Source organism: Heterodontus francisci, chromosome 1, assembly GCF_036365525.1.
Source record: "Heterodontus francisci isolate sHetFra1 chromosome 1, sHetFra1.hap1, whole genome shotgun sequence".
In the NCBI taxonomy this organism is placed as follows: Eukaryota; Metazoa; Chordata; class Chondrichthyes; order Heterodontiformes; family Heterodontidae; genus Heterodontus; species Heterodontus francisci.
Window position 1 is genome coordinate 51,080,316 of NC_090371.1, and position 120,727 is coordinate 51,201,042.

At 44.6% G+C, this 120,727-nt stretch overlaps 1 protein-coding gene across 1 annotated transcript; it reads left to right on the forward strand.

Moving 5' to 3' along the window:
* The first annotated feature begins 21,781 nt into the window (after window positions 1-21,781).
* On the forward strand, window positions 21,782-111,763 carry LOC137377611 (mitogen-activated protein kinase 4-like). The gene is made up of 5 exons (XM_068047481.1): window positions 21,782-22,327; window positions 73,574-73,718; window positions 79,549-79,710; window positions 92,316-92,517; window positions 111,062-111,763. The coding sequence occupies exons 1-5, from the start codon at window positions 21,782-21,784 to the stop codon at window positions 111,741-111,743; spliced, it is 1,737 nt and encodes a 578-aa protein (XP_067903582.1). The 3' UTR covers window positions 111,744-111,763.
* The last annotated feature ends 8,964 nt before the right edge of the window (window positions 111,764-120,727 follow it).

The window sequence follows — 120,727 nt, forward strand, 5'->3', positions numbered from 1 at the left end:
TGTAACAATCTCTATCACGAGGGAAAAGGCGCTGGACAAACTGATGGGACTAAAGGCAGACAAGTCGCCAGGACCTGATTGCCTGCATTCAAGGGTTTTAAAAGAAGTGGCTGCAGAGATAGTGGAGGCATTGGTCATAACATACCAAAACTCACTGGATTCCAGTAGGGTACCAGCACATTGGAAAACCGCTAATGTGACGCCCCTGTTCAAGAAAGGAGGGAGACAGAAAGCAGGAAACTATAGACCAGTTAGCTTAACATCAGTCATTGGGAAAATGCTCGTGTCCATTATTAAGGAAGAAATAGCAGGACATTTAGAAAAACATAATGCAATCAAACAGAGTCAACATGGTTTTATGAAAGGGAAATCATGTTTGATAAATTTGTTAGAGTTCTTGGAGGATATAACAAGCAGAGTAAAGGGGAACCGGTAGATGCAGTGTATCTGGATTTTCAGAAGACGTTCGATAAGGTGCCATATAAAAGGTTATTGCACAAGATAGGAGCACAGGGCATGGGGTAATGTGTTGGCATGGATTGAGGATTGGCTAACACACAGAAGGCAGAGAGTCGGGATCAGTGGGTCTTTTTCAGGTTGGAAAGCTGTAACTAGTGTGGTGCCACAAGGATCAGTCCTTGGGCCTCAACTATTTACTATCTATACTAATGACTTGGAGGAAGGGACAGAGTGTAGTGTATCCAAATTTGCTGACAATACAAAAATAGGTGGGAAGGCATGTTGTGATGAAGACACAAAGAATCTGCAAGGGGATAAAGATAGGTTAAGTGAATGGGCAAAAACTTGGCTGATGGTGTTCAATGTGGGAAAGTGTGAGGTAATCCACTTTGGTAGGAAGAATAAAAAGGCAGATTATTATTTAGATGGAGAAAGAGTACAAAATACTGGAGCACAGAGGGATCTGGGTTTTCTTGTACATGAAACACAAAAAGTTAGCATGCAGGTGCAGCAAGTAATTAGGAAGGCAAATGGAATTTTGGCCTTTATTGATAGGGGGTTAGAGTTTAAGAATAGGGAAGTCTTGTTACAACTGTACAGGATGTTGGTGAGGCCACACCTGGAGTACTGCGTACAGTTTTGGTCCCTGTATTTAAGGAAGGATATACTAGCATTGGAGGCAATTCAGAAAAGGTTCACTAGGCTGATTCCTGGGATGAAGGGCTTGTCTTATCAAGAACGGCTAAACAGGTTAGGCCTTCATTCATTCGAGTTTAGAAAAATGAGGGGTGATCTTATTGAAACCTGTAAGATTTTAAGGGGGCTTGACAGGGTAGATGTTGAGAATATGTTTCCACTGGTGGGGGAATCTAGAACTAGGGGGCATAGTTACAGAATAAGGGGGCACACATTTAAAACTGAGATGCGAAGGAATTTCTTCTCTCAGAGCGTGGTGAATCTCTGGAATTCTCTACCTCAGAGAGTTGTGGAGCCAAGGTCACTAAGTGTCTTTAAGGAGGAGGTAGATAGATTTTTGAAATCTCGGGGAGTCGAGGGTTATGGGGAGTAGGCCTGAAAGAGGAGTTGAGGCCTGGGACAGATCAGCCATGATCTTATTGAATGGCGGGCAGGCTTGAGGGGCTGAATAGCCTACTCCTGCTCCTATTTCTTATGTTCTTATATTCTTCCAGTTGTTTGACTTCATCAATGTGATATGTCAGGTTCACAATGTGGAACGCCTGTTCGTCCTCTGACTGAGAATTACTTGTCTCTGAGTCTAGTCTCAGGTTTGTTTCGCTGTCGACGTCGTGTATCGGCTTGCATTTGTGCAGGTCTCTGGCGCTTCCCTTGCCGCTGTTGCTCAGTTTTCTGTTTGCTTGTGTTCTACAGTGACTTCTGGCTGCATCTTTGGAGCCAGAATTCCTGCATGGGCGAGTCCAGTGTCCTTTTACACCACACGTCTTGCACAGCTCTCAAAATGCAGGACAACTTTGCAATGAGTGGGACCAAGCACACTTACCACACAGCTTGCTTGCTCTTTTCAACCTGGTCATGGTGCCGATACTGTTGGCTGCACTTGTACTTGCAGGTGCTGTTGTCCAGCTACAATGGCTTCGTATTTCCTGCTATCTTCCAGCAGTGCATCAATGGTGTGGCCTTTCTTTTTCCCCAAGAGGTCCTTCTGAAAAGCTTCAATGGGTGTTGAAACAATCACCAGCTCCATTATTCAGTCTGACAGCTCAGCTTCTGAAAAATCACATTCATTTCCCTTGCTACTCCCAAGACTAATTGATATTATTTGATATTAAGATCTTCCAAAAGGTTTAATTTAAAGGGTTAAGTCATGGCAGGAGAGCTCAAAGTCGTGGTGTGCTCCTCGTGCTCTATGTGGGAAGCCGGAACAATTCCAGTGCCCGGCACCAGCATGGGTGCAGGAAGTGTCTCAGCTGCAGTTCCTGGAAGCCTGGGTTTTGGAGCTGGAGCGGCAGCTGGGGACACTGTGGAGCATCCACGAGGTGGAGAGTATCGTGGATAGCACGTATAGAGAGGTGATCACACCGCAGGCTCACACTCCACAGGCAGGAAGGGAATGGGTGGCCACCAGGCAGAGCAAGAGGACTAGGCAGGCAGTATAGAAATCTCCTGTGGCTATTCCCCTCCAAAACAGGTATACTGCTTTGGATACTGTTGGGAGGAATGGCCTGTCAGGGGAAAGCAGCAACAGCCCAATTCGTTGCACCACAGTTGGCTCTGCTGCACAGGGGAGGAGTAAAAAGTGTGGGAATGCAATAGTTATAGGGGATTCAATTGTAAATATCTTTCCTCACTATTGCGTTAATTTCCTCTTGAACCAGCAATGCAACCCTCCCGCCTTTTGCTTTTTTCCTGTCCTCCCTAAAGGGTGGCGCAGTGGTTAGCACCACAGCCTCACAGCTCCAGTAACCTGGGTTCAGTTCTGGGTACTGCCTGTGTGGAGTTTGCAAATTCTCCCTATAACTGTGTGGGTTTCCTGCAGGTGCTCCAGTTTCCTCCCACATGCCAAAGACTTGTGGATTGATAAGTAAATTGGCCATTGCAAAAACAAAATTGCCTCTAGTGTAGGTAGGTGAGAGCAACAAGACATAGGAGGCTAAAGAGTCCATTGGCGATGGTGGATGAGAGATCAATTACAACCATTTGATAGTTGTTATTCAGGGAGGAGTGTGCAGTCAATAAGTGCAAAGAAACCATAGCTGTAGTCAGATCCTCCGCAGGATCTTTTCTGAGGTACTACAAACATGTAGTAAGGTCAGCATCATATGAGGCGATGTGTCAGCCACATAGAGCAGATGCTGCGCCATCAACAGCCTCCACCTTCAAAGAGTCATGAGAAAAATGTACATACGTATTGCCATGCTAGGCATCTGCCTGCCAAGAATGAGGCACATCAATTTTGTCATGAACATTGATTTTTAACTGTTGTTGGAGCGAGGAAATAACTTGTTAAACATACTAACAGACATCGAAGGTGAGGAAACGCATTCCAGGGCCTGCAAAGGAGGATACAATCCACAAGGGCCAGGACTGGTTAGACCAGCTGGTCTTATGTCTATCTGGCTGTTCCAGGGTTTTCTTTGAAATGGCCACAGAGAGTTTGAAGGCAGAAAGTCAGAATGCTCCTGGACTGAGAAGATCTCTCCTGGCTGGCTCATCACAGCCTCTCCTGTCTGCCTGCTCCCATCTCTTTCTCACAAGCCTCTGAATCCATTGAAGACACATGAACCACAAGACAGTAAAGTTTCCTACAGCGAACAAGGTTTAAGAAGAATACTGGGCCCCAACGTAAAGTTAGAGCTACCTACAATCAAGGACTCTACAGTGAGCTCGAAGAACCGTAACAACAACTCTTCAGATATTGCCTCAAACATTTCCACTTTATTTTTCTTCTGTTCTTTTCCATCTCTATTTGCATGTGTATATCGCGTTTGCATGCTAGCGTGGGTGCGTTGTGTATCCGTACGGGTTAACCCAATTAAAGTTTAAGTTCAAGTTGAATGAATTTCAACTTTTCTTCTTTAAACCTAAGAAAGCCTGTTTGTGCTGGTTTCTTTGCCTTATAATTGGAAAGCAGTGAACAATGATTCACCAAGGGGGAGCTAAAAACAGTGTTTAAAAATAGAAATAAAAACAAGAAATGCTGGAACTACTCAGCAGGTCTGGCAGCATCTGTGGAAAGAGAAGCAGAGTTAACGTTTCGGGTCAGTGACCCTTCTTCGGAACTCTGTTACAGTAAGACCAGGTGAAGGCTGAAAGGGAACCCTAGACCTCTTTCTCATCTGGTCATAACAGTATTGATAATTCTACAATGCAGTCTAGGGATATCCAGATCCCCACCATCAATCTTATTAGTGCATTGTTATGAAACTAGAAACTCACTTCTGTGCATCTCTGGAGCTCCTTCGAATTATTTAAATGACGACCTGTAGGGGCTCAGGAGCCAGCAATGAATTTTTTTGTCCTTGAGATAACCCAATTAGGATTACCATCCAATAGATGAATAGGTCTTCCCAAAGATTGGCGAGCAGTCTTTTCAAAAATTTGCAAAAAGCTATATTTTCACTTTGTGATTATGTTTAGAGATACAGCACTGAAACAGGCCCTTCGGCCCACCGAGTCCGCGCCCACCATCAACCATCCACCCATACCAATCCCACACTAATTCCATATTCCCACCACATCCCCACATTTCCCTACCACCTACCCATACTAGGGGCAATTTATAATGGCCAATTTACCTATCAACCTGCAAGTCTTTTGGCATGTGGAAGGAAACCGGAGCACCCGGAGGAAACCCACGCAGAACTTGCAAACTCCACACAGGCAGTACCCAGAATTGAACCCGGGTCGCTGGAGCTGTGAGGCTGCAGTGCTAACCACTGCACCACTGTGCCGCCAACTAACCAGTAGAACTCCTGTAGAATTTCAGGGCCCAGTTGTTTGGTATTTTTCACTTATGACACCCATGTATTCTTTCCCGTATCAATCTTGCATTCCTTACATACATAAAGTGACAACATCGATTTTCTGGCACTAATCCTCTTGATGTGCTTGCAATTATATTGGCTTCTGGCATGTTCAACCGTATATGGCATATTTTAACATAAGGAAATTAATATATTTATGTAGCAGCTGTGTTTATTTGTGCCAGTTCCAACAGTGTATCTTAACCCTAACCCCCACAACTATGTTGTAATTAAGCACAGTTTACTTTAATGCATTCAGCAAAGTGTTGTAATGGAATGCACAGAGAAGGGTCATGACACATGCTGCAGTGTGCATCAGTCCATGGTACCTCCAAGTATATCTGAATGGCATTATCGTTTAACAATAATTGACACCATTGTGTTGATTCAACGCCACTGATGATTAAAGCTAGGATTGAAAGTGACTTACAACTCCTCATTGAGTATGCCGTATCTCCCTACAATTTGTCTAAAGTTAACAGAATCTGTTCACACCCCTCTCAAATAACAGGCTGAGTTGGGGAGGGGGTGTATGTTCTACCCCAGCAGTGACACGAATTGCACATGGATCTAAATACACAACTTACGATTAGTGACCAATCATTTAATTCAGTGGTCCTCATAATACAGTGTACAGGTGCCCACTCCTCCACCAGCTTGGAGGATGCTTGCTGTTCCATATGCCTCAGGACCTCAGTTTAAAGCTTCCTAGCTCTGGAATATCACTGGATTGGACATTCAAGCATGGGAGCGGGGTTCGGGTTTGCCAACCCACCTGGATTGAATGTTAATCTCCTGGACATAGCTGCAAGCATCTCAAGAGAAAAAGCAGTGGGGGATTTACAAGAACACTGTGATTTTTAATTTTCTTTGAACGGTTCTAGAAATGCTGGAGATGTGATAAAACATCATTTGGATGGGGCGGTTGGAGGTGGGAGGTCATGTAATATGTCCAAACTTGGCAACCCAAGAGCAGCGAGGTGGGGAGGAAGAGAGGGAATGGTAGCATCAGAAATTCTACGGGAGGCATTAATGCAATTATTTTAAATATTAGTCTGCGATCCCATGATGGAATTTCAGGGCTGCAGTGGGATTTTGTTTATAGTCACTTGATTGATGTGTGAGACTGATCTGGTGTGTGCCATTGGTCTTTAAGTAACTCATTGCACAGAATTATGGCTCTCAGTTAGAAGTTAATATCTGTCTCTGAAATGCTACCTCTCAACGAACAACCATTGCACAAAATAACACTTGGAAAATCAATGGCTTAATCCGAGTGACTATTACTACAAGATGAACTGTATTGACAAACGTTAGGACTGTGCTCTCACAGGCTACTAACTGACAGTACTGAGGAATGGCACGAGAAGTGTCAATAAAAAGACAGTGATGCATGTCTTTTAGGTCAGTTGAATTGTTCTACTATTCTGAGCAATCTGATGTTGACTGACTTTTACTTTTTTTATTTTTATTTGTTTTCACTTCCTCCTTAATTCTTCCTCCTCAGCACTGTATCCAACTAACTGACAGAGATCTACTCCTAATCTTCTACTAAAATACCCATCTTGAACTGTTTTCTAGGTGGTGTGTGACTGTCACCCAAGGGGACTGTCCAATTTTAACTCCTTCCTTTTAGGCAAGCATCTCCCTTTGACAGCTCTCCGAAAGGCATTGCCTTGATCAAAATTCCACTGATTGAGTGGTTAGAATTTATGTCCAAACAATGCATGCACAGCATTGTCCTAGGAGCATGTACTCTGAACAGGCAGAATTTTTCTCTGTTGTGGCTTGCATTTCAATTATGATTATGGCAGGCGACAAAAAAAGAATGACGATACAAATAAGATCAGGTATCTTCAATGTATATGCAAATACCATGATAGAATTTAACATTTTCTTTTTTTTCACTTGCTCATGGGATGTGAGCATCACTGGCAAGACCAGCATTTGTCACGCATCCCTAATTGCCCTTGAGCAGGTGGTGGTGAGCCGCCTTCTTGAACCACTGCAATCCATGTGGTGTAGGTATACCCACAGTGCTGTCAGGGAGTTCCAGGATATTGGCCTAGTGACAGTGAAGGATGGTGTCTAGCTTGGAGGGGAACTTGCAGGTGGTGGAGTTCCCCTTGTCCTTCTAGCTGGTAGAGGTCGCAGGTTTGGAAGGTGCTGTTGAAGGAGGCTTGGCGAGTTGCCTCAATGCATCTTGTATATGGTGCACACTGTGCGTCGGTGGTGAAATGAGTGAATGTTTAAGGCTGTGCGTGGGGTGCCAATCAAGTGGGCCGCTTTGTCCTGGATGGTGTGAAGCTTCTTGAGTGTTGTTGGAGCTGCATTCATCCAGGCAAGTGGAGGGTATTCCATCACACTCCTGACTTGTGCTTTGCAGATGGTGGACAGGCTTTGGGGTGACAGGAGCTGAGTTACTCGCTGAGAATTCCCAGTCTCTGACCTGCACTAGTAGCCACAGTATTTATGTGGCTGGTCCAGTTCAGTTTCTGGTCATTGGTAACCCCCAGGATATTGATAGTGGGGGATTCAGCAATGGTAATGTGGTTGAATGTCAAGGGAAGATGGTTAGATTCTCTCTTGTTGGAGATGGTCATTGCCTGGCACTTGTGTGATGCGAATGTTACTTGCCACTTAGCCCAAGCCTGAATGTTGTTCAGGTCTTGCTGCATGTGGGCACAGACTGCTTCAGTATCTGAGGAGTTAGTTGCAAATGGTAACTGAACACTGTGCAATCATCAGAACATCCCCACTTCTGACATTATGTTAGAGGGAAGGTCACTGATGAAGCAGCTGAAGAGGGTTAAGCCTAGGACACTACCCTGAGGAACTCCTGCAGTGATGTCCTGGGGCTGAGATGATTGACCTCCAACTACCACAACCATCTTCCTTTGTGCTAGGTATGACTCTAACCAGTGGAGAGTTATCCCCCTGATTCCCATTGACTTCAATTTTACCAAGACTAACACTTGGTCAAATGCTGCCTTGATGTCAAGGGCAGTCACTTTCACCCCTCCTCTTGAATTAGCCCTTTTGTCCATGTTTGGACCAAGGCTGTAATGAGGTCTGGAGCTGAGTGACCCTGGTGGAACCCAATCTGAGCATTGGTGAGCAGGTTATTGCTGAGTAAGTGCAGCTTTACAGCCCTGTCAACGACACCTTCTATTACTATGTTGATGATCGAGGATAGATTGATGGAGCGATAATTGGCCAGATTGGATTTGTCCTGCCTGTTGTCGGCAGCACATACCTGGGAAAGTTCCCACATTGTCAGGTAGATGCCAGTGTTGTAGCTGTAGTGGAACAGCTTGGCTAGGAGTGTGGCCAGTTCTGGAGCACAAGTCTTCCGTATTACAGCCAGGATGTTGTCAGGGCCCATAGCCCTTCCTGCATCCAATGCCTTCAGCTGTTTCTTGATATCATTTGGAGTTAATCAAATTGACTTGAAGACTGGCATCTGTGATGCTGGGGACCTCAGGAGGAGGCTGAGATGAATCATGACTCGGCACCTCTGGCTGAAGATGGTTGCAAATGCTTCGTCCTTGCCTTTGCACTGATATGCTGGGCTTCCCCGTCATTGAGGATGGGGATAATTGTGGAGCCACCTACTCCAGTTAGTTGTTTAATTGTCCACCACCATTCACAACTCTATGACTACAGAGCTTTGATCTGACCTGTTGGTTCTGGGATTGCTTTGCTGTGTCTATCACATGCTGTGTCCACTGTTTAGCATGCATGTAGTCCTGCGTTGTAGCTTCACCAAGTTGACATCTCATTTTTTGGTATGCCTGGTGCTGCTCCTGGCATGTTCTCCTACACTTCTCATTGAACCAGCATTGGTACCCTAGCTTGATGGTAATGATGGAGTGAGGTATATGCGGAGCCAGGAGGTTACAGATTGTGGGTGAATACAATTTTGCTGCTGCGGATGGCCCACAGTACCTCATGGATGCCCAGTTTTGAGCTGCTACATCTGTTCTGAATCTATGGTGGTAGTGTCACACAACACGATGGAGGGTGTCCTCAGGATGAAGATGGGACTTCGTCTCCACAAGGACTGTGCAGTGGTCACTCCTACCAATACTGTCATGGACAGCTGCATCTGCAACAGGTGGATTGGTGAGGGCGAGGTCAAGTAGGTTTTTCCCTCTTGTTGGTTCCCTCACCACCTGCCACAGGCCCAGTCTGTCAGATATGTCCTACAGGACTCAGCCAGCTTGGTCAGTAGTGGTGCTAGCAAGCCACTCTTGGTGATGGACATTGAAGTCCCCCACCCAGAGTACATTCTGTGCTCTTGCTACCCTCACTGCTTCTTCCAAGTGGTGTACAACATGGAGAATTACTGATTCATCAGCTGAGGGAGGGCAGTAGTGGTAATCTTCAGGAGATTTCCTTGCCCATGTTTGACCTGATGCCATGAGACTTCATGGGGTCAGGCGTCAATGTTGAGAACTCCCAGGGCCACTCCCTCCCAACTATTTAGCACAGTGCCACCACCTCTGCTGGCTCTGTCCTGCTAGTGGGACATGACATATGATTAGATTAGATTAGAGATACAGCACTGAAACAGGCCCTTCGGCCCACCGAGTCTGTGCCGAACATCAACCACCCATTCATACTAATCCTACACTAATCCCATATTCCTACCAAACATCCCCACCTGTTCCTATATTTCCCTACCACCTACCTATACTAGTGACAATTTATAATGGCCAATTTACCTATTAACCTGCAAGTCTTTTGGCTTGTGGGAGGAAACCGGAGCACCCGGAGAAAACCCACGCAGACACAGGGAGAACTTGCAAACTCCACACAGGCAGTACCTGGAATCGAACCCGGGTCCCTGGAGCTGTGAGGCTGCGGTGCTAACCACTGCGCCACTGTGCCGCCCCAGGAATGGTTATGGAGGAGTCTGGAACATTGGCTGTAAGGTATGATTTGGTGAGTATGACTATGTCAGGCTGTTGCTTGACTAGTTTCCCGATTTTGGCACTATTCCCAGATATTAATGAGCACCACTTTGTAAGGTCGACTGTGCAGGGTGTGTCTTTGTTGTTTTCAATGCCGGCTGGTCAATCCAGTTTTATTATTTGACTATTCTGTAGCATTTTGATACAACTGAGTGACTTGTTAGGCCATTTCAGAGGACATTTAAGAGTCAACCACAATGCTGTGTGTTTGGAGTTACATGTAAGCCATACCGGGTAAGTATGATTGATTTCTTTCCTTAAAGGGCATTAGTGAACCAGATGGGTTTTTATGACAACCCTGAGACTAGCTTTTTATTCCAGATTTATTAATTAGTTGAATTTAAATTCTGCCAGCTGCCATGATGGGATGGGAACTTGTGTCTCTGAAGCATTAGCCTGGGCCTCTGGATTATTAGTCCAGTAACATTACTACTAAGCTACCATTCCCGGGAATGAAAACAAAACATTTGCCCCACAACAGCATACATTTTTAATTCCATGTAACTGCCTTCTCAACTTGTCCCTTAATTTGTCTTTCAAGAAACAAATCTGATTGATTTCGAATTGTGTTCATTTTGATGCCTATCCCTGGCAACTTACAGCATTGTCCCTTTATTTTTCTTTAACAAGTTCCAGTTGACTTCCCTTCTTGCTCCTCAATTGCTGACTTTAAACTTGAGCCCCTGGTATTTATACTGAACAATTTATCTGTTCAACATTGTCAATCCCATCACAATTCTGAAAATTTCAAATTACATCATCTCAGTTTCCTCTGGAGAAAACCAACCGATAAACACAAGACTATAAGAATTGTTAAGAGAGGATAAAGCTAAGATACCTATCCAATGTTTATTGATCTGAACCCTGGTGGGAGTGGAGAGGGGGTGGTGGGCTTCAGGAGAGGCAGAGGCCTGTTGCAGCAGCAGTATATAAAACTTACTGCTTCTTCAAGAAGCAATGGGAGCACCAGAGGGAACACACCATCAGGGTGAAAAGGTTGGCAGCCTGATGGAAGATAAGTGTGGCAGATTTCACAGAGCTGGACATGTATGCTCTTAAACAGGAGATGTGGAGCAGGCAGGACATTCTGTTTGGAGTCAGGGACTGGAGACTCACCAAGAATCTAGTACATTCTGTGTGACGTGAGGTGGCAGTGAATGCATTGTTGAGTCTGAGGACTCCTTTGCAGTGCAGGAAAATGTTTAACAACCTCAGCAGAGAGGCCAAGGTAAGCTACCTGCTTCCTCTGATCCATCCTTATAGTCTCTTTGTGAGGCATTCCATTCATTACGCTAAAAATGCCAGAGGTGAAAGTGCAATCTGACAGTGAGGAGCAGAGTCTCTGCAGAAGTTAGCCCCCTCCCCTGCCGACTCCGACCCCTGGAATCCTGCTCTAAACATAAGAATGCTGGATGAGCATCATGCTCTCGTAGAAGCACTGAGAACTGTCTGAAGGATTGAGGCAGATGGGAATGGTTCATGGCAGAATCGAATCCTATCTGCAATGCCAACATCTGAGAAGGATTTGACATAATGTAGCATGACTTTAAACGGAGAGTGTCACCATAATCATCTGACCTAACTTTCAGTTCTCAGCACTAAACAAGGTTTAGGCAGGAAATTCTAGAGCTTAGGACTGTAAAAGTGAGAGAAACCCCTCCCACTATAGTGATGGTTAAGAAGTAGTCACATGGGTATTAGGCTTGGAAGATGCTAGCAGCATCATGAGAGGTGTTAGCCTGTGGCTTAATGAGTGTGTAAATAGTTATATATATAAAATAAACAAGTTACTACTTAGCCATACGAAGACTCCGCAGTTACTATTTAGCCATACAAAGACTCCAAGACATCTGTAAACAATGCTCGAACTACGTTAACAACAATATACAACAAGGGCCTAGGCAGCTGAAGGCATGGCCACCAATGGTAGAGTGATTACAATGGGAAATGCTCAAGAGGCTAGAATTAGAGGAGCACAGGTATCTCAAAGGGTTGTGGGGCTGGAGGTGATTACAGAGATAGGGAGAGGCCAGGCCATAGAGGGATTTAACAACAAGGATGCAAATTTTAAATTTGAGGCATTGTTTAACAGGGTGCCATTTGAAAGCACATATCATGGTTAAATATGACACTGAGGTTGCAAACAGTCTGTTTCAGCCCCAGACAGTTGCCAGGGAGAGGGATGGAATTGGTAGTGTAAGAGAAGAGATTGTGAAGGGGACTGAAGACAATGGCTTCAGTCTTCCCAGTATTTAATAGGAAGAAATTTCTACTCATCCAGTACTGGATGTCAGATAAGCAGTCTGACAAATTAGAGACAGTGGAGGGGTCGAGCGAGGTGGTGGTGGGTGTTATCAGCGTACATGTGGAAACTGATGTTTTGTTTGTGGAAGATGTCACCGAGCATGTAGATGAGAAAATAGGAGGGGGTCAAGGATAGATCCTTGGGGGACACAAGATATAATGGTTAGGAGTGGGAATAGAAGCCATTGCAAGTGATCTTCTGGCTACAATTACATAGATAAGAATGAAACCAGACGAGTGCAATCCCAGGCAACCAGACGACAGTGGAGAGGCTTTGGAAGAGGATGGTCAAGTCAGCCATGTCAAAGGCTGCAGACAGGTCGAGAAGGATAAAGAGGGAAGTTTACTTTTGTCAAATCACATAGGATGTCATTTGTGATTTTGGTAAAAGGCGTTTCGGTATTGTGCCGGGGTGGAAACCTGATTGAAGGGATTCAAACATGGAGTCCGTCAAATGTTGGGCACAAATTTGGGAGGTGACAACACATTCAAGAACTTTGGAAAGAAAGAGGAGGTTGGAGATTGGTGGTAGTGTGCAAGGATGGAGGGGTCAAGGTTTGGTTGATGACGGCAGATTTGAAGCAGGGAGGGACAGGAGTTATGTCTGGTGCCCTGGCCAATATTTATCCCTAAATCAACATCACAAAAATAGATTATCTGGTCCTTTATTTCATTGCTTTGTGGAACCTTACTGTGAGCAACTTGGCTGCTGCATTTCCTACATTACAGCAGCGATGATAACTCAGCGACGATGACTTGGCAACTACACTCAATATATACTTAATTGGCTGTATGTAGGACATCCTAAGATCAAAAATTTCTTTTCAATTTTGGGTTGGCTGTGCAGTCCAGGGGGAGGGGTTCCTGGGGCGAGGGGTGGTGAAGTAGTTCTGGGGGGTCATCCATGGGCTACAGATTGCCCTCGGACGAGGGACCCAACCCAAGCCTTCAGGGAGGTCACTCATTTTACAAGGTGCCCTCCATGTGTGGCGAAGACACCCCTGCCACTGGTAAGATCCCAGCAGTGGCGGGAAGAAGCCCGTAATTGGCCATGCAAAGAAAGATGAGAAGATTGATAGAAATCTTGTAGACAAGGTCTGAAATTAAAACAGTAGATGCTAATGTCCACCAGTCTTAGAGAGGAGAAAACAGGTCAACATCATGGACACAGACTTCTCTAACAATACTCTGTGTTCTGACAAAGAAGCCGGAATTTTACACACCCCACCCCCCTCACCAAAGAGCCTGTTGGTGGCAGGGGGCTGGGGGACATAAAATGGAGTGGGAAGCTTGGGGGGCCCTTCCCGACATGCGTCCGCCTCCAGCATCCTTCCTCTTCTTCTTGAAGCTGTGTTGCAGTTCCAGAAGTGGTGCTGCTGGGACTAAGAGCTGCCAGCCCACTGATTGGCTGGCAGCTCCATTAGGTGGGAATTCCTGCCTCAATGAGGTGGAAGTCCTACCTCAGACCAATTAAAGGCCTGGGGACCGTAAAATGCAGTCTGGATCCTCAGGCTAGGTGGAGGTGGGTTTGCCACCGACATTTCAGTCGGTGGACGGCTCCCATCCAATGAGGGTAAAATTCAGCCCAGAATCTCCAGCCCATGCGCCAGCCTATTTTCCCTTCCCCTTGACACAGACAGAACCATTTCACATTCCCAATATCGGCGGTAATGAAAATGAAGGCTATATTTATGGTCTGACGTTGTTAAAAATCAATGGTGAACTATATGTTACAATGACGAACTCTGGCTTCTAGCAGTGCACTTTCTTCACTAACCACAGGGAAAGGGAAAATATTATGATCCTCCTTCATGCCACACATTCTCAGTAGCATAATAGTATTGCCACTAGTTTCTGTTCTATCTGTGGATCATCAAATAAAACCTTTTCTCGCCTTATGAGCCAAAATTCTGTGATTAGAGAGAGGAGGCATGGGATCAGAAAGTGAAGATTGTGTTTGACCAATTTACTGGATTGCTTCGAGAAGATTGTTGACCTGGGAGATAAGGATAAGACAGTGTTAATTGTATATCAATTGTGTTTAATTAAATGCAGTTGGAGGATATTAATTGGGGTTTAACTTGAGCAGATAAGGAGATATTCAAACTGGGCTGGGGGTGGGGAAATAGTTGAATTAGGAAGTGTATATTTGCAATATTTCACTCTGTAAATAAATATTAGACTGAGTAAAGATTGGTTCCAGTACATCTTTAACCAACTGGCTTTCTGCATTATAACACAATGGCTATTTCAGAATGTTATTTGATGTTGTCTTGCATAACAGGCTGATTCAGAAGGTTCATGCCTATGGGATAGGTGGCAAAGTTTTAGGTTGGATTGATATGTAGCTGGCTGGTTGATAGCAAAGGATAGTGGTTTGTATTACAAGGCATTAGAGTGAAATAAAAACAGAAAATGCTAGAAGTACTCAGCAGCTCTGACAGCATCTATGAAGAGAGAAACAGAGTTAGAATGAAAACCAGTTGCTGGTGAAGTCCAGGAGTTTTGGGCTCATGGTTATCTCCAGCCCAAAATATTGCAGTGTAATGGCTATCTAGAAAAGTTACAATTTTATTTTGATTTATGAGTTGTGTAAATGCAGTGTAGTGTAGTACTAAGCCATTTGGACCTGGAAAGGTCTGGTCTGTTGAATATGGTAGCCCAGTGCTTATAAGTTCAAATTTCACCACGGGCCATGTGTGGGCTGTGACCAGGGAACAAAAAATCATGTTTCCAAAATCCAACTTGGTTTTTAATATCCTTTAGAGAAGGGAATCTCCCACCTCTACTTAGTCTGGCTCACATGTGACTCCAACGCCACACCAGGTGGTTGACTGTCAAGGCAACTGGACATGGTCAATAAATACAGTTGCTATCGCTTGCATCATCCACACTTATCATGGACAGCTGCCTATATTAACAACAGCTTACAATTGTATAGTACCTTTAACATAGTAAAAGTCACATTTCTTCACAGAAGCATTGTCAGACAAGATCTGACACTGAGCCATATAAGGAGATATTAGGACAGGTGACCAAAAGCTTCATCAAAGAGGTAGGTTTTGTTTAAAAGGAGGTGGAGAGGCTGAAAGGTTTAGAAAGGGAATTCCAGAGCCTAGGAACTAGACAGCTATGGCCACCAATGATGAGGCAAAGGAAATTGGGATGCACAAGAGACCAGAATTGGAGGAACACAGAGTTCTGTAGGACTGGAGGAGGTTACAGAAATAGGGAGGGTTCAGGTCATGGAGTAGACTCGGCCTATATTCCCGAGAATTTAGAAGATGTAAGATGATCTAATTGAAACATATACAATTCTTAAGATGTTTGACAGGGTAGATACTGGAAAGATGTTTCCACTGGCTGGAGAGTCTAGCCCTAGAGGTCACAGTTTCAGAATAAGGGGTCAGCCATTTAGGACTCAGATAAAGGGAAATTACTTCACTCAAAAGCTTGTTAATCTTTGGAATTCTCTACCCAGAGAGCTGTGGATGCTCAGTCATTGAGTATATTCAAGTCAATGGATGATAGATTTTGGATACTCAGGGAAACAAGGAATTGGGGGATTGTGTGCGAAGGTGGAGTTGAGGTTGAAGATCAGTCATGATCTTACAGAATGGTAGAACAGGCTCGAAGGGCAGAATCACAGAATTGTTACAGGACAGAAGGAGGCCATTCAGCCCATCGTGTCTGTGGCAGCTCTCCGAAAGAGCAGAATGGCCTACTGCAGCTCCTATTTTGAATGTGCTTATGTTCTATGGAGGGATTTAATTAAGGACAAAAATTTTAAATTTGAGGTGTTGCTCGTCCTGGAGCCACTGTGAGTCAGTGAGCATGGGGTGGTTGGTGAACAGGAATTGGTGTGAATTAAGATACAGGCAGCAGAGTTTTCGATGAGCTTAAGTTTACAGAGGGTGGTAAATGGAAGGCTGGCCAGGAAAACATTGGGATAGTCTGGAGGTAACAAAAATGTGAATGAGGGTTTCAGCGATAGGTAGAGTGAAGCAGGGGTGCAGACAGGTGATATTACTGAGGTGGAAGTAGGCAGTTTTGGAGAGAATAGGGGGTCGGTAGCTCAGCTCAGGGTCATTTAGGATCCTGAGATTGCAAGCAGTCTTGATCAGTCTCAGACAGTGGCCAGGGAGGGGCTTGAAATCAGTGGCTAGAGAATAGAGTTTGTAGTGGGAGCCAAAATCAATGGCTTTTCTCTACCTAATATTTAATTGGAGGTCATTTTGCTCATCTAATACTGAATGTCAGAAAAGCAATGTGACAAATCAGAGACAGTGGCAGGATCGAGAGAGGTGGTGGTGAGGTAGAGCTTGGTGTCGTCACGGTACACATGGAACCTAACATTGTGCTTTCAAATGATGTCGAGTAGGAACAAAGATCTCAGTTTGGGGGACTCCAGAACTAACAGTGCAGGAGTAGAAATTGCAGGAAATTCTCTAGCTAAGACTGGATAAATATGAATGGAATCAGACAAGGGCAGTCCCACTCATCAAGACAATAGAGGAGAGGCATTGGAGGAGGATGATACAGTCAACTGTGTCAGGGGCTGCAGACAGGTCGAGAAGTATGAGAGATAGTGTACTACAGTCACAGTCACTTAGAATGTTATTTTGAGTCTTCGGTCAAGGTAGTTTCAATGCTGCATCAGGCAAATGGTGCTAGCTATTACCATAGGGGTCAATTATAAAGGCATTTAACATATTGAGCTACGAACCTACGAACATACGAATTAGGAGTCTGAGTAGGCCACTTGGCCCCGCAAGCCTGCTCCACCATTCAACAGGATCATGGCTGACCTGATTGTAACCTCAACTCCACATTCCTGCCTACCCTCAATAACCTTTCGCCCATGAGATGCAGAGGGAACTGGGTGTCCTAGTGCATGAATTGCAAAAGGTTAGTATGCAGGTACAGCACTTAATTAGGAAAGTTAATAGAATGTTATCGTTTATCGTGAAGGGAATTGAATACAAAAGTACGGAGGTTATGCTTCAGCTGTACAGGGCATTGGTGAGACCACATCTGGAGTAATGTGTACAGTATTGGTCTCCTTATTTAAGGAAGGATGTAAATGCATTGGAAGCACATCAGAGAAGGTTTACTAGACTGATATCTGGAATGGGCGGTCAATATTATGAGGAAAGGTTGGACAGGCTAGGCTTATATCTGCTGGAATTTAGAAGAGTAAGAGGCGACCTGATTTAATTATGTAAGATCCTGAGGGGTCTTGACAGAGTGGATGTGAAAAGGATGTTTCCCCTTGTGGCAGAATCTAAAACCAGGGGTCACTGTTTAAAAATAAAGGGTCGCCCATTTAAGACAGAGATGAGGAGAAATTTTTTCTCTCACAGGATCGTGAATCTTTGGAACTCTCTTCCTCAAAAGGTGGTGGAAGCAGAGTTTTTATATATTTCTACGGCAGAGGTAGATAGATTCTTGATAAGTAAGGGGGTGAAAGGTTATCGGTGGGTAGGTGGTAATGTGGAAAAATCAGTTCAGCCATGAACTTATTGAATGGCGGAGCAGGCTCGAGGGGCTGAGTGGCCTACTCCTGCTCCTAATTCGTATGTTTGTATGTTCGTAATCTCTAGCATTGTCTGCTGATTTAATCTTAGATTTGTGCTCACTGTCCCTTCCTGTCACAGTCTGTTTATCTTTTCCCATATTAATACCTTTCTCTCTTGCCTTGTTTCTACTCTTTGATTTACCACATCTTCCTAACTTTCCCCCACTATTTACTTTAAAATGCTCTCTACTTCCCTAGTTATGCGGCTCACTAGAACACTGGTCCCAGCATGGTTCAGCTGTAGACCGTCCCAATGGTACAGCTGCCACCTTTCCCAGCTTCTTAATATGGTGCCTAACTCCTCATACTGACTATGCAGAATCACTTTCCTTGTCCTACCTATGTTGCTGGTAACTACATGGACCATGACGACTGGATTATTCCCCTCCCACTGTAAGTTCTTCTTCAGCCCTGAGCAGGTGTTTCGAACCCTGGCACGGGCAGGCAACACAGCATCTGGACTCTCACTCTTTGCTGCAGAGAACAGTGTCAATCCCCCTCACTATACTGTCCCCTACAACCACTACTTTCCTTTTTGCTCCTCCCATTTGAATGGCTCCCTGTACCATGGCCCACACTACAGCCCTCGCTGTTGTCCCAAGCTGTAAACATCTCAAACTTGTTGCTCAATTGCAAGGGCTAAGTCTCCTCCACTCCCACCTTCTTGATCCCCTTATCTGCTATGTCTTTCAGTCACACCCTCCTGTCCCTGATCACTGACCAAGAGGTGTGACTGCCTCCTGGAACATAGTGTCCAGGTAACTTTTCCCCTCCCTGATGCATCGCAGTGTCTGCAGCTCAGTCTCCAGCTCAAGGACTCTGAGCCGAAGCTCCTCAAGCCACAGACACTACAGACGTGGTTGCCATGGATTGCCATGGAAACTAGGAGCTCCCACATACTGCAGCCTGAACACATCACCTGTCCTGCCATCCTTATTCTGTTAATTTAATTAAATTTATTTTTTCTTAATTAATTTATAGTTCCCCTCCTTACCAAACTCCCTACTTCACACTTTATGCCCTGCAGCAGCACTCAGTGCAGACTATTTCAGGTTGTGCCGTAAGTACCTACCCTGTACTTACCAATTTAAAAAGGTCTGCTGTTCTGGCAAAGTTGGGTCTTCAAACAGTTTAAATCAATTGGCTGTATCTCATTAAAGTTATTATCTCATTGACAGAATGGTAATGTCATTGGACTAGTAATCCAGAGATCCAGGCTAATGCCCTGGGATCAAAACAGAAAGTGCAGGAAATACTCAGCAGGTCTGGCAGCAGCTGTGGAGAGAGAAGCTGGGTTAACATTTCAAGTCTGTGACCTTTCCTCAGAACCCAAGGCTAATGTCCTAGGGACATGGGTTCAAATCCCACCATGGCTGGTGAAATTTAAATTCAATTAATTAATTTTTAAAAACTCTGGTTTTTAGCTAGTCTCCTTAATAGTGCCATGAAACTATCATCAGTTGTCGTAAAAACCCTTCTGGTTCACTGATGTCCTTTAGGGAAGGAAATCTGCCTTCCTTACCTGGTCTGGCCTTCATGTGACTCCAGACCACAGCAATGTGGTTGACTCTTAACTGTCCTCTGGAACGGCCTAGCAAGCCGTACCTTCAAGGACAATTAGGGATGGGCAATAAATGCTGGCCATGCCAGTGATGCCCGCATCTCATGAAAGAATTTAAAAAAAGTTGAAGTAGGGATGAGATTTTGGATGCTAACAATTACGACAGGTGGTGACTTCTTGTTTTTGAAATATATATTGGTTACTGCACTTTCTGGCTTTACCATTCGCCACATATGGCAAGTAAATTGCATCATGTGCCTGCTATAAGCGCTCCAGTGTAGACTAAATTTGAAGAGTCAAAATAAGTCTCAGCACAAAAAAGATTTTATTGTGGCAATTTCCTACATTACCACAGTGACTACACTTCAAAAGTACTCCATTGACTGTAAAGCGCTTTGAGATATCTGGAGGTCGGCAAAAGCGCTATATAAATGCAAGTCTATCTTTGTTTTTTTTCAGTTAGCCTCATTATCCCTGATGTTCCTCATGGTTAAAAAGGGCTGAATTTTCCTGAGCTTGGAGGTGGGGGAGCCTGGAAAATAGGGAGGAGCCACATCGGGACTGCTTCCTGATGGGTCCCTGCCGGCAGGGAACTTTCCCAGGGGTGGGCTGGGAATCGGATCAGCTGCCAGCTCCATGGAGATGCTGGTTAAGGCACCCAATTAGGGGTGATTTTGCAGCTGTGCCAGCATTTTGCCACTGGCGGAGTGGCCTCCCCGCAGTGTGTGGAGGCCACCAGCTCAATGGAGGTGGCATGCCTGAAACAGGCTGGAGAGTCATCGGAGCCGGAGGCTCCATGCCCCTTTGATGAGCATGGAAGACTGCAATCTCAGCCAAGCCCGATTCAGCAGAGGGCTTTCCCCTCCATCCCTATAGACCAGGCCTCGATCTTGTTTATTTCTTCACTGCCATGCGGGTCAGCGAGGGCACCTCCATGTTAAGGCACCCTCACAGTCCCTTGCGGTAGGGCTGCCGAGGCTTCAGAATGGCCAGTCCTCTGATTGGGCCTGCAGCAGTGAGCGACGGCCTACTGTCCTTAATTGGATGGCAGGTCCAGAAATGGCTAATTAGGAGGCCACCTCCTGCTGATTACTGAGCTGCTCTTACTGCCAGCATATTTGGTCCCAATGTCAGGGTCCCAAAGCTTGGGAAAAGCTTGGGAAAATGTCTATGATAATAGATGAAGAGCAATCACCAGGGTGAGATGAAAGGTGCTTAGTGCAAATGAAATAATAACATTGCACTAGGCAGTTTGTTCAAGACAGCAAAAATGAGAGGAAACTGGAAAAAAGAAATGCTAACAGAGCATATCTGTATTGATACCATCGTATCCAAAATCTACTGCCAAAAAGGGAGTGATTGCACCTCCCTGCTGGTAAAAAATTGCAATATTACAAACTGGACTTTTCCACAGCAACCAATGCAAAATCAGAAAACTTGGCACAAAGCTAAGGAATTAGAATGAACTATTTTGAGTAGATCATGATTTATACGATCGTATACAATGGGTGATAACGAGTTGGCAGCTCATTTCACATCTCTCCTGATTTTTATTTCATATTGTTTTACACTATTGCACAAAGTCAAGGTCTAACTCTTTGAACTTGATGAGCTGAAATAAAAATTCCAATATTCCCTTCCTTTCCTGAAAGTGCTGACTCATGCTGGGATGTAGGCCTGTGGACAATGTCTGTCTTCTGGCACCTCACCCAAGTAACCACATTCACTTTCCAGCTGAGGTCGTTGGTTAGCGGTGAGGGGTGGAAACCCTGGCCAATGAGCCCAGAAGTACAGAAGTCATTTATAGAGTCCCTACTACTATCCCAGCTGAGATCAACTAATTCAGCATAGACTTTGGATCCAACATTGCATTATCCTGAGCTGCATGATTCACTATCACACCAGGCAGTGTGTTTGACAGCAGAGTCATTGAAGGAACCTCTAATAATTTGGGAAAACAGCATGATTAGAGAGTTTGTAAGTACAATCACTGTGTCCGGTTTCTCAAGATTTTCTACACAAGTAAATATTTTTTTTTCTTCCAGGAGGAGACTTGGTGTGGAACAAGGCCAAGCTGTTTGTGTAACATTGGCAGAAACAAATGGCAATAAAAATCTCAATGAGCTGTGAAGAACAGCAGCAGAACTAGTGCTCAACAAGATGACTACATGTTCGCCTGTGTTACTGCACGGCTTCATGGGAATCCATGCTGGCACACAACATCCATAGAACGTGTCGAATGAGGGCATGTCAACTGAAAGATAACTCTCTTCAGCAAAGCACCGGGGGGCCTTTTTTATTTAACATTATTGCTCTTTGAAAAAAAGATTCAAATATTTCTAAGGCTTCTGGATGAGATGAAAGATTAACCACCACCTTGAGATATTAATTGACTAGGGCAATGGCAGAAAAGTTTGACTGTGTCACCAATGTCCATGGGTTTGATCTAGGTGTCCGTTACATCGAGCTGAAGCCTTTGGGATATGGTGCTAATGGATTGGTATTTGCGGCAATTGACAGCCAAAGCTACCGTAAGGTTGCGGTGAAAAAGATCACAATTAGCGACTCCCGAAGTATCAAGCACGCTCTGCGAGAGATCAAAATCATCCGTCGATTGGATCATGACAACATCGTAAAGGTTTTTGAGGTCCTCGGCCCCAAAGGAAGTGACATACCTCGTGATATCTGTAGGTTGAGCGTCGTGTACATAGTCCAAGAACACATGGACACAGACCTTGCTCGCCTTTTGGAGCAGGGATCCCTCTCAGAGGAACACGCAAAGCTTTTTATGTACCAATTACTTCGAGGACTCAAGTACATCCACTCAGCTAACATACTGCACAGGGATCTAAAGCCAGCCAATATCTTTATCAACACTGAAGACCTTGTGTTGAAAATTGGTGACTTTGGATTGGCGAGGATTGTGGACCCACATTATTCACACAAAGTAAGTGAGCTACATTAAAACCCACTGGCTCAATATAGTACTGGGGTATATAGTACTGTTAGTTGCCAATTCAATACAGTAGGGTAGGCAACTACAAGATATTTTACACTTATCTGCAGAGAGCCAGAAAACATCCTTTGTACACCATTTTCTTGCTTTTATACTCAGAAGCACTGGGCAACCGTCAATCTCTATCGGTGTTTTGAACATTGCTTTTATACAGACACCTTATAGCAAACGCATGGGACCAGCGCCCTGTCTAAATATGTGAAACAACTTCCCTTACCACAAAGGCAGAATTGTAGATTCCGAAGGTTTACACTGAAGTATTCATCCGATGGAGGAAGCTAATGAGCCTGCAGTTGGCTGTACTCCTTTAATGTAAAAGCGCCATATGATACTGTCCATAATCAGACAATCTACTGACACACAAGGCCTGAAATTCCAGGTCTCCTGCTCTGCCACCAGATGGAATCAGGAAAGAGATACATGGCCATCAACCACAGGACATCAACCATGTTCCAAATCTCAGAGATGGGGTCATTTTAATAGTCAGTCATGGTCAATGTTTGGAACTAAGGAAGATATATATACTGGTTATAATTTCTAGAATATCCCAGGAACACCCCAGACATGCCCCAGAGGCCAGTTGCAGATATTAGGGGTAGGGAGTAGGAGTCTTGCTCTCCCCCCCCCGCCCCCCACCCCAAAACCAGGATTTCCGAAAGTTCTTAAATGACGTGGTAGAGTACCGTAGTGGTTATGTCACTGGAATATAGCCCAGAGACTTGCAAAAGAAATCTAGAAATAAATAGCTAGTAATAAATATCAGTAAAAGTGACTGTGAAGCTGTGTCATTGTGGTAAAAACTCAGCAGGTTCACAAATGCTCTATCGAGAAGGAAACCTGTTTTCCTTACCTGGTCTGTGGGCGATCTGACCAATCTCACAATCCCCCCACCACAGGAATTTCGTCCTTGGAATATTTAGGCTCAGATTTGAACAGTGGTCACTTGGATGAGGTTGCAGAAGTGGGCCATACCCTACATCATTCCCAGTTTCAGGAGACAACTTGAGAATATCGGGGTCATGGAGGCAGGGAACAAATTCCTTTTTTAAAAAAGTAATGATTTTTTACAAATATATGAAGGTCAGTTGCAGGTCAACTCATTGAATCATATCCCACTTACACTGGCGGCTAAATTCACTTCAGCATGTATTGAACTAAATAGAATATGGTCTCCTGGCACTTTAACTAACCTTACCTTACTAACATAAAGCAACAGCATGTTCTTTTTATGAGTTACTTACAATTGCAAATGAAACATTTTTAGAACCTTAGGCCACACTTATAGTATAGTTACTGTTTGAGACCATTACCTGTTTCAAGTGACACAGCAACAACTTGCATTTATTTAGCACCTTTAAGGTATCAAAACATCCCAAGGATCTTAGCAAAGTACTGGCAAACTTGAATTATACTGCTCGCTTCACTTACCTTCTTGGCTAACAAAATAACAGTTAGCACATACACCTAGAACTCTGCTCATCTGTGTCCAAATACTGCGTAGATTTTTTATGTTAAACAAGAGCCAACAGAAAACCTGACTCCGTGGCAGTCTTAAGTTTCTGAGTATTAAACAATATCATTGCCCCAAAGCTTGCTGATACAGAAATAGCTCCCTTTGCTCAGGTATCCTCTGCTTGAAAAGTGCTGTCATCAACCCCCTGTCCTTTAAAAAAACTCAATTGCTGTACCCTTTCCAGCTACCATGCCAAATCTAATCTGTCTTCCCTCTCCTTGAACATACCAACATATGAATTAGGAGCAGGAGTAGGCCATTCGGCCCCTCGAGTCTGCTCCGCCATTTGATAAGATTATGGCTGGTCTGATTGTGGCCTTAACTCCATTTTCCTGACTACCTGCTATACCCTTTGACTCCCTTGTCAATCAAGAATCTATCTAGCTTAGCCTTAAAAATATTCAATGACCCTGCCTCCACTGCTCGCTGAGGAAGAGAATTCCACAGACTGCTGACCCTCTGAGAGAAAATAATTCTCCTCATCTCTGTCTTAAACAGTTTCCCCTAGTTCTAGTCTCTTCCACAAAGGGAAACATCCTCTCAGCATCCACCCTGTCAAGTCCCCTCAGGATCTTATATGTTTCATGAAGATCACCTCTCATTCATCTGAATTCCAATGGATACAAGCCCAACCTGTCTAACGTTTCTTCATAAGGTTACCCCTTCATCCCAGGAATCAGTCGAGTGAACCTTCTGAGTTGCATCTAATGCAATTACATCCTTTCTTAAGGAAGGAGACCAAAACTGTACGCAGTACTCCAGATGTGGTCTCACCAACGCCCTGTATAACTGTAACAGAACTTCCTACTTTTATACTCAATTTCCCTTGCAATAAATGACAACATTCCATTTGCCTTCCTATTCATTTGCTGTACCTGCATACTAACCTTTTGTGATTCATTGAGTATGTTGTTGCCATACTGCTCTGTGGCCAGTGCCCCCAAAAGTTTCTCTTTGAATCCCCACTGTCTGGTTTCTGCCCTGCCAAGACCACCTTAGTTAAAGTCATTAATTAAATTCTCTGTGACTGCAATCATGACATGCTATCCCTGACTAACTTTTAAAGGCTGCTTTATGTGATCAATTACTGCATCCATCACCACTTTCTCTGATCTGTAGTCCTTCTAGTTCAACTTCTACTTATCCTGTGGGGCCTACATATTTCCAATAATGATTACTTCTCCCATCCCACAGTCAACTCTGTGTACCCCAAGCTTCCATCCTTATCCTTCAGTGCCAGCCTCAATTCCACAGCCACGTCTGTACTGTCAGACCGCTTATCAAATGTGAGATCTTTTTCCAACTGAGCATTGGGAAACTGAAGCCATTTTATTCAGCTCCTGCTGAAAATGACTCAAACTTCCTTCCTCGACGCTACACTCAAATTGAACCAGAAACTGCACCACACTCAATGTCTATTTGACCCTGAGCTGAGCTTCAAACCCCATAGCCTAAATGGCACCAAGGCAGCATACTTTCACTTCTGCAGCATTACCTATCTTCATCCCTACTTCAACTCTTTCACCACCAAAAGTTTTCCTGTTATTATTCTTCAAGACTTGACTTCTAAAACACCCTCTTCGCTGCTCTCTGAGTTCTTCTTTATACAAACTTCAAAAAACTTTTTCACCCAGAGGGTGGTGGGGGTCTGGAACCCTCAACTCATTCAAAAGGAGTCTGCATATGCACCTCAAGTGCCGTATTCTGCAGGGCTACGGACCAAATGCTGGAAGGTGGGACTAGAATGTTTGGATCGTTTTTGGCCGGCACAGACACAATGGGCCGTGGCCTCTTACTGCGCCTTAAACTTGCTATGATTCTATGATTATATGTCCAAAACTGTGGCAACCACATCCCAACTCACAGTAAATCTTGCTTTGGTCCTTACTGACCTCCACCTACCACCAACCACCATCTCTCCCTCGCGCCCCTCTCCCCTCCCCACCATAATTTCCCAACTAATAGATTCAAAGTCCTTGTCCTTTTTTACAAATCCCTCCATATTTTTCCCCCACCCTACCTCTGAAAACTCCTCCAGCCGTACATTCCAAGCTACACTGTACTATTCCCAATGCTGGGCTCCTGTGCATTGCTCCTGCTGTTATTCAATTGATTAAAGAACTTTAAGTCACCTTGGCCCCACCTTCTAGAACTCCCTCCCTAAACCTCATTGTGCCACCACTTCCCTTTCCATCTTTTAAAATCTCTTCAGAGTTTTTCCTTTGACTACCTTCAGCCAACTCTTCGAAATCCTCTATCACTTGGTCTGTCATTTTCCTATGGGAAGCACCTTGAGAAGTTTGATTATGTTAAAGACATTATATACATGTACGATGATGTTGATGAAAAATAGCATTTACAAAGTTCCAAAATGTTTTTTTAAAACTTATTTCAAACTGATTATAGTGTGAAGCCAAAGTGACACAGGTTTACCATCTCGAAAGGATCTTATACGGTTTGTCTAAGTTTGATTTTGAGTGATTTTGCAATGGAGTTATTAACAGATTTCATTTTGGTGTAAAGCTGAAACTGCTTGGCCTTATTGCAAATTGTGAAGCATGATTGGTCTAATTGTTTCAGTTGAGTCATTAGGAAATTAGAGGAAAACGTAACTACTCTCCAAAGAAATATCACATTTGGATTTCTATAAATTGGTAATTCTTTGTGTAGTAAATGATCCAATCTTTACTTTGGCACCAGAACTCCATTTCTTTACACAAATTTGATCATTTAGGTGCATTTTGGAAGTGTATTTATTATGCTGAGCAGAAAATTTGATAATAAACATTTCTCTCGGGATCAGCTTTCTTGCTTAGATCAGGGATAGTCGATGACCAGGAATTCTACAAGTGAGATATCAGTCTTGATTTTAACTTGTAGGTTCTGACTTCAGCTACATGGCGCGACAATGTCTCCTGCCTGAAGCCAGACATCAACAAAGTAGCTAGAGGGTTTGAGACCGTGCAGGCCTTAGTCTGGCCTGTGGTTAAAATTGTGTACATGTCCTGATGATGCTATGGGGACACAGCTTTGCTATTTAAATTCAGACCCTGCTTCTCTGGGTTGTGCGGCATTCCCATTCCACATTTTAGACTAGTTAAATGGTGGAGCTTGGTAATGCATCACACCCTACTCCTCACCCTCTTACCCTGTTCCTACCAAGCAGGTTGAATTAAAATCTGCCTTATAGTTTTGTTGGTTGAAGTTCTGTGCATAAATTGGTTATCACTGTGTCTCTACTCAAATGCATTAATAAGTCAATTAAATTAAGAAGTCATCTTTATATTCTCTGCCTGGGAGATATATAGAATGGAAAAAACAGTGAATAACGGAAATCTCAAGTAAAGAGGGTAAATTACAGAAACATATTGCACAAGATTTTGTGGTGCCAGTAGCGCATTAGCTCTTATATGTTGGAGAGGCCCCACAATTTCCTGAGAGAGGGTACATATGTGCACTAATTGGAAAGTTGGGGTGGGCCAGCCAATACGACGCCCAAAGGTTCACCACTTCACACGGCAAGTATGGAACCGGCGTGAATTTGGACTAATTACCCAAGAATTCTGAATTAATTACACTTTAAAATTTAAAATAATAAAGACAGAAAATGCTGGAAATACTCAGCAGGTCAGGCAGCATCTGGTGAAAGGTCATCAGCCTGAAATGTTAACTCTGTTTTTATCTCCAAAGATGCTGCCAGACCTGCTGAGTATTTCCAGCATTTTCTGTCTTTTTTTCAGATTTCAGGCATCCACAGTATTTTGCTCTTGCATTAAAATTTTGCGCTTGTATTTTCAGGCGTAAGTGGCCTCCTGTCAATTCAAGAATGAGGAGGCCCACACCATTTTAAAAGTTAAAATGGACTGATTTTTCAATTACCTTTTAAAATTCTGATAAATCTTGTTAAAAGTAAAACCTATGATATTTTAGCATGATTTATCAGACTTTTTAAAATGGTTTATCTGATCGAAATTATTTTACACTTGAAAGATTTTTACATTTTTTAATTTTATAACATCATTTTTTTGTCTACTAAATGTGTGATTTTATAAAGCCTTTTTCCTGCAGCTTCCTACTTTATACAGTTTTTGTGGTGCAGTAACTAAGCCACAGCCATGACTTCCATTTTCGCCTGCAATGGCTTGTACTGCTGGGCTTCGCTGCAACGCACACCGGGAGGGAATCCTCCCTCAAGGCAGCTGAAATTCTTTGTCACTAGGATTGTGGTAGTTTTTGCAGAGATTTAGTCGATGTCAGCAGCGAGCAACACCACTGAATGCAAAATCTGGGCCATTGACACAGTAAATATTATTCTCAGCTCTAGCTTGGGTTTAAAAGTTGTTGTTCAATCCCCATCCAGTACCTGAGTGCGTGGTCTAAGCTGACACCTTAGGGCAGTGCTGAGCCAGTGCTCCATTGTTGAAACTGCAACCTTCTTCTAAGGAGCTATTTAACTGAGGCCTTTTTTATTTACCTGGATGTTAAAGATTACATGCCATTATTTGAAGAAGAACAGGGAGTCCTGGATCAACCAGCATGACCAAAAAATAAATAAATTGCTTTGTCTTCTCATTGCTACTTGTGGACTTTGTTGGGTGAAAAATGACTGCATAAATAGCAAGGCGCCACTTCAAATGTAACTAATTGCATTTTAAGTGTGTTGAGACATCCTAAGAAATGTGATACAATGCTTTATAAGTAACTCATGCTTTTTCATCAGCATCTAAATGAAAAAAGGCAAGTTTCAGACGCTGAGTGACCTGTGTGCATTTTCACTTTATAAAAACCTATATCCTGTTTGTCAGACAATTGGCTAAAAAACTAAGGATATTCCCAGCAGTAGGAATAGCAGCAGCTTGCCCACCCACCGACCGGAGGTGGGCGGCCATTTGAGGCAATTAATAGGCCTATTGACAGTCATTTTACACCCCATCAGCATTTTACTGGCATCGGAACATCCCCCGTCGCATGGGGAGACCACCAGCTACATCGAGGTGGCCTTCCAGCGTCTCTCTGGTTGGGTGGGTGGGGGCAACCTTCCTTTCCAAAGGAGGGGCACACCAAAGGTAATGGCCACCCCCCACAGCCCTGACACTGCCGCTGGAGGGTTCACCCCTCCAATCAATATTTTTTGTGCAGCCTCAGCTGCAGCCACCTCTCCCAGTGGCACTGCCGAGGTTCTGGAGCTGCCAACCTCTGATTGGGCTGGCAGCTTGAAGAGGCAGGTTGCCGCTCTTAATTGACTGTCGTCAGTAAAATTGCCACTACAGTCCCGCCATTTGCCCACATGGGCCCAGGACCTGCATTTGGTCCCAACGTCTGTGCTCACAGCACGCTGATAAAATCCTGGCCACCATTTACTATGAATTTGAGGCTGACTTTATTCTGGCTTTGGAAGAGTTCATTATGGGATAGAATGGACACAGTCTATGGAAGATTAACATAATGGATCATGGCGGTCATTTTCAACTTCACTACGTGAGCAATTATGTGACATAATTGCTCACCTAACTTTTACAAAACCCATTCAATTTTCATTCGTGTGATTTCATTGGGATGAATATTGAATGACCTCTGTAATGGCCAGGTAATCCACCATGTCATGTTATCGTCAAGACCCAAATTGAAAAATTATGCCCCTCCTCCCATCCACCCATAGCTTGATGGAGTGAACAGTCTCTCCTCATTCCACACTTCCTTAAGTTGACGTGAAAGCAAAGAAAAAATAATAATCATTTGCATAGATGAAGCATCTCATAGAGCACACAGCAGATTTACAAGGAGGTAGCCTGGACTGGAGAATTTTAGTTATGAGGAAAGATTGGATAGGCTAGGGTTGTTTTCTTTGGAATAAAGGAGGCTGAGGGGAGACCTAATTGAAATGTATAAAATTATGAGGCGTCTAGATAGAGTGGATAGGAAAGAAAGCCCTATTCCCCTTGGTTGAGGGGTCCATACCAGGGGGCATAGATTTAGGACGTAGGAGGTTTAGAGGAGATTTAAGGGAAATTTTTTCACTCAGAGGGCGGTGGGGATCTGGAACACACTGCCTGAAAGGGTGACAGAGGGAGAAATCCTCATAACATTTAAAAAGTACGAGGATACGCACTTGATGTGCTGTAACCTACAAGGCTACAGAACAAGAGCTGGAAAGTGGGATTAGGCTGAATGGCTACTTGTCGGCTGGTGCGGACACGATGGGCCGAACGGCCTCCTTCCGTGCTGTCAACGTCTATGATAATACGATCCTATGACACTGACTAACAGGAGCCTCTATTAAAGGGACAGAAAAATGAGCATTGCAATGAAACGTAACTGAGGTTTTAAGAGGGTATTCTGTGTGCGACAGCTTTGTAATTTTTCATCAGGAATTTGAATGTAATTGGAATTCACACTGTGCCCTGCAATACTACCACAGTGGCAGTATGCTTTATAAATCATTCAGTGCAGCAGCAATGTAAGGATGTGAAACAGAAGAGGACAGATTGAATCAACACAGTGCACAATATGACCTGCTGAAAGTGCAATGTGCAGAAACATCCACTTATTATTTCCACTTGAGTGGAATGAAATATACTGTATGAGAAGCTTCACAGGTCACAGATATTTAAATGAGATTCTGTCTATTCTCCAATTAAAAGTATATTATTCATAAGACTAACAGCACCAAATAAATATCACTGGGAAATGATGTCAAATAGAGTTTTTACTAATTAGGTATCTTGGAGCCAATGTTACACCTCACTGTGACTTTTGAGTGACAGAGGGAGCTATCAGCTATGCCTAATATGTTGCAGGTTATGATGTATCAGAGAATGCTCCAGTAAAGGGGCAATAGTGTAAGATAGTAAGATAGGGATAAGGAGATTGCAAGGTAAAATACAATCTTGTCTATCTTTAGTGGGCCACATTTGGAATATAAGGAAAGATTTTCTACCCACTGCTGTGTATACATGTCTGTTGGGCAAGAGGAGTAGCCGAGAGGTGGGGTGAGGGGGAGGGAACAAAGTTCAGAGGAGTGCCGTTACCTTGAAAGTATGTGAGAAGCACACTATTCCTTACTAAACAACCGGTCTCTGCTAGCTTCTGCTGGTATGCATGAGCCTTAAGGGTTTGAAAATCATGGATCCAACTGCTCTACACAAACATCAGTAGCGCAGTCTCAATCAACGGGTGGGATTCTGAAAGTTTCCCGATCAAATCTGGAGTCAGACAGGGCTGCCCTCTGTCCCCGGTCTTGTTTGTTTGCTGTATTGAACCCTTTGCTGAGTCTATTAGGAAGGATGCGAGCATAAGAGGGGTGACAATCCCAGGCAGCGGAGGCACTCAGGTCAAAACCTCCCTGTACATGGATGACGTCGCCGTTTTCTGCTCGGATCCGCTGTCCGTGCGCAGACTGATGAGCATCTGCGACCAGTTCGAACTGGCCTCGGGAGCCAAAGTTAACCACGGCAAGAGCGAGGCCATGTTCTTTGGCAACTGGGCTGACCGATCCTTTGTCCCCTTCACCGTCAGGTCAGATTACCTGAAGGTGCTGGGGATATGGTTCGGAAGGGCCGGGGCGTGCACCAAAACATGGGAGGAGCGAGTAGCCAAGGTACGACAAAAGTTGGGCATGTGGGGGCAGCGATCTCTCTCCATTGTGGGTAAGAACCTGGTCATCAGGTGCGAGGCGCTCACGTTGTTGCTCTACGTGGCGCAGGTCTGGTCCATACCCCACTCCTGCGCCGTGGCAGTCACCCGAGCCATTTTCCGCTTCGTCTGGGGATGTAAAATGGACCGGGTCCGGAGGGACACGATGTTCAAATCTCTGGACAAGGGCGGGAAAAATGTACCCAACGTGGCCCTCATCCTGATGACCACCTTCGTGTGCGGCTGCATCAAGCTGTGTGTAGATCCCCAGTACGCAAACTCCAAGTGTCACTACGTGCTGAGGTTCTATCTGTCCCCGGTGTTGCGAAGGATGGGCCTGGTCACATTGCCGCGGAACGCTCCATGCAGTTGGGTGGTGCCATACCACCTATCCTTCGTGGAGCAGTTTCTGCGGGAAAACACGTTTGACCACTGGTCCATCAGGCAGTGGTCTGCACGGAATGTCCTCAAGGCCCTACGGGAAAAGGAAACGGTGGATCATGTCGGATGGTTCCCCGAGCAGACCGTCAAAGTCATTTGGCGGAATGCCTCATCACCAGAACTTTCAAACAAGCACCAAGACGTAGCTTGGCTGGTGGTGAGAAGGGCCCTCCCCGTCAGATCCTTCATGCACACCCGAAGTCTCGCCCCCTCCGCACAATGCCCCCGTGTTGGCTGTGGTGGGGAAGAGACGGTCGCCCACCTCCTCCTGGAATGTGCCTTTGCAAAGCAGGTGTGGAAAGAGATGCAGTGGTTTTTGTCAAGGTTCATCCCAAGCAGCTCTGTAACACAGGAGTCTGTGCTCTACGGGCTGTTCCCAGGGACGCACACCGAGACAAACATCAACTGCTGCTGGAGGACTATCAATTCGGTGAAAGACGCCCTTTGGTCTGCCCGAAACTTGCTGGTCTTCCAGCGCAAAGAGTTGTCCACCACCGAATGTTGCAGACTGGCACATTCCAAGGTCCAGGACTACGTGCTGAGGGACGCACTAAAGCTTGGGGCAGCCGCAGCAAAGGCTCAATGGGGAAAGACCACAGTGTAAGGTTCCCCCACCAAGCTGGACTGAGGGGCTGGATCAATGGGAAACCCCTCGAACTGTATCGTTAATATTCTCAATTGCTGTAAATGTAAAACTGTAATTGACATGCCAATTGTGAAACAGAAGGGTTGTGAAGAAACTCATGACAGTATTGAAGGAAACTGATCTCCCTTGCAATGTTTGTATTTTTTGGTGCTGTTTGGAAACTGTTTGGCAATGTAATTTTTACAGATTTTTATGAATAAAGTATATTTTGGAAATTTAAAAAAAAATCATGCAAATAAGAGCAGGCCTTCCCTCAGCTCCATTTTCATTGGATTACTCCTGTGATGCAATATCATCATTGACAAAGCAATTTACATGGTCACATTTGGTAACTCACTTCTTGCCGTTTTGCTTGAAGCTGTATTTAGTTGCACTGGGAGTTAGTGTGAGGTGTAATGTTGACACATCCATTTGCTTTGGTTGCCTTTCATTTGGTGCATATGTTTTACAAAGTCAATAAGAGCGACCCCTTATTTTACAGCCATTTGGCCCATCGAGTCCATGCCAGCTCTCTGCAGAGCAATCCCAGTCAGTCCCACTCCCTATGTTCAGCCCCATAGCCCTGAAGGTTTTGGTCCTTTTGCATTTAAGTATTGTGTTAATTACATTATTTTTATAACTTAGTAGTTTAGTTTAGTTTAGAGATACAGCACTGAAACAGGCCCTTCGGCCCACCAAGTCTGTGCCGACCATCAACCACCCATTTATGCTAATCCTACACTAATTCCATATTCCTACCACATCCTCACCTGTCCCTATATTTCCCTACCACCTACCTATACTAGGGGCAATTGCTAATGGCCAATTAACCTATCAACCTGCAAGTCTTTGGCATGTGGGAGGAAATCGGAGCACCCGGAGGAAACCCACGCAGACACAGGGAGAACTGGCAAACTTCACACAGGCAGTACCCAGAATTGAACCCGGGTCGCTGGAGCTGTGAGGCTGCAGTGCTAACCACAGCGCCACTGTGCCGCATTCTCACCTCTTAAGTTGAAGATGCAGGGTTTGACCCAATTCCAGACAATGCCACAGGGTTGAAACTGGAGCTCAAGCTCTGAATTCTGGATTGACATCCAGCAGGGTATTTCCATCTGATGGCTGTGGGTGGTTTCCCCCCATATCAGATGGGTTGATGAACTAACCACCTTATTGCCTTGTATATAAGAGGTTTACAACCATGAAAGGAGCATTCACATACAAGCATACGAATTAGGAGCAGGAGTAGGCCACTCGGCCCTTCGAGCCTGCTCCGCCATTCAATGAGTTCATCCACCTACCCCCGATAACCTTCCACCCCCTTGCTTATCAAGAATCTATCTACCTCTGCCTTAAAAATATTCAAAGATTCTGCTTACACCGCCTGTTGAGGAAGAGAATTCCAAAGACTCACAACCCTCTGAGAGAAAAAATTTCTCCTCATCTCTGTCTTAAATGGGTGACCCCTTATTTTTAAACCGTGACCCCTGGTTCTAGATCCTCCCACAAGGGGAAAACATGCTTCCCACATCACAGCCTGTCAGAGTTTTAATCTGTTTGTGAGTCCTTCCACTACTTCAACGCACCTTCCCAGTATAGCTCTTTACAAGTTAGTATCTTCAATAAAAGAACCGACCTTTTGGATTCACTGATCTTATCTGTGTTGTTGGTGTGTCAGCGTTATAACCCAAAATGTAACACTTCACACTGTCTTCCAAGGGAAAAACAACAACCACATTTTAAGGGAGCTAGGAAGAAGGTTAAAAAGCAGGACCTCAAAAGCAGTAATCTCAGGATTACTCGTAGTCCCATGTGCAAGTGAGCATAGGAATAGGAGAATTGAGCGATTGAACATGTGACTGGCGATTTGGTGTAGGCGGGAGGACATCAGATTGCTGAGACATTGGGACCGGTTCTGGGTCAGGTGTGACCTGTACAAGATGGACAGGTTGCATCTTAGCAGGACTGGCACAAATATCCTCGCAGGGAGATTTGCTAGTGCTGTTGGGCAGGGTTTAAACTAAATTGTCAGGGATATGGGAACCTGAGAGAGAGCTCAGATTGGAGGGAAGCAAAACTGGTAACTTGTCTGGGGTGTGGGAGCAAGTATTGGAGAGGAATACCAAGGTGCACAGAATACTGGGGGAGATAGATAGCACGAGAGTAGGGAAGAGTGCGTAATTAGGTGGGGTCAGAGTAAGGGAGAAAGTAATAAAGTCTGAATCAGGGTTAATATGCATGTATGTGAATGCACAGAGTGTGGCTAATAAGACTGCTGAGACACAGGTGCAGATTGCCATGTAGAAATATGTTGTTGTGGCTATAACAGAGACCTGGCTCAAAGAAGGGCAAGACTGGGTGTTAAATATTCCTGGATACAAGGTGTTCAGGAAAGATAGGAAAGGGAGAAAAGGGGGAGGGGTGGTGATATTGATTAAGGAGAGCATTGCTGGAGAAAAAGGATGTCCTAGAGAGGTCGAGGACTGAATCAATTTGGCGAGAGCTGAGGAACAAAAAAGGTGCAGTTACATTGCTCGGTGTTGTCTATAGGCCACCAGCTAGTGGGAACACATTTGCAAGGAAATTACAAAGAAGTGCAAAATTTATAGTGTAGTTTTAATGGGGGCCTTTAATTATCCAAACATAGACTGGGATAATAGTAGTGTAAAGGGCTGTGAGGGGCAAGAGTTCCTAAAGAGTGTTCAGGAAAATTTTCTACAACAGTATGTTTCTAGTCCAACGAGAAAGGAGGCACTGCTAGGCCTGGTTCTTGGGAATGAGGTGGGCCAAGTGGAGCAAGTATCAGTAGGAGAGCATTTAGGGGATGTGATCATTGTATCATAAGGTTTATATGGAAAAGGACAAAGAGCAATCCAGGTTAAGAATAATTAACAGGAGGAAGGCCAACTTCAATGGGGTAAGAATGGAGCTGGGGCAAATAAATTGGAGTCAAAAGCAGGCAGGAAAATCACTGGATAAACAATGGGCTACCTTCAAAGAAGAGATAGTTCGGGTATGGTCAAGGTATGTTCCCTTAAAGGGGAAAAGTAGAGCAAACAAATCCAGAGCTCCCGGGATGACATAACAGGCAGAGATTAAGATAAAGAAGAAAAAGTGTTTTTATGACAGATGCCAGGTAGAAAATACTATCGAGAACCAGGTGGAATATAGAAGGTCCAGAGGGGAAGTGAGAAAGCAAATAAGAGAAACAAAGAGAGAACATGAAAAGAGACTGGCAGCTAGCTTTAAAGGAAATCCCAAAGTTTTCTATAGGCATATAAATAGTGAAAGGGTGGTAAAAGGAGGAGTGGGGCCGATTAGGGACTAGAAAGAGGATTTACACATGGAGTTAGAGGGCATAGCTTGAGTTATTAAATGAATACTTTGCATCTGTCTTTACCAAGGAAGAAGATGCAACCCAGGCAATGTTGAAAGAGGAAGTAAGTCAAACACTGGAGGAGTTTAAAATTGATGAAGAGGAAGTATTAGATAGGCTGTCTGTACTTAAAGTGGATAAGGCACCAGGGCCGGATGAGATGCATCCAAGGATACTGAGGGAAGTGAGAGTGAAAATCGCAGAGGCACTGGCCATAATTTTTCAGTCTTCCTTAGACTCGGTGGCGGTGCCAGAGGGCTGGAGAATTGCAAACCCTTGTTCGTAAAAGGGTGTAAAGATAAGCCCAGCAACTACAGGCCAGTAAGTTTAACTTCGGTGGTGGGGAAACTTCTAGAAAAAATAATTCGGGACAAAATCAATAGTCACATGGACAAATGCCAGTTAATTAAGGAAAGCCAGCATAGAATTCGTAAGGGAAAATCATGTTTAATTAACTTGCAGGAGTTTTTTTGAGGAGATGACAGAGAGGGTTGATGTGGGCAATGCTGTTGATGTGGTTTACATAGACTTTCAAAAGGCATTTGATACAGCGCCACACAACAGACTTGTGAGCAAACTTGTAGCTCATGGAATAAAAGGAACGGTCGCAACATGGATAAAAAATTGGCTGAGTGATAGGAAATAATGAGTAGTGGTTAATGGATGTTTTTCAGGCTGGAGGAAGGATTGTAGTGGAGTTCCCCAGGGGTCAGCGTTGGGACCCTTGCTTTTCCTGATTAATATTAATGACCTAGACCTTGGTGTACAGGGCACAATTTCAAAGTTTGCAGATGATACAAAACTTGGAAGCATTGTGAACTGTGAGGAGGATAGTGTAGAACTTCAAAAGGACATAAACAAGTTGGTGGAAAGGGCAGACAGGTGGCAGATGAGGTTCAATGCAGAGAAATGTGAAGTTATTCATTTTGGTAGAACATGGTAGAATTCTACAGGGGGTGCAGGAGCAGAGGGACCTAGGTGTATATTTGCACAAGTCATTGAAGGTGGCAGGCCAAGTTGAGAGAGTGGTTAATAAAGCATACAGTATCCTTGGCTTTATTATTAGGGGCAGAGAGTACAAGAGCAAGGAAGTTATGTTGAACCTATATAAGACACTAGTTCGACCTCAGCTGGAGTATTCCGTCCAATTCTGGGCGCCACACTTGAGAAAAGACGTAAGGGCGTTGGAGAGAGTACAGAAAAGATTCAGGAGAATGGTTCCAGGGATGACAGAGATAGATTGGAGAAGTTAGGACTGTTTTCCTTGGAGACGTGAAGGCTGAGAGGTGATTTGATAGAGGTATTCAAAATCATGAGGCGTCTGGACAGAGTAGATAGAGAGAAACTGTTCCCACTCATGAAATGATTGAGAACAAGAGGGCACAGATTTAAAGTATTTGGTAAGAGAAGCAAAAGTGACATGAGGAAAAACTTTTTCACGCAGCGAGTGGTTAAGGTCTGGAATGCACTGCCTGAGAAAATGGTGGAGGCAGGTTGAACTGAATTGAAGCATTCAAAATTAAACAGTTATATGAAAAGGAAAAATGTGCAGGGTTATGGGGAGAAGGCAGGGGACTGGAACTGAGGCAGTTGCTCTTTCAGAGAGCTGGTGCGGACATGATAGGCCGAATGGCCTCCTTCTGCACTGTAACAATTCTGTGATTCTGTAAAGAAGGGAGTTCTACTTTCAATTCGAGCACTCTATGGGCAATTTTAATCTTGCCCGTCTAGCATGGATGGGGTAATGGGGTGGTTAAAATTGTTGTAGAGGATTTACTGGTATGTTCCTGCTACATTTCTACTGGCCACCTGCCATTTTAACCATACTGTTTCTTTAATCAGCTAAGGAGCCCATCAGAGACAGTCAAGGGCCTCAGAATACATTAAAATCAGGATGCTTTGGAGCAATTAGGACACCATGCTCCACTTTAACTCAAAATAACAAAAATCCCATCCAGTGACTAATCCATCAGAAAAGCCAAGCGGGTATTAGAGACAGAGACAAGAGAAATTATCATGGGGAATGAGGAAATGGCAGAGACTTTGAACAAATATTTTGTGTCAGTCTTCACAGTCGAAGACACAAATTTAATGTCACAAATAGAGGGTAACCAAGGAGCTAATAAGAGTGAAGAACTTAAAGTAATTAATAGTGGCAGAGAAAAAGTATTGGAGAAACTTAAGGGACTAAAACTGACAAGTCCCCAGGACCTGATGTCCTACATCCTAGGATTCTAAAAGAGGTAGCTGCAGAGATAGTGGATGTACTGATTATGATTTTCCAAAATGTCCTAAATTCTAGAACAGTCCCAGCAGATTGGAAGGTAGCAAATGTAACACTGCTATTTAAAAAAGAAGGGAGAGAGAAAATAGGGGAACTTCAGGCCAGTTAATCTGACATCAGTCAAAGGGAAATTGTTGGAATCTATTATTAAAGAAATCTTAACGATGCACGTAGAAAATCATTGTATGATCAGACAGAGTAAACATAGTTTTATGAAAGGGAAATTGTGTTTGACAAATTTATTAGAAATTTTTGAGGATATAACTAGTAGGGTCGATAAAGGGGAGTCAGTAGATGTGTACTTGGATCTCCAAAAGGTATTCGATAAGGTGTCACATAAAAGATTCATATGCAAGATAAGGGCTCATGGATTTGGGGGTAATATATTAGCATAGACGGAGGATTGATTAACGGAGAGGAAGCAGAGAATAGGGATTAACAGGGCATTTTCAAGTTGGCAGGCTGTAATTACAGGAGTGCTGCAAGGATCAGTGCTGGGGCCTCAGCTATTTACAATCTATATTCATGACTCAGACGAAGAGACCGAGAGTAATGTATCCAAATTTACTGATGATGAAAAGCTAGATGGGAATATAAACTGTGAGGGGGATACAAAGAGTCTGAAAAGAGATATAGGCAGGTTAAGTGAGTGGCAGATGGAGTATAATGTGGGAAAGTGTGAGGTTATTCACTTTGGTAATAAGAACAGAAAAGCAGAATATTTTTTAAAGGGTGTGAAACTTCTAAATGTTGATGTTCGTAGAGACTTGGGTGTACTTGTACGAGGAACATAGACAGTTAGCATGCAGGTGCAGCAAGCAATTAGGAAGGCAAATGACATGTTGCCCTTAATTGCAAGGGATTGAAGTACAAGAATGAGAAAGTCTTTCTGCAATTGTGTAGGACTTTGGTGAGACCACATCTGGAGTACTGTGCAGTGTTTTGGTCTCCATATGTAAGGAAGATATATTTGCACTGGAGGCAGTCCAGCGAAGGATCACTAAATTAGTTCCTGGGAAGAGAGTGTTGTTCTATGATGAGAGGCTGAGTAAATTGGGCATGTAGTCTCTGGAGTTTAGAGGAATGAGAGGTGATCTTATTGAAACATACAAGATTCCGAAGCAGAGATCAGCGGCAACATATTGCACCACGGACATTTGACAAAATTATTGACTCAGCCACGAACATGGGAGCAATTAATCTGTATATAAAGTGTATAGTCAACCTAATGCCATTAAAACACAGTACGATTTAAAACACATTTCTCCCTGTAAATAATGTAGCTAAGCAAACATCAATGGAGAGCAGCACAACTGTATTAGCTAGCTAGCAAGCAAACTAGTATGTAATGCCAATATGAATTACTTTTATTGACAGACTAGAGCTAGCTACACCATGTGCTAATGTTGCGTTAGCATGTAGTCAACCAGCTAAACCATTACGCGATAAAAACCAGGACTGTGAGAAGTAACTTTATGTCATTCAACCAGTAAAATAGCAAATAATTTTCCACACTGGAAAAAAAGGTTAGCCAGCTGTCCTAGTTAGCTAGCAAGCAAACAATAATAATAAATTGATGTAAATCAGAAATAGCAGTGGGCCAATACTGAGCCCTGGGTCATCCCATTAAATACTTCACCACCCCACCCCCCGTCACCACCAACCCCAATATTAACCAACATCTGTTATTTGCTATCCTTCTATTTTTTTTTATCCAAACCCTGTTTTTGCCTGGAATCCCCACAGTTTTGACTTTAATTAATAACCTGATATGTGGAATTTAAAGTACGCAACATCATAGCGTTTACAACAGTCAATGAGAATTGTCACATTCAAAGCATTTTAATACTGTGAGGTGGACCAAATTCAAAGTCTGACTTTGACATCCCTAATGAGCGGACATTAAAAGTCAGTGATTCATAATGGATGGATTGAAGAGGAGCCTGTTTTAAAGCAGAGAAGGAGGTAGAAATGTTAACACTAGCTATGAAGCGAGTCCATTTGTTTAATTTAGGCAGCGGGCCCTTATCTGGTACATCCATGCAGTGCAAATTTATATTTATGGTCGGCACGACAACTTAGTTTCAAGGGCTATGAAGGCTCTTGATAAGCAGCTTGAGAGACGTCATTGGTGAAAGCCAGTACCGCACGGTGGGCTGATGGAAAATTGGCAACTGGTTTTACATCAGAATCAATTTTATTAATAAAAAATCATCCACTGCATGTAACAGACTGCCAATTCATAATTAACTCATTTCATGCTAGTGGCATTCAATACTTTCACCCCATAACCTTTTCTTTGGCATTGATTTCTTTGTAATTGACAGTCTGCTCCATAATGTTACTTGCTGCTTCATGTTCTATGACCTAGCCCGATGCCTGCAGCAAGACTAGCTAGCTGAAAGAAGACAGAGGGTGGTGGTTGATGGCAAATGTTCATCCTGGAGTTTAGTTACTAGTGGTGTACCGCAAGGTTCTGTTTTGGGGCCACTGCTGTTTGTCATTTTTATAAACGACCTGGATGAGGGTGTAGAAGGGTGGGTTAGTAAATTTGTGGATGACACGAAGGTCGGTGGAGTTGTGGATAGTGTTGAAGGGTGTTGTAGGGTACAGAGGGACATAGATAGGCTGCAGAGCTGGGCTGAGAGATGGCAAATGGAGTTTAATGCGGAGAAGTGTGAGGTGATTCACTTTGGAAGGAGTAACAGCAATGCAGAGTACTGGGCTAATGGGAAGATTCTTGGTAGTGTAGATGAGCAGAGAGATCTTGGTATCCAGGTACATAAATCCCTGAAAGTTGCTACCCAGGTTAATAGGGCTGTTAAGAAGGCATATGGTGTGTTAGCCTTTATTAGTAGGGGGATCGAGTTTCAGAGCCACGGGGTCATGATGCAGCTGTACAAAACTCTGGTGAGGCCGCACCTGGAGTATTGCGTGCAGTTCTGGTCACCGCATTATAGGAAGGATGTCGAAGCTTTGGAAAGGGTGCAGAGGAGATTTACTAGGATGTTGCCTGGTATGGAAGGAAGGTCTTACGAGGAAAGGCTGAGGGACTTGGGGTTGTTTTCGTTAGAGAGAAGGAGGAGGAGAGGTGACTTAATAGAGACATACAAGATAATCAGAGGGTTAGATAGGGTGGATAGTGAGAGTCTTTTTCCTCGGATGAGGATGGCAAACACGAGGGGACATAGCTTTAAGTTGAGGGGTGAAAGATATAGGACAGATGTCAGAGGTAGTTTCTTTACGCAGAGAGTAGTAGGGGCGTGGAACGCCCTGCCTGCAACAGTAGTAGACTCGCCAACTTTAAGGGCATTTAAGTGGTCATTGGATAGACATATGGATGTAAATGGAATAGTGTAGGTCAGATGATCGGCGCAACATCGAGGGCCGAAGGGCCTGTACTGCGCTGTAATATTCTAATTCTAATTCTAAAAAGACATTTAAAATTACCACGGACCTCAAAATTTTTACCGTGGACACTGGTGTCCGTGTACGGACACGTTGCCAACCCCTGTTCTGAAGGGGAGTAATAGGGTAAACATTGAGAGGTTTTCCCCCCGACAACATGGGGGCACCGCCTTAGGATGAGGGGTTGATCATGTAGGACTGAGATGAGGAGGAATTTCATCACACAGATGATCGTGAATCTTTGGAATTGTCTACCCCAGAGGATTGTGAATGCTCCATTGTTGAGTATATTTAAGGCTGAGAGACAGATTTTTGGTCTCTCAGGGAATCAAGGGATATGGGGAGTAGGCAGGAAAGTGGAGTTGAGGCCGAAGATCTGCCATGATCATACTGAGTGGTGAAACATGCTTGAGGGGCTTTGTGGTCTAATCCTGCTACTGTTTCTTATGTTCTCATGTTCTTAGTCTCTCACAGCCACTGAAACACTATTTAAAGCAGCACTCACCCGATAGCTAGTTGGAACACTCCATCTATGTGTCATTGGGCTGTTAGAATTGTCAGGAGAGTTTTCAGCTTCCAGGTTGCTTCTTTCTGAGATTTTGTTGCCTTAGTTACCCTCAGTAAGCTCTACCTGCTTAAAATGGGTGTTATTATTGCCGGTTCATTTGGATAGGTGAACAGTTGGAAGAAGAGGAACCAGTACGAACAGCAGCTGGGCCTATTCAAAAACAGCACTTGAGTGGGTCGACTTGGAGGAGGCCATATTCAGCAGAGGGTGAACAGACCAAGAGTCAGTTTGTGGATCTATCTGAAGAGCAGTGCACGAGGAGGCTGTGCTTCTCCAGACAGGTTGTTGCAGGCCTCCTGTACCAGGATTACTGCCTACTGACCAGGAAGGACATGCTTTGCCAGTGGCTGTCAAAGTCACCAAAGTCCTTAACATAGAAATATAGAAAATAGGAGCGGAGGAGGCCATTCGGCCCTTCGAGCCTACTCCGCCATTCATTATGATCATGGCTGATCATCCAGCTCAGTAGCCTGTTTCCAATTTCGACCCATACCCTTTGATCCCTTTTGCCCCAAGAGCTATTTAGATTTTTTTTTAGAGATACAGCACTGAAACAGGCCCTTCGGCCCACCGAGTCTGTGCCGACCATTAACCACCCATTTATGCTAATCCTATATTCCTACCACATCCTTAAATGTTCCTATATTCCCCTACCACCTACCTATACTAGGGGCAATTTATAATGGACAATTTACCTATCAACCTGCAAGTCTTTTGGCTGTGGGAGAAAACCGGAGCACCCGGAGGAAACCCATGCAGACACAGGGAGAACTTGCAAACTCCACACAGGCAGTACCCAGAATTGAACCCGGGTCACTGGAGCTGTGAGGCTGCGTGCTAACCACTGTGCCACTGTGCCGCCCTGTATCTAACTCCTTCTTGAAAACATATAATGTTTGGCCTCAGCTGCTTTCTGTGGTAGTGAATTCCACAGGCTCACCACTCTCTGGGAAATTTCTCCTCATCTCAGTCCTGAAAGGCTTACCCCGTATCCTTAGACTATGATCCCTGGTTCTGGACTCCCCCACCATCAGGAACATCCTTCCTGCATGTACGCTGTCAAGTCCTGTTAGAATTTTATAGGTTTCTATGAGATCCCCCTCACTCTTCTGAACTCCAGCGAATATAATCCTAACCGGCTCAATCTCTCCTCATATGTCAGTTCCACCGTCCCAGGAATCCGTCTGGCAAACCTTCGCTGCACTCCCTCTACAGTAAGAACATCCTTCCTCAGATCAGGAGATCAAAACTGCACACAATATTCCAGGTGTGGCCTCACCAAGGCCCTGTATAATTGCAGCAAGACATCTCTACTCCTGTACTCCAATCCTCTCGCTATGAAGGCCAACATACCATTTGTCTTTTTTACCGCCTGTTGGACCTGCATGCTTATCTTCACCGACTGGTGTACGAGAACACCCAGGTCTCACTGCATATTCCCCTCTCTCAGTTTATAGCTGTTCAGATAATAATCTGCCTTCCTGTTTTTGCTACCGAGGTGGATAACCTCACATTTATCCACATTATACTGCATCTGCCATGCATTAGCCCACTCACTCAACGTGTCCAAACCACCCTGAAGCCTCTCTGCATCCTCCTCACAACTCACCCTCCCAACCAGTTTTGTGTCATCTGCAAATTTGGAGATATTACATTTAGTTCCCTCATCTAAATCATTAATGTAGATTGTGATTCGCTGGGGTCCGAGCACCGATCCCTGCGGTACCCCACTAGTCACTGCCTGTCATTTGGAATAAGACCCATTTATCCCTACTCTTTGTTTCCTGTCTGCCAACCAATTTTCTATCCATCGAAATACACTACCCGCAATACCATGCACTTTAATTTTACACGCTAATCTCTTATGTGGGACTTTGTCGAAAGCCTTCTGAAAGTCCAAATAAACCACATCCACTGGCTCTCCCTCATCAACTCTACCAGTTACATCCTCGAAGAATTCTAGTAGATTTGTCAAGCATGATTTACCTTTCGTAAATCCATGCTGACTCTGCCTGATTCTACCACTGTTCTCCAAGTGCTCTGCTATAAAATCTTTGATAATGGACTCTAGATTTTTCCCACTACTGACGTCAGGCTGACTGGTCTATAATTCCCTGCTTTCTCTCTCCCTTCCTTTTTAAATAGTGGGGCTACATTAGCTACCCTCCAATCTGTAGGAACTGTTCCAGAGCCTATAGAATCTTGGAAGATGACCACCAATGCATCCTCTATTTCTAGGGCCACTTCCTTAAGTACTCTGGGATGCAGACCATCAGGCCCTGGGGATTTATCGGCCTTCAATCCTATCAATGTCCCCAACGCCATTTCTCTACTAAAACTGATTTCTTTCAGTTCCTCACTCTCACTAAGCCCTGTGTTCCCTAACATTTCTGGTATGATATTTGTGTCCTCCTTTGTGAAGACAGAACCAAAGTATGCATTTAGTTGATCAGCCATTTCTTTATTCCCCATAATAAATTCCCCTATTTGTGACTGTAAGGGACCTACATTTGTCTTCACTAATCTTCTTTGGCACTAGTTCTTGCAAGTCTGCTAAAGTTTGCCAACTCTCCTGTATTGCCCTGAAGTCTCCAGAATTAAAGGAAATAATCTGCAGGCCACTGCTGAAAGCTAAAATTGTATGTATTTTACAATTTCATTTCTTAGTTATAAAAGTATTGGAGAAGGATTGTCAAAGGCTGCTTAACTGGATCGGGTGGTTAGAGGCAAGAGACCTCCAGGTTACATCCAACCAGAGTTACCAACCCTAAGTCGTCTAGTACAGGGGACATCTCCTGCATCTCCCATTGTGCCTTGCACAGTTTCATTAAGCAGGTCACCAGTACTGTCTTTCCAGGGCAAACAAGTACATCAGCTTTGATGTCAACAGGAGAGAGCTCAGGGAATTACAGGCTGTGGATACTAGGTCACTGAAATTTTCAGGACTAAGATCGATAGAATTTGTTGGGTTAGGGAATCAAGAAATATGGAGCAAAGTCAAGGTTCAGACCAGTTATGATCTAATTGAATGGGGGAACAGACTAGAGGGTCTGATTGTGTTACTTTATTTTATTTATTGAGAGATACAGCACTGAAACAGGCCCTTCGGCCCACCGAGCCTGTGCCGACCATCAACCATCCATTTATACTAATCTTATATTCCCCTACCACCTACCTATACTAGGGGCAATTTATAATGGCCAATTTACCTATCAACCCACAAGTCTTTGGCTGTGGGAGGAAACCAGAGCACCCGGCGAAAACCCACACGGTCACAGGGAGAACTTGCAAACTCCGCACAGGCAGTACCCAGAATTGAACCCGGGTCGCTGGAGCTGTGAGGCTGCGTGCTAACCATTGCGCCACTGTGTTCTTGCATTCCTTTATTCAGTGATTCCCCTGTTATATGACCTATTCACAAGTGTGACATGATGGCTGGTGGGGAATAAGGGATAACCCCTACATAAATGGCTCATGACACCCATCTGCAATCCCACCATGCCTGAGCAATGCAGATATAATCAAAGCCATGGGACCGTCAGAATGATTATTGAGCACACCATAGAAGCAGCTGAAGTAGAGGTTCAGGTGTCTGGACCAGTCTGGGGCTTCTCTACAATGTGCCTCGGAGAGATTCCCAGATCAGTGCATCTTGCAAAACCTCACCATACAGAGAGCTGGATTTGGAGGATGCACACCAACATCAGCAGACGTCCTCATTGGACAAGGACCAAAGTGAAGGTAAGGAAGCAGCAGAAAAAAAAAGTCTTCCTCAACACTTCACAGCAGTCGGGATAAATGTGTCTTTTTCCGAATGGCAGGCAGTGACTAGTGGGGTACCGCAGGGATCGGTGCTAGGACCCCAGCTATTCACAATATACATTAATGATTTAGATGAGGGAACTAAATGTAATATCTCCAAATTTGCAGATGACACAAAACTGGGTGGGAGGGCGAGTTGTGAGGAGGATGCAGAGAGGCTTCAGGGTGATTTGGACAAGTTGAGTGAGTGGGCTAATGCATGGCAGATGCAGTATAATGTGGATAAATATGAGGTTATCCACTTTGGTAGCAAAAACAGGAAGGCAGATTGTTATCTGAATGGCTATAAACTGAGAGAGGGGAATATGCAGCGAGACCTGGGTGTTCTCGTACACCAGTCGCCGAAGGTAAGCATGCAGGTGCAACAGGCAGTAAAAAAGGCAAATGGTATGTTGGCCTTCATAGCGAGAGGATTGGAGTACAGGAGCAGGGATGTCTTGCTGCAATTTTACAGGGCCTTGGTGAGGACACACCTGGAATATTGTATGCAGTTTTGATCTCCTTATCTGAGGAAGGATGTTCTTACTGTAGAGGGAATGCAGCGAAGGTTTGCCAAACTGATTCCTGGGACGGTGGGACTGACGTATGAGGAGAGATTGAGTCGGTTATGATTATATTCGCTGGAGTTCAGAAGAATGAGGGGGGATCTCATAGAAACCTATAAAATTCTACCAAGACTTGACACGGTAGATGCAGGAGGGATGTTCCTGATGGTGGGGGAGTCCAGAACCAGGGGTCATAGTCTAGGGATACGGGGTAAACCTTTCAGGACTGAGATGAGGAGAAATATCTTCACCCAGAGAGTGGTGAGCCTGTGGAATTCGCTGCCACAGAAAGCAGTTGAGGCCAAAACATTGTATGTTTTCAAGAAGGAGTTTGATATAACTCTTGGGTCTAAAGGGATCAAATGGTATGAGGCGAAAGCGGAAACAGGCTACTGAGTTGGATGATCAGCCATGATCATGATGAATGGCGGAGTCAGCTCGAAGGGCTGAATAGCCTATTCTTGCTCCTATTTTCTATGTTTCTGTGAGTTAATTGCACATGGACACTGGTGCTTACTCATTCCTCTGCCCTGGAAACCTATACTGATGTCCTCTGCATTAACAGTTCTTGTTGCATTCTTGACCAGTCTCTTAATTCTACATCAATGAACGCTGAAACCACTCATCAAAATTCTATAACAGTGACATACTGACAATGCAGATTCAGAAACTATAAAACCACACTGCGGACCAAATGCTTCAATGTGATAAAACTGCTGGATGTAATTCCCAAAAGAGTAATTATTGTTTACTCATTTTTCACCTAAGTGCCAATCCATGGTGTCTTTCTTTGAGTCATAGAGAGATACAGCACTGAAACAGGCCCTTCAGCCCACCAAGTCTGTGCTGACCATCATCCACCCATTTCTACTAATCCTACATTAATCCCATATTCCCTACCACCTACCTACACTAGGGGCAATTTACAACGGCCAATTTACCTGTCAACCTGCAAGTCTGTGGCTGTGGGAGGAAACCGGAGCACCCTGCAGAAACCCACACAGTCATAGGGAGAACTTAGAAACTTCGTACAGGCAGTACCCAGAACCAACCCCAGGTCACTGGAATAAAAACAAGAAATGCTGGAACCTACTCCGCCAAATGTTCTGAAGAAGGGTCACTGACCCGAAACGTTAACTCTGCTTCTCTTTCCACAGATGCTGCCAGACCTGCTGAGTGGTTCCCAGGAATGCCAGGTCACTGGAGTTGTGAGGCTGCAGTGCTAACCACTGTGCCACTCCTTAGGTTTCCTAAGTCTACTCCTAAGAACTGCTTCCCTCATGGCCTCAGAAAATCAGGTGTAGGGATGCTGTTCCTCATGTTGGGACTCTTGGGATGCTCATGGCCGGTGATTTCTGGATGCTGGTGCCTGTGATGGTTTGGCTGCAAACTGCTGCACCTTGACTGCTGCTGGGGCAGTCTGGACCAGCTAATTTGCTGGCACCATAGCAAGTAGTGGTTGATGGGTTGACAAAGGAGAGAGGGAAACACATAATGCTTCCATAACAGCACTGCCACTTCCATGGGGCAAGGCTCATCATTTCCACTGATTTGTGGGAGAGCAGACTCCAGAAGATAAGTTAAAAGCAAAATACTGCGGATGCTGGAAATCTGAAACAAAAACAAGAAATGCTGGAATCACTCAGCAGGTCTGGCAGCATCTGTGGAAAGAGAAGCAGAGTTAACATTTCGGGTCAGTGACCCTTCTTCGGAACGTTCCGAAGAAGGGTCGCTGACCCGAAACGTTAACTCTGCTTCTCTTTCCACAGATGCTGCCAGACCTCCAGAAGATAAGTTGCTCCTTGACAGCTCCTGGCTCTTTGGTCCATCGATCTATTTATTGTGGACACCTGTCTTTCTAAGGTGGAGTCTAGAGCCTCTATGTCAGTCTTCTAATAGTTAGTCTAACTATTCCTCCCAGATGTTGGGGCATAGGCGATCAGAGAGATTTTTTTTTGAACAGGAACAGAAAGTCAGACAAAAGCAAAATACTGCAGATGCAGGAAATCTGAAATGAAAAGAGAAAATGCTGAAAATACTCAGCAGGTCAGGCGGCATCTGTAGGAAGAGAAACAGAATTAATGGGCTGAATTTTATGTGCCCACCGCCAATTTTGGCGGCCGGTGAAAAAAAACAGCGGCCTACAAGGCTGCAGAGCCACCACAATCTTCCGTGCAGTGGTTTATTTAAATAGCTGGGGCGGGGGGCGGGCTGTTCATCCCCGGCAATGTGCACAGGTGCTGATGCCATTTTTAAAGGGCTGTCAGCCCTACGGGAAAATTTAAATATTTAAAGAGAAATAAAATTAAAATAAATAAATACATCTCTTTTGCCCTCTCCCACCCCCTATAGCAATTAAATTAATTATTTTCCCTTCCCCTCCCCAAAACGGTTACCTTTACCATCTGACCTTCCCCCGCCAAACTGCACAAACTTTCAATTACAACCCTTCCCACCATCCCCTATACCCATGACTCTAATTTGACCCTGCTCCCCCGCCCCCAGCACTGATAAACTTACCTCCCCCACCTCCCCACAAGTGTTCCATCTCATTTCCCCAGATGGGGATCCGAAGGCGCGGAGTGCCGGCTGCCGGGCTGAAGATTGCGTTGGAACATCAGAAGGCGACGTGAGATTAATTAATTCACTTATTGTAATTTATTTAAATATTTAAATTGTGGTCCCATCGCTGGGGGGCTGCCACGAGGCCTCGTCGCCACCAGTAATATCGAGTCGGGCCCTCCCGGATCCAGGGTGTGTGGCAGCCCTCTCCTGGAGGCATTTTCCTTCTCCCAGCTCCCCACCCCGCCCCACTTCCCCCGCCACGAAATACGATGTCTGGGGTGGCGGGGAGTTTGGGGGGAGTCGGTAAAATCCAGCCCAATGTTTCAGCTCCTGATCTTTCATCAGAACAACATTAGTTCAAGCTAATCTTCCAGGCTGTTGTGGCTGGAAGCATTCGTGCTATCTCATCCCAAGAGAAAAGAGTCTTTTCTCTGCAGTCCACTCAAACAACTGGCCTCAAGCGTGCGGACAGGCAACTTGTACCCAGCTCTCTGACCAGATCACTTCTAATTGGCTTCTAAAAAGGAGCCAAGGGCAACTTTTCTTCAGAATTTCACCCCCACAGTGACATGGCTGGGATTGGGTGATCAGTGCTGTGGGAAGGTCAAGGCTGTATTTTGACACTTCTATAACACTGCACATTGATGCTCAATTACACTGTGCCACTGCAGTACCAGATCCTTATTGTTTTAAAAAGTTTCCACTACTTGCAAATTATGTTTTTTTCCGAGGGATTATTATATGTTGCTGTTGTTCAACTAGTTTCAAAAGTATAACCCTGATGCAATATCTGCTTCAGCAATAATATGCTTGGGTGTGTGCCTTATTGCTAAAATGAGAATGGACTCAACTACTGAAAGATGAGACTGAAGGTCAAGTCTATCACTTATCAGCCTAACCTTAGTTTGATAAGGCAAGATAGCAAAGTCCATAATTTCATCTGAATGATGCCTTAACCAGTTTTATGTATTTTAATGTGATTATCAAATTCTAGATCATTTAGCTTTGCCTGTGCTGGGATGAGGGAGCAGTACCACAGGACATGCGTGATGCCAATATCATTACCCTCTATAAGAACAAGGGTGACCACAGTGACTGAAACAACTACCGTGGAATCTCCCTGCTCAACAGAGTGGGGAAAGTCTTCACTCGTGTTGCTTTAAACAGGCTCCAGAAGCTGGCTGAGCGTGTCTACCTGAGGCACAGTGTGGCTTTCGAGCAGAGAGATCCACCATTGATATGCTCCCTTCGTCAGCTACAGGAGAAATGCTGCGAACAACAGATGCCCCTCTACGTTGCTTTCATTGATCTCACCAAAGCTTTTGACCTCGTCAGCAGACGTGGTCTCTTCAGACTACTAGCAAAGATCGGATGTCCACCAAAGCTACTAAGTATCATCACCTCATTCCATGACAATATGAAAGGCACAATTCAGCATAGCGGCGCCTCATCAGACCCCTTTCCAATCCTGAGTGGCGTGAAACAGGGCTGTGTTCTCGCACCCACACTGTTTGGGATCTTCTTCTCCCTGCTGCTCTCACATGCCTTCAAGTCCTCAGAAGAAGGAATTTTCCTCCACACAAGATCAGGTGGCAGGTTGTTCAACCTTGCCCGTCTAAGAGCAAAGACCAAAGTACGGATAGTCCTCATCAGGGAACTCCTCTTTGCTGACGATGCTGCATTAACATCTCACACTGAAGAGTGTCTGCAGAGACTCATCGACAGGTTTGCGGCTGCGGCAATGAATTTGGCCTAACCATCAGCCTCAAGAAAATGAACATCATGGGACAGGACGTCAGAAATGCCCCATCTATCAATTTCGGTGACCACACTCTGGAAGTGGTTCAAGAGTTCACCTACCTCGGCTCAGCTATCACCAGTAACCTGTCTCTCGATGCAGAATTAAACAAGCGCATGGGAAAGGCTTCCTCTGCTATGTCCCGACTGGCCAAGAGAGTGTGGGAAAATGGCGCACTGATACAGAACACAAAAGTCCAAGTGTATCAAGCCTGTGTCCTCAGTACCTTGCTCTACGGCAGCGAGGCCTGGACAACGTACGTCAGCCAAGAGCGACGTCTCAATTCATTCCATCTTCGCTGCCTCCGGAGAATCCTTGGCATCAGGTGGCAGGACCGTATCTCCAACACAGAAGTCCTCGAGGCGGCCAACATCCCCAGCATATACACCCTACTGAGCCAGCGGCGCCTGAGATGGCTTTGCCATGTGAGCCGCATGGAAGATGGCAGGATCCCCAAGGACACATTGTACAGCGAGCTCGTCACTGGTACCAGAACCACCGGCCATCCATGGCTCCGCTTTAAAGACGTCTGCACACGCGACATGAAGTCCTGTGACATTGATTACAAGTCGTGGGAGTCAGTTGCCAGCGATCCCCAGAGCTGGCGGGCAACCGTAAAGGCGGGGCTAAAGCGTGGCGAGTCGAAGAGACTTAGCAGTTGGCAGGAGAAAAGACAGAAGCGCAAGGAGAGAGCCAACTGTGTAACAGCCCCGACAAGCAATTTTATCTGCAGCACCTGTGGAAGAGTCTGTCACTCTAGAATTGGCCTTTATAGCCACTCCAGGCGCTGCTGCACAAACCAATGACCACCTCCAGGTGCTTACGCATTGTCTCTCGAGACAAGGAGGCCAAAGAAGAGAAGATTATTTATAGGGGAATGCACATTCTCTTTCCAGTTGGCTGTTTACCAATGGTTAAAATGGCTGTGACAAAACAACAGCATTATGGCATCAATGTATCAACAAGTCAGGTTATTTATTATTGAAAACCCTAGTTGAAGAGTTATGACCCATAGAGCAGGACAGCTCAAAGGTTGACAAGTATAAAAGAGAAGATGAGAACTCAATGAATAAATAGTGTTCAGGTGGTGGGGCTAGGGAGATCTAAAAGGAATAAGCAGCTGAATTTTTCTTCTGCCTTTGAATCTGCTGAGAGGTGTAATTTCCATCTGCATGTATGAAGCTGCCACAATCCCACCCCAATTGGTTTGTTATACATGGTGGGTTAGGAGCAGTGTAAGTAGGGGTTTTGGTCATAAAGGGTAGTTACTGTAGTACTGAAATTCCAGAAGCCCTGCTGCACTCATGGAAATGCAACAGAGTTGTACTCCCAAACGCATCGGCACAGACCTTGTCCCAAATTCATAATGACTTGGATGCAAGGATAGAAAGTACCAAAGCCAAATATGGAGATGACACTAAAATAGGTGGGATAGTAAGTTGCAATAAAGAAATAAGAAATTTACAAATAGATATGGATAGATTAGGTGAATGGACCAAAATTTGGCAGATGGAGTTTCACGTGGATAAGTGTGAGGTTATCCATTTTGGTCGGAAGAATAGAAAGGCAGATTATTATCTAAATGAAGAGAAACTTCAGAGTGTTTCAGTGCAGAGGGATCTGGGTGTCCTTGTGCATGAATCGCAGAAAACTAGTATGCAGTGCAGCAGGTAATAAGGAAGGCAAATGGAATTTTGGCATTTATTGCTAAAGGAATAGAGTATAAAAGTAGGGAAGTGTTGCTGCAACTGTACAAGGCATTAGTGAGATTGCATCTGGAGTTTTGGTCCCCTTACTTGAGGAGGGATGTAGTTGCATTGGAGGCAGTTCAGAGGAGGTTCACTAGATTGATTCCAGAGATGAGGGGTTTGTCTTATGAAGAGAGATTGAGCAGTTTAGGCCTTTACTCTCTAGAGTTTAGAAGAATGAGAGGAGATCTTATTGAGGTATAAAAAAGATGATTAAGGGGATTGACAAGGTAGACGTAGAGAGGATATTTCCTCTGGTGGGGCAATCTAGAACGAGAGGTCATAGTTTTAGGATAAGGGGTAGCAGATTTAAAACAGAGATGAGGAGAAATTACTTCTCTCAAAGGGTCGTGAGTCTGTGGAATTCACTACCCTAGAGAGCGGTGGATGCCGGGATATTGAGTAAATTTAAGAAGGAGATAGACAGATTTTTAATTAGTAATGGGCTGAAGGGTTATGGAGAACGGACAGGAAAGTGAAGTTGAGACTGAGATGAGATCAGCCATGATTGTATTGAATGGCAGAGCAGGCTCGAGGGGCTGAATTGCCTATTCCTGCTCCGAGTTCATATGTTCTTATTTAAATCCTGGGAATGAGGTTATTTGCATAGTTGGGCAGGCTGCAGGCACATAACTTTGTTATCCTGGCATCAGCTCTGAAAATCAGAATGACACCATGTCATTCCAAGGTTGGAAGAGAGAACTCTTCTGCTCCAAATGGAGCTACCAGGGGATTTCCCAGGAACTCTCCCAGATATGTCCCTTGACATAGAGGTTGGTGAGTAGAGGAACCATCCTCTCTCCCATCCCACCTGACGTTTCAGGCCTGCTATCCATGGGATAGAATGTTGACAGAACTAGGATTACATCCCACTTTCTAGTTCTGGTCTGGCAGTAACGTCAGAAAGGTACCCAGGCCAGAATGGAATTTGGGCTGTGTGAAAAGAAATAGAAATAAGAGCCTGGTGAAAATAAGTAATGTTTAAACAAGAAAATGTACATTAGTGTGCTTGTGCATCTTTATGTTGATGCCTCGGACTGCCTTTTTATTTGATGATCATGGCTATAATATCTTTTCCCAGAGCAGTTCGATGATTTAAAAGCAAAATACTGTGGATGTTGGAAATCTGAAATAAAAACAAGAAATGCTGGAGATACTCAGCAGGTCTGGCAGCATCTGTGGAAAGAGAAGCAGAGTTAACGTTTCGGATCAGTGACCCTTCTTCGGAGGTTCTATGATTTATTGGTTTTGTGAATTATAATAAGTAGTGGGGTCATCCACTAAATAATGGCTTCCGGTGATATACTGCTTAATATCTAGTGGAAGCAGTTTCTGATGATTTTTTGCCTCCTCTTTTGCTGCCAGCAAGAGGTTATTAGGTGCCATCTCCTCTCATCCATGGATAATCCTTTCTTGTCCTGGAGATGGAGGGCCTTCTTCCTTCTAATAACCTGCAGCTGGAAGGACCAAAGCTTTCCTAATTGTAGATTTGTGAAGAATGTAGAATGCTAGTATAATTGAGGACACTCTTGCTGGACTATAATATAGAGCTTCCACAGACCTATCTCCAGTACTTGAAGCAGGATGTTTGTAACTCCTAGTGTTTCATGTCTTCAGAGTGGGATCATCAACCATCATGCAAGGGGGTATCCCTGGTCTCTTAGCAAACATTCCTCTGGCTGAATAATTCAGGTACAATGGATTAGCAGAGAGCAAAAGCATAAAAAACACAAATGAGCAACAACTCTTTAAGAGACCAAATTCCACCTCCCTGCCCCGCCCCGCCCCACCCCACCCCACCCTGTCCCATCCACCCATCTGCTGCTGTACAGCTGCCTATGTGGTAAACATGCAGGGACTATATTATAATTATGTTAATGAGGTGTTCTTGCCAGCTCTAGTAAGGTCAGCTGCCCACTCTAGCAATGTGGAAGTGCAAACGTGTGCCTTGATCTCAAGGTCATTGGGCGACTGGAGAAATTGGCCTTGGTGTTTAAACAGCTCAATCACAACGTGCAGCAGACCTCCAATTAACCTAGATTAGAGGATATCATGTCAGGCAAGTGAGGGAAGAGGAGAGAATGAGAGAGGGCATCTATCATGACAGGATGCAAGCGAACATTGATGCACTGGACACAAGCCAAAAGTGAATGAGGAACATAACAGAAAATGCTGCAGTGTGGACCAGCTGTCATGTTGTTGTTCATTTTGCCAATACCTCTCTCTCACAAGAACATAGCTGAGTTTTGAAGCAAGTGATGAAACATAAGATATAATTTTCCACTATACATTGAGTGGTGTGTCTATGTATTGTTAATTCCTTCTTTTCTTACACAGATGCTGTTATCAAAAGCTTTGGCTTTGCAGTACTTTTAGCCATGGATTTGTGCTCTCCTTTTAAAACACTGATAATGCTTTAAATTCTTATACTGTGAGAATGACAAAGGAGTTCATACTTTATCAGTGACTGATTTTAATTGTATTGCAGCAACATGTGGCATAGTCAAGGCTCCATTTAGAAAAAACTGGTTCAAACAGGTGGAAGCTATCTAGCTCCAGTGTAGTTCAAGTGCAATGACCTGACCTAATCAGATCTCACCAGTAATTGCACACATTTAAGAAATGAGAACATTGAGGGGAGGGTGTTGGCAGAATGTTTTATAATCCAAGTTATTATCTTTATTTACGTTTATTATGCCTTTCTACTTTGATGAACTCCCTTCCCAACAGCACTATGGGTGTACCTACACCACATGGACTGCAGTGGTTCAAGAAGGCGGCTCACCATCACCTTCTCAAGGCCAGTTAGGGATGGGCAACAAATGCTGGCCTTGCCAGCAACGCTCACATGCCATGAAAGAATGAAAAATAAATTAAAGGGTCATTGTTGCACTTGTAAGATAATTTTGGATATAATTTTTATCAAGCATTGGCAGTCACACAATTGGAAACTTAATATGTCATTGCATAAAAGACACTTAAAATATTAAACCTTCATCACAACTGTCTGTAAAGGTCCTGTGTGAAATGAGTTTAGGCAGTTTTAATCCAGTACCTACTAGCCATAAACCCTGAATTTGGGTATTGGCCACAAGATATTGAAAATAGTAATGACACAATGAGGTGATACTTTTCGAGACTGAGGCACATTTTTTTTTTGGGATGTGAGCATCGCTGGACAGGGCAGCATTTATTGCCCATGGCTAATTGCCCTTGAGAAGGTGGTGGTGAGCTGCCTTCTTGAACCGCTGCAGTTCATGTGGGGCAGGTACACCCACAGTGCAGTTAGGAAGGGAGTTCCAAGATTTTGACCCAGCGACACTGAAGGAATGGCAATATAGTTCCAAGTCAGGATAATGTGTGACTTGGAGGGGACTTGGTGGTGTTCCCATGCATTTGCTGCCCTTGTCCTTCTAGTTGGCAGAGGTCACGGGTTTGGAAGGTGCTGTCTAAGGAGCCTTGGTGCGTTGCTGCAGTGCATCTTGTAGATGGTACACACTGCTGCCATTGTGTATCGGTGGTGGAGGGAGTGAATGTTTGTAGATGGGGTGCCAATCAAGCGGGCAGCTTTGTCCTGGATGGTGTCGAGCTTCTTGAGTGTTGTTGGAGCTGCACCCATCCAGGCAAGTGGAGAGTATTCCATCACACTCCTGACTTGTGCCTTGTAGATGGTGGACAGGCTTTGGGGAGTCAGGAGGTGAGTTACTTGCTGCAGGATTCCTAGCCTCTGACCTGCTCTTGTAGCCGTGGTATTTATATGGCTACTCCAGTTCAGTTTCCGGTCAATGGTAGCCCCCTAGGATGTTGATAGTGGGGCATTCAGCGATGGTAATGTCATTGAATGTCAAGGGGAGATGGTTAGATTCTCTCTTGTTGGAGATGGTCATTGCCTGGCACGTGTGTGGCGCGAATGTTACTTGCCATTTATCAGCCCAAGCCTGGATATTGTCCAAGTCTTGCTGCATTTCTACACAGACTGCTTCAGTATCTGAGGAGTCACGAATGGTGCTGAACATTGTGCAATCATCAGCGAACATCCCCACTTCTGACCTTATGATTGAAGGAAGGTCATTGATGAAGCAGCTGAAGATGGTTGGGCCTAGGACACTACCCTGAGGAACGTCTGCAGTGATGTCCTGGAGCTCAGAAGATTGACCTCCAACAACCACAACCATCTTCCTTTGCGCTAGGTATGACTCCAGCCTGCGGAGAGTTTTCCCCCTGATTCCCACTGACCTTAGTTTTGCTAGGACTCCTTGATGCCATACTCGGTCAAATGTTGCCTTGATGTCAAGGGCAGTCACTCTCACCTCACCTCTTGAGTTCAGCTCTTTTGCCCATGTTTGAACCAAGGCTGTAATGAGATCAGGAGTTGAGTGGCCCTGGCGGAGCCCAAACTGAGCATCAGTGAGCAGGTTATTGCTAAGCAAGTGCCGCTTGATGGCACTGCTGATGCCACCTTCCATCACGTTACTGATGATTGAGAGTAGGCTGATGGGGCAGTAATTGGCCGGGTTGGACTTGTCCTGCTTTTTGTGTACAGGACATTCCTGGGCAATTTTCCACATTGCCGGGTAGATGCCAGTGTTGTAGCTGTACTGGAACAGCTTGGCTAGGGGCGCTGCAAGTTCTGGAGGACAGGTCTTCAGTACTATTGCCGGAATATTGTCAGAGCCCATAGCTTTTGCAGTATCCAGTGCCTTCAGTCGTTTCTTGATATCACACGGAGTGAATTGAATTGGCTGAAGACTGGCATTTGTGATGCTGGGGACTTCAGGAGGAGGCCGAGATGGATCATCAACTCGGCACTTCTGGCTGAAGATTGTTGCAAATGCTTCAGCCTTATCTTTTGCACTGATGTGCTGGGCTCCCCCATCATTGAGGATGGGGATATTTTTGGAGCCACCTCCTCCAGTTAGTTGTTTAATTGTCTACCACTATTCACGGCTGGATATGGCAGGACTGCAGAGCTTAGATCTGATCCGTTGGTTATGGGATCACGTAGTTCTGTATCGCATGCTGCTTACGTAGTCTGGCATGCAGATAGTCCTGTGTTGTAGCTTCAGCAGGTTGACACCTCATTTTGAGGTATGCCTGGTGCTGCTCCTGGCATGCCCTCCTACACTCTTCATTGAACCAGGGTTGGTGTCCTGGCTTGATGGTAATGGTAGAATGGGGGATATGCTGGGCCATGAGGTTAGAGATTGTGGTTGAGTACAATTCTGCTGATGGCCCACAGCGCCTCATGGATGCCCAGTTTTGCATCGCTAGATCTGTTCGATCTATCCCATTTAGCACGGTGGTAGTGCCACACAACACGAAGGAGGGTATTCTCAATGTGAAGGCAGGACTTCGTCTCCACAACGACTGTGCAGTGATCACTCCTACCAATACTGTCATGGACAGATGCATCTGCGGCAGGCAGATTGGTGAGGATGAGGTCAAGTATGTTTTCCCCTCTTGTTGGTTCCCTCACCACCTGCCGCATACCCAGTCTAGCAGATATGTCCTTTACGTCTCGGCCAGTTCGGTCATTAGTGGTGCTACAGAGCCACTCTTGGTGATGGACATTGAAGTCCCCCACCCAGAGTACATTCTGTGCTCTTGCCACCCTCTGCTTCCTCCAACTGCTGTTCAACATGGAGGAGTACTGACTCATCAGCTGAGGGAGGGCGGTAGGTGGTAATCAGCAGGAGGTTTCCTTGTCCATGTTTGACCTGATGCCATGAGACTTCAGGGGGTCCAGAGTCGATGTTGAGGACTCCCAGGGCAACTCCCTCCTGTATACCACTGTGCCGCCACCTCTGCTGGGTCTGTCCTGCAGGTGGGACAGGACATACCCAGGGACGATGATGGCAGTGTCTGGGACATTGTCAGGTATAATTCCGTGAGTATGACTATGTCAGGCTGTTGCTTGACTAGTCTGTGGGACAGCTCTCCTAACTTTGGCACAAGTCCCAAGATGTTAGTAAGGAGGACTTTGCAGGGTCGACAGGGCTGGGTTTGCCGTTGTCGTTTCCGGTGCCTAGGTCGATGCTGGGTGGTCCGTCCGGTTTCAATCCTTTTTAATGACTTTGTAGCGGTTAGGTACAACTAAGTGGCTTGTTAGGCCATTTCAGAGGGCATGTAAGAGTCAATCACATTGCTGTGGGTCTGGAGTCACATGTAGGCCAGACCAGGTAAGGACAGCAGATTTCCTTCCCTAAAGGACATTAGTGATCCAGATGGATTTTTACAACAATTGACAATGGTTTCATGGCCATCATTAGACTAGGTTTTTAATTCCAGATTTATTAATTAAATTCAAATTCCACCTTCTGCTGTGGTGGGATTTGAACCCATGTCCCCAAAGCAATACCCTGGGTCTCTGGGTTACTAGTCCAGTGACAATACCACTACGCCACCACCTCCCCTATTCGTGGAATAGAGGGGCCAGGAACTCCTTGAGTCCCACTCTGTTACCAGATACACAGTAGGGCAGGGCTTTTGCCGGCTGGTCCGCCCAACACCATATATACTGCTTGGGATGCTCTCTGAGCAACAAATCCTTTGAGGCTAGGAAATTCAGAATGGCACAACACCAGTTCATTGGGAAACATACGAACAGACAAGTTAGGAGCAGAAGTAGGCCATTCGGCCCCTCTAGCCTGCTTCGCCATTCAATAAGATTATGGCTGATGTTTCTGTCTCGAATTTCACACTCCCATCTACCCCCGATAACCTTTGATTCCCTTACCTAACAAGAATTTATCTACCTCCGCCTTAAAAATATTCAATGACCCCACCTTCACCACCTTCTGAGGCAGAGAGTTCCAAAGTCGCACAACCCTCTGACAGAAAAAAATTCTCTTCATCTCTGTCCTAAAAGGGCGATCCCTAATTTAAAACAGTGCCCCCTAGTTCTGACATCACCCACAAGAGGAAACGTCCACCTTGTCAAGACTGTTCAGAATCTTATATACTTCAATCAAGTCTCCCTTCACTCTTCTAAACTCCAGTGAAAACGAGCCCAGTCTGTTCAACCTTTCATCATAAGACAACCCACTCATTCCAGGTATCAATCTAGTAAACCTCCTGTGAACCGCCTCCAACGCATTTACATCCTTCCTTCAATAAGGAGACCAAAACTGCACACCGTATTCAAGATGTGGTCTCACCAATGCCCTGTATAACGGAAGCATAACATCCTTACTTTTATTTTCAATTCCTCTCATAATAAAGGATAGCATTCCATTAGCCTTCTTAAGCACTTGCTGTACCCACATACTAACTTTTTGTGACTCATGCACTAGAACACCCAGATCCCTCTGCACCTTGGAATTCTGCATTTGTACTCCATTTAAGTAATGCTCTGCTTTTTTATTCTTCCTGCCAAAGTGAACAATTTCACGTTTTCCCACATGATACTCCATCTGCCAAATTTTTGCTCGCTTACTCAATCTATCTATATTGGTCTGCAACCTCCTTATGTCCTCTTCACAACATAATTTCCTACCTATCTTTGTGTCATCTACAAATTTAGCAACCATGCCATCGCTCCCCTCATCTAAGTCATTGATATAAATTGTAAAATGTTGAGGCCCCAGCGCAGACACCTGTGAGACTCCACTCGTCACATCCTGCCAATCAGAAAAAGACGCATTTATGCATACTCTCTGTTTTCTGCCAGCCAGCCAATCTTCTATCCATGCTAATATGTTACCCCCAACACCGTTAGCTCCTACTTTGCGCAATAACCTTTCATGTGGCACCTTGTCAAATGCCTTCTGGAAATCCAAATACAGTACGTCAATGGGCTCCCCTTTATTCACAGCGCATGTTACTCCTTCAAAAACTCCAATAAATTGGTTAAACATGATCTCCCTTTCATAAAACCATGCTGACTATTCCCGATTACCTTGAGTTTTTCTGAGTGCCCAGCTGTAGCCTCCTTAATGATCGATTCTAACACCTTCCCCACGAGAGACGTCAAGCTAACTGTCTTATAATTACCTGTTTTCTGTCTTCCCCCACCCCACTTCTTTAATAGAGAGGTTATATTTGCTACTTTCCAGTCTGTTGGAACCTATCCAGAATCAAGCAAATGTTGAAAAATTAACACCAACGCATCTACTACCTCATTAGCCACCTCTTTTAAGACCCTAGGATGAAGTCCATCAGGACCCGGGAACTTGTCAGCCTGCAGCTCCATTAATTTGCTGAGTACCGCTTCCCTGGTGATTGTAGTTTCACCAAGTTCCTCTCTTCCTTCCACCTCCTGATTTACAGCTATTACTGGAATGTTTTTTGTATCCTCTATGGTGAAGGCAGAAGCAAAATATTTGTTCATTTCATCCACCATTTCCTTATTATCGACTATTAACTCCCCATTCTCACTCTCTAAAGAATCAACACTTCCCTGACTTACTCTTTTCCTTTTTAAATGCCTGTAGAAATTCTTGCTATCCATTTTTATATTTCTAGCTAGCTTCCTCTCATACTCCAATTTCTTTCTCCTGATTAACCTTTCAGTCATTCTCTGCCACTCTTTATATTCTGACCAATCATCTGACCTGCCACTCATCTTTGCACAATTATATGCTTTTTCCTTAAGTTTGATGCTTTCCTTAACTTCTTTAGTTAACCATGGATGGTGGGTCCTCCCCTTAGAATTTTTGTTTATCGTAGGAATATACTTATCCTGAGTATTCTGAAATATCCCCTTAAATGTCTGCCACTGCTTCTCTATTGATCTATCTCCTGGACTAGTAACCCTTCAGCTAGCTCAGCTTTCATGTCCACATAGTTGCCCTTATTTAAGTTTAAAATACTAGTCTTAGACCTCTTTTTCAAACTGGATGTAAAATTCAATCATATTGTGGTCACTGCTACCGAGAGGTGCCTTTACGCTGAGGTCATTAATTAATCCTGTCACATTACGCAATGCTAATATAACCTGCTGTCTGGTTGGTTCCAGAACACGCTAATCTAAGAAACTATCTCGAAAGCATTCTATGATCTCCTCATCCAGGCTATTATTGCCAATCTGATTTTACCAGTTTATATGTAGATTAAAATCACCCATGATTACTACCATCCCTTTATCACAAGCACCCATATTTCTTCTTGTATACTTTGTCCTACATTATGGTTACTGTTAGGGGAGCTGTACATCACTCCGACTAGTGACTTCTGTCCCCTAATATTCCTCATCTCCACCCAAACTGATTCTACATCCTGATCTCCTGAACCAAGGTCATCTCTAACTATTGCATCAATCATCCTTGATTAACAGTGCTACCCCTCCACATTTACCTAGCTTCCTATTCTTCTTGAATGTCATATACCCTTCAATATTCAAGACCCAATCCTTGTCATCCTGTAGCCAGTACATAGGTCATCTTGACCGAAGAATAAAGATTTGTTTTCCAAAGGGGATTCATTTTGCCACTGCTGCTTTCCTAACTGCAACACATCTCTCTGCAATCAATTGCTGCTGGAAAACCAGCACTGTGGGCTTCACTGCCAAGATATCAAGTACCTCTGCATAATGAAGATGTATCTTGTGCAGGATGGGCATCGTAACTGATGGGATTTCTGGTAGGTGGGGTCATCCTGTCAGTCTCATCTCTTCTTTTAACATCAGCATTGGACAGGGAAGATTCTTAAAAAGGCCAGCAGTCCGCCTGTCATAATTCCTCATCATTTAAAAAAAGGGGTGGAGACGAAGTAGATTCCTGACTCTTACAAAGCTTCTACCTCAGAAGCATCTTCAATTTGCTTAGGAAATTTGGGCCCATGTGGGTATGTTATTAATGAACTCAGAGTGCTTAATGTTGACACTGAAATTACTCACAAAATTCACAGAGAAAAGACAGAAAAGAAAGTTATACTGGCTTTGCTGGAAACTACAACATTACAAAGAGTGGGTTTCTAAATTGTATGTCAATTAGGTGTTAATTCAGGTGGTGGATATTTATTGGAGTCTCTTCTTCTTTGGCCTCCTTGTCTCGAGAGACAATGGGTAAGCGCCTAGAGGTGGTCAGTGGTTTGTGAAGCAGCGCCTGGAGTGGCTATAAAGGCCAATTCTAGAGTGACAGACTCTTCCACAGGTGCTGCAGATAAAATTGGTTGTCGGGTCTGTTACACAGTTGGCTGTCTTCTTGCGCTTCTGTCTTTTTTTCTGCCAACTGCTAAGTCTCTTCGACACTCCACTCTTTAGCCCCGCCTTTATGGCTGTCCACCAGCTCTGGCGATCACTGGCAACTGACTCCCATGACTTGTGGTCAATGTCACAGGACTTCATGTCACGTTTGCAGATGTCTTTAAAGTGGAGACATGGACTGGTGGGACTGATACCAGGGACAAGCTCGCTGTACAATGTGTCCTTAGGGATCCTGCCATCTTCCATGCGGCTCACATGGCCAAGCCATCTCAAGTGCCGCTGGCTCAGTAGGGTGTATATGCTGGGGATGTTGGCCACTTCGAGGACTTCTGCGTTGGAGATACGGTCCTGCCACCTGATGTCAAGTATTCTCCGGAGGCAGCGAAGATGGAATGAATTGAGACGTCACTGTTGGCTGACAGACGTTGTCGAGGCCTCACTGCCATAGCGCAAGGTACTGAGGACACAGGCTTGATACACTTGGACTTTTGTGTTCCATGTCAATGCGCCATTTTCCCACACTCTCTTGGCCAGTCTGGACATAGCAGCAGACGCCTTTCCCATGCGCTTGTTGATTTCTGCATCGAGACAGGTTACTGGTGATAGTTGAGCCTAGGTAGGTGAACTCTTGAACCACTTCCAGAACGTGGTCACCGATATTGATAGATGGAGCATTTCTGACGTCCTGTCCCATGATGTTCATTTTCTTGAGGCTGATGGTTAGGCCAAATTCATTGCAGGCAGCCGCAATCCTGTCGATGAATCTCTGCAGACAACCTTCTGTGTGGGATGTTAATGCAGCATCGTCAGCAAAGCGGAGTTCCCTGATGACGACATTCCGTACTTTGGTCTTCGCTCTAAGACGGGCAAGGATGAACAACCTGCCACCTGATCTTGTGTGGAGGAAAATTTCTTCTTCGAAGACTTGAACGCATGTGAGTGCAGCAGGGAGAAGAAGATTCCAAACAGTGTAGGTGCGAGAACACAGCCCTATTTCACGCCACTCAGGATAGAAAAGAGTCACTGCTATGCTGAATTGTGCCTTTCATATTATCATGGAATGAGGTGATGATACTTAGTAGCTTTGGTGGACATCCGATCTTTGTTACTAGTCTGAAAAGACCACGTCTGCTGACGAGGTCAAAGGCTTTGGTGAGATCTATGAAAGCAACGTAGAGGGACATCTGTTGTTCGCAGCATTTCTCCTGTAGCTGGCGAAGGGAGAACAGCATGTCAATGGTCGATCTCTCTGCTCGGAAGCCACACTGTGCCTCAGGGTAGACACGCTCAGCCAGCTATTGGAGACTAACCTATGCTAATATATATGTAGCCTGAAAGAGATTTTTTTTGTTGGAGATGCAATGGGCTGAAATTTATACTCCTGCCGCTGAAACCGGTGGCGGGCGAAAACAATAACGTGCCATATGTCGCAGAGCCACCATGATTCTAAGCGCGGCAGCTCATTTAAATAGCCGGGGAAGACCGCCTCCCCCCACCCCCCAGTGATACGGAGGGGGCGGGCTGTCTGTCCACGGCATTGGCGTCAGCTGCCTGTGCTCAGGTGCTGACGCCATTTTTAAAGGCCATCAAGCCCTATCGTTCAATTTAAATATTTAAAGAAACACTTCATAAAAAAATTAAATACATTTATTTTGCCCCTCTCCCACCCTCCCCCCCCCCCATAACCGTAAGATTAATTTCTTGCTTGCTCCCCACCGAAAACACTTACCTTGACCACCTGACCTTCCCCCCTGAAAGTGCATAAACTTTAACCTAAAAGCCTTCCCACCGTCCCCTTCACCAATGATGTTTCTTTGACCCTGTTCTCCTGCCGCCTCCTGCACTGAGAAACTTACCTCCTCCCCCCTCCCAACCAGTGTTCCGCCTATTTTCCCCGATGGGGATCTGAAGGCGTGGGAGTGCCGGCCGGCGGCACCAAGATTTGCACCAGTACAAATGGCGGGAGTGTAACTGTAGTTAATTTGTTGATTTTAATTTATTTAAATGGCGGTACCATTGCCGGGCGGCGGGGGAGACCACCACGAGGCCTTGTCGCCGCTGGTATCATTGGGCTGCGCCTTCCCAGTGTCGGGGTGCATGGCGGCCCTCTCCTGGAGGCATTTTCCAGCTCACCCCTCTCCCTTGGCATGACCCCCGATGTTGGGGGGTCTGTAAAATTCAGCCCAATGTGTGCCTCTGTAAGTAAAAGCTTATAAGTGACTGAAGACTCAAGCTTCAGTATTCTATTCTTCACCGTCTGGCTATCTGAGTTTTGACAGGGTGGGGGCAGAAAATCATTTCCCCAAGGCTGGAATAGTGATCCGTGGGACCCCAATTTTCCAACAGCTGATTTGAGAGCAAGTAACGACGACATGCTGGTAGCATGCGTAGCCTTATTTTAATATCGAAATCTCATTGGACAGAATCCTACACCAAATTTTACTTCTTTAAGTGAGACTCAAAGCATGAATCTTCCTATAAATACTCATAATCTTCCTATAAAATCTGGATGTGAGTGAGTCCCAGGATCTGGCCAGCTGCAGCAGGCTTGTTAAAAAAAGAAAGTAGGTTTTTGATGAGATTCATTTTGCGCAGACTGTTTTGCCTTTTTAGTATCTGTTAGGAGACCAGGGATCTCTACTGCAACATGATATGATTCTTTTTGTATCAGGGAAGAGGATTGAGGTGTTTGGTGGGATCAGAGGTGGATGTTTATTAAGTGCTTTCATGTTGTCTTGGACATTGCGGCCAGAGTTAGTCGGTCCGTCAGCCAGGCTCAGATCATGGGAATAAACAGCTGTTCAGGTGCTGGTCACTGGGGATTCAACACATCAATTAGAAAGTGCTACACAAATGACAGCTTCAGCAAGCAATAGAAATACATCATGAGAAGCAACAGGGAGAATAAATATCTTTTGTAATTATGTAAATGACTAAGAAAAAGGAAGACTTTGGCGAGGAACTGGCAATGTTTCTTTGTAAAGTGGTAGAGAAACAGTTTTACAAACATTGTACTTAGTGAGGTCTGTACCAGATAATATTACTAAGTTTTATAATATTTTTGACTCAATCATATGATAAATTGCTTCATTACATTTGATGCATAACAGTGATGGTTGAACTGCTTTGCCTTTAGGTTCCAATGGGACTGCAATAAATAACAAAATACACACTACAGATTTCAGACTACCCTTGAGCAATGTCCTGGTAGATCTATTAGTATAACCCATATCTAAGGGCTGAATTTTTCTGGCATCAATGAAATCCCACTGCCGGGTTCGAAAGCGGGAGCCAACACCACACCAGAGGGTGGCGGGACCCTGGGGCGGCAGTTAAATGGCTGTCATTTAACACGCCACTGCCGGGACCACGGGTCCAATTGAGGATGGCAGCGTGCCTCCCAGAGCTACCTGCCCAATCAGAGGGCCAATAGCTCAGCAGCCTCGGCAAAACCACTTCTGCGGTGGCCACTGCAGTGGCTGCAGGACAAGAAAGAGGACGCCTCCTTGCCAAGGCGCCCTCAAAGACCAGGAAAAAGCTGGGGCCCGGCAGGCAGGCCCTAGCGATTGGGGTTGGGGGTGGGGGGCAGTCGCCTTAAAGCAGGGGCTCCTCAGCTGCTCTGGCCGCCATTGCTGCCTCATAGGGCCCTTCTGTGGGCCATGGAGCAGCCATTAAAGAGTCACCTCCCCCCACCCTTGGAGGCCACCAGGATTCACCTGGCAGCATCCCCATGTGGCGGCGGCCCCTCCCAATGCTAGCGGTGGCAAAAGGTGGCCCTTAAGTGGGCATTTAAGTGGCTCAATTGGCCACCCAGTGGGAGGCTGCGCTGCTGAGGTTCCCACTGCCATGGCGGCAGGAAGACATCGGACTCACCTCCCGATGCCTTCCTCTGCCATATTACCAGCCCTCCTGCCTCCCAGCCTGTCTCCAAAGAGCCGGTAAAATTCAGCCCTATATTGCTGAAAACAGAGACATTTTGGCAAAGTTTTTCGTCTTGCACTCATCAATACAATTTGCAAGAATACCAATGTAAGGGAAAGCAACAAATTTATACTATATGAGAAGACAGTGCTGATTGGTTGGCAAGTGAACTCTGATTGGCAGAGTCATTGCCATGGAAAATGCAACAGTTTATGGTGACTGAGAGATAACTGCTAAGCTTTGTTTGAAATTTAAACCAGGCAACTTGACTCTGATTGGTCAAGACATTGCCCTGAGGAATGAACCAGAGAATGGCAGTCACTTATTTTGTTTACCAGAAGCAGGCGCAATATGTGAACACGTTCTTTCTGTCTGCAAAGAACAGAGCTCTGTGTATTAATATATATAGCTTCCAGTACACACAAATGCACCACACTGCGAGCCCGAATGACGATCTTAAATTGGTTGTCAGCATAAGCAAATGTTGTCTAATCGCAAGATCACATCTAATGGTGGACACTGTATTTTGAGTTTTGCAAGCACGGGCTGGTTGGGTACGGTCTGTACCCGTGAACAGTGGAAGGGTCATGTTGTTTGATACGATCCACCAGTCTTTGGTACGTACGGCCTATATAACTAGCATCACACTGGCATTGAAATTCTTGTATCACATTTGTGTGATAGGCATGACGTCTTTTTGGCTTGATGGCAGCATCCTGTTTGTGACGAACACCACATGTGTTGCTAGCTTCACCTGTTGCTCAAATTTTTGGGTAATTTCTGGTAGACTGGGCACTTTTCAGGGCCGAAAATGACGGCCTTAGGCCTGCTCATAAGTTTGTGCAATATACAGTGAGAAATGATCTGATTAGGATGGCCATTGTCATGCACTTTGCCTTTGATTCGCTATATTTCAGGATCATGCTTGCATGGTGAGCGAATAGGTGAGCCGAAGACCGTCATTTTTGGCCCTGAAAAGTGCCCAGTCTACCTCAGATTACCCTGGAAGGGTAATGTATCCCAAACATTTGAGCAACAGGTGAAGCTAGCTGTTTCACATTGCTATTATGCAGTAGCAACACGTGTGATGTTCGCCACCAACAGGATGCTGCCATCAAGCCAAAAAGACATCCTGCCTATCACACAAATGAGTAATGTGATATATGGATTACAATGCCAGTGTGATGCTAGGTATATAGGCTGTACATCCCAAAGACTAGTGGATCGTATCAAACAACATGTCCCTTCCACTGTTCACAACGGGCAAGGTGCAGATTGTACCCAACCAGCCTGTGCTTGCAAAACTCAAAATACAGAGTCCAACATTAGATGTGATTTTGCGATGGGACAACATTTGCTAAATAATCCTCAGTGTGCAAAGAGTTATGCTGACAACCAATTTAAGATTGTCAGCCAGGTTCACAGTGTGGCGCATTTGCGTGTACTGGAAGCTACATATGTTAATACATAGGACCCTGTTCTTTCAAGACAGAAAAAACATGTACACGCATTGCGCCTGCTTCTGGTAAACAAAATAAGTGACAGACATTCGCTGGTTCATTCCTCAGGGCAATGTCTTGACCAATCAGAGTCAAGTTGCCTGGTGTAAATTTCAAACAAAGCTTGGCAGTTAATTGTCAGTCACCGTAAACTGGTGCATTCTCCATGGCAATGCCTCTGCCAATCAGAGTTCATTTGCCAACTAAGAAGCACTGTCTTCTCATATTGTATAAATTTGTTGCTTTCCCTTACATTGGTATTCTTGCAAATTGTCCTGATGAGTGCAAGATGAAAAACTTTGCCAAAATGTCTCTGTTTCCAGCAATACTCAAGTTCTGTACTACCAGATGACTATTCAGCCCTATATCTTAATATAAATCTTACATCTGAGCCACTTGAGTTCCTATTTTCATGTTTTTGTCACACCTTTTGGCCTAGGATTCAAGCATGGCCAAAAGAGTGTGCCCAGGAATCAATCCCTGTGTCCGAATTGATAGGCATGAAGCACATGTAATATTGAGCCTCGAGCCTCATTAACATCAAACAGCGAGCTGCAGACACCTAATGGGCAGCCCCAGGCAGCTTGAGGAGGAGAAGACTTGAAGATCGGTCTGCTGGACATCCAGCAGCAACACTCTGGTAAGTTTGTAAAGAGCATAGGTGGGGTGGGGGGAGGGGGAGTGGTTTCGATTGGGAGGGTGGGCAGTGGGAGCCAAGATTGGGGAAGGTTGATAGTGGCTAATGAAAGGTAGAGGTCAGGATTGGGAGGGCAATAGTGGTGATCAGGTGGTGTTGGTGGGGGGATGTGGGGTGGCTAGCAAACATGGTTTGAATGTGGAACCAGATGAGTGTTCCTGTCTCATGAGGCTGGCTGTAAGCCTGATAATGCTGGAGGGAGGACCAATCCATTTCGAAACCTGGAGTTCTTACTGTCTCGCTAGCAGCCATGTGTGCCACACAGGCAGTGCTCACCAATTCTGGGCCAATGCAATGTCGAGTGGTCTGGAGGCCCATCACCTAGCAGCAAGGTAGATCTGGCGGGTGGGAGGAGGGAACCGATCATAATGTGGGGGGGGGGAAGTCCAGGGCGACAGTGACTCATATTGTTCTTTCTCCTCCTGGCCCCATTAAAAATTAAAAACATACCTTTCTGGTCCACTTCTGCTCAACCACCAGGTTAAACTAAGTGGGCATGTGTGGCACAGGTTCCACCCAGTTAGGAACAAAGGAGCAGGAATAGACCATTCGCTCCTGAGAGCCTGTTCCACCATTCAGTTATATCGTGCCTGATATGTAACTTAACTGCATCTAGCCACCTTGGTTCCGTAAGCTTTAACACACTAGCCTAACAAAAACCTATCACTCTCAGTTTTGAAATTTTCACTTGGCCTCACTTCCCAAAGGCTTAGATGTCTTCCCAAAATGGCAGTCAGGGTCCTATGTATGTAACAGGACTCTGGTTTAAAAGGGCCTATTGCCTGAAACAGGCAGATCCTCTAATAATCCAATATTGGCTCCTTTCAGGATGGCGAACTGGGAATGGGAACCAAGCAGTAATTTTCTGCCATGATTCTCACAGTACTACTGTCCTATTTCCACCTGGCAGAACCAATTAAATTCTTCCCAGTCTCTAACAATACCTGTTGTTTTCTACCTTTCAGCCAATTACTTATCCATTCCCAAGATTTATCCTGGATCCTGACATCTTTTCTGACTGTTATTCCTTTTGTGTGGAACTTTGTCAAATGCCTTTTGAAAGTTGAGGTACACTAAACTATAGGGCTTTCCACAGTCAACTCGGGATGTCATTTCCTGAAAATAGTTAAGGAAATGGTTTGGCATCATTCAGTGACCTGGAATGACCCCTGCCAGCCAGTTTGGCACTCTGCTACTCACAGTCAAACTATCTAACATTGATATGCATTGACTTACTCACTCCTTGGGCTGAAATTTAAGAGCCCACCACCGATCTTGGAGGCGAGCTCAAAAATGGCATCCCGCACGCCAAAAAGCCACCACAATCTCCTGCGCAATGGCTCATTTAAATAACCAGGGTAGCCCACTCCCCCCAATCAGGTGGAGAGGGCAGGCTGTCTGTCCCCGGCAATGGCCCCAGCTGCCTGTGCGCAGGCACCCCTTTTTAGAGAGCAGCCAGCCCTGCCGGCATATTTAAATTTTTAAAGCTACACCTCCCCCCAAAATTTATCAAATAAATTTCTAACACCCCTCCCCCCATAACAATTACTTTAGTTATTTGTCCTTCCCCCCGCCAAAATACTTAGCTTTTAAATCTAACCTTTCCCCCGCCACACACTGCACAAAGTTCAAAGTTCACTCCTTCCCACCATCCCTACACCCATTACATTTCTGTGACCCCATGTCACCCTCTTCCCCCTCCCCACCAGTGTCATGCCGCTTTCCCCAAGCGGGGAACTGAAGGCGCGGGAGTGAGGATGACGCATTGAGGATGGCGGTGGGCCCAGAAGATGGAAGGTAAGTTTATTTAAATGTATTCATTTTATTGATTTAAGTATTGAAATTCAGATCCCGTCGCTCAGCGGCAGGCGGGTGGGGGGGACTGCCACGGAGCCTCATTGCCGCTGGGAGGATCGGGCTGGGCCCTCCCAGCGTCGACCTCCATGACGGGCCGCTGTCGGACCCATATTCCGGCCCTTCCTCCCCCCACGCCATGGAACCCGACATCGTGGGCTTGGTAAAATCCAGTCCCTTATTTCTCTCCTTCTGTCTTTACTGTGGGAAATCACAAGTGGAAATGTCAATTAAGACTGGGATTGGAATTCAAGCTCCTAGTTTAGAGCCCAGAGGGCTCCCGCTATGGTAGTGGTTTACCCTGATTTGAAATTTCTGAATGACAATTGTAGGATTGCAGGATTGCTAACTATAGAAATACTTGAAACCCATGCTATTGCATAATCTCAGTCAGCTGTCGCTTTTGTGCCAGTGACAGAATAGACAGCAATTAAATAAAATAGTAACATCAAAGCAAACTAGGTCTGCAACAAAACAAACATTTATTACATGGGCTATGCAATTGCCTTGCAACGTGCAATGAAATGTACTTTAGATCATTGCAGTTTGAGTCATATGATACAATTGCACATTAGTTCAGGGACTCTGGCTTGATCACAGATCTCTTATCTGTCCAAAAGCAAATTCACAACCCTCTGTGTAAAGAAATTTCTCCTCATCTCAGTCCTAACTGGCTTCCCCCTTATTTTGAAATCATGTCCCTTGGTTCTAGACTCCCCAACCAGGGGAAACAGCTTACCTGTATCTACCCTGTCAATCCCTTTAAGTATTTTCAATGAGATCACCTCTCATTCTTCGAAACTCTAGAGAATACAGGCCCAGTTTCCCCAATCTTCATAGGACAGTCCCACCATCCCGGGAACAAGTCCGCTGAACCTTCGTTGCACTCCCTCTATGGCAATAATATCCTTCCTAAGGTAAGGGGACCAAAATTGCACACAATACTCCAGGTGTGGTCTAACCAAGGTTCTATACAATTGAAGCAAGACTTCACTACTCCTGTACTCAAATCCTCTTGTGATAAATTTTAACATAACCATTATCCTTCCTGATTTCTTGCTGCACCTGCATGTTAGCTTTCAGTGACTTATTGATGAGAACACCCAGGTCCCTTTGTACATCTACACTTTCTAATCTCTTACCATTTAAGAAACACACTGCACATCTGTTCCTCCTATCAAAGTGGATAACTTCACATTTTTCCACATTATATTCCATCTGCCATGTTCTTGTCCACTCACTAAGTCTGTCCGAATCTCCTTGAAGCTGCTTTGAGCATCTTCCTCACAACACATTCCCATCTAGTTTTGTGTCATCGGCGAAATTAGAAATATTACATTTGGTCCCAACATCCAAATCATTGATATATTGTGAACAGCTGGGGCCCAAGTACTGATCCCTGCTGTAGCCCACGAGTCACAGCCAGCCAATGCGAGAATGACCTATTTATTCCTACTCTCTGTTTTGTGCCTGTGTACTTAATCCATGCCAGTATATTACCCATCCTATCCCATGTGCTTTAATTTTGCTAACCAACCTCCAGTGCGGGATATTATCAAAAACTTTCTGAAAATCCAAGTATACTAAGTTCACTAACTCCCCTTTATCAATTCTGTTAGTAACATCCTCAAAAAACTCCAACAGGTTTGTCAAACATGATTTCCCATTCATAAATCCATGTTGACTATGCCCAAACATATCATTATTATCCAAGTGTCAATTTATCATATCCTTTAGAATATATTCTAACATTTTCCCTACTACCGATATAAGGCTACAACTAGATCAACCAAATCAACACCATGGCTAAAACAGCAAGATAGGGTTGTAGGTACTCTGTAATAAGTGTCTCACCTTCTGATGCCTCAAAGAATCTTCATCACCTATAAGGTTCAAATCAGGATCATGATGGAATATGCAGCATTCACCTAGATGGGTGCAGCTGGAACAATGCTCAAGAAACTCGACACAATCCAGGAAACATCATATTGTGGTTGACATAGCATCAAGCAAAATTCCATCTCATGCATTTTCGACATTGTGTCAATTGCTTCTATGTGCTCGCTACATAATTCTTGTATCATTAAATATTGTACAGATTTACACTTGGAAAACATATCACAACTTTGAATTACAGTTGAATGGTTTACTCATAGTGAAATATACTGTACAGAATGGACTTGAATTAATTTTATCAGTTGTGGTAGCAACTTTTCTGGTGATGTGTTGCTATAATTAGGCGGCACAGTGGCGCAGTGGTTAGCACCGCAGCCTCACAGCTCCAGGGACCCGGGTTCGATTCCGGGTACTGCCTGTGTGGAGTTTGCAAGTTCTCCCTGTGTCTGCGTGGGTTTTCTCCGGGTGCTCCGGTTTCCTCCCACAAGCCAAAAGACTTGCAGGTTGATAGGTAAATTGGCCATTATAAATTGTCACTAGAATAGGTAGGTGGTAGGGAAATATAGAGACAGGTGGGGATGTTTGGTAGGAATATGGGATTAGTGTAGGATTAGTATAAATGGGTGGTTGATGTTCGGCACAGACTCGGTGGGCCGAAGGGCCTGTTTCAGTGCTGTATCTCTAATCTAATCTAATTTCATGCCATAGGTTAGTGATAATGACACCCTTGCTCAGTACCTTAAGTAACATAATTGTTTCACAGAACCTTGTCTCTAAACCCAAACTGATGTGAGAATCCATTATATTGGTCGGTCATGTTTTCTCGCTTCTCATTGTCCAGGGTCATCTTTCTGAAGGTTTAGTAACTAAATGGTATCGATCTCCTCGCCTCCTTCTGTCGCCGAACAACTACACCAAAGCTATTGATATGTGGGCTGCAGGTTGTATATTTACGGAAATGCTGACTGGAAAGATGCTGTTTGCTGGTAAGCAAGTTCCTGTTCTTCTATTTGCTACATATCAACTATTGTCTTACAAAGATGCAGAACAGCATCGCAAGTTCATATGACAGCGATAAAGATTAGAAGTGAAGAAAAAGAAACAATTTTTCTGAGATTCTTTTCATATGCATGATAGTTGTATTGTTATGTTTCACCATGGAGTACCAGGAAGAATTGGTTTGATGGTGATGGAGGAGAGAGGAATCTGTCAGGCCTTGAGATGATATACAATTCTGCAGCTGTTGATGTCCCACAGTGCCTTATAGATGCAAATTTTTGGGCTACTAGATATATCCTCAGTATATCTCACAACATGTCGGTAATATTGCACTACATGAATGGAGAGTGCCCTCATCGTAACATGAGGTCTTTGCCTTCACAAGGACAGTGCAGTTATCACATCCATTGATGCTATTGTGGACAGATGAATCTGTAAGAAGTAGATTGGTGAGAATGAGGCCAGGTAGATCACTCCCTCATGTTGGCTCTCATCAGCTGGCATGAGCCCAGTGTAGCAGCTATAACCTTCAGGACTCAGCTAGCTCAGTGAGTGGTGGTATTACCAAGACATATTTGATGGTAAACATTGAAGTTCCCCACCCAGAGTTCATTCTGTGTTTTCAATGCTTCCTCCATGGGATGTTCAACATGAAGAGAAGACTGATTTGCCAGTTGAGTGGCGGTCGGTAGGTGGTGATCAGCAGAAGGTTTCCTTAGCCTTCTTTGACCTAAAACCATGAGACTTCATAGGGTCTGAAGTCGATGTTGAGGATTCCAGGACCACTCCCACCTGTCTGTATATGACTATCCTGGTGGATTAGGACACAACCAGGATTTATAATGAAAGAGTCTGGAAGATTGGCTGATAAGTATTATTCTTGCAGTACATTGCATCAGGCTATTGCTTGCTTAGTCAATGGGACAGCTCTCCCAACTCGGTGCCTGTTTGTTAGTAAGAAGTACTTTGTAGGGCAGCTGAGCTTGGAATGCCCGAGTCTTGTGCTGATCTGATGCCTTTGTCATTGCCAACAGGCAGTCTTTAGATCAGATCGGGGAGGGGTGCCCAGTTGCTTTTCTGGAAGGACCTTAGGTAAGGCCATGGCCTTTTTTCTGTGCCTATAACCCTCTTGGAATAGAATAAAATTGCAAAGATTAGAGATTAGATTTTAGATTAGAGATACAACACTGAAACAGGCCCTTCGGCCCACCGAGTCTGTGCCGAACATCAACCACCCATTTATACTAATCCTACACTAATCCCATATTCCTACCAAACATCCCCACTTGTCCCCATATTTCCCTACCACCTACCTATACTAGTGACAATTTATAATGGCCAATTTACCTATCAACCTGCAAGTCTTTTGGCTTGCGGGAGGAAACCGGAGCACCCGGAGAAAACCCACGCAGACACAGGGAGAACTTGCAAACTCCACACAGGCAGTACCCAGAATTGAACCCGGGTCACTGGAGCTGTGAGGCTGCGGTGCTAACCACTGCGCCACTGTGCCGCCCTGTATCTAACTCCTTCTTGAAAACATATAATGTTTGGCCTCAGCTGCTTTCTGTGGTAGTGAGGCTGTTGCCCACCTCCCGGAGGACGCGGATGAGCTTTCCCAGCGTCGATGGTGGGAACTGATGAAATGTTTTATTACCTGCACCCCCTTCCACCCCCCCGGCTTCCCCTTCCCAGCTCCCCACTCCCAGCTCATCCCCCCGCACCCTCTTCCCCCACCCTCTCCCCCCTCGCAACTCCTTCCCAGCTCCTCCCTCAGACCATCTTCCCCCCGAACCCCCTTCCCCTGCACCCCCCCAACCCTCCTACAGCCCCCTTCCCAGCTCCCCCTCGCACCCCCTTCCTTCCACCCCTCCCCCTCGCACCTCCTCCTCCCACTGGCATCCACCTATCCCTGAGCAGGGGCCCTAACAACCCCACCTTGTGGGCGTCTCGGGAGAGTCCAAGGCTAAGGGAGTAAACCCTAACAGAAAATCCGGAGCGGAACCCCGTAGGCGGTCATGTGTCACCTTTGGCATGTTTCCGGCAGTTCCTGCAGCCATACCGGTGCCAAACGTTGTGCTCTGCACTCCTTTGGACCCCACCAGACAGGCCGAGAGGGGGGTTTTGATGCTTGGGCAACACACAACCTCTATACATTCGCCCAGGCATGCGCCATGCAGAGGTCACTCCATAGTCACCTCACAGCAACCGAAACAACACGGAAGGTAGCATTTACCGGTTATAAGTCAACTGGCGTAGAGATTTGGCACCACGGGCTGTCTTTGTCGGTGGGAGAGGTCGTCGCACCTCACCGGACAGCTACCGCCCGCCTCAAACCGGGCAGCCCCTGGTCAATAAGGTTCTGTCCCGCCACAGTCCACCTGCTTCAATGGGTGCTTGGAGCTCAGGGTCATTGCCCGAAAAGTGGACTGCAACACTGCACCAAACAGCACGAAAAAAGGAAAGAAGGTACCAGCCCTTTGTTTTGCAAGCTGGAACGTCAGAACTATGTGTCCTGGCCTGTCGGAAGACCTTACACAAATCAACGATTCTCGGAAGACCGCCATCATTAACAACGGGCTCAGTAGACTCAATGTGGACATTGCAGCACTTCAGGAGATACGCCTCCCCGCGAGTGGATCTCTAAGAGAGCAAGACTACACCTTTTTCTGGCAGGGTAAGAATCCTGAAGAACCAAGACAGCCTGGAGAGGGTTTCACCATCAGAAACTCTTTGCTCAGCATGATAGAGCCACCTTCAAATGGCTTGGAACGCATACTGTCCATCCGACTGCTCTGGTCCAGTACACCTACTCAGCATCTATGCTCCAACACTCTGCTCCCCACCTGAAGATAAAGACCAGATCTACGAGGAACTCCAAAATATCATTAGTAGCATCCCAATACCGAACATATGTTCCTGCTGGGGGACTTTAATGCCAGGGTTGGGGCCGACCATGACTCATGGCCCTCCTGCCTTGGGTGCTATGGCATTGGAAGGATGAATGAGAATGGACAGAGACTGCTTGAGCTGTGTACCTATCATAACCTCTGCATCACCAACTCGTTCTTTCACACTAAACCCTGTCACCAGGTTTTTTGGAGGCACCCAAGATCACGTCGTTGGCACCAGCTGGACCTCATCATCACAAGGCGAGCCTCCTTAAACAGTGTTCAAATCACACGCAGCTTCCACAGTGCGGACTGCGACACCGACCACTCCCTGGTGTGCAGCAAGGTTAGACTCAAACCAAAGAAACTGCATCACTCCAAGCAGAAGTGCCACCCACGCATCAACACGAGCAGAATTTCTTATCCACAGCTGTTACAAAAATTTCTAAATTCACTTGAAAAAGCCCTTCAAAACACTCCCACAGGGGATGCAGAGACCAAGTGGGCCCACATCAGAGACGCCATCTATGAGTCAGCCATGACCACATATGTCAAACGTGTGAAGCGGAATGCAGACTGGTTTCAATCTCATTTTGAAGAGCTGGAACCTGTCATAGCCACTAAGCGCATTGCACTGCTGAACTACAAAAAAGCCCCCAGCGAGTTAACATCCGTAGCACTTAAAACAGCCAGAAGCGCTGCACAAAGAACAGCCAGGCGCTGTGCAAATGACTACTGGCAACACCTATGCAGTCATATTCAGCTGGCCTCTGACACCGGAAACATCAGAGGAATGTATGATGGCATCAAGAGAGCTTTTGGGCTAACCATCAAGAAGATCGCCCCTCTCAAATCTAAATCAGGGGACACAATCACTGACCAACGCAAGCAAATGGACCGCTGGGTGGAGCACTACCTAGAACTGTACTCGAGGGAAAATGTTGTCACTGAGACCGCCCTCAAAGCCCAGCCTCTGCAAGTCATGGATGAGCTGGACGTACAGCCAACAAAATCGGAACTCAGTGATGCCATTGATTCTCTAGCCAGCGGAAAAGCCCCTGGGAAGGACAGCATTACCCCTGACATAATCAAGAGTGCCAAGCCTGCTATACTCTCAGCACTCTTCGAACTGCTTTGCCTGTGCTGGGACGAGAGAGCAGTACCACAGGACATGAGCGATGCCAATATCATCACCCTCTATAAAAACAAAGGTGACCGTGGTGACTGCAACAACTACTGTGGAATCTCCCTGCTCAACATAGTGGGGAAAGACTTTGCTCAAGTCGCTTTAAACAGGCTCCAGAAGCTGGCCGAGCGTGTCTACCCTGCGGCACAGTGTGGCTTTCGAGCAGAGAGATCGACCATTGACATGCTACAGGAGAAATGCCGTGAACAGCAGATGCCCCTCTACATTGCTTTCATTGATCTCACCAAAGTCTTTGACCTCGTCAGCAGATGTGATCGCTTCAGACTACTAGAAAAGATTGGATGTCCACCAAAGCTACTGAGTATCATCACCTCATTCCATGACAATATGAAAGGCACAATTCAGCATAGTGGCGCCTCATCAGACCCCTTTACTATCCTGAATGGCGTGAAACAGGGCTGTGTTCTCGCACCCACACTGTTTGGGATTTTCTTCTCCCTGCTGCGTTCACATGCGTTCAAGTCTTCAGAAGAAGGAATTTTCCTCCACACAAGATCAGGTGGCAGGTTGTTCAACCTTGCATGTCTAAGAGCGAAGACCAAAGTACGGAAAGTTCTCATCAGGGAACTCCTCTTTGCTGACGATGCTGCATTAACATCTCACACTGAAGAGTGTCTGCAGAGTCTCATCAACAGATTTGTGGCTGCCTGCAACAAATTTGGCCTCACCATCAGCCTCAAGAAAACGAATATCATGGGACAGGACCTCAGAAATGCTCCATCCATCAATATCGGTGACCACGCTCTGGAAGTGGTTCAAGAGTTCACCTACCTAGGCTCAACTATCACCAGTAACCTGTCTCCCGATGCAGAAATCAACAAGCGCATGGGAAAGGCTTCCGCTGCTATATCCAGACTGGCCAAGAGAGTGTGGTAAAATGGCGCACTGACACGGAACACAATAGTCCGAGTGTTTCAAGCCTGTGTCCTCAGTACCTTGCTCTACGGCAGCGAGGCATGGACATCGTATGTCAGCCAAGTGCGACGTCTAAATTCATTCCATCTTCACTGCCTCCAGAGAATCCTTGGCATCAGGTGGCAGGACCGCATCTCCAACACAGAAGTCCTCGAGGCGGCCAACATCCCCAGCTTATACACAGTACTGAGTCAGCGGCGCTTGAGATGGCTTGGCCATGTGAGCCGCATGGAAGATGGCAGGATCCCCAAGGACACATTGTACAGCGAGCTCGTCACTGGTACCACTGCGACATGATGTCCTGTGACATTGATCACAAGTCATGGAAGTCAGTTGCCAGCGATCGCCAGAGCAGGTGGGCAGCCATAAAGGTGGGGCCAAAGTGTGGCGAGTCGAAGAGACTTAGCAGTTGGCAGGAAAAAAGACAGAAGCGCAAGGGGAGAGCCAACTGTTTAACAGCCCCGACAACCAATTTTTTCTGCAGCACCTGTGGAAGAGTCTGTCACTCTAGTATTGGCCTTTATAGCCACTCCAGGCGCTGCTGCACAAACCGCTGACCACCTCCAGGCACTTACGCATTGTCTCCTGAGACAAGGAGGCCAAAGAGAATAACCCTCTGACAGCTTGCCGAGATGAAATTCACAGTGTGAGGTATCCTGGCTACAATCCAATACTCTAACATACCTTAGCAGTCAATGGCACTGCATAGTTTTGTTTTAAATGTTGAACTGTACATGGCCTGTGACAAAGAATAAGTGAACTAACGTAAACATGGTATGATTTCCTCCTCTCCTTTTTTCCTAGGTGCTCATGAGCTGGAACAGATGCAGTTGATTCTGAAAACAATTCCTGTTCTCCGTGAGGAGGACAAACAGGAGCTGCTCCGTGTCATGCCAGCATACATCAACCCAAAGTGGGAGGTACCAAAACCACTGAAGAAACTACTTCCTGAAGGAAATGCAGAAGGTAAATTACCTTTGGAACTAAAGAGTGATAATTGTTTTGTGTGTGAGATATCTTCAGCGGTCAAGAGCTTCTCCACAGGGACAGAGAAGATTGCGTACTGCTCCCTCCTTTGCACTTTAGAAGCACTTACATGAAGCGATTCTGCATTGTGATGAGCATTCTGGTGCTGTGGAATCTTCTCCATTTCCATTGAGAGATGAATTTCACAGCACTGGTGTCTATAGAAGTACAACAGTTCCTGTGCAAGCTCACACATCTTAAATTTATTTTCTGGCTGTGGACCTTATCCACTGCTGAGGAAACCACTCAGCATGCTTGTGGACAAATAAAATGGTTCTTAGTGCTGCCACCGCACTGCTACTTGTGGAGATTTGAAAACCGCAGTCAACAATAATGCTGCCTCATTTAAATTACAGCATTGCCACTGTGGTGGAGTTAATATCTGTGGCAGGGGTATATAACAAGAAATGTCTTTGTGTCATCTTGCATCTCTTCTGGGCTTCTTGTACCAATCAAGACAAGCAATGACAGAAATCCAGAGGAATCTGACCTCTCAGCAGGAGAATACAATGCAAACCTACTGCAGTGCAGAGTGCAGGGGAAGAGGTGAAAATAAAACAAAAACTGGTCCAAAACATGTAAAAATTAAAAGAATAGATGAGGTGAAGGCACTGAACAGAGATGATGAAAGGAAATCTTAGAGAATGAATGAATGGGGGGGAGAGATACTAAATGAGTATAATAATACAAGCAAAATACTGCGGATGCTGAAAATCTGAAATAAAAACAAGAAATGCTGGAAATACTCAGCAGGTTTGGCAGCATCTGTGGAGAGAGAAGCAGAGTTAACGTTTCAGGTCAGTGACCCTTCTTCAGAACTAGCAGGTATTAGAACTATGAAAGGTTTTAAGCAAGTAAAGCGGGGGTGGGGCAAGAGATAACAAAGGAGAAGGTGTAGATAGGACAAGGTCACAGAGAATAACCGACCAGAAGGTCATGGAGCAAAGGCAAACAATATGTTAATGGTGTGTTGAAAGACAAAGCATTAGTACAGATAGGGTGTTAATGGACTGAAAACTGAACAGCCACAAGCACAAACATGAAAAAAACAGTGGTTAGGCAAACTGAACAAGCTAAGATAAAATAAAATAATATAAACAAAAAAAGATATAAAAAGAAAAAATAACTAAAAATAAAAGTAAAATGGGGGGCCCTTCATGCTCTCAAATTACTGAACTCAATGTTCAGTCCGGCAGGCTGTAGTGTGCCTAATCGGTAAATGAGATGCTGTTCCTCGAGCTTGCGTTGATGTTCACTGGAACACTGTAGCTCTCCCAGGACAGAGATGAGAGCGGGGGGAGTGGTGAAATGGCAAGGAACCGGAAGCTCGGGGTCATGTTTTTGGACTGAGCAGAGGTGTTCCGCAAAGCGGTCACCCAATCTGCGTTTGGTCTCCCCAGTGTAGAAGAGACCACATTGTGAGCAGCGAATACAGTATACTACATTGAAAGAAGTACAAGTAAATTGCTGCTTCACCTGAAAGGAGTGTTTGGGGCCTTGGATAGTGAGGAGAGAGAAGGTAAATGGGCAGGTATTACACCTCCTGCGATTGCAGGGGAAGGTGCTGTGGGAAGGGAACGAGGTGGTGGGGGTAATGGAGGAGTGGACCAGGATGTCGTGGAGGGAGTGATCCCTTTGGAATGCTGACAGGGGAGGGGAGGGGAAGATGCGTTTGTGGTAGTGGCATCACGCTGGAGGTGGCGGAAATGGCAGAGGATGATTCTTTGGATATGGAGGCTGATGGGGTGGAAAGTGAGGACAAGGGGAACCCTATCACAGTTCTGGGAGGGAGGGGAAGGGGTGAGGGTAGAGGTGCGGGAAATGGGCCGGACACGGTTGAGGCCCTGTCAACCAGGGTGGGGGAATCCTCGGTTGAGGAAAAGGGAAGACATATCAGATGTGCTGTCATGGAAGGTTGCATCATCAGAGTAGATGCATCAGAAACGGAGAAACTGGGAGAATAGAATGGAGTCCTTACGGGAGGCAGGGTGTGAAGAAGTGTATTCGAGGTAGCTGTGAAAGTCGGTGGGCTGATAATGAATATTAGTAGACAGCCTATCCACAGAGATGGAGACAGAGAAGTCGAGGAAGGGAAGGGAAGTGTCAGAGATGGACCATGTAAAGATGAGAGAAGGGTGGAAATTAGAAGCAAAGTTGATACAGTTTTCCAGTTCCGGGCGGGAGCAGGAAATGGCACCAATACAGTTATCAATGTACTTGGAAAAGAGTTGGGAGAGGGGGCCTGAGTAGGCCTGGAACAAGGAATGTTTGACATATCCCAGAAAAAGACAGGCATAACTAGGACCCATGATGGTACCCATAGCAACACCTTTTACTTGAAGGAAATGAGTGGAGTTGAAGAAGTTGTTCAATGTGAGAACAAGTTCAGCCAGGCGGAGGAGGGTGGTGGTGGATGGAGGTGTAGAAAGATTGGACGTCCATAGCGAAGAGGAGGCGGTTGGGGCCAGGAAACTGGAAATTGTCAAGATTCATCTACAAGATTTTTTAACAATCGGGAAGTCACAGCTTAAGAGGAATAGGCAGAAAAATGGCGTTAGGCCACAATCAGGTCAACCATGATCCTGGTGGAGCAGGCTCGAGGGGTCGAATGGCCTACTCCTGCTCCTATTTCTCATGATCTTATTTGGAAACTCTCGCCCGCTATTTATAGGATGCGGTTTCCACTATTATGTGACTACCTCAATCTTGTGGCTCCCCCTTACTCACAGTGGGGCTGCCAGCTGGCAGTCATGGTTCTGGGAAGGGGTGAGGGTAGAGGTGTGGGAAATGGGCTGGACGGTTGAGGGTCCTGTCAACCACGTTGGGGGGGAATCCTCGGTTGAGGAATAAGGAAGACATATCAGAAGCACAGTCATGGAAGGTAGCATCATCAGAGCAGATGCGTCGGAGACGGAGAAACTGGGAGAATGGAATGGAGTCCTTACAGGAGGCAGGGTGTGAAGAAGTGTCATTGAGGTAGCTGTGGGAGTCGGTGGGCTTATAATGGATATTAGTAGACAGCCTATTTCCAGAGATGGAGACAGAGAAGTCGAGGAAGGGAAGGGAAGTGTCGGAGATGGACCATGTAAAGGTGAAAGAAGGATGGAAATTGGAAGCAAAGTTGGGCGGGAGCAGGAAACGGCACCGATACATTCATCAATGTACCGGAAAAAGAGTTGGGGGAGGGAGCCTGAGTGGGACTGGAACAAGGAATGTTCGACATATCCCACAAAAAGACAGGCATAACTAGGACCCTGCGGGTACCCATAGCAACACCTTTGACTTGAAGGAAGTGAGTGGAGTTGAAGGAGAAGTTGTTCAATGTGAGAACAAGTTCAGCCAGGCGGAGGAGGGCGGTGGTGGATGGGGACTGGTTGGGCCTCTGCTCAAAGAAGAAGCGGAGAGCCCTCAAATCGTCCTCGTGGGGGATGAAGGTGTAGAGAGATTGGACGTCCTTAGTGAAGAGGAGGCAGTTGAGGCCAGGAAACTGGAAATTGTCAAAATGACGTAAGGCGTCAGAAGAGTCACGGATGTAGGTGGGAAGAGACTGGACCAGCGGAGAAAAGACAGAGTCTAGATAGGAAGAAATAAGTTCAGTGGGGCAGGAGCAAGCCGACACAATGGGCATGATGGATACTAAATGAGTATTTTGCCTTATAAACAGAACATGCTGGAAATATTCAGCAGGCTTTGCCAATGTGTGTCTGGGAATGAAATGCATACAAGAGGTGGAACAATTAAAAAGAATAATTGTAGAAAAGGAAATAGTGCTGAAAAAATAGTTTTGCTTTCCTCTGATTTCCTTCAGGTGAGAAATGGGCAACTAGCAGTTAAAAGTTCCCACCCATAATATTGATAACAAATAATTGGAACACAAAACAGACTACACTGCTCATTTTCAGTTTCATATTAATGATTCGTATCGGGTTCCTTTTGTTTTTTGTTACTGCTGTCTTTGTACACCTGAGGCACTCATTTTCCTTTGACGAATGTAGAGAAAGTCAAACAGATGGCACTCTTGAATTAAAAGAAATCAGTAAGCAGTATTACAGTTCAGGCTTTTTCCTCAACACTTATTGGCAGAAGGGTCATTTCTAAAAACAGGCAAAGATTCCTAGGAAACTTGTAGCCTTATGGTTGCTGTGAGTAGGGTAGTGTGAAATAAGAATAACAAACCCTTTTTTAAAAATGTATTCATTCACAGGATGTGGCCTTCACTGGCAAGGCCAGCATTTATTGTACATCACTAACTTTCCTTGAGAAAGTGATGGTGAGCCACCTTTATAAACTGCTCCAGTCCATTTAGTGAAGGTACTCCGAAGTGTTAGGTACTGACTTCCAGGATTTTACCCAGCAATGATGATGGAATGGTGATATAATTCCAAGTCAGCATGGTGTGTGACTCAGAGAAGAACTTAAATATGGTATGCACAAGGGACTACATGGGATGAAGCAGAGAGTAGGAATACATGGGTCTTTTTCAGGTTGGCAAGCTGTAACTATTGAAGTGCCACAGGAATCAGTGCTGTCGCCTCAACTATTTACAATCTATATAAATGACTTGGATGAAGGGACCGAATGTATGGTAGCTAAATTTGCTGATGACACCAAGACAGGTAGGAAAGTAAGTTGTCAAGAGGAGGTAAAAAGTCTAGGTGAAGTGAGTGGGCAAGAATTTGGCAGGAAGTATATTATTTATATGGTGAGAGATTGCAGAACTTGGTGGTACAGAGGGATCTGGGTGTCCTGGTACATGAATGACAAAAGGTTAGTATGCAGGTACAGCAGGTGATTAGGAAGGCAAATGGAATGTTGGCATTTATTGCAAGGGGAATGGAATGTAAAAGTAGGAAGGTTTTACTGCAGCTTTACTGAGACCACATCTGGAGTAATGTGTACAGTTTTGGTCGCCTTATTTGAAAAAGAAAATAATTGCATTAGACGTCGTTCAGAGAAGGTACACTCAACTCATTCCAGGGATGAAGGGTTTATCTTATGAAGAAAGGTTGAACATGTTGGGCCTTTACCCATTGGAGTTCAGAAGAATGAGAGGTGACTTATTGCAACATCCTGAAGGGACTTGATACAGTGGATACTGGGAAGATGTTTCCTTTTATGGGAGAGACTAGAACTGCGGTACATGGTTCAAAAATAAGAGGTCTCCGTTTTAAGATGGAAATGAGGAGAATTTTTTTTCTCTCAGAGGGCGTTAGACTATGGAATTCAGTGGAAGCTGGGTCATTGAATTTATTCAAGACTGAGTTTGATAGAATTTTAAAAGACAAAAGAATCATGGGTTATGGGAGGCAGACAGGAAAGTGGAGTTGAGACCATGACCACATCAGCTGTGATCTTATCAAATGACAGAGCAGGCTCGAAGGGTTGGATGGTCTACTCCTGTTTCTATGTCCTATGTTCCTATATTGCTATGGGATGCCCATCATTACCTCTATTTACTCTGAAAGGAAGTGAATACCATACTGTTAGGCCATTACAGTTGTCAAGAAAACGTGCTATGCCAGTGATGGTTTTTTAATCCACAGGCTGGAAACCTGAATATTAAACTGGTGGAGCCGAACTACTCAAACCTTGCAAGCTTCAAACTCTGCCTGCTGACCGTGAGGCATATTCCCTGCTGCAGACTGTAGTGTTCAGTGGTTTAATTGATCTGTGTTTGATTGTGTTAGTCTGTTCACCGATTGAAGCTCACTGTGCTTAATTACTTAAGCCTGAGGGGGAACTCCTGAGAGTAGAGAAGGCTCCGGTAAGAGCAGACAGAGACTGCTTTTGAGAAAATCAGTCACATTGCTGTCTCCCGCAAAACCACCAAATCAGTGTCCACATCTTCAAACCGGAAGCCTCAGGACCAACAAAGAAAAGTTATGTGACCACCTAATTCAGCCTGAAGCCAGCTGAGTCACCAATCTGCACAGACTGTAAACTCCTTTTATTTCTCTAGACTCTAATTTGACTAATCTATCCTTCCCCACTCGGTAACCTATTTGTGTGCATGTGTGTGTGTGAAAGTTGAAGTATATTTTATTATTTTACTTAGACTGGTTTAAGTACAATAAAGTTAACTTTGTTGAACTTGAGAAAACTGTCCGATGGGCTCTTTTTATGATCATGACGCATAAATGGTTAAACGCTCGCTGAATTGGCAAGTATATGCATTATAAAAAAACCTGTTGTTGTCAAACAAGGAGAGGGAAAAAGAGGGGAGCCCTTTGACCTCTCCTCACCTGATCATAATACAATTCATTCACCAGTAAGATAATACACAGAAGTAAGGCACGGCAAGTTAATGATGGTATATAGCAAGATCCTATAAACTGCAATAAGATTAATGACCAGTTCATCTGTTTTTGTGTTGTGAGGGACAAATGCTGGCCAGGATACTGGGAGAATTCCCCTCTTCTTCCAATGTTGCCATAGAAACATTTTGTGTCCACCTTAATAGGTATGGGACCTTGATTTAATAACTCATCCAAAAGACAACACCTGGTCAACCAGGCCTGGTCCAATCTGCACCTTCTCCTTTGTTATCTCTTGCCCAACCCCCACCTCACTTGTTTATAATCTGTGACTTTTCTAATATTTGTCAGTTCCGAAGAAGGGTCACTGACCCGAAACGTTAACTCTGCTTCTCTTTCCACAGATGCTGCCAGACCTGCTGAGTGAATCCAGCATTTCTTGTTTTTGTTTCAGATTTCCAGCATCCGCAGTATTTTGCTTTTATTTTAGTTAAACATGATTTGCCTTTAACAAATCCATGCTGCTTTCCTTAATTAATCCACACTTGTCCAAGTGACTGTTAACTTTGTCCTGGATTATCATTACTATAAGCTTTCCCGCCACACAAGGTTATACTGACTGGCCTGTGGTTGCTGGATTTATCCTTACATCCTTTTTTTGAACAAGGGTGTAACATTTGCAATTCTCCAGTCCTCTGGCATCACCCCTGTATCTAAGGAGGATTGGAAGATTATGGCAATACCTCCGCAATTTCCACCCTTACTTCCCTCAGCATTCTCAAATGCATACCGTCCAGTCCTGGTGAGTTATCAACTTTAAGTACAGCCAACCTTTCCAATATCTCCTTCTTTGTCAATTTTAGGCCATCCAGTGTCTCAACTACCTTCTCTTTCACAATGACTTGGGCAGCATCCTCTTGGTAAAGACAGATGTGAAGTACTCATTCAATACCTCAGCCATGCTCTCTGCCTCCATGCGTAGATCCCCTTTTTTGGTCCCTAATCGGCCCCACCCCTCCTCTTACAATCCTTTTATATTTGTATACACTTTTCTGATGCCTTTTTATGTTAGCTGCTAGTCCCTTTTCATACTCTCTCTTTGCTTCTCTTATTTCCTTTTTCACTTCCCCTCCAAACTTCCTATATTCAATCTGGTCCTCATTGTATTATCAACATGACAACTGTCATATGGCCCCTTTTTCTGCTTCATCTTACTTTCTATCTCTTTTGTCATATAGAGCTTTGGTTGCCCTACCTTTCCCCCTGGTGGGAATGTACGTCGACTGTACCCGAACCATCTCCTCTTTAAAGGCAGTCCATTGTTCCATTACAGTTTTGTCTGCTAATCTTTGATTCCAATTTACCTGGGACAGATCCATTCTCATTCCACTTAAATTGGCCCCAGTCCAACTAAGAATTTTTATTCTAGATTGCTGTTTGTCTTTTTCCATAACTAACCTAATGCTTATGATGCAATGATCACTGTTCCCTAAATGTTGCCCTACTGACACTTGATCCACTTGACCCACTTCATTGCCCAGAACCAGATCCAGCAATGCCTCCAACTCATTGGGCTGGAAATGTACTGATCAAGAAAATTCTCCTGAACACATTTCAGAAAACTTTAAAGTGGAATTTTTTCACATACCTGGCGTAACATTGGCTGCTGTGCTTAGACCAGTAGCAGTATTTTGTCAGCATGGAGGGTGGCACATCACTTGCCACAGCTTTAATTGAAATATAGCTACTTTGAATGCTTTAATTTTTTTTTTATTTCCAAAATATACTTTATTCATAAAAATCTGTAAAAAGTACATTGCCAAACAGTTTCCAAACAGCACCAAAAAATACAAACATTGCAAGGGAGATCAGTTTCCTTCAATACTGTCATGAGTTTCTTCCCAACCCTTCCGTTTCACAATTGTCATGTCAATTACAGTTTTACATTTACAGCAATTGAGAATATTAACGATACAGTTCGAGGGGTTTCCCATTGATCCAGCCCCTCAGTCCAGCTTGGTGGGGGAACCTTACACTGTGGTCTTTCCCCATTGAGCCTTTGCTGCGGCTGCCCCAAGCTTTAGTGCGCCCCTCAGCACGTAGTCCTGGACCTTGGAATGTGCCAGTCTGCAACATTCGGTGGTGGACAACTCTTTGCGCTGGAAGACCAGCAAGTTTCGGGCAGACCAAAGGGCGTCTTTCACCAAATTGATAGTCCTCCAGCAGCAGTTGATGTTTGTCTCGGTGTGCATCCCTGGGAACAGCCCGTAGAACACAGACTCCTGTGTTACAGAGCTACTTGGGATGAACCTTGACAAAAAACCACTGCATCTCTTTCCACACCTGCTTTGCAAAGGCACATTCCAGGAGGAGGTGGGCGACTTTGAATGCTTCAATACTCCATTTATATTGGAGCACTGCCTTTATAGAATGAGACGGACTTAGGTGGAGGTTTTCAAGGTTATGAAGAGTCATTTTAAGGTAAATGATGAGACACTATTTCTGTTGGTTAATGTCATGCAGGCCCCCACATGCCAAGAATGAGGCACATTAGTTTTGTCATATGAACATTGATTTTGAACTGCTGCTGCAGCGAGGAAATGACTTGTTGAACAGGTCAGTCATGGCTGGAAAAAAAATTTGCATATTAACAGACAGTGTTTGTGTAGACAAAAGACCATTCCCTAACACATTCAACCCACAATGGATGTTGATCACTGGACAGTGAGGGGGTGGGGAAGTCCATTTAAGGGCCTGCTGGAGTGATGCAATCCACAGGGGCCAGGTCTCGGTGGACCAGCTGGTCACATGACTAAGAGTCAGACAGGGCTGCCCTCTGTCCCCGGTCTTGTTTGTTTGCTGTATTGAACCCTTTGCTGAGTCTATTAGGAAGGATGCGAGCATAAGAGGGGTGACAATCCCAGGCAGCGGAGGCACTCAGGTCAAAACCTCCCTGTACATGGATGACGTCGCCGTTTTCTGCTCGGATCCGCTGTCCGTGCGCAGACTGATGAGCATCTGCGACCAGTTCGAACTGGCCTCGGGAGCCAAAGTTAACCACGGCAAGAGCGAGGCCATGTTCTTTGGCAACTGGGCTGACCGATCCTTTGTCCCCTTCACCGTCAGGTCAGATTACCTGAAGGTGCTGGGGATATGGTTCGGAAGGGCCGGGGCGTGCACCAAAACATGGGAGGAGCGAGTAGCCAAGGTACGACAAAAGTTGGGCATGTGGGGGCAGCGATCTCTCTCCATTGTGGGTAAGAACCTGGTCATCAGGTGCGAGGCGCTCACGTTGTTGCTCTACGTGGCGCAGGTCTGGCCCATACCCCACTCCTGCGCCGTGGCAGTCACCCGAGCCATTTTCCGCTTCGTCTGGGGATCTAAAATGGACCGGGTCCGGAGGGACACGATGTTCAAATCTCTGGACAAGGGCGGGAAAAATGTACCCAACGTGGCCCTCATCCTGATGACCACCTTTGTGTGCGGCTGCATCAAGCTGTGTGTAGATCCCCAGTACGCAAACTCCAAGTGTCACTACGTGCTGAGGTTCTATCTGTCCCCGGTGTTGCGAAGGATGGGCCTGGTCACATTGCCGCGGAACGCTCCATGCAGTTGGGCGGTGCCGTACCACCTATCCTTCGTGGAGCAGTTTCTGCGGGAAAACACTTTTGACCACCGGTCCATCAGGCAGTGGTCTGCACGGAATGTCCTCAAGGCCCTACGGGAAAAGGAAACGGTGGATCATGTCGGATAGTTCCCCGAGCAGACCGTCAAAGTCATTTGGCGGAATGCCTCATCACCAGAACTTTCAAACAAGCACCAAGACATAGCTTGGCTGGTGGTGAGAAGGGCCCTCCCCGTCAGATCCTTCATGCACACCCGAAGTCTCGCCCCCTCCGCACAATGCCCCCGCGTTGGCTGTGGTGGGGAAGAGACGGTCGCCCACCTCCTCCTGGAATGTGCCTTTGCAAAGCAGGTGTGGAAAGAGATGCAGTGGTTTCTGTCAAGGTTCATCCCAAGCAGCTCTGTAACACAGGAGTCTGTGCTCTACGGGCTGTTCCCAGGGACGCACACCGAGACAAACATCAACTGCTGCTGGAGGACTATCAATTCGGTGAAAGACGCCCTTTGGTCTGCCCGAAACTTGCTGGTCTTCCAGCGCAAAGAGTTGTCCACCACCGAATGTTGCAGACTGGCACATTCCAAGGTCCAGGACTACGTGCTGAGGGACGCACTAAAGCTTGGGGCAGCCGCAGCAAAGGCTCAATGGGGAAAGACCACAGTGTAAGGTTCCCCCACCAAGCTGGACTGAGGGGCTGGATCAATGGGAAACCCCTCGAACTGTATCGTTAATATTCTCAATTGTTGTAAATGTAAAACTGTAATTGACATGACAATTGTGAAACAGAAGGGTTGGGAAGAAACTCATGACAGTATTGAAGGAAACTGATATCCCTTGCAATGTTTGTATTTTTTGGTGCTGTTTGGAAACTGTTTGGCAATGTAATTTTTACAGATTTTTATGAATAAAGTATATTTTGGAAATTAAAAAAAAGTGGCTATTCCAGGGTTTTTTGAACTAGCCACAGAGAGTTTGAACACAGAAAGACTGTTTGCTCCTGGACTGAGATCTCTCCTGTCTGCTCCCATTTCTTTCTCACAAGCCTCTGAATCCACTGAACCCCAAGAGAGAAAAGTCTCCTACAGCGAACAAAATTTAAGAAGAATACTGGGCCCCAACGAAAAGCAAGATCTACGTACAATCAAGGACTCCGCAGTGAGCTCGAAGCTCTTCAGATGTTGCCTCAGACTTTTCCATTTTATTTTTTCTTCTGCTCTTTTCTGACTCTATTTGCATGTGTGTATCGTGCATGCATGCTAGAATGGGCGCGTCGTGTATCCGTAGGTGTCAACCGAATTAGAGTTTAAGTTTAATAAAATTCAACTTTTCTTCTTTAAACCCAAGCCAACCTGTTTGGCTGGTTTATTTGCCCTAAAATGGGAAAGCAATGAACAAGGATTCACCAAAGGGGAGCTAAAAACATAGGGTGTTTAAAATTAAACCCTGTTATGATATGACCAAGTGAAGGCTGAGATGAACCCCAAGAAACCTTTCTCATCTGGTCGTAACAGTTAGTAAGATGGTATCTGAGGGCATAAATTTTAAATGAAGAGAAGGCACAAAGAGAAAAAGGGGAGGTTAGAAAAGCATTCTTTACGCAGAGGCTGTGTACATCATTCACTGCCACAAACAATTACTAAGTACTTTTGAAATGAAATTAGGTAGTAGCTTGAAGGGTATATGGGAAGTGAGAGAAAAGTGGTATTAGACTAGGTAGCTTGTGCAGAATTGAAGGGTTGAACGATCTGTTGCTGTGCTATGACATTCTATGATTCTATAACTGGGAAAGAGCAGTAGCACCAAGGTGGGCAGCCATCATAGCCAAACATTTTTACTAATTTCTTTACTTTACCCCTCCCCTTTACAACGTACTAAATTTACAATATTGCGCCTCTCATTTCCTTTTAAAATTCAATTCACCCCTCACCCCGAAAAAAGTTTACACTTGGCCCATATGAACATGCACAGTGTCAGCTTAGCTCCATGGCAGCATTTTTGCCTCTAAATTAGAAGATTATTTGTTCAAGCCCCACTCCAGTGTTTCAGTATATAATCTAGGTTGACAGTTCAATGCAGGTGGTTCTGCATTGTTGGAGGTACTGGCTTTCAGAGGAGACGCTGAACTGAGCCCCTTCCTGTCTATTCAGGTGAGAGTAAAAGATCTGACTAGACTGAAGAGCCAGGATCTCTTGGTATCCTGGCCTGAGCCAAAACAGATTAACTGGTTAATATCTCACTGCTGATGGTAGAAATTTGCTGTGTGCAAAATGACTACCATCTTTGCTGCATAACAACAATGGCTACACTTCAGAAGTAGTTCATTCGTTGTCCTAAGGACATGAAAGCTGCTTTCTAGAAGGGCACATTTTCCTTTTCTTGCTATTTCTTCAAAAAGTAGTCATGTCTCTAATGCAGGGATCCAAGCATGTCAAAACAAATTATATATAAAATCAACGACAGAGCATCTCTACTGAGCAGCAAGAGCAGAACTTGGAGCACCTTTACTCAACCAATCAATGTGGCTTCAAATACTAAGTAAACATTACTTGCATGGGGTTCAGATCAGTGCTGTTTGTCACTTGTATCAGTGAAGCTGAAGGAGAGAAATTGTATTAAGACAACCAATTGCAATGTTTGTAAAAGTAACCAATATTATCTGCTTGCCACAGCCATTGATTTCCTGGAAAAGATCTTGACATTTAACTCTATGGATCGCTTAACTGCTGAGGAAGGCCTAGCGCATCTTTTTATGAGCCCTTACTCCTGCCCGCAAGATGAACCAATATCCCAGCATCCTTTCAGGATCGAAGATGAGATTGATGACATACTGTTGATGGAAGCGAGTCAGAGCCAGATGTCGAACTGGGAGAGGTATTACATAATGATGAGTATGCATTATGTTCTGCACCATGTACTAACAATGAATCTAATACTTAGATTATTCTTTCCATAGAATTTACCACTGTCCACATCAGAACATACTTTAATTAGATGATAGGACTTGCATTTGAACCTCTAACTCTCTGCACAAACAATCCTCAGTCTCAGGAGTTGGTAGTTAGTGACCGTGTACTCCATTAGGGAGGAAGGGAACCCAGAGGATAGAAAACCCTCATCTTCTTTCCCATAGCTTCTACTGGCTGGATCGGTAATGATACTGAAATAAGTTGTCCCAATGGCATAGTGGGGTACATCTTGGTGTGGTATTGAGCCTTACAAATCATAGAAACTCTCAGGTTCAAGCCCCCAGTCTATAAATAAATTATAGGTTGCAACCAGACAGCCTCAACATTCTCTGAAATAAATAGAAGAAAAATATAAATGAATTAGCTTGGCTTCTGACTTCTAACTGTTATTCAGTAACTCCTGTTGGAAATTTCATCTATGCATATCAGGTGAAGGTAAATTTGGGTCCAGCCACCATACCCTTCACAGACACTACTAAATGACCAATTGGGCAAAAAACAGAAGGCTACCTGTACCTACACAACCGTACCCCAAGTAAAGTCAGCTGTGGGAGTGAGATGGGGGCATGTGGGAGAGATGGGGGAAAAGTGGAGGGGTAGGAGGGAGGAAGTGTTTAGCCGTGATGCTCTAGCATGATGATTGTGGGGCAGGCTTGATGGGCAAGCTGTCGTTTTTGTGCCAATCAATTTTCTATTTTGAGATTATCCAATGAAAAACAAAGACATACAAAGTGATGAAAACTAGTGGTAGGCCAGAGGATTGGGAATTTTTGAGGAACCAACAGTGGATGACGAAAAAGCTAATAAAGAGGGAGAAAATTGATTATGAAAGTAAATTGGTAACAAATATAAAAACAAACAGCAAGAGCTTCTGCAGTTATATAAAAAGAGAGTAGCTAAAGTGAGCGTGGGACCCTTGGAGGATGCGACTGGAGAATTGATAATGGGGAACAGGGAAATGGCAGATAATTTAAATCAATATTTTGCATCGGTCTTCACTATAAACATCCCACAGATACTAGATAAGCAAGGAGCTAATGGGAGGAAAGATCTGGTCAAATTCTCTACAATGAGGGAGAAAGTATTTGACAAACTAATGGGACGAAAGGCAGAGAAGTCGCCAGGACCTGAGGGCCTACATCCAAGGGTTTTAAAAGAAGTGGCTGCAGAGATAGTGGAGGCATTGGTCGAAATATTCCAGAACTCACTGGATTCCGGGAGGGTCCGAGCAGATTGGAAAACTGCTAATGTGATGCCCCTGTTCAAGAAGGGAGGGAGACAAAAAGCAGCAAACTATAGGCCAGTCAGCCTAACATTGGTTGCTGGGAAAATGCTAGAGTCCATTATTAAGGAAGAAATAGCAAGACATTGAGAAAAGCTTAATGCAATCAAACAGAGTCAACATGGTTTTGTGAAAGGGAAATCATGTTTGACAAATTTGCTAGAGTTCGTTGAGGATATAACAAGCAGAATGGATAAAGGGGAACCAGTAGATGTAGTGTATTTGGATTTCCAGAAGGCATTCGATAAGGTGCCACATAAAAGATTATTGCACAAGATAAGAGCTCACGGTATTGGGGGTAATGTATTAGCATGGATTGAGGAGGGGTAGGAAAACAGAGAGTCGGGATTAATGTGTCTTTTTCAGGTTGGAAAAATGTAACTAGTGGAGTGCCACAAGGATCAGTCCTAGGGCCTCAATTATTTACTATCTATATTGATGACTTGGAGGAGGGGGCAGAGTGTAATATATCCAAATTTGCTGACAATACAAAAATAGGTGGGAGGGCATGTTGTGATGAGGACATAAGGAATCTACAAGGGGATATAGATAGGTTGAGTGAGTGGGCAAAAACTTGGCAGATGGAGTTTAATGTGGGAAAGTGTGAGGTCATGCACTTTGGTAGGAAGAATCAAAAGGCAGACTATTATTTAAATGGAGAGAGACTCCAAAAATGTTCAGCACAGAGGGATCTGGGTGTTCTTGTGCATGAAACACTAAAAGTTAGCATGCAGGTGCAGCAAGTAATTAAGAAGGCAAATGGAATTTTGGCCTTTATTGCTAGGGGGTTGGAGTTTAAAAATAGGGAAGTCTTGTTACAACTGTACAGGGTGTTGGTGAGGCTGCACCTGGAGTACTGTATACAGTTTTAGTCCCCGTATATAAGAAAGGATATACCGGCATTAGAGGCGGTTCAAAAGAGATTCACTAGGCAAATTCCTGGGATGAAGGGGTTGACTTATCAAGAACGGCTAAACAGGTTAGGCCTTTATTCATTCGAGTTTAGAAGAATGAGGGGTGATCTTATTGAAACATACAAGATTCTGAGGCGGCTTGACAGGGTAGATGTTGAGAAGATGTTTCCACTAGTGGGGGAATCTCGAAGTAGGGGACATAGTTACAGAATAAGGAGACACTCATTTAAAACTCAGATGCAAAGGAATTTCTTCTCTCAGAGGGTAGTGAATGTCTGGAATTCTCTACCCCAGAGAGTTGTGGAGGCTAGATCACTGAAAGTCTTTAAAGAGGAGGTAGATAGATTTTTGAAATATCAGGTAGTTGAGGGCTATGAGGAGCTGGCACGAAAGAGGAGTTGAGTTTTGGGGCAGATCAGCCATGATCTTATTGAATGGCGGGGCAGGCTTGAGGGGCCGAATGGCCTACTGCTGCTCCTATTTCTTATGTTCTTATGTTCAGGATAGAAGGAATGTGTTTTTTAAAAATAAAACAGTGGGGATAGATTGCCTGCCATGGTTGATAGGATGGGGAAACCAAGAAGGGGAAAGAGGAGATAAAATGCATAAATGCAAAGCAAATGTCACGGTTGCAGTGTGATATTCATGTCTAGCTGTTAATGGAAGTGAGTATAACTTTTGAAATAGAGGTGGTGTTCACTGAAGTAGCATTTCCATAAGTATTCTGACAAGATACCTTGTCTTTATACAGCAAAGCACCATTATTTCCTGGCAAAAGTGATTGCAAGTGGTGTAACAAATTGTTTCTTTTTAGGATAATGGAATAAAAACTAGGATTAAAAGATTGTAAAGCTACAATCTTCTATATACTAATTTGCACAATTGTATCAGCAGACTCACTGGGCATGTAAATAAAATGTATAACGGCAGTAACGTAAATAATTGTAACATTCTGAGCAAAATTAAAACAGACGTAGATATAGTTTGACAGCTGCAGTGCAAGCTTTCCCAGGCAGATAACATGCTAGCATCTGGCCACAGATTTCAGAATGAGCTAATCCTAATCATTCCAGGAAATGTTTTAACTGAAGTAGGCACTTTATCTGCTCTATTGCTATCTTTAGCAAGGTTTTTTTATATTTTAAATCTGTTTTGATAGGTACCTTTACTCCTTTTCCGCTGTGGTACTATTGTATCACACGCTGTCTTCAGCTGAGAAGCCTTTGCCAATACAAGTGACCTTGGGAGTCTTTCCTCCCCCTCTGGGAAAGTGCTGCCTATCATGTAACAGAGGAGTAGAAATCACTAATTGACTATCTAGGGCATGATGGGCACAAATCCTCATCCTATTATTCGAGTGACCAAAATGAACTGCCTCTTAATCTTACTATCTATTCAAAACCAGAAAATGGGCCTCAGCACCTGTAGCCTGGAAGGAGAAATATCATCCAGGGTTCCCACTTCTGATTTCTATGGATGTGGATGTTAAAAGAAAGAAAGACTTGCATTTATATAGTGCCTTTCACAATCTCACGGCATCCCAAAGTACTTTACAGCCAAAGAAGTACTTTTGAAGTGTAGTTACCATTGTAATGTGGGAAACACTGCAGCCAATTTGCACACAGCAAGATTCCACAAACATCAATGCGATAATGACCAATCAGTTTGGGTTCTGCCAGGGCCACTCAGCTCCTGACCTCATTACAGCCTTTGTCCAAACATGGACAAAATAGTTGAACTCCAGAGGTGAGGTGAGAGCGCCCTTGACATCAAGGCAGCATTTGACCTAGTATGGCATTAAGGAGCCCTACCAAAACTGGAGTCAATGGAAAAACTATCCACTGGTTGGAGGTCAATCATTCTCAGTCCGAGGACATCACTGCAGGAGTTCCTGAGGGTAGTGTCCTAGGCCCAACCATCTACAGCTGCTTCATCAATGACCGTCCCTCCATTAAAAGGTCAGAAGTGGGGATTTTCGCTGATGATTGCACAATGTTCAACATTATTCGCGACTCTTCAGATACTGAAGCAGTCCATGTCCAGAGGCAGCAAGACCTGGACAACATCCAGGCTTGGACTGATAAGTGACAAGTGACATTCGCGCCACACAAGTGCCAGGCAATGACCATCTCAAACAAGAGAGAATCCAACCATCTCCCCTTGATGTTCAATGGCATTACCATCACTGAATCCCCCATTATCAACATCCTGGGGGTTACCATTGACCACAAATTGAACTGGACCAGCCACATAAATGCTGTGGCTACAAGAACAGGTCAGAGGCTGGGAATTCTGCGGTGAGTAACTCACCTTCTGACTCCCCAGTGCCTGTCCACCATCTACAAGGCACAAGTCAGGAGTGTGATGGAGTTCTCTCCACTTGCCTGGATGGGTGCAGCTCCAACAACACTCAAGAAGCTCGACACCATCCAGGACAAAGCAGGCCGCTTGATTGGCACCACATCCACCCCCTTCAACATTCACTACCTTCACCACTGACGCACACTGGCAGCAGTGTGTACCATCGACAAGATGCACTGCAGCAACTCAGCAAAACTCCTTCGACAGCACCTTCCAAATAGAGGCCTGCTACCTGACCCGGACCTGACGACTTGTGTTGGATTCGGGTCGGGCCCATCTTCCGGGGCCGGCTTTCGGGCTCGGGTCGGGTCGGGCTGAGTCCAGGTCGAGTCGGGTCGGGTCGGGTCGGGCCAGACACACATGGTAAGTGCTCTGCTGGTAAGTATTAAAAATAAAAAACTTACCTGAGCTGGGAGTCCAGGATGAAACTGAGTCTGCGCAGTGAGCGAATGACATCACTATGATGTCATCGCGCATGCGCTGCAGCTTCTTGCAGGTTCGGTGTCAGGAAGGTAAGTAAAGGGACGGTCGGGTCGGGTCAAGTAGTGGCGGGTTTGGGTCGGGCTCGGGGCAAAATTGGAGGGAGTTGGGCCGGGTCGGGCTCGGGTCCACTGTAGTTCAGTTGGGTTCGGGTCGGGTTCTTTTTCCCAACCTAAAGCAGGCCTCTACTTCCAAACACGTGACCTCTACCACCTAGAAGGACAAGGGCAGCAGATGCATGGGAACACCACCATCTTCAAGTTCCCCTCCAAGCCACACACCGTCTTGGAACTATATCACTGTACCTTTACTGTCGTTCGGTCAAAATCCTGGAACTCCCTCCCTAACAGCACTGTGGGTATACCTACATGGACTGCAGCAGTTCAAGAAGGCAGCTCACCACCACCGTCTCAAAGGCAATTAAGGATGGGCAATAAATGCTGGCAGCCAACGATGCCCACATCCCATGAATGAATAAACAAAAATGCGATATTGTGATGTTGATTGAGGGATAAATATTGGTCAGGACACCAGGGATATAAAAATAGGACAGAAATAAAGGACAGAATATAAAAAGCAGCAAAGAATGACTAAAAGATTAATGAGGAAAAACTTAGAGTATGAGAGAAAGCTGGCTAGAAATATAAAAACAGATAGAGTTTCGATAGATATTTTAAGTTAACAAAATGAGCATTGGTCCTATAGAAAGTGAGTCTGGCGAATTAATAAGGGAAAATAAGGAGATTGCAGATTAATTGAATAGGTATTTTGCATCGGTCTTTACCATAGAGGATACAAATAACATCCCAGAAATAGCTGTATATCAGGAAATGGAAGAGAGGGATCAACTCAAGAAAATTACAATCACCAGGGATGTGGTACTGAGCAAATTGTTGGAGCTGCGGGCTGACAAGTCCCCGGGTCCTGATGGACTTCATCCTAGGGTCCTAAAAGAAGAGGCAAATGAGATAGTTGATGCGTTGGTTTTAATTTTCCAAAATTCCCTAGATTCGGGAAAGGTTCCATTAGATTGGAAAATAGCGAAGGTACCTCCTTTATTCAAAAGGGAGGGAGACAGAAAGCAGGAAACTACAGGCCAGTCAGCTTAACATCTGTCATGGGGAAAATGTTGGAAGCTATTAAGGTAATCAAGCAGAGTCAACATGGATTTGTGAAAGGGAGATCATGTTTAACCAATTTATTGCAGTTTTTGAAGAAGCAACATGTGCTGTGGATAAAGGGGAACCAGTGGATGTGCCGTCCTTAGATTTCCTGAAGGCATTTGATAAAGTGCCATATCAAAGGCTATTGTGAAAAATAAAAGCTCATGGTGTAGATGGTAACTTACTGGCATTGATAGAAAATTGGCTAGCTATCAGGAAACGGAGAGTAGGCATAAATGGGTCATTTTCTGGTTGACAAGATGTCTCGAGTGGTCGTGCACAATTTATATAAATGACTTGGATGAAGGGATCAAAGGTATGGTTGCTAAATTTGCTGATGACACAAAGATAGATAAGAAGGTGAGCTGTGAAAAGAACATAAGGAGGCTACAAAGGGATATAGATAGCTTAAGACCCCCAAACAGCAGTGGTGATATAGAGGATAGCATTAAACAAGAAATTAGAGACGCAGGCAATAAGGGTGCAACTGTAATTATGGGTGATCTTAATCTACATATAGATTGGGCAAACCAAATAGCAATAATACTGTAGAGGAGGAATTACTGGAGTGCATACGTGATGGTTTTTTGGACCAATACGTTGAGGAGCCAACTCGAGAACAGGCCATCCTAGACTAGGTATTCTGTAATGAGAAAGGATTAGTTAACATTCTTGTTGTGCAGGGTCCCTTGGGGAACAGCGACCACAACATGATAGAATTCTTCATTAAGATGGAGAGTGAGAGAGTTGATTCCAAGACTAGGGTCCTGAATCTAAATAAAAGAAACTATGAAAGTATGAGGCGCCAGTTGGCTATGATAGATTGGGGAACATTACTTAAAGGGTTGACAGTGGATAGGCAATGGCGAGCATTTAAAGAGCGCATGGATGAATTACAACAATTGTTCATTCCTGTCTGGCGCAAAAATAAAACAGGAAGGGTGGCTCAACCATGGCTTACAAAAGAAATTAGGGATAGTATTAGATCCAAGGAGGAGAAATATAAAATGGCCAAAACAAGCAGCAAACCTGAGGATTGGGAGCAGTTTAGAATTCAGCAAAGGAAGACAAAAGGATTGATTAAGAAGGGCAAAATAGAGTATGAGAGTAAGCTCGCAGAGAACATAAAAACTGACTGTAAAAACTTCTATAGATATGTGAAGAGAAAAAGATTAGTGAAGACAAATGTGGGTCCCTTCCAGTCAGAAATGGGGGAATTTATAATGGGGAACAAAGAAATGGCAGACCAATTAAACACACACTTTGGTTCTGTCTTCACAAAGGAGGACACAAATTACCTCCCAGAAATGTTGGGGAACATAGGGTCTAGTGAGAAGGAGGAGCTGTATGAAGTCAGTATTAGTAGGGAAATGGTGTTAGGGGAAATGATGGGATTGAAGGCCGATAAATCCCCAGGGCCTGATGGTATGCATCCCAGAGTACTTAAGGAAGTGGCCCTTGAAATAGTAGATGCATTGCTGGTCATTTTTCAAAATTCTATAGACTCTGGAACAGATTGGAGGGTAGCTAATGTAACCCCACTATTTAAAAATTGGAGGCAGAGAGAAAACGGAATTATAGACCGGTTAGCCTGACATCAGTAGTGGGGAAAATGCTAGAGTCCATTCTAAAAGATGTAATAGCAGAGCACTTGGAAGACATTGACATGATCGGACAAAGTCAACATGGATTTATGAAAGGGAAATCATGCTTGACAAATCTAGTGGAATTTTTTGAGGCTGTAACTAGCATAATAGATAAGGGAGAACGAGTGGATGTGGTGTATTTGGACTTTCAGAAGGCTTTCGATAAGGTCCCACATAAGAAATTAGCATGTAAAGTTAAAGCACATGGGATTGGGGGTAAGGTACTGACATGGATAGAGAACTGGTTGGCAGACAGGAAACAAAGAGTAGGAATAAACGGGTCTTTTTCTGGGTGGCAGGCAGTAACTAGTGGGGTACTGCAGGGATCAGTGCTAGGACCCCAGCTATTCACAATATATATTAATGATATATTTGATGGAATTAAATGTAATATATCCAAGTTTGCAGATGACGCAAAGCTGGGTGGGAGTGTGAGCTGTGAGGAGGATGCAAAGAAGCTCCAGTGTGATCTGGACAGGTTGAGTGAGTGGGCAAATACATGGCAGATGCCGTATAATGTGGATATATGTGAGGTTATCCACTTTGGTGGTAAAAACAGAAAGGCAGATTATTATCTGAACGGCGATAGATTGGGAAAGGGGGAGGTGCAGCGAGATCTGGGTGTCCTTGTGTACCAGTTGCTGAAAGTAAGCATGCAGGTGCAGCAGGCAGTTAAGAAGGCAAATGGTATGTTGGCCTTCATAGCGAGATAATTTGAGTACAGGAGCAAGGATGTCTTGCTGCAATTATACAAGGCCTTGGTAAGACCACATCTGGAGTATTGTGTGCAGTTTTGGTTTCCTTATCTGAGGAGGGATGTTCTTGCTATGGAGGGAGTGCAGCGAAGCTTCACCAGACTGATTCCTGGGATGGCAGGACTGACGCATAAAGAGAGATTGGGTCGATTAGGATTATATTTGCTAGAGTTTAGAAGAATGAGAGGGGTTCTCATAGAAACCTACAAAATTCTAACAGGACTGGACAGACTAGATGCAGGAAGGATGTTCCCGATGGTGGGGAAGTCCAGGACCAGGGGTCACAATCTAAGGATAAGGGGTAAGCCATTTAGGACTGAGATGAGGAGGGATTTCTTCACCCAGAGTGTGGTGAACCTGTGGAATTCTCTACCACAGAAAGCAGCCGAGGCCAAATCATTAAATATATTCAAGAAAGAGTTAGATATAGTTCTTAGGGCTGAAGGAATACGTGGAGAAAGCGGTAACAGGTTACTGAGTTTGGACGATCAGCCATGATTGTATTGAATGGCGTTGCAGGCTCAAAGGGCCACATGGCCTACTCCTGCTCCTATTTTCTATGTTTCTAAGTGAATGGGCAAAGATCTGGCAAATGGAGTGTAATGTGGGAAAATGTGAAATTGTCCATTTTGGCAGGAAGAATAAAAAAGAAGCATATTATAATAATGGTGAGAGATTACAGAGCTGTGAGATGCAGAGGGATCTGGGTGTCCTCATGCATGAATCACAAAAGGTTAGTATGCAGGTACAGCAAGTAATTAGGAAAGCTAATAGAATGTTATCATTTATTGCGAGGGGAATCGAACACAAAAGTGGGGAGGTTATGTGTGTAGTATTGGTCTGCTTATTTAAGGAAGGATGTAAATACGTTGGAAGAAATTCGGAGAAGGTTTTCTGGACTGATACGTAGGATGGACGGTCTTATGAGGAAAGGTTGGACGGGCTAGGCTTATTTCCGCTGGAGTTTAGAAGAGTAAGAGGCGACTTGTTTGAAAATATAAGATCCTGAAGGGTCCTGACAGGGTGGACCGAGTGGCCTCCTCCTGCTCCTAATTCGTATGTTCGTATGGACAATTCCCCTGTTCTTCTTCGAAATGGTGGGTCAAAGCAGAATCTTTTTAGAAAGCATTTTGAGTGATTTATGGAAACACAATAGCCAGGTTTGTGTAGTTAGTGATGTATTTACATGGGCGAAACATGTTAAAAACATGGACAAAGGAATTTAGAATGGGAAAATGTTGATTCTCAATCACAACAACAGATAGTCAAGTTGCACTGACTGGAAGTACATGCAGATGTTAGATTTTAAACATATTGTAGAGTATGATATGGTACAATATTTCTTGCCTGACAAAAGACCTACCATTTTGTGTCTCCTTCCTCCCGAGCCACTTCAATGATGTCAGTAAGAGGAATTGCACATCTACTCCAGCAATTCTATTCATTTCATTCCTTGCAGCTGGTTTGCTGGCACCTGTCCCTGGCATACCCAATACTCGTGGAATATACAATGTTTCCAATCTTGGGGTAGGATGCTCTAGACAATATCCATATCTGCCGAGGGGAGCAGAACAGAGCATTTTAATAATTAAAAAATGGTTATAAGTTAAAAAAGAATCAGTGGCACCATTAAAATTCGGGACAGAGAAGGTTGATACTAACAAATTAAGTTTTTGTATGATGATATTGTAAGGTCTAATTTCAAAGCCTGTAGTTACTACATGCACTTTTGGTGCATCGTCAATTATTGGAAAATGGGTGAATATTTTCATGATACTATTTTGCTATCGAAAGGAAAATGAGATTTGCTCAACTTCAAAGCTTCCAGGAGGCATAATGTATTTTAAGATATTGGCAATATTGAATAACAACAAGAACTTACATTTATGTAATGCCTTTAATGTAGAAAAGCATCTTAAGACTCTTCATAAAGGCAAAATGTAAAACAGACACCAAAGATAGAAAGATTAAAAAGCTTGGGTTCAGATCCCACTCTAGCATGTAAACAGAAAAATCAGTGCTGACTCTCCAGTGCAGGGCTGAGGGAGTGCTGCTCTGTTGGAGGTTCTGCCTTTTGGATGAGACGTTAAACCAAGGCCCTGTCTGCCTTCTCGGGTGGGTGTAAAAGATCCCACAGCACTGCTTTATTGGTGCCCTGGCCAATATTTATTTCTTCATGACCACCAAAAAAACAGACTATCTGGTCATGATCACATTGCTGTTTGTGGGTGTTTGGTGTGTGCAAACTGGCTGCTGCATTTCCTGCATTACAACAGTGACTTCTTTTGGGCCTCCTTATCTCGAGAGACAATGGATACGCGCCTGGAGGTGGTCAGTGGTTTGTGAAGCAGCGCCTGGAGTGGCTATAAAGGCCAATTCTGGAGTGACAGGCTCTTCCACAGGTGCCGCAGAGAAATTTGTTTGTTGGGGCTGTTGCACAGTTGGCTCTCCCCTTGCGCCTCTGTCTTTTTTCCTGCCAACTACTAAGTCTCTTCGACTCGCCACAATTTAGCCCTGTCTTTATGGCTGCCCGCCAGCTCTGGCGAATGCTGGCAACTGACTCCCACGACTTGTGATCAATGTCACACGATTTCATGTCGCGTTTGCAGACGTCTTTATAACAGAGACATGGACGGCCGGTGGGTCTGATACCAGTGGCGAGCTCGCTGTACAATGTGTCTTTGGGGATCCTGCCATCTTCCATGCGGCTCACATGGCCAAGCCATCTCAAGCGCCGCTGACTCAGTAGTGTGTATAAGCTGGGGATGTTGGCCGCTTCAAGGACTTCTGTGTTGGAGATATAGTCCTGCCACCTGATGCCAAGTATTCTCCGAAGGCAGCGAAGATGGAATGAATTGAGACGTCGCTCTTGGCTGGCATACGTTGTCCAGGCCTCGCTGCCGTAGAGCAAGGTACTGAGGACACAGGCCTGATACACTCGGACTTTTGTGTTCCGTGTCAGTGCGCCATTTTCCCACACTCTCTTGGCCAGTCTGAACATAGCAGTGGAAGCCTTACCCATGCACTTGTTGATTTCTGCATCTAGAGACAGGTTACTGGTGATAGTTGAGCCTAGGTAGGTGAACTCTTGAACCACTTCCAGAGCGTGGTCGCCAATATTGATGGATGGAGCATTTCTGACATCCTGCCCCATGATGTTCGTTTTCTTGAGGCTGATGGTTAGGCCAAATTCATTGCAGGCAGACGCAAACCTGTCGATGAGACTCTGCAGGCATTCTTCAGTGTGAGATGTTAAAGCAGCATCGTCAGCAAAGAGGAGTTCTCTGATGAGGACTTTCCGTACTTTGGACTTCGCTCTTAGACGGGCAAGGTTGAACAACCTGCCCCCTGATCTTGTGTGGAGGAAAATTCCTTCTTCAGAGGATTTGAACGCATGTGAAAGCAGCAGGGAGAAGAAAATCCCAAAAAGTGTGGGTGCGAGAACACAGCCCTGTTTCACACCACTCAGGATAGGAAAGGGCTCTGATGAGGAGCCACCATGTTGAATTGTGCCTTTCATATTGTCATGGAATGAGGTGATGATACTTAGTAGCTTTGGTGGACATCCGATCTTTTCTAGTAGTCTGAAGAGACCACGTCTGCTGACGAGGTCAAAGGCTTTGGTGAGATCAATGAAAGCAATGTAGAGGGGCATCTGTTGTTCACGGCATTTCTCCTGTATCTGACGAAGGGAGAACAGCATGTCAATAGTCGATCTCTCAGTCAGTGACTACACTTCAAAAATACCTCATTGGCTGTAAAATGCTTTGGGATATCCAATGGTCATGAAAAGCACTATATACATGCAGGTCTTTCTTTTCTTTGTTTTAGTTGTACTATTTGTGTGGTATTTGCATGAACATGCATTAGTCGAAAAAGAGATGAAAGACATTAGTCTATAAACACAATTGTGCATATTTGTATCGCAGTGTTACATACTTCAGTGTCAAGTTGCAGATGAATGTGGGTGTAAATTGCTATCTTGCATTGTCAGTGGCCATGGTTCATCACCACCTTTATGGTGACTGAAACAGCTATTCACCTATCTTGCGCACTTGTTCCTCCTCCTGTGAACCATAATTCAGAGAATGTGGCGACCTGCTTCTATTTTTATGGATCCAATTAACACTTTCAAAATATGATTTTTGATTCAAGATTATTCCCGACCTATTCTGATCAATGGCTAACCTATATATTTAAAAGCCCCCGAAGCCTAACTTCCAATCATAAACTCCCCTTTTAATTTATCTATAACCAATTGCTGAAATTCCACAGAACCTCCCCATAGAAAATCATCAACATGCATCATAAAGATACCTGCGAGTTTCTCTAGGTGATACTAGTAAAACATTGCCGAGTCTGCTTTCAACTGTATGCAGCCTACTTTCAGCAAGACAGAGCTAACCGAGAAATTATACTCTCAACGCATCATTCAATCCATAAACACATTTGTTTAATTTCCACAGCCTCCCTCTTATATCACTGCTTTTTTAGGTGGTTTCAAAAACATTTCTTTTTGAAATGTTTCACCCTGCAAAAATTTGGCTTTTATATCAATCGACCTAAATTCCCATGAGTGTGTGGCTAAAAGAGCAAAGAAAATTTTCAAGATCACATTTCCTGCTGTGGCGGAGTCCACTCTCATCTTGATTACCAAATCTCTCTTCAGAATCCCGAGCCACTAGACTTGCTTTAGCCTTATATGTCCTATCTGGGAGTACTTTTTCCGTTCGTATCCTTCTATGTGATAAAGCTGGCTGTCCCCTATCTTGCACTTCAGAATAGACACCAAATTCCCTCCAACATTTCAACTCTTTTTGTTTTGTCTCTCTTAACAATTTTTCTTTTTAATTTATTTGCAGCCACCATAACTTCCCGATCATAAGGGCTTCTACTTCTAGTTCCTTAATTGTTCTATAGTCCTGGTTCTAGTCCAGCTATAGCCTCTACTTGCCCTCTTATTTCTTTCTGGACTACTATTACAGGATCGCTCCCTCCCATGATCAGAGGTTCTGTCACCAGTACGTGACCATTTCCTAATGCCGTATTCACTTCCAGATCCACAATGGGGACTCGCACTGAGTTTTTTTGCTTTCCACCGTTTCATCTCATTTTGCCAATCCATGATCTTACCTTTTGTTCATCATCTTGGACATTTAGCCAATGTTTGAATTTGCTGGTAGCTTTCCCTGCTCTTTCTACAATGGTCGCATCCTTCCATTCAGTGGATCCCTCTGGTATGTACTTTACCTTAGTACTGACTTCAGGCAGTGGTCTTTTGGGTAAAATAGCCTTATCCTGTACACCTGCATCACTTAGTCTATCATCATCCAGCCCCTTATCTACTGTATTCTGTTCCTCATAATTGTCAAACATATTAGTATGTGAGGTACAGTGTGCCTCATCACCTTTTACTAATTGTTCAGATTCTGCAAGTTTATAATCAATCCTGATTAACGTAGATGAATGGACCCTAATAGTTTGACTACCATGTTGAAGAATTACAGGGAGGAATTTTATGCTGTCCCCTGCAGCAGATTTGGAGGTGGGGAGAACATAAACTCGGGTGGGATGGTGGTGGGTGATGGGGGGAGCCCTTCCACCTTCCTGCCTCCACCAAAATTAAGCCCAGGTGGGAAGGCCTATGAACAGCCCAGTTAATGGCCTCATCCTGCTGCTGCAATTAACCAAGCGGCAGGAGGCCCTGTCGCCGCACAGGAAACATGGCATGAGAAACTGTGTGGGCTGCTTCCCAGCTGCGTGAGTAGGGAGAGGGGTCCTTCGTTAAAAGGCACTTAGTGTCTGAACGAGAGACCCGGCATCAGGAAGGGGGGAGTTGTGCTGAGAGCCAGCCCCTGCCCTTGCTAACGACTCCCCTACACCCCCCTCCCCTGCGACCCCTATGCAAGACCCCTACTGCCCTGACCTACCTGTGGCCTGGGTCCAGCAATGCTCCTGGGCCTCGGGTAGGAGTTCCACTGGCAGCAGCCAACGCCTCCGTGGTGGCGCTGCTCAGTGGCAAAGCTGTTGGACTCTGATTGGCTGGCAGCTCTCAGAGGGCAGGACTTCCATCGCCTGAGTCCTTGATCCAATGGCAGGCCCGCCGCTGTCTACTTAAGTGCCTAATTGGCACTAAATTCTGTGGGCCTTCCATAGAAAAGATGACGCGGGTTCTGGCCCTGGATGCAGCAAGACCAGGACAACATTCAGGCTGATAAGTGACAGGTAATGTTCACACCACACAAGTGGCAGGTAAACAGCTGAAAGGCATTGTTCAATTGAGGATTTGAAGTGAGCATAGTTCACCATAATGCACTGCTTTTGGCATTCTGGAATCCTCCATGTGTGACACATGTTCTGCCCAGTGCAATTGGCATTTTAAGAGAATGAAATCAATGCCCAGTTCTGTTGAGCATTTCATGTTTGTGATGGAGTCCTGCCATCTGATGTTCATGATGCATTGAAGACAGTGTTAATGAAAGTGCTCCAGCAGTCACATTTGTTTTCTGTACAGAACCCATGATTCTGACCCATACAAGAGGGTGGTGGTGATAATCACTCCATATACTTGAATTTTGATAGAGATGTGTAGTGAATTATTTCGTCAGACACACTTCGAGAGGCGGCCAAAGGAGCTGTTGGCCTTGGATAGTCGATTGTCTATATCCTTGTTGACAGTGGCATCATTTGAGATAATGCTACCTCGATAGGTAAACTGTTCAACTACAATGAGGTTGCTACTGTCAATGCTGATCTGCAGTGCATTGAAATTTCCTCAGGGTCGTGGTTGGTACTGCCTGTTTTCTTTAGGCTAATAGTAAGGCCAAAGGCATTTGCTGCCTCAGAGAAACAGTTTACAATGAGCTGCATTGCCTCCTCCATGTATGCCAGAAGGGTATACTTGTCAGCACCATAAGCTTCACAATAAGCTCTTCTGTGGTTTTGGTCTGTGCCAGTAGTTGTCACAGGTTGAAGAGACTGCCGCCTGTTCAGAAGTGGAAGATGGTGCCACATCTGCATCATTCAGCTGCTCTTGTGGATTGAATTCTGACAAAAATGCAGTTCTGCCAATTCCACCTCTGAACAAGAAACTGAAAAGGATCTTATAACCAAAATCTTACATTTCAGTTTGCTTACCTGTAAAAAAAAACTACAGAGAGCTGGCTTACCTTTATCTTTTTGTTGGGGGTGGGCGGGGGGGAAACATACATTTATAAGCTTTTAATATTTGTAAAGCCTACCTTTGCCTCTCATACTGAAGGCAATAGAGAAAAGTGTTGTTGCCAGTACACACCCTTGCTTTACACTATTAGAGATAGGGAAGCTGTCTGAGAAGGCTCCATTCTGCTTGACCTGATATTTCTGACCTTCTGCAGTTGACAGACAATGATGAGGAACCTTGGAGGGCAGCCCAATCTAGATAGGATCTTCCACAGTCCGTCCTGGCTCACTGTATTGAATGCCTTGGTGAGATCTACAAAAGTAGAGTACAGGCCCATGTTCTGTTCTCTGCACTTCTCCTGAATCTCCTGTCTGTAGCTCCCCTATTAGGTCTGAATCCACACTGACTTTCAGGGAGGTTTTCTTCAGCTGTTGTTGGAACAAGTCTCTTTCCAAGCACTCCGGTCAAGATTTTGCCTGCAATGGAGAGTATGGTGATGCCTCTGTAGTTTGTATAGTCAGACTTCTCTCCTAGTTTTTGTAAAGGGAGACAATCACTGCATCCCGAAGGTCCTGAGGCACTGTCCCTTTCTCCCAGCATACTGTCAAGGATCACATCTCCTCACTGTTTATAGACCTTGGCTGGAATCCCACCCATTTTGGGGCCTTTGTGTGATTTTAATTGTGCTGTAGCGGTCTTGATCTCTTTGCATGTTGGTGGCTCAGCCAGCTCAGACTTCAGTTCCCTTTGGGAGATCATTATGATGGACATCAGCACATCAGCTGGTAACCAAATAGGCTCTCAAAGTGTTCTGATCATTGGTGCAAGATGGATTCTTTATCTATGAGAAGGGTTGTGCCATCTGAAGATTTTAGTGGTGCCTGCACCTGGTGGGAAGGCCCATATACAGATCTCAAGGCTTCATAGAAGGATCTTATATCTCCCACTTGTATCCTCTCAGTGAGCGCTGTCCACCAATTGTTTTGGATGACTTGGAGGTTGGAGTGCTGCAGGCTTCCCTATATTCAACTTTTGTAGCCTGGTCATCAGGGCATGCAAGTAATCTATTGTGGCAGGATACTAATGTTGTAGCTCTACTGGAACAGCTTGGCTAGAGGCTTAGCCAGTTCTGGAGCCCAAACCTTCATCACAACAGCTGGGATGTTGTTGGGGCCCATAGCCTTTACTGTAGCCAGTGCACTAAGCCATTTTTTGTTATAACAACAACAACTTATATTTATATAACACCTTTAATGCAATAAAACGTCTCAAGGCACTTCACAGAAGCATTGTAAAACAAAGTATGACACTGAGCCACAAAAGGAGATATTAGGTCAGAGTTCCAAAAGCTTGGTCAAAGAGGTAGGTTTTAAGAAGCATCTTAAAGGAGGAAAGTGAGGTGGAGAGGCGGACAGGTGTAGGGAGGGTATTCCAGAGCTTAGAGCCCAGGCAGCTGAAGGCATGGCAACCAATGGCGCAGTGATTAAAATCAGGGATGCACAAGTGGTCAGAATTAAGAGTAGTGCAGATATCTCAGATGGTTGTGGAGCTGGTGGAGATTAAAGAGATAGGGAGAGGCAAGGGCATGGAGGGATTTGAAAACAAGGATGAGAATTTTAAAATCAAAATGTTGTTCGACCAGAAGCCAATGTAAGTCGAGCACAGGGATGATAGGGGAACGGGACTCAGTGTGAGTTAAGACACGGGAAGCAGAATTTTGGATGACCTCAAGTTTAGGGAGAGTATAATGTGGGAGACCAGCCAGGAAGGCGTTGGAATAGTCAAGTCTATAGATAATGACGGCATGAATGACGGTTTCAGCAGCATATGAGCTGAGACAGGGGCGGTCGGGCGTGTTACAGAGGTGGAAATAGGCAGTCTTAGCGATGGCACGAACATGAGGTCGGAAGCTCATCTCGGGGTCAAATGTGACACCAAGTTGTGAACAGACTGGCTTAATCTCAGATTCCTGCCAGGGAGAGGAATGGAGTCAGTAGCTAGGGAACAGAGTTTGGTGCAGGTACCAAAAACGATGGCTTCAGTCTTCCTATTATTTAATTGAAGGAAATTTCTGCTCTGATGAAAGGGCACAGACCTGAAACATTAACTCTACTTCTCTCTCCACAGATGCTTGCTGACCTGCCGAGTATATCCAGCACTTTCTGTTTTAAAATTGACACTCCCTGTCTGTGCTCATACAAGAATGGCCATTTAATCAAGATATCAGAAGGCTGACCACCAGTGCACAGTGCCAAAGTGTGGTGGGACTTAAGGATATGTGCTCTATCCTTAACATAGCTGAATTTTCTATCTCTGTCACATAAGGGATGTGCCAGCAAAGGCTACATATTTCCTCACACTTCCTTATAGGAAGGCAAAAACAAGAAGTTGATCTCTCGTCTGGTCCCATGCAATTCCTCGTAGTCTCAGAATAGTTTTGATGGAAGCTTAGAAGCTTCCCCTCCATGGCAATGGAGTCTTCCCTGATGTGGAGGACACACAATTAAAGAAAATTATTTAAAAACTGATGGTCTAAACTTTGCCAAAAATTAAACAAAAGCTGTAGCAAAATTTCATTTGCTCCTGGTCACGCATTGCAGATTTAAAACATGTTTGAACCAGTAAGCTGGATGTTACTACTTGCTTTTTGTCTTTGACAATTTTACAACCAACAATTTTGTTGCAGATATCACGACAGCCTCTCTTCTGACTTGGAAATGCTCCGAGACAAATACGGTGACATGGATGAAGCGCAGCGTGATCCTCGTGCTACATCCAAAGCTGTTGCAGAAGATGTGCAGGTCGACCCTCGCAAATACTCGCAGAGCAGTTCTGAGCGACTCCTGGAGCAGTCACACACCTCCACAGACCGGATGTGCGAAATGGACTACGGACGGTCTTGCGATTATAAAATCGGGTCACCCTCCTATCTGGATAGACTACTGTGGAGGGACAACAAGCCCCATCATTACTCAGAGCCTAAGCTCATTCTGGATTTATCTCACAGGAAAAGAACAGCAACTGCCTCCTGTGTGGCCGTCTCGCTGGATGAAGGAAAGTCTGACCTCCTTTTGAAGGTCTCGGACTGTAAGAATGGAAGCCCTTTCAAAATCGATTGCTCCAGCTCACTGCCAAATATTCAGGAAAGGAGTCAGCCATCATCCCCTCTCACCTTGGCATCTTCAGAAATATCAAATGGAGGGAGCTCCCAATTTGATTTTGATGTCTTCATATCGAGAGCCTTGAAACTTTGTGGGAAGCAAGAAGAGCTAGCCGATAGTAAATTGAATGATTTGAATGGCACCTGCATGCCAGAACATACCAATGAAATTGTCCAGTCAGAAGTAAATGAAAAGGAGAGGTGGTAGAAAATAGGCAATTCTTAGAACAGCTGGACAGGAGTTTCAATTCGTAAAGATGGTGTTTCAGCAATGTAACACAGGTAGGGTTTGCTAACCTGGAAAATTAAGTCTTTGGGAAAGTTTAGTTAATATATTACAGTCATCAGTGCTTCATCAGTTTGGAAGGTAGCTATAGTAAACACTGACAACCTGCTAATCTTTTGAAGACTATAACAGTATTTCAGCCAAGAAGTCAAAACTTACGTTTTTGGGTATTCTCAGACAATGAACTTGTCACAATGTGTTACTAGTTTTAATTTCCTTGCCTGGAAGACCAATGACTCTTAGGTGACACATTTTCAGTTCACGTAAGTGAATTAGGACCAATAGCAGTCGTGGTGTAACATTTTTATTTTAGAAAAGTTACATGAATTTTTTTTCTATTTGGTTCCCTGTCCCCTTGGTGTATCCAATTCTGGCCTTCTGCCATGTTATTCTGTGTTAGTGAACCTTCCACATTTGCCATTTTCCTGGTTTTGAGCCAATTGGCTGGCCTCGGATTCCCCCACAGCACATCAGAGTTCATGAATTCTGCCAAGTGGGTTAATTCCAATCATTAGGTTAGATTTTACTCTCTCTGCCCAGCAGAAATGGGCATATGTAAGACCATGAAATGACTTTAACTACCTACTGGGCACAGCATTCACTGTGGATGCTCCTCTCAGTAAAACCTGATGGAACAGCAGAAAGAAGCCCTTTTAAGTAAGCGCTAAAATGAATCTTGCAGGGCCAAGAGGCGCTCTTGGCTCCACATGAATCATGTAGATCCATGCCGCCCCAGGCTTCCTCCTTCCGTGACTACAACCCCCTGCTCCAGATCTACCTTTCATCTACCTGCCGAATTGGCAGCTAGCAGACTGCCCTGGAACGCCTGTTTTGCACCAGCAGCCCGACAGGAATATGGTAATGAGTTTCAGCCCTCCAAATTGACAGTGCTGACAGGAGGCCTGATCAGGCAGCCAATTGTCCACACGATAGTTAAATTGTAGCCCACTGTGTGATGGTGATGTGATGACATTCCAGAGCACTGAGCTGTTACACCACCTGATGGTAGGAAACTGTTACTACCATCTTTTCCCAGGCAGTGATTTTTTTTTTTGGTAGGTTGATTTTAAAATTATACTTTTTGTTTTGAATTTGCTTATTTCTTAAGCTGAATAATTATTGCTGGGAAATGAAACACTTTCTCCACTTGTGTCACTATTAAGCATTTCCTTATCAAATATAGTACAGACCTGATGCAAAATAAAGCTCCCTCTCTTCTGTCTAAATAATTCTTCTTAGTTACAACCTCAGAAAAACCTCCCCAACTGTACCAAGGTGATAATTTTCCAGTGTCCGCATCTATACTTTTTGTAACCTCCCCGAGTGTGAATGCCACTTAGTGCAAAATATCAGATCATTTTGTACTTTGGGCCTGCACTCTCTTGTATTGAGATTGGTCCACTGAATTTGCACAGGGACCTTAGTCAGCAGACAAAGGAGATGTTCATTAGATTTTTTAAATACTAAATCTGCTAAACTGCTGAAAACACATCAAATGATTTATTGAATCAGATCTAAAGTGCAGTTTTCTTCCAGTTATACAATAAAAACTTGCAGATCGATATTGTTTTAATACCAGTGCAGGTGATAATCAAACCACTGAGGAATGAGAGTAGTGATATTGCTGACAGAATAGATCAATAATGCTGCATTAGCCACAGCAGCTGAAGTGTATCATTGGGAAGTACCACATTGAGATGATTCAGGTGACATCAAAAACTATGAGAACAGTGTCATCATTGAATGCTGAAAAATTGGATAGTTTAAAATAATATTCTTGGCTCCCCTGTGGCCATTTGGGTGGGATTGGATGGTGACTGGTGCTCAATAAGCTGTATTTCAGCAAGGACTCAATGCAGTCAAGAAATGGAGAAAACTTATATGGGAAAAGTAAATATATTGCTCAAGACCATCAAAGGCACAGTTTATGATGTGCCACTGAGCCATATGGACCAGGAAAGTCCCAGATTCTATTTCTGGTTTCTGCTGGGCTAGCCAATCTCAGTCAGAGCAGGAATGTGGTGCTAAAATTAGCCTGTGTTCCTGGGCTGGGTAAGTGATAACCAATGAAGGCTTCCATTCCTGATTGTTATCCTGTAACTGTGACTGCTGTAAATTGCTCATGTGGGATGCTGGGCACAAATATTACTTAATGGCAGTGTGCTGTAGTGGAGCAATGCATAGTTATTTCAGTGCTCGAGCCTGAATTGAATCCCTCGGATAAAGGTCACCTCTCTCTCTCTCTATGGATGGTCTAAAGAATCAAGTGAGTCAGAATTCAGTTTCTTGTGGGTTGAAGTCCGCCACTTAAGAATCACTATTATTAGGCTGAAATTGGCAGTATCACTCAGAAGAGCTACAAAAAAAAATTGATTGTGAAAGCAGAAATGTTTCTATAGGGGTTTGGGATAAGTCTGTGTTTAATGCTGTTGTACCTGCAAAAAAATAATTTAAAATAAAACTCTCCTTATTTAAAAGGTCAAATTGAGATAAATATGAGTCTGGGCAATCCAACATGAACACCCAGTCCAATGGAAACACCATGAGATGTGGTCGAGCTAATGCTGAATCTGCTCATTTTAGATTTAGATTTCCTACATATATTTTTTTTAAAACACATGACATTAGGGAAAAAAACTGGAGCTCAACTGAATTCTCTGGTTGTTTTTTTTTAGTTTTAATGGGCTCAGGTTGGATTCTGTTAAATTGGATTCCATTAAATGAGCGCTGGTCTGTTAACTAACTTCAATGATGGGTGAGGTGACATGTCATAGCAACAACATAGGGATGTACAGGATTGAAAGGACCATCGCAGGCCGGTTCCGGACTCCAGGAATACCACATCCCATGCTACCCTGCATACCCCTGTATCAAATATTTCTCTCCAGGTATTTATCCAACTCTCTCTCAAATTTCATAAGAATTTGCTGATATATTTAGCCCCCACTGCCTCTTGAGGCAGTCCATTCCATACATTCAGCGCTCTCTGTGAAGTTCAGTTTCGCTGTCTCTTCAACCTCCTTCTTCTAAATGTAAGGCTTTTCCTTGTTGTAGAAGCTGCAACTATGCCAAATGAATTGTCATTTATATTGTCTTAAATACTTCTGTAAGATTACACCTGGATTCCTTCTCCAGTATAAACATGCTCAGCTTCTCTATATAATAGATACCTAATCCCAACTACCAATTTAGTTTAAATAAAAACAGAAAGTGTTGGAAATACTCAGCAGGTCAGGCAGCATCTGTGAAGACATAAATGGAGTTAACTTTTCAGGTGCCCTTTGCTGCACATTCTCCACAATCTTGTGTATTTCTCTTCATATGGTGACCAGAATAGTACTCCAGGTAAGGTCCAACCAACATTCTATACAATCACATTGTAGGATTTGGACTCCATTCCCCTCGCTGTACAACCTGATATCCTATTTGCCTCTTTACTGTTCTGCACACTCTGCTGAAGGCTTCAGCAACCTATCTACCAATATTTTCCTGTGTTGTATTTTGTCGAATACTACCATATTGCCTCTGTTTATTATCCTTTCTGAATTTCATGACTTTGCATTTGCCAATGTTAAATAACATCTGCCACTGGTCAGCCCAGACTCCTAATCTGTCCAGTCATTCTGTATTTGATCAATCTGTTCCTTGTTGTTTGCTATCTCTCCTAGTTTGATATCACCTACAAACGTGGAAAGTTTTGTTTCTGAACCCACTTGCAAATCATCTATGTACGTTATAAATAACAACAGCCTAACTGCCAGTAATCCAGAGGCATCACACCAGTTATGTTCTTCCATGATGAACCAGCTCCATGTCATCCGCCTTCTGTTTGCCCCTGCTTCAACTGATTTGCAACCAGAAACACTTCATTTGTGATATGCTTTCCAACCATATGGATCAATGTCTTGTGATGTTTTATCTAAAGTGTTCCCAAAATCTAAACAAATAACAACCACTGTGTTCCCCATTGTATTCAATGTTTGTCATCTCCTGAAAGAACTCCAAGAGATTTCTCAGTCATACTGTCACACTTGCAAAGCCATGCTGAATCTCTCTTATAGTTCTGTATATCTCCATGTGGTTGAAGTCAACACCATTAAAATTCAGAAAAATCTTGCTTGTGATGGCTCAGGTTTACTTTGAGGGTGATGCTACCTCTTTCTCCCTTATCCTTATCACCATATATTATTAGAAGTCAAGAGGGCTTGCTCTTAGAGGCAACTTTAAAATTGGTCACTGCAAGTGGGAAGGACTATCTGTCTCTTTTTGCTTTGCCCTTCCTTGTTTGCTCGAGGAGGGAGTGGGTGTTTTGGTCTCCACTCAGCACCTCCCCAGAGAAAGACAGTTAACATTGTGAATTCAAAGAGTGGGTACACAAACTATTCCACCATTCTATGGCACAGCAAATAACTGCTTCACATCCCTGACTGCCTCAAGTTTACATTTTTATTGACTGCACATTTCTAATTGAGACACTAGCTATTGTTACCTCGACAGTGGTTATAATAGCACTGGAACATCTAAACATCAAGACTAGGTCACTTATCTGTCAAGTGATTACAGAGGTCTACAGAGAGAGCTGGACTTATACACTTTACATGAGGAAATAGAAAATAATTTTTAAAATCAGTTTAAGTAAAATCTGGAGCCATTTTAAAACTCTTGCATTTATTATTACTAGTCTTCACTATTGGTTTTCTGCAGTGGACTGTTTTTTACCTTGGGTCAGATAGAAGGCATAATAATGTAAGAGTTTATACATGCTGTATCCTGTCTTGCCAACCTACTTTCATTGAATTTTAAACAGAAAAAAGTTTGTGTAGGGGTAACTGCTAGGCGCTGTAAGTACTTATGTCTGGATGACTCATTAGTAAAATTATTTTTGTTGAGGGGGTGGCAGTTCATAAATTCATCCCACTTATAAGGCTCCTATGTGGAGTTCTGCATAATCTGTTTGAGCTGGTAAATTGCAATGGATGTGCTGAGATGGCGAAGGGCCAGGGGATCTTTCTTGGCATTCGTTTGCTTAATCCCGCTAATTGGTCTGAATTATTTTAATATGTTCCCCTCTAACAACTACAGTGGAAAAATGGAATTGAAACATATTTGATGATTGTTCCTGAAACAAAACTAAATTTTGGATAAAAGTAGAGTTTTAGTTTTTTAGTTTTAGAGATACAGCACTGAAACAGGCCCTTTGGCCCACCGCGTCTGTGCCGACCATCAACCACCCATTTATACTAATCCTACACTAATTCCATATTCCTACCACATCCCCACCTGTCCCTATATTTTCCCTACCACCTACCTACACTAGGGGCAATTTCTAATGGCCAATTTACCTATCAACCTGCAAGTGTTTGGCATGTGGGAGGAAACCGGAGCACCCGGAGGAAACCCACGCAGACACAGGGAGAACTTGCAAACTCCACACAGGCAGTACCTGGAATTGAACCCGGGTCGCTGGAGCTGTGAGGCTGCGGTGCTAACCACTGTGCCGCCCTAAACTGTGCCGCCATAGAAACATAGCAACAGAGAAAATAGGAGCAGGAGTAGGCCATTCGGCCCTTCGAGCTTGCTCCGCCATTCATTATGATCATGGCTGATCATCCAACTCAGTAACCGCTTCCCGCTTTCGCCCCATACACTTTGATCCCTTTAGACCCAAGAGCTATATCTAACTCCTTCTTGAAAACATACAATGTTTTGGCCTCAACTGCTTTCTGTGGTAGCGAATTCCACAGGTTCACCACTCTCTGGGTGAAGAAATTTCTCCTCATCTCAGTCCTGAAAGGTTTACCCCATATCCTTAGACTATGACCCCTGGTCTGGACTCCCTCACCATTGGGAACATCCTCCTGCATCTACCCTGTCAAGTCCTGTTAGAATTTTATAGGTTTCTATGAGATCCCCCCTTACTCTTCTGAACTCCAGCGAATATAATCCTAACTGACTCAATCTTTCCTCATACGTTAGTCCCGCCATCCCAGGAATCAGTCTGGTAAACCTTCGCTGCACTCCCTCCATAGCAAGAACATCCTTCCTCAGATAGGGAGACCAAAACTACACACAATATTTCAGGTGTGGCCTCACCAAGGCCCTGTATAATTGCAGCAAGATATCCCTGCTCCTATACTCTAATCCTCTCACTATGAAGGCCAGTGGCGCAGTGGTTAGCACTGCAGCCTCACAGCTCCAGGGACCCGGGTTCAATTCTGGGTACTGTCTGTGTGGAGTTTGCAAGTTCTCCCTGTGTCTGCGTGGGTTTCCTCCGGGTGCTCTGGTTTCCTCCCACTGCCAAAGACTTGCAGGTGATAGGTAAATTGGCTGTTATAAATTGCCCCTAGTGTAGGTAGGTGGTAGGGCATATGGGATTACTGTAGGGGTAGTATAAATGGGTGGTTGTTGGTCGGCACAGACTCGGTGGGCTGAAGGGCCTGTTTCAGTGCTGTATCTCTAAATAATACCATTTGCCTTTTTTATCGCCTGTTGGACCTGCATGCTTACTTTCAGCGACAGGTGTACGAGAACACCCAGGTCTCGCTGCATATTCCCTTCTCTCAGTTTATAACCGTTCAGATAATAATCTGCCTTCCTGTTTTTGCTACCAAAGTGGATAACCTCACATTTATCCACATTATACTGCATCTGCCATGCATTAGCCCACTCACTCAACTTGTCCAAATCACCCTGAAGCCTCTCTGCATCCTCCTCACAACTCACCCTCCCACCCAGTTTTGTGTCATCTGCAAATTTGGAGATATTACATTTAGTTCCCTCATCTAAATCATTAATATATATTGTGAATAGCTGGGGTCCTAGCACTCTTTTGACTTGTTAGATAACAATAGATGATGGCAAATATATTTCAGTTTCTGACTTGAAACAATTTTCTTGTGTAAACTGCCTCCATGAGCTGCTGGCCAAACTGGTTCTTTGGAATGTAGCCTAACGCTTCCCCCATGTACAGAAAATACACTCCTAACAGGTGTAAGAAAATATATGGCCCATTAAAAAAACTTAATTAAAAAAAGGGAAAGAAAGCCAGACATTATGACTTGCAATCTGATAAACAATTAAATTCTGACGGGTCTCATTCCACAAGTTTCCTTACGAAATAATTAGATTCTAATTGATATGAGACATTGTTTACATAGTAATAATTACATTTTGTGGCATTAAAGGACTTGGTTCCGTCTCAGCATCAGAGCAATACATGGTATAACACTCTTGCCCTTATTGAAAAAATCATGTCATCTGACTTACAATGACCAATACCACTATTCAGTCCATGTTTTGTCTGTCATACATTACCCCTGTCAAACTTTGTTCCAGCTGAAAACAATCTTAAAAAATCAAGGAAAACCAGTCACTAAATCCTGAATGCTTCTGACACGCAGCCTGAAACCTATAAGCATTTTCAAATCTATACAGTTCCCTCACCAAACGACAATTAGCTCTGTTTTTCTCTCCATAGAGATTAACATTTCCTGACCTGAAGCGTTAGCTGGAATTTTACCCTCGGCGGACGGGAGACGTCCACCGACCAGGAACGGTGGCCACTGCTGGGACTGCAACCCAGCTACAGCCAGAAGATGTCAGGGAGCTCTGGAGAACGGGTAGGTTTTTGGGGCCTCACCAGGGGCAATTGGTTGCGCCCCAGCGACGCAAGGGTGGTCAATTGGGGGGACAGGGGGCGGGTTGGGGCATTGGGGTCAGCCCTCCGTTGGGCACAGGGTGCCTGATCAGGAGGGCCACCCCTCCCAGGCCATCAGAAAGCCGCCTACTTTTAACAGGCGGCTTGTCTCTGGCCTGGGCTGCCCACCAGCAAAGGATAAAATCCCTGTGGCGGTGGGAGGAGGCCCATACGTGGCCGTTAACTGGCCTGTTAAGGGCCTTGATTGGCCTGGGGTGGGCGGGCCTTTTTTCGCCACCACCACCCTGTGTAAAATGGCAGCAGGAGCAGGTCGGGAAGGGCCCGAGCCTCCTGCTCTATTTTATGCCCCCCTGCAGCCACCATCCCACTCTTTGGGGGGGCGTAAAATTCAGGCCCTTAACTCTGTTTTGCTCTCCACAGATGCTGCCTGCCTTGCTGAGTATTTCCAGCATTTACTGTTTTTGTTCCAGATTTCCAGCATCTGCAGTATTTTGCTTTTGGACAATTAATCTGTACTCGCCCAGAGCCTGTTTACTTAACAATTAGACTTTGTGGCCTTTAAGGGCACAGCTTCACTTCAGCAGTAAAATAAAACAGTGCACATTATAACACTTTACCTTTATAAAGCAGCATTAACATCAGATTTACTGTAAGCAACATCATAAAATGTTTTTTTAAAAAGCTGCATTCTAAAGTAATCATAAAGTACTACTTTAATCTTGGTGATTAGCTGAATTACAAACACACTGCTGATTATTGACTTCATCTAAATACTTGAATAAACAACAATCTCATAGCCTTTTAGTCAGGTAAACAGCCTATTTGCACACTGATAAGAATGCTACTGTCCAGTAGATGTACTCAGAGTCATCTCTGAACTCATTTACTTACTTTTGAGAGGGAATTAGAAAAACTCTAGAAATTATTAAAGGGTGCAAGAGAAGGTTGGGGTAAAGAACTGAATGGCTTCTCTTGTACCAACATTTCTGTGTCTATGAACGAAATATCCATTGTTCTATATGTAATGTATTGAGAACACAAGGTCTGTAGGATATAGTTAAAGGGAGAATCAATTTGACCATCTGTGAGTGATTAAGTCATGAGTGAGTTACAGTCAATGAGCATGTTATATTCTATAACTAGTTAAGAAATAGATAATTCAATCAGTATATGCACAACACATCATGTAAATCAGGAAAGTCCCATGTTCTGGTATGTGCTGAGTTAGCCAGTCAAATATGCATCTGTA

What these genes read in the sequence shown, in the direction of transcription:
- LOC137377611 (XM_068047481.1), top strand. Translation starts at nt 21,782, where the DNA reads ATGGCAGAAAAGTTTGACTGTGTCACCAATGTCCATGGGTTTGATCTA. An exon ending in TGGAAAGATGCTGTTTGCTG is followed by an intron (nt 73,719 to 79,548) that starts GTAAGCAAGTTC and finishes CTTTTTTCCTAG; the next exon opens with GTGCTCATGAGCTGGAACAG. An exon ending in CAGATGTCGAACTGGGAGAG is followed by an intron (nt 92,518 to 111,061) that starts GTATTACATAAT and finishes ATTTTGTTGCAG; the next exon opens with ATATCACGACAGCCTCTCTT.